We start from the raw sequence: 144,179 nt of genomic DNA, 5'->3' as shown, positions 1-144,179 counted from the left end.
CCAATTGCACATTGAGATGCAACTGTTTTCCATTCATATTAGCAACTAAATCGTAATTACTAGTGGGCAAGTCCATTTCTTTTTTTTGTTGAATCCTTTTTTTGCATGCACAGACTTTTTATTTTTCATTTGCATACTGAGATGCAACTATGACCCATCAAGATTAGCAACCAGTGCATTCACATTGTTGCAACTGTCACCATCTATTACTCATCACAACTTTCTTTTCTACACTTTTTAGGGAGACGCTCATCAGGAGGTAGCGGAACACGATGCGTCTAATGGAAACCAGATTGACCAAGAAGAGCAGATTTCGTATTTGGTTTCAGACGCACCTGTACATGAGCAGGAAGGACCGGTCAGCTCAAACTTGATTAATGTAGGTGTTTTTTCAAAAGCTGCAATCCATATGAGTCTTTAGTTGCAATCTAGATTACAGTCGTGTTGCAATCCATATTGTTTTTCATACATGTTTTTTCTCTCTCGATATGTTTTCAGGAAACTCTAGCAGACAAGGTTGTTTGCCCCTCTACACTTCCTGTTGCAATTGAACATGTTGTGAGCATGCATACTCTTCCTTCAGAATGTTTCTCAATTCAGTTGTTATTTGGGTTGCAATTCATATTCTTATAGACTTTTTTTCTCAATTGAAATAAGAAGTTGATGCTTCGCATGCCTCAGCTAATGAGCAACCAGTTGCGCCTGATATAGACACATGCGGAAAAGGCGGCAATGTAGATTATGTAGCTAGCCTCACAGGTGATGCTCCTTTCCATGTTGGTCCACAGGAAGGTGGTGTACTGAAAAATCTAGATGTCCCAACGGTGCATGAGGTTCCACCTTTAGCTACTGAGCCTTCAATTACATACACATGAAGGTCTTCACGGATGTCTAAGGATGTTGAAGCTAAAAAGATGGAGAAGATGTAGGCTGCTGTTCGGAAGAAGGTAGAGATTGATGACCAGAAGAACCAGGTTGGTCAGAGCAAGAAGGGAGACAAAGAGTTGATGAAGCTTCAAGTTGAAATGGATAAACAGTTAAAGCGCAATCAAGATGCTTTGAATAAAGACACTGTGCAGGCTTAGGAAGCTACCGTGAAGAGGATAAGTAAGATGTTGGCTACTCAAGCGAGAAAACAATATGCTGCCAAGTGCAAGAAGTATGAGGAAGATCTGGATAGGCTTCGCAACGAGGCCGATGTTGAGTTTGCTATATTGCACTCTACTATTCCTGAGGAGGCATGGTCTAGCTCATCTGCTTCACAAATTCAGTTCCCTGCACAGTCTGAAGACGAGATTAGCAACTTGACACCACCAGTAAGACTCTCGCAGGAAGAAGTATTCGAAGGGTTGGTAGACTTCAGTGAGGTTCAAAGGTTAATTTTCCAGCGCCTTAGTGATAGGCTTTTGTTGAAGCCGAGGAAATATCTGTCCCCTTTCGTTATCTGAAAAAGCTGGCCTGACGTACCTCTTGCCAAAGTGATTGCATTGAGGAGGAAGATCGCCGCTGATAATGAATTGAAACGGTATGCTCGTGCAGTCTGTTTCTCTTTAGTAATTTATTTTTTGTATTCTACCATCATTAGTTTGCATATTTAGTAACATATATGTTTCAAATGTAATGCCCTTTTATGTTGCATTTTGTTATTGTACTGGAGCGCCTGAGTAGTTGCAAACTTAATGCCCTGTATGTTGCAATTCCGATGATAGCACTCTATGATTGCAATTTTTGTATTTTTTCTAATTTGTTGTTCCTAATTTGATTTCTAGTTTTATTCTTGTAGTACTGGACTGTCTGCTTTAGTTGCAGTTGTAATACTCTGTATGTTTTGCAATCTGTGTTGCAATTGTCTGTGTGTTTGCAATTGCATCATCATCAGTTGCAAATGTAATAGCTTGTATGTTGCAAATGTAATACCCTGTGTGTTATAATTATTGTCTGTATGGCACCGTATGCCCTAGTGTTTTGTATGATTTTTTTTTTCAAATGTGTTATCCCTTAATTGATTTGCATTGTATGATTTTTTTCCTTCTTTTTTGCAGTACTGTCTTGATCGAGTTTGCTCTTTTCTGTACCCTTACTGGTGAGGACCTGCTTTCCAACTTTGCTGATGAAGCACAACGAGAGATTATGGTGGTCGACTTTTTGGTCCACTACTTAAGACACGATGATATTGTTCACAAAGTGGATTGTGTCGGCTACATGGTGTTCCTCACCACTACTTTCTTTGTGAGTTATTTTGATACATTGGTTTTCGTCCATCCGTATAATATTTTATATTTTTTCTAGCAAAACGATGCCCTCTGATCGCTTAAATTATTTTTTATTCTTTTTTCAGTTTGCTGTTTTAGAGTGTCCAAAAATTTTGAATGATGATTCATCTGAGACGGCTAAGTTTATTAAAGTGTGGAGAACTCTTGAATCTCAGCTGCAGCACTATGATCTGTCCAAGGCAAAACTGGTTAGCAGTCTCCTACACACTCTACTTTTTTTGTTCAATACACTAGCAATCCAGCATCACCGCCAGTAGCAATTATTGTATGCCAAGATATGCAACTGGCATTTTTTAAACTTTTTGTTTGTTGTTGTGTGAGCGTTTCATTGGATAATTACTCTGGTTATTTTTTTATAGATATTTGTTCTAATCAGGGATGGAATTCACTATTTTGTCTACTGCTTCAACATGTTGCTCCAGCGCATAGATGTGCTTGATTCAAACGACTACTTCTTGGACTGCACCGACAAACTTGATCGCCACGAGGCTATTTTTGCCAAGATCCCCATCATCGATGCTGCATTCCAGAAGGTCTTGAACCGGAAACTTCCTTGAGTTCACAGATGGAAGAGGCCTTTTATTAATGTAACTAAGCAGGCACTCCTCAACGATTGTATGTTCTTTATCTGTAAGTTCATGGAGTATTATGATGGGAAGAAGCTAACTAAGGAAATCAACCCGGTGAGCTTCATTTCTACCACTTTTTTTATCTGTTTTTATTTTTGCATCTTTTTCAGCTTGTTTTGTTACCTGACATATGTATTAACTTTTTCAAATTCCTCTATTCTTTTTTTATTTGGTCTTGTATTTCAAGGGGACGATTTACAGGTGCGAGCTGATGCACTACCTAACGTTCCATCCCCTCAATCGAGTTGATCTTCCTGCCTCGCTCAGTATAACACAACATACGTTTGCCGACACTTTCTATTATAGGCAAAGGGCACCTTTGCCGACAGATAACCTCCCGCGAAAAGTTTTGCCGACAGTTTAGAAACAGTCACGCTAGAAGCCATCGGCGAAACTTTTGCCGACAGTTAACATAATCCCTGACACTTTATGTGTGGGCAAACGATCTACCTACGCCGACAGTTAAAACCTCTATCGTCAGTTAATCCTTTGCCGACAGTTAAGACCTACGCCGATAGTTAAGACCTTTCTCGACAGTTTGTATGTTGGCCAAACAATTTTCTAGGTATTTTACAAACCATACCCTGCCCAAAAAAACTGCCGGTAAAACTGCATAGATATAATTATAATTAAAATAATTTGACAAATCCACTTTTGCTCATATAGAAGGCATCACATTGAACAAATTCACTTGATTTTTGTATAAATAATATATTAGATCTTCCATACATATATGAACTTGATATATACAGGTCCAAGATATAGATTACTCACTAGCAAACATATATAGACATATACTACAAGTCTTGTACTAACTAGTTATGGCTAAAGCTAAGAGATCAATAGATCATGACGGGGGCACAAAAGTGGCATTCAACACTTCCATATGTCTTTGGCCTACACGATAGTAGGTGCAAACAAAAGAACAGAACTGCAATTCATATCTTCCTGCAGCAATTTTCGGACACTTGTTGCCACTCCAAAATACTTGAACACCAACTTGGTAAACATATGGTTGCTGCCACTCCAGAGAACATGTAACAGCTCTCTGATTGAACCTCAAAAGGTTGCCTATCCAAAATACTTGCAACACCACATAGCTTAAGTACCTAACACGAAAAAGGCAAAATATCAGTGAAATGTGCTTTGTATCATTAACTCTTGCTTTGTTATTGGGTGTAAATAGTTAAACAATATTACTGTACAGTGGGCAGCTATGGTATCAACTATTTGGTGACACAGGCCCATTATATAATTTCATTCAATCTATTTAGCAATGACGTGCCAACTACAAGCAGCAAGCAAGGTACCAGCAGCTTAATAATGGTACACATATATTAGAAATATCGAGCTACAACAAGTGGACCACATGAAACCAATTTAGAAAAAGAAGCATGCATGAACTGGTGTACTAACTTTGTATACCCCAATTAGAATTGCTAGCACACTCCCTGCACATTGCACATCTGTAGTTCTAAATCGTGCTGGTATACAAGTTAGTATGGGCACATTGCACATTGCACATTAGCTGCGGAGTATTGCTCTACTATCATCCCGTACAAAATCTGTATCTAATGTTCACAGCAGCTACAAGCATTTAGGGTCTATGGTCTATGACCTTAATAGCTCTTTGATTATACAAACGTATATTTTTGTTTGACTCGACAACAAGCTAAGACAGAGTTATGCAGTAGAAAGTATTAGAAGAAGCAAGCAGGGCCTGAAATTTATGGGAGACACTGTGCTGCAGTAAGAAAGAAGTGATATACAAATTAGTATACAATTGCATAGATGAGTAGAGTATGGGCACAAGAGGAGGTGACAGTGAAATTTTAATGAAGGTGAGGTGGCGGAGTGCTTTGTGCAGTGCAAGAAAATACTGTTCAGGGAGGCAGAGGCTTTGGCAATGTAGAAAATCGCTTAGAGCCGATCAGCTCATTTTTTAGTGTAAGGCAAGCTAATACATGATTGTTTCGGTCAACAATGTAATTAGCTAGCTCTGAAGGAATTGTAGTATTGGAGTCTAGCCGTGTTCAGTAGTAATTTTCAGAAGTTACAGAGTGCAGAGGTAGAAGCTTGCTGTGTGCAACTTGCAGCAACTATCCAGTGATATTGCTCTCAAATTTCAGAAAGTGCAGAGCCATAGTGCTAAAACAAATAGCTTGTTTGGAGTGTGCTTTGGGAAGGTTGTGAAGAGCTTTGTGCATATAAAGCTCGACAGCAAGCTAAGACAAACTTTTTAATATGCATATGATATGAATTTTTTAAATATTTTTAGTATAATATGGCCTAATTCAGCTTAGAGACGTAGCAAGAACACACAAATGAGATATATTAAGGAGATTAAAACATGCTTTTTTCAAAGGATTGTAGCTCATATTCGAGCAGGAGCATGAGAACCATATTTATCAGAATGAAGTAGAATAAGGCTTTGGGAAAAATAAGCAAAGAGCATCTGTCAGCATTAAGTAGGTTGAGCTAGAAAATAGTAAGATTAAAATAAATAGTTGCACACTACTGCAGAAGATTCTATAACACTACCATGCAAGAACAGAACACATGCTGCACTTGCAAATCAAGCAAAAGGGACAAAACTAAACATTCAATGATTAGCTAAGGGCTTGACTAGTTGATTCTCTATTTCAGTTTCACCACAAATTCACATAATTATCACACAGATATGACTATGAAAAAAAATAAGTCCATTATAGTAAATATCTTATAACAGTCTTAATAAACATATGATATCTGCACCAAATATAATTGCTGATTTTCACTAGAATAAGAATGTAGGGTACAGCCTACTAAATAGACATATACGAGTCAATGTCCTAACACACAACCACAATTCCAAAGCTGTCAGTATAGAAAGTGGATACCTACTACTGTTTTAGGGTTCTGTTGTTCCTCAAATCCAATCAATGTTGCTGATGGTGCATGACAAATAGATCATTGGCAAATAGCTCCTTAGATAAACCCCTCAAATTCAATCATTGTTGGTGCTGGTGCGTCACATTTCCTCCAAAGATTCTTAGATCACCCCTGAAAAAATTCTCATTCAACTTGCTGAATTTTATAGCAAAGAATATAGGCAAAAGATGGATGGAAGTCTAAACTAGGCAAAAGATGTAGGTGAAAGGTGAACTATGACAACCTTTCCACAGAGCACTTCTCAAGGTTGGGCAACAGTAGATCCACAGAGCATACTTATTTAGCTAGTATGCGCTGAATTCTCTAAAACAGGGGAGATAGCATGCAAAAGAGCTTTAGTTTTAGTAACACTAACGGTGAACTTTTTCTAGGCACCTAACCTATTGGCAGGCATAGGTAGCATCATGAAATTCATGTATAAGAATGACTGAATGCATCTCAAATACATAGTTCAGTCAATGATCTCATATATCATTTCAGGCACAAATATCAGATTATTAACACTTCAACAGTATCTCCACTACCACTCCAAGAGCTAGCCCTACTGTGCTTGTTTCATATGTAGGAAAATAATGTAGACACACTATGTACATACACACATGCATCTTTCTGAATTGTTAGCCATATTCTGTACATGTCTATGCAAAGACGCATGTTGTCATGGCCTTCATGCCAAGGAGCATGCTCTGTTCTTCCTTAGTAACTCACAGCTTCCTCTCCTCTCATACAGAGCTTTCTGGAGTAGGGGTAGAACTTGCACTCCTCCTCCAAACACTACGACTATTATTAGTTAATGCCCTACTTTAGTTTCCTAGTACATGAATAGACATGTACTAATAGCAGACCCGATTCAATCATGATGCAGAGACCAGATAAACAATATTTTTTCTTCAGCTATATGGGAAATTAGAGAGCTTCTAGAAATTAGGAACCAGATAAACAATCATAATATCTAGCATTGCAAGTAGCATCAAGATCACAACCTTCACAAGATCACATCTAAATCGAGCCTTCTCCAAAGAGTGGAAGAGAGGGCGGATCTAGACTGAATGAAAGTTTGGTAGGAGAAGTAACCCAAACCTTAAATCTTTCTAGCCTTTCTCACCTTCGTCTACTCCTTTCTGCAACCAAGAAAAAATACAAGAAATTAAGTTGTGCCAAAACCCTAGCACTCAGGGGAATGGGGATGATAGGACGGGGATACAGAGATGACGTGCCTGGATGCGGAGAGGAATGGGGAGGCACCGCTCTTGCTGGCCAGTGGTGGGCTAGGGCGACGGCGGGCTTGGGGGTGGCAGGCTTGGGCGGTGGCAGGCTAGGGCGACTAGGGGCAGGGGCGGCGACGTCCGTTGGATTCGGTGGTGGGGGCTAGGGCTGTAGGCTGCGGGGCTCCGGCTAGGGACGACTTTAGTGCCGGCGGGATTGGGAGGCAGCGATTTGGGCAGGCGTCAGGGGCGGCGGCTACGCTGGGTGCTAGCCTCCAGCATCAGCTCCTAGAGGCGCCCGGCAGCGGAGCCCTGCTAGCGAGGTTTTTCTTTTTTTTCTAAAGTATGTGTGAGTGGAAAGGGAGTAAGGAAAGAAGGGTGGGCTTCCTGTTTTATTGGCTTAGCCTTTTCCGATAAAAAAAGAGCGCATGGTTTTTTTTGGCGTGCTGTCTCTGGCCCACACAGGCATCCCTATTTTGCTTCGGCGCCTACCCCTTCGCCGACACTTGGACAGTGGTTTAGGTAGGCTACAATGACACTTTTTTGTCTAAAAACTTTCATCGACACTTTATGTGTTGGAAGGAGAAACGCCGACATATAAGTTGTTGCCTTACATTACTATTGCTGACAGTTTAAGTGACGCTAAAAAGGTAAAGAATTGCCAACACATTATGTGTTGCCAAAACCCTTGATTTACCAACACATAGTTGTAGGGAAAGGTGGGTTGTGGTGTAGTGGCTTGATATATTTAGAGTTGGGGGACAACGGATTGAATAGGACATTGGTAGTAGTCAGTAGAACATTTTCTGTTCGTTTGTTTTTAACATGGTGCATATGTGGCCAGTGGAAGTCAAGCACCCTCTTCGCAAACATGTGTAGGGTTGTAGTGTTGTTAACATAACCATCCTTCAGTACCTAGTTCTGACTTTCTGATCTCTGCGTGGATGTCATTCTGCCTGAAGGGTCGAGATGGCGACTAGAGGGGGGTGAATAGTCATTTCTAAAACTTAATCACGTCGGCTAACCAAAACAAGTGCGGAATTAAAACTATCGGTCTAGCTAAGACTACACCCCTCTATCTATGTTCTCTAGCACCTTGCAAAGATTCTAATTAAGCAACAAAGATGCCGGGCTAACTAGAGCTCATCTAACCAATTCTAGGAGCAAGGTCACACAAACCTATGCCACTAGTATTTCAAGCAATGAGGGAGCTCCTACATAAGCTAGTAAGCAAAAGCACAAATCCAACTAAGCTCACTAGCATTGCTCAATAACAAGGCAACCAATGCCAAATTAGAGAGCGCAAATACTTAGCTACACAAACTAAGCAGAGTGACTAACAGGGTTATACAAACCAAATTAGCCACACAAGGGAGCTACTTCTATGCTACACAAGCAAGAAGGTAACTAGTGAGCTACACAAGCTAACTAATTGCAAGAGCAACTACACAAGCACAATGTATATAAAAGTAATCACAAGCTTGTGTAAAGGGATTGCAAACCAACGGGAAGAACAAGGTTGACGCGGTGATTTTCTCCTGAGGTTCATGTGCTTGCCAACACGCTACGTCCCCGTTGTGTTGACCGCTCACTTGGTGTTCAGTGGCTAATTGACATCACCCGCCAAGCCTGCATGTCGGGCACCGCAAGAACCTACACCAAAAGTGATGGTAGCTCAATGACACGCTCAACTAGAGTTGCTCTTCGCGGCTCCCGCGGGGCGAGCTCAATGCCCCTCACAAAGCTCTTCTCCGGAGCACCGCACAAGCTTCTTGCGAGCTTCGATGGAGACCACCACCAAGCCATCTAGGAGGTGGCAACCTCTAAGAGTAACAAGCACCACCGGCTTACAACTCAATCATCTAGTGCCACTCGATGCAATCTCATAATGCAACGCACTAGAATCACACTCACTCGTAATCGATTCGCACTCTTGCAAGCACAAGTGAGTTAGAGGGCATCCAAACACTCCTACACAAGCCACATAGGTGTGAGCAAGGATGAAAACGGTCGGAAACGGTCGAAAAACTCCTAAATTGTTTTCTACTTTTATATTTGAAATACGAAAACGAAAGCGAAAACGGTAGAACCGGACACGAAAACGAACGCGAACTTACGAATTACCGAGAATTTCGAAAACGAACCAATTCGAGCGGATTTATGTCGAACACGGTCGATATACGAAAACTCAATACGGAATACCGACCCGTAGACCAAGTGCATGACTAAGTACATACATGATCAAGTTCAAGTGCATATAATAATTAACAAGTGCATATTATAGAAACATGAACTCGAACTGAGTCAGAATAATTTTATTAATCTTTTTAGAATAGATGTAGTATTTTATTTTAAAGATTTATTCAGATTTTTCTTTTGAGTAACAAAGATTTATTCGGCTGATGCAAAAACTATCAAATGATTGACTTTACAGGTGGGGGTTAAACCGATGAGCTTGATGGGCTATGGCCCAGGTGGGCTTTCGTGTAGATGCTGCTGGTTTTCTGACATTTAGCACCATCTCATGAGGTGAAGAGAGATGAGGTTGGGCGCCGTCTATAAGAGAGGGCAGCTGGCCACCAGTAGAAAGAACGCAGCTGTGTGGTGAACGATCTGTAATTGGGCTGTATGACCTGTACAGTTGGCCAAATTCGGTTTAAACCGAATTTTTAATTCGGAATATTTCAAATTAAAAGTAGAAAAGTAGAAAACGGTCGAAAAATGTCTAAACCGTTTTCTACTTTTTACATTTGAAATACGAAACATCTGAAATGCGAAAGCGAAAACGGTAAAGTCGGACAAGAAAATGCGGATTCGATCGGATTAAATATAGAAAACGATGCGGTTCGGTTCGAGATATTTCCGTTCCGTTTTCATCCTTAGGTGTGAGGGTGCTAAACGACCAGCCCAAGGCCGGCCACACACTCCTTTTATAGCCCCAAGGGCTAAAATAGCCATCACCCCTTCACTGGGCAAAGCGGCGTACTGACCGAACATGCAAGTCATAACGACCGGACACTAAAACCCAATGTCTGGTCACTTACAGAGAGGTTCCAGCGTCGTTTTTCAGCGATCGGACGTGTTCGATCATCACTGACCGGACTCTCCCAGTGTCCGGTCGCTTCTGGACACGCTAAAAACACTAACCGGATGCTCTGACTAGACTCGTAGGTGCTGATTAGACACTAGACCCCAGCGTCCGGTCGTTTTTCGTGCTAGCGTCCGATCACAGACCTTTCAGCGCTAAAACGGCTATAACTCTTAGCTCCGAACTCCGATTTCGATGATCTTGGACATTTTGGAAAGCTTACTTAGAGCGCTAAAATGGCTAAAACACGCTACATTTTGGAAACCCGGTCATCAACTTCTCTACACACCTATGACCAGTGAAATGAAATGCCCAAGGTTATACCTTTGCCTTACGCATTCCATTCCATCTCCTCCAATGTTGATGCAACACATGCACCAACATGATCAACAATGATATGATCCACTTCATATCATCATGTGATCATATTGGTTCATTGATCTTGACTTCACTTGCTGTTCACTGTTGCCTTCGTCCATCGGTGCCAAGTCTTGCTCAAGCTTCACCGCCATGCGGTCCATCGCTCCAAAGTCTCTGGCTTACCCTTCACTCTTACAACCGATCCATCAAGCCAAGTTTTGTCTTGATCTTCTCCACCTTGATCACATGACTCAATGTCATGTCTCATGTGCAACAAGCTCCTTCATCATCACATGTGTGAGCTTTGCAACATCTCTAAGCCATTTTCACCTTCATGGCATATGTTGCTCACACATATGTATATGTGGACTAATCATCTGTGTATCTCACATAAACACAATTAGTCCACCTAGGTTATCACTCAATTGCCAAAACCACACAAGGACCTTTCACTACCGCAGTACACCCCCTTGAAGTATGTTGCAATCTAGCTCTTCCTCTTTTCTCAGAGTGCATTTATTGCTGGGTTGTCAGCTATCTCACACTCATGTACCAGTTTGTTCCACTCCTCCTCAAACTATGTAGGCCCTAGTGGATAATTTATCAGAGATTCCAGCCTCTCATTTAGGTTTTTATCTTTGTGTTGTATGTACAGTTTGTCGAGCTCATATTCCCACGCCCTTGTGATATGCCATCTATAGTTCCTATGTTGCGATTTGTCGAACACTGTCCTTATCGCTTCTCTCATTGCTGCATCCTCATCTATGGCAGGCACAAAAAAAAGATATATACAAGCATATCTATTAAACAACAGTTTCCAAAATGAACCAGCAATACAATAGGGTTGCAACCCATATAACATCTAGTTTGCAACAGGAGAATCCAATTTATTGCATTTGTTCAATTATCAAGTTTGCAAACCAGGAACACATTATATGCGCAATTGGAGTAAAAGTTATACCTATCAGGATCACATAGGGCTGGTGCCCCCCATGTAGTTCTTGAAAGTTTCAAACAGCAATTTGAATGATTCAGTTGTTTTGTCCCAAAGCAGAGCTTGCCCAAAACACACATTCTTCATGTTGTTATTGGCCCCCACAAACATGCCTAGCGGCATATTTTTTTGTTTGTTTTGTGGGTTGTGTCAATGGTGATCACATCACCAAAGTCCTTGTATTCAGCTCTTTGACTAGCGTGGCTCCAGAATATGCTCCTGAGAACCTTTGTTTTCGGATCAAAATCTACGTCAAAGTAAAAGTACTCGTTGCTTGTCTTGCATTGTCTAAAAAACTAAAAAAGTTTCTCCAGATCAGCATCCTTTTCCTCCCTTGCTTGCTCAGCATTCCTGGAACATAAAAATAAATTAGTAAATTATTTTTTTACAGCTATGAGCATACTTTTTTTTCTTTTGGAATTTTTTTCTGGACTTAGCACATAGGGACATACATGTTTTTGACATCTTTCTCTATGAACGGCCAGTTTTGACGGCCACCATATAGCTCAGACATGACATTCATCGTAGCCTGGTGCGCTACCCCATTCCTTGCCATGATAGCAAATAGGTCATCCAGCGCTGCATCCCCTTGTTTTTTAATATGCATGTACCTGACCATCCTGGGCGATGGGTGCAACTTGTGGTTGTGTGCTTCCTCAACATGGTCGAAGTACCATTGGTTGGCTTTCTTATCTTGCTTTACCTTAGCATATGCAGGGCAGCCGACTCTCTTTGATGTCTTTTCAATCTATGGTAGCCGACTCTCTTTGATGTCTTTTCAATCTATGGTTTGTTATTCTCTTTATCTATTTTCAGAAACCCCTCTCGGTTGCAAGCCCAGTCTGCAGTCTCCTTGCTAGTTCTCTTCACCCTCACACTGAACCCGGTCAATCTTGCATAATCACAGTACAATTCGTAGGCTTCTTTTTGTCTCGAATGTCTGCCTCACCCTTGGGATAAATACATCTAGTATGTTTGGATCCTACAAAAAAGAAAATACGTGGTGCTAAATACAAATGAATTCTGGTTCATAACCAAAAACAGATAGAGTTGCAATTGCAGTATCAAACCAGAACTCATGTTGCAATCCTTCATGTGAAAAATCCAAATGTTGCAATCACAGATAAATAATGTTGCAATTCTCATCATTAGTTGCAATCACAGTACAACCCCTAGTTGCCCTCTCAGATAGAGTTGCAATCATAGTACATCCACTAGTTGCAATCAAACTATAAATAATGTTTCAATTCTCGTCTGAAGTTGCAATTACCAGTAGTTACATGCATGTACGTCACAGATAGAGTTGCAATTGATTTTAGCCAGTAGTTGCAATCAAAGTACAACTAATGTTGCAATTCTCATGTGAAGTTGGAATCAACACATCTGAAGTTGCAACATACATCAGGCACTGTAGTTTATTGTAATGACAGATAGAATTGCAATCACAGTGCATCCACTAGTTGCATGTATCCACTAGTTGCATGCATGTACGTCACAGATAGAGTTGCAATTAGTCCTTAACCATTAGTTGCAATCATACTACAACTAATGTTGCAATTCTCATATGAAGTTGCAATCAACACATCCGAAGTTGCAACATACTTCAGGCACACTAGTTTATTCTAATCACAGATAACAGCGTCGCCAAATAAAAAATCATGCGATCCACGAGGAATCGGGGGTGGAAATCGCAGTTGCAATCATAAGAGATGCTCACCGGGTGGAATCTCTGACTAGGATCAGGAGTGATTAATGCTCCAGGAGGAATCGATGCAGGTGGCGTCAGATTAGTCGTGTGATGCAAGGCATCACCCGATGCACGGGGGATGTCCGCTCTCGCGACGGGCGTGCTCGTCGGCGGAACCGGAGGAGTTGCGGCCGTAGATGTAGCCGGCGCCGGAGATGATGCGATCGGATCTCCACCGCTCGCGACAACAATTGCTAGCTGCTGATCCATCTGCTCTGCTGGAAGTGGCGATTCAAGTCAGGGTAGCGATGGCGGGGCCATGGGCGCAGCACAACTTGGGGTAGCTATGGCGGCGGCGAGGGAAGTAAGTGGGCGAGATTTGGCGGCGACGGTGGCTCTGTTATCTGGGGTGAATCAAAGAAAGTGGTGAAAATTTAGAGGCTCAATTTGAATTTGGAGTCCGGAGAGGAAAATGGTGGTTTCCTTTTAGGGGGGCTTTCGAGACAGCTGGAGTCCGGTAAGTCTCGCGTTCACGTGTCGGGTGCACCAGCTTCACAAAATGCACCCAGGTACATTTTAGCCTCATATATATATATATATATATATATATATATATAACTACTATTCTGTAGCTGGCCATAGAATAACTTATTCTGTAGCCACTTTGAGTTACGATAATTACTATATTAATTTACGAGATTTACAGTAACTCCTTACTAAGTGGTTTACTATAACGTTATGGTAAATATTCCCATGTGTTATAGTAACCCAACTATCGTAAATATGTATTGACATTATGGTAAATTAGTATATAAAATTATGGTAAATAAAGGTGGCTACAGAATAACTTATTTTGTAGCCGGCTGCTGAATAGTCTCTCCCTATATATATATATATATATATATATATATATATATATATATATATATATAGGATGAGGTATATATATATACTGTGTATATGTCGTACAAAGCTACACTTCTAGAGGGTAGCATATATCGAGTATGTATCCGGTACGCGTTTGATACTTCGTGGATGTGTATCTGAGAACGTATCGCCTCTGATATATACGCGTATCGGACGCGGCTGCCAGCATCGGATACAATACAACAAACACCTCAAGGCGTCTGGACTCTCCCGGCATGCGCTGGCCGCAATTGCCTATCCAGGGCTATCAATAAGGTAGGTAATTTATTTTAAAAAAAATTGTATTAAATCTTTCATCATATACTATACTATAGTACTTAACGAACAAGTATTTGGTATGTTATTTGCAAAACATCGCATTCATAAATAATAAATTAGGTTACAGGTTCAAGGACACATGCAGTACAAACAAGAGCTACGGCTGCTACGACGGATCTTGCAATGACTGATTCCAGAGCTTTTTCCTCACGATCAAGACTCTTTCGTCACCTGTTGTGAGCGCGTCTTTCTTAGGTCTCACCTCAAATGTCCAGTCATCCCACCTTAGCGCTGGTAAAAGCTTTTTGATGTAGTTAACGACAGCAGCTTTGTCCCCTGGGCCTGGAACCGCAGCCGGAGGGGAAGGCGAGGGTGCGCGCGGCGGATGGAGAGGGCGAAGGCGGCGCCGTAGAAGAGGCACAGCGCGACGACGGCCGTCGCGAGGAGGGACGCGAACGCGCGACGGCCGAGCGCACCACCCCCGCCTCCTCTGCCCTGCGGCGGCGGCGGCCTCATTGCCGTTCCCGCTCGCGCCGCGCGGCGTGGCGTCTTTACTTCACTGGTGGGACGGCGTCGGCATGAGTTGTAGCGGCGGCGGAGCGGGGCAGCGTGCGTGGAGCTCACCTCGCTCGTTGCTTGGGCCCGACGCACGTGGACGCGGAACGGCGCGAGGGGAAAATTGCGCCGTACTGGCGCCGAGCTCGGCGCCAAGATCCACGGCGTTGAGCTCATGCTATATCCGCGCCACGTAAGCAGTCATGTCAATGACACGTAGAAAATGACTTTGGATCTCGGCGCCAATTGCTTTGGCGCCGAAACTTGTAAGCTCGTGCCAATTACCATGGCGTCGATGTCAGGGTCTATTTTTTAAAAGAATACTGTCACAAGCGTATTTGTGAAAATCTTAAAGAAAAAACTGAAAAACAAAAAAAAATTGGGGGGCCCTCCTGCTTTTCGGGGACAAGGACGTCTCGTCTCGTCCTGGCTGCCATGCCATGGCGCACGGTGCGTGAACCGTGAACCAGGCCGCGCTCCCGCCGGAACCGTCGCTAGCTCCACTGTGGCGTCGTGACTCGTGTCGTGTGCTGCACCGTCGTCCGATCTGCGCTCTGCCGTTGTTGCCGCCCTCGCTCGGAGACGGAGCATGGCGAGCGATTCTTGGCGGCTTGCTCGCGCGCTCCGGGCCAAGCGATTCAGGAACAGTGACCCGCCTCCGGTAGCTAGGTGCCGGTTTAGTTTCTAAAATTTTACAAAAATTTTTAAGATTTCTCGTCACATCAAATTTTTGAACGCATGCATAAAGCATTAAATATAAATAAAAAATAAAACTAATTACATAGTTTAGACGAAATTTACGAGATGAATCTTTTAAGCCTAATTAGATTATAATTGGGCACTAATTGTCAAATAACAACAAAAATACTACACTACCATTTTCTTAAAAAATTTGGCCGACTAAACATGGGCTAGCTAAGCTCCCGTGGTCGCTGCTGACTGCTGCGGCTGGACCCGGACCCGCCCGGCCCGCGGAATTGGTCGAGCGGATTTCGCAAAATCTCGTTCGAGTTCGCCGGTGTCGTTATTACTAGGGGCTTCGGTTCAGGGCTCACGGTGGCTCAGCTTCATTGATGCAGCGAAAGCCAACCGCACGGAACCGTCTAGCCAACGACATGTTGTTTTACTCCCTCTCAATAAGTAGATTTTTTTCATATACCTATACTGTTTTATAGCTATATTTACATTATTTTATTACTATATTTACAATAATTTCTTTAATATAGTTTATTAGACATAATGATGTAATTTAAGAATAACATAAATATATGTCAAATGTTTTAAAAAAAATTATAAATTATTTCTATGGATTCTAGATATCAGAGAAATATATGTCAAATTTTTCTTAAAAAAACAAAATCCAGCAGTGACAGGAGGAGCGGCAGCAGCAGGTGCGCTATGGACCCGTGCCCGTTCGTGCGGGGGTAGGGTGTACGCCAGCCTGAAGGTATCGGTGTACGCCAGCCGGAAGGGGAGTACCTGCGGCATCAGCTCAGTTGCAAAAAAAATTTCCAAAAAGTGTTACAGTAATTATTACATTGAATCTTGCGATACATGTATTGAGCATTAAATGTAGATGGAAAAAAAAACTAATTACATAGTTTGGTTAGAAATCACGAGATAGAACATTTTGAGCTTAATTAGTACATGATTGAACATTAATTAACAAATAAAAATGAAAGTGTTCCCGTAGTTAAATTTCCAAATTTCACCCAACTAAACATGGATCAATTTTGTTGTTTTGCTTGGGCCTAGGACGTGTACGTGTGCAAACGCGGCAGGAGAGCACGACGTCTGTGCAGCGGCACGTGTTATTGTTACCTGGAAGGAACCGGTTAATAGCTAATTGTTAGCTTCTTATCTTATATCAAGGCAACAACACATACATCTGTCTAGTCAGTTAGTTTTTAACAGCTCACTGTGAACTCTAAATGATCCTAACAAACCCTAAGTAACGCCCCTTGCGACACCAAGTACCGTACTAATACTTTGCTTCTCTTGTCTTTTGTTTGGGAAGAAGCCATGAAACTGCCACGACACTGTCCTGTGCAGGCACCACAGCCAAAGGTGGCCTGACTGGCCGAGAGAGACGTCCAATGACCACGGGGCGGCCGCCCCATCGACAGGGACACTCTCGTCCGGCGGCTATATATGTCCATTGGGCCGGCTCGGGCCAAGCATGGCCCGATTGGGGTCGGGCCAGCACGGCACGTCGTGTCTCTCGGGCCGTGCCGGAGAGGGCTTCGTGCCTGGTCATCGGCCCAGGCACGACTCTATGGGCCGATTTTCGGGCCGTGTTGGCTCGTCGAGCACGGCACATCCAGCATGCTGGGCCAGCCCGTAGCCCACCACAGAGCCAGACCTGAGAGAGGCGGGAGGCGGTGGCGACACTCGACGCCGGATCCGGCGAGAAGAGAAGGGGATTGGGAGGATTCGGCGGGCTGTGAGGAAGCAGGAGCTCGAGGCGGCGGCGGCCGGCAGGGCAGAGCTCGAGCACGCCGCGCTCGCACCCATGGCGCGGCCTCGTGGAGGAACGGAAGGAAAGGAACCCGCGGCGGAGTGGCATCACTGGGGTGGCACACCACGCACCACGTCTGCGAGCGGAGCTCGGGGCTGGGCCACCTTGCGTCGAGCAAGGGAGCGAGAGGAGTCGGGGCTCGGTGAGCGTGAGGACGAGAGGACAGAGAAGTCGGGGAGCAGGGGCTGCGCGGCGGCGTTGGGATGGAACGGGGAGTTTGGGATTAGAGTTTGGTTGATTTTTTATATATATACCGGGCCTTTTTGTCGGGGCGTAACAAAATAACGGACCATGTCATGTTAGCCCACGTGCCTAGGGTGCGGCCCAGGCACGATCTGTTCTTTCGGGCAGTGCCATTCTAGGCCCGCTCACCACCAGACCATGTCGTGTTCGTGTCGGGCTAAAAAATCGAGCGTGCCGGACTGTCGCACCACGGGTTGCATGGACATCTGCATTGGCGGAGCGTCGTTAGGGCCATAGAGGGCTCCGCCCCCCCCCCCCCCCCATGCCACGGCCAGTTTTATAAAGATTACAGTTGAGCATATAAATTACCATACGTGGATTTGGTGTGTTGCTACTCCAATACTTGATGCATGGCTGCCACGCGCGCGCTCTCAGTTCTCTCTAGCCTCTGCGGCGAGTCCGCGCTTCCATACTCAGGCAATCCAGCCTTCGCAGCCCCGTGCTCTCGCCTCTGCATCTGCTGCATGCATGTAGATAGCTAGATACGGCTTCTCTTCTTCCTTCTATTTTTGATCCCAAGTAATTTGTTGTCAATCAAGATATGTTATTACTTTTGAGATGAACGCTAGTTCATACAAATTGACCTCCTCTACGTGTTACTTCACGCTCCGCCACTGGACATTTGTACCGGCGGCCCCGGCCGGCCCCGTGCAGCCGTTGCTCATGGATGCACCTGCACCAGCCCCTCCGTTCTCCAAAGGCGCGCGCACGCGTGGATTTGTTCCTTTCCTCCGATGTCCCATCCCCAGGCCCCCCGGCAGGCCGGTCTGGGGCTCGTGACATGACACCAGCGGGCAATAAATTAAGGGATAATTGGTTGTGTAGCATCAAAAGGTTGCATCCTCCGTAAAATACCATTGAAAGGTTTCAGCCCCATAAAATACCACTAAAAGTTGGCACCGTGAACTAAAACTAGCACTCCGTCAGTTTTTACATACAGAAGCGCTAGTTCGACCTAAACTCCAAAAGGCAAATGACCTATCTGCCCTTTCCTTCTCTCATACTAGATAGGGACGCACACACGGGAGGGAGAGCCTCGCTCGCGCAGCCGATTTGCGCCTCGGAGCGCCGCCTCCGCTGGACTCTTCGCAGGCTCCGAGCGCCGCCTCCGCCGGACGCCGCCGTCCATTCCCCGTGCGGAGCCCTTACCGCCTACATCGTCCACCACGGGGGCGCTCCCCGTACGGAACCCGTGCTGTCTGCGCCATCCGCCGTAGGCTGCTCCTCTTGTGGAGGCCGCGCCGCCTCCTCCGCCAGCCGCCGGGGGCTGCACCCCGCGCATAGGCCGTGCCGTCTCCGACGACTGTCGCGAGCTGCTCGACATGCACCGCATCTCCTCATCGACTACGTGCTGCGCCGGCTGTGACTCCTCCTCCACTGCGCATGTGGTGGAAGAATGCATCGATCTGAGATCCCCGATGGGTAAGAATGAAACCCTAGCTATCTACTTCTTCATGGTTCATAGTACAATTGAAATTAGTTGCGAAATGCAATTTTTTCTGTGTTATGCGGTTCATGTATGTGTGCGATTTCACCTGGTATGAGGATGGTCACTGATGAGAAAGAGCATTTGGAAGCAGTGCTATTTTTTTGCACTGCTACTATTTCAGGATCGATTCGAACAATGCATGTAGAGTAGTGATTGATGTTTCGTCCTACTCAACTGTTGAGGATGATCGATCCGTGTATAAAAAGGGTAGACGCTTGGATTGGTGGGTAGATGCAGAAGAGTACTCCATCATTGACATGGAGAAAGATGTGTTCAAGCACTTTAGTTGGGCTAGTTATCAGGAGGCAAACTTCTGGTTTGTGGGTTAGAATAATCTAATAATTTGCCTTGGTACAAACCAAGAGCTTCTAACTTTGCTGCGACCCTAAAAAATGGTAGAGTTTATCATGACCGTAGATAGATGTGAGCATGTTGATATGGCTTCGATTGAGAATTAAAGACAAGTGACAGATGAAGAGAATAACCTATAGCTTTAGGTCATAGAAATGTTTCAGGGTATGCATGTGAGTGTAGAACTAAATTGTCGGGTGTTGACCATGAGGGAGATGATCTAGTTGGAGCTGATGAAGAATGGAGGTATTTTAGGAAGGTACCTGAAGTAGGAAGTAATGAGAAAGTGCAGCAAGAAAAGAAGAAAATGGAGATCAGAAAGAATGTAACTGAAGCTATAGTGTCACACCCAATTTTAAGGATAAAATTGAATGCACAAAACTCGTGTGTGCCCAGGAATCAATCACACACACAAGCTGACAAATTACAATAGTATCATCACGGTGTCTCATACATCAGAGTTATAATAAAACTTAATCTTATACATCACAGCGGAATAATAAAAAGATAATAAACTCTCGTGGCCGTCATCACAGGGAAGGTCAACTGGTTGACCACAAGCCTAATAATCCTCCGGAAAATCCTCATACCCGTTGTCATCTGTTACCCATCCGAAATTTTTATCCAAGTAAAGAAAATAAACAAGTGTAAGTACATTCCGTACTTAGCAAGCTAACATGGGGTTATGAAGCTCAAAAAGGATAGACTCTGGTTTACCGCAGTTAGCATTTTTAATAGGTCAAACTTTTATTCTCAAGTATTATCAATTTATGCTTAAGCTCCCATTTAATTCCCATAAAAAACATATATCAAGGTCAGGTTTACCATTTTTCATCATAGAACAACTTAAATGATCATCATCAAGTAATCAGTTATTCTGTGAGGTTTCCTGGCTGCTCGTAACCATGAGCACGGCTGTTATAACAGTTTGTTACCCTTTGCAGAGGTGGTGCACATTCACCGCGAGTCGTGATCCCCCTTATGCTCGGGTTAATTACTCCCATGTCACTTCCAAGGTGAGCGGGCAGGGTACACTATGAAGCCATTTTATAGGTTTCCCTAGCAAGTTAGGGCCGCTAGGTTTCCTTGGCAGGCAGATGTAGGGACCCCCCTTTCCTATGGCACAAATCCATCGCGGCTATACTCGTAGGAACAGAGGCAGCCCTATACCCAAAGTGGCAAGCCCCATTTGCGCCAAAAAGGTAACCTCTAACCAGCTAGGAAAGGTCCTATTACTGAGCTAAAGTCAGAGCCACATGACTCTCCCGGTTGCACTGTCAGTCCCAGCTTTTGCCGACAGATAAGTCCTTATGGAGGGCCGGGGGCAACATGAACAAAGGTCATTTGCACTTTCGCCCTATGGAACAGTTGTTATAATTCAGGTTACTCTCTTTGTTCCATAGTATCATTCATCAATATGTATATCAAGTTCAGTTAGAGCACTAGCAATCTACCCATATGCATTTAATCCCTTAGGAGACAAAGAACAGGATAACAATCACTAGGATGTCCTTACGGGTATCAAAATTAGACACATGCAAATGAGTAATTGATTAGAGTGAAATAGGACATCAAGGAAGGCCCATGTTATACTTGCCTTGGTTCACAAACTCGTGCTGGTCCTGCTGGTCGTCGAAGAGTTCTTGGTCTCCAACGTTTTCCTCACCGTCTGAACGCGACCAACACAGCAACATACAACATTCCAGTAGCATTCATACAAAGCAAACATTCCTATCATTAGAACAGTACACCAACAGTATTGAAATCAAGATAAAATGTCTATAAAACTAATCTACGTTTCGCTACGATCACGTCAACGCGAAGTTCACAAAAAACGGAGCTAAAATGCGAAAGTTATGAGTAAAACGGGTTTTCCTATAGCCCTATATTTAATTAATTCTAATCATGAAATTAAAAAGTTCTAAACTTGACTAACAGTAGCTCCAACATGTAGCCTATGAAATTACAAAGCTAACGCGATTTGAATGGATCAATTCGGAGTTAAAACGACAATTCTATAAGCAAAACAGTTCGAATGGCATTTCTGTAAATACTGAAAGCGTACTTTAGACTAAACCAGTGAACTATACGCTTTCAAAACGAGAATGCGTACTCGAGGAAATACGCTAAGGACGGCGGGTTCTATTACGCGAAAACAGGAGGGCTCTTTAGCAATTTGACCCACGAAGGGGTATCGGCCAACGATGGCCGTTGGATTAGAAATGGACGGTCAGCAACGGATCTAGGGAGAGAGAAGAAAGGGGTGGCCGGCCGGAACAGTGACTCCGGTGAGGCTAGCCATGGCCGGCGGCAAAGAGCATGCCGGCGAGCTCGGTTAGGGGGGGCTAGGGTCCGCCAAACGGGGAATCGAGGGCACCCGAGAGCTCGGGGGGAGAAGGGGGTCGCGCACAGGTAGAGAAGACGGCCGGAGGGGAAGGCCGGGGCGGCGGCGCCATGGCCGGCGGCCAAAGCTCGTGGATGCTTGCGAATAGGGCCCCAAACGGCCACGAAATACCAAATCGAAGGCATAGGGGGAAGGAGGGAAGCATGGCGGAGCTCACCGCGACTTCAAACGGGGACGAGCGTGACTCGGGGACGGCGTTCCACGGACGGCGAGGACGGTGGTCGGCGGGGCTCCTCCGTGTGGCAGTTGTGACCGGGCAAGGCAAAAATGGAGCGGGGAGCGAGAGAGGGGCGCGTGGGAGGGGCTCGGCTCTTAAAAAGAGGCCGAGGAGCGGGCGACGCGCCCACGATGCACGAGGAGCGGGCGCGGTTGCGGCTCGACCGCCGCTGCGGTTGCGGGTCGCACGGGAGGAAGGTGGGGGGAAGAGCTGACCAGCGGGCCCGGCTGGCAGCGGCTGTGAGCGAAGGAGGTGCGCCGGTTGGGCTGGCGCGGCTCGCTGGGCCGGGCGGGGCTTGCTGGGCCGGGCAACGCGCGCGGCTGGGCCAACGGTGCCGGGCCGAGCGGGAAAGGGGAGAGAGGAGGGTGAACGGGCCGTGGGAAAAAGGCCATGCAGGCCAAAACCGAGGGGGGAAAGGAGATATTCATTTTCCTTTTTATTTTCCAACAAATTTTCCCAAAAGCATTTTCAAATTATTTTTGAACTCATTTGAATACTAATTTAAGAACAATCATCACATAAGTAAATAATGCAGCAGCATGTATGCATCCACAAGTTTCAAATCTTATAATTGATTTTAATTCACCAAAAATTATTAATTTCCTATAATTGAATGCACACTTAATATCATAATAAATCAAATTTTAATTATTTTAAAAAAATGAAAAAGTTTGGGTGTTACAAATCTACCCCTTAAGATGAATCTCGTCCTCGAGATTCGTGTGATTGCTTACTCAAATAGTTGGGGATAAATCTTTCTCAGATCCTCTTCTCTTTCCCAAGTAGCCTCATCCTCTGTATAACGATTCCACTGTACCTTGCACATCTTTACTGTTCGGCTTCTCGTAACTCTTTCAGCAGTTTCCAAAATCTTTATCGGGTACTCTTCATAAGTAAAATCTTCCTTGACAACAAGTTCTTCCAAAGGAATTTGTTCTTCAGGTACCCTTAGACACTTTTTCAACTGGGAGACATGGAACACGTCGTGCACACCGGACAAGCTCTTAGGCAATTCCAACTGATAAGCTACTTCTCCACGTCTCTCTAGGATCTTAAAAGGTCCTATATACCTTGGTGCTAATTTTCCCTTCATATTGAATCTTCTCACACTTCTCATTGGTGACACTTTTAGGTACACATAATCACCAATCTCGAAAGCCAGCTCTCTTCTACGAGTATCAGCGTAACTCTTCTGTCGAGACTGAGCTACTCTCAAATTGTCTCTAATCATTCTCACTTGTTCTTCCACGTCTCTAAGGACATCAGGACCAAACACTTGGGTTTTTCCAGTTTGATTCCAGAACAAGGGCGTTCTACACTTACGTCCATACAACGCCTCGAAAGGTGCCATCTTGAGGCTCTTTTGATAACTGTTGTTATACGAGAACTCTGCGTAAGGCAGACTCTTATCCCAACTATCACCATACTGGAGTGCACAGGCTCTCAACATATCTTCCAAAATCTGGTTGATCCTTTCAGTCTGTCCATCGGTTTGCGGGTGGTAAGCAGAACTAAAATTCAACTTTGTTCCCAAAGATCTATGTACTTTATGCCAGAATTGCAATGTAAATTGGGTGCCTCTATCCGACACAATTTTCTTGGGAACACCATGTAAGCACACTATTCGTTCCATGTATAACTCTGCTAACCTTGCACCATTATAAGTAGTCTTGACTGGTAAAAAGTGAGCGACCTTGGTGAGTCGATCCACTATTACCCATATTGAATCATAACCTCTTTGAGTGCGGGGTAATCCTACAATAAAATCCATGCCAACTTCTTCCCATTTCCATTCAGGGATCTTCATTGGTTGTAGTAACCCTGCAGGTCTTTGATGCTCAGCTTTCACTCTTTGACAAGTGTCACACAAAGCCACATATTCTGCCACATCTCTCTTCAAACCATATCACCAATACTTTTCTTTGAGATCCAAGTACATCTTGGTACTTCCGGGATGTATAGAATAAGCAGACTCATGGGCCTCTTGCAGAATTGCATCTCGGATAGCTTTCACTTCCGGTACACATATCCTTTTCCCGAACCAAAGAGTTCCATTCTCATCCATTCTGAATCCAGGTGCCTTTCCAAGCACTACATTCTCTGCTATCTCTTTAAGTTTTCATCCTCCAATTGACCTTTGCGTATCTCCTGTTCCAATGTAGGCTCTATCACCAATTCCATGGCATTAGTGACCAGGCTCAAGTTGAGATACTCCATTTCAGCACACAACTCTGCTGACATAGATGTTGTCTGAATTCCATTGGCATAGCTCTTTCTGCTAAGTGCATCAGCTACGACGTTTGCCTTTCCCAGGTGATAATGCACTTCCAAATCATAGTCTTTAATCAATTCCAACCAATGACGTTGTCTTAGATTTAGATCTGATTAGGTGAAGATATACTTCAAACTCTTATGATCAGTATAAATATCACTCTTATGTCCAATCAGATAATGTCTCCAGATCTTCAAAGCATGAACCACAGCTGCCAATTCCAAGTCATGAGTAGGATAATTCAACTCATGCTTCCTTAGTTGTCTGGATGCATATGCAACCACTCTTCCTTCTTGCATAAGCACACATCCAAGACCCAAACGGGATGCATCACAATATATAGAGAAGTTCTTGTTTAAATCGGGCAAAATTAATACTGGAGCTATAATCAATCTCTTCTTTAGCTCTTCAAAGTTTGCCTGGCATTTATCCGACCATACATACTTAGCATTCTTTTCCAACAAAGCTGTCATAGGCTTGGCTAGCTTGGAAAAGCCTTCAATGAACCTTTGGTAATAACCAGCCAATCCCAAAAAGCTACGAATCTCACTTACAGTAGTTGGTGGTTTCCAATTCAGTACATGTTGCACTTTGCCTGGATCCACTGCTATACCACCATTGGAGACAACATGACCCAGAAAAGAGACTTCCTTTAACCAAAACTCACACTTGCTCCGCTTAGCGTACAACTTATGCTCTCTAAGCTTTTGCAAGGCCATCCTTATGTGTTCCGCATGTTCTTCTTCAGTCTTGGAGAATATTAGTATGTCATCTATGAATACTACCACAAATTTATCCAGAAACTCCATGAACACCTTATTCATCAAATACATGAAGTATGCAGGTGCATTGGTCAATCCAAAAGACATAACGGTGTACTCATATAATCCATACCGTGTAGTGAATGCTATCTTGGGTATATCCGAGTTCCGAATCTTAAGCTGATGATAACCAGACCGGAGATCAATCTTGGAGAACACATGAGCTCCTCTCAACTGATCAAACAAATCATCTATCCTAGGCAAAGGGTATTTATTCTTGATGGTAACCTCATTAAGTGAGCGGTAATCCACACACATCCGTTGACTACCATCCTTCTTATCCATAAAGATCACAGGTGCCCCCCACGGGGAAGAACTGGGGCATATGAAACCTTTTTCTTGCAACTCTTTTAGTTGTTTCTTAAGCTCTTCTAATTCATTAACTCCCATTCTATATGGACGTTTAGCTATTGGTGCAGTTCCAGGTAATAATTCAATAATGAATTCAATGTCTCGGTCAGGTGGCATACCTGGCAAGTCATCGGGAAAGACATCCGGAAATTCCTCCACGACACGATCTTGTTCATTGATTTCACCATCTAGCTGATTCACTATGGCTGTAGGCTGAGCTTGCACTACTACTTCTACACAGATTCGATCCCCATTGAGTGATGTCACAACCACAGATTTCTCCTAACACTAAATCACTGCCCGGTGTTGTTTCATTCAATCCATTCCCAGGATAAGGTCAATTCCCACTGTTCTCAACACAATAGGCTTCACCTTGAAGTCTACCCCCCTTAAGGAAATGCTAGTTGAGGGGCTCCAATAAGAAGCGGGCATACTACCTCCCGGGGAATTCACTAGTATTGGGTTTTTCATGGCACACAAAGGTATGCTATGCATTCTAACAAAAGCTTGAGAGATAAAAGAATGCGAAGCACCAGAATCAAAAAGTACGGTAGCAGAAATAGAGTTGACACTGAACGTACCCAACATGACCTCAGGCATCTCCTGAGCTACATCAGATGACACATAGTTCACCTTCGCTGTGAGAGGTGGTCGGGCATTGAACTTCTGATTGTTGGCCTGGTTCTGAGGTGCTTGCTGGTTCTACTTCTTAGGACACTGATGAGCATAGTGACCTACTTCTCCACATCGGTAACAGGCATTGGGATTGTTGGGTGCACCACTCTTCATAGGAGCATTGTTAGGCACTCCCTGGCATGTTGCAGGATTGCTAGTTTGTTGCGGGGGACGCTGATTTCCAAACTGTTGCTGATACTGAGGGCGTTGTTGGAACTGGTTCCGCTGAGGATACTGACCACGGTTTCCCTGATGAGTTGGTCCTTGATTCCTCTGCTGAAAACCTTGCTGGGGATAAGCACGTGGGCGAGTGTTGCTTCTAGAAGCTTGCCCTTGGAGCCTTTTCTTCTTAGCTTCCATCTCCTTGCGCTTATCATCAATCACGATTGCGCGATTCACCAAAGACTGGAAGTTAGGATAAGTATTAGACATCAGCTGGAGCTGCAGTCCATCATAGAGTCCCTTGAGGAAACGGCGTTGCTTATCCTTGTCATCTGCCACATCATTAGGAGCGTAGCGAGATAGTTGTGTGAACTTGTCCCGATATTCTGCCACAGTCATTGATCCTTGCTTGAGAGATCTGAATTCTTCCTGCTTCAGTTCCACTAGTCCATCAGGAATATGGTATGATCGGAAACTGTCCTTAAATTTCTGCCAAGTGATATCAGGGGCGTTGTTGGGACGTCCAAACTGGAATGATTCCCACCAATCCTGAGCAGCTCCTTGGAGTTATCCGGAAGCGTACAACACCTTCTCCAGGTCGTTGCATTATGCTATGTTCAGTTGTTTCTCCACAGCACGCAACCAATCATCGGCCTCCATAGGGTCTGTGGCATGTGTGAACACCGGTGGACGACCTTTCATAAACTCTCCTCGCTTATCTCTAACTTGGACCGGTGGTGGACCTCTTGCAAGTTCATTGTCCAAGCGCTACATCATAGCTTGCATCAGCTGCGCTTGCATTCCCAATATCTGCTCCATGGTCACAGGTGGCGGTGGTGGATTCATAAGAGCATCACGCCCACGACCACGACCTCTGCCTCTTCCTCCTCTTGCGGCCATCTGTTTTCCAACAAATGTGTAAAATTTAAAGATTTTTCCAATTATAGAGAGCTTACAAGAGATAAGAAACAATGCTGAAAATTTTCTGGGCAAGATTCAAATTCAGCAGTTCAGTAAAACTGTTATAACTCGAGTTTCAGAGATCCAACAAAGGTGCACCAAGATTCGTTAGAAATCTTAGGACATCAGCTACAACTTTTATTTAGACCACTTTTACAGATTCGAACTCACACATAGCCAAAAATAGAGCTAAACCGAAACTGTTCTGAGTTCCAGACAGCGCAGGAACATCAACTTGTGCCAGTTAGATCTCCCAAACCTGAATAGCTATTGATGTGATTCCAAAGACACTTGAAAGATACAGAGGTCTAGTTATCTCCACAAAAATTTCAGAATTTTTATCATCCCAGATTTTGATTTACCAGATAAAGAACACAGGCTGCTCCAGAAATCAGCACAGCAGAGATAAGATAAAATGATACTTCTGCATTAAGATTTCATTCTAAATTTAAAGTTCCAATCTAAGGAAGTTGTGGACATGCCCACAAACTTCCAACAATCAAGCAAAATACCAAATCAACCAAGTTCACAAATCAAACATCTAATCAACCAAGTTCACAAGACCAACAAGACTAAATAAGGACACGAACTAACAACGTGATAATCTAGATCAAGGCACCTAACACCTATGGAGCAGTGTCAATCATGGTGAATGAACGGCGCTTCTTCTTGTAGATGGAAGGTTGTCCTAGTTGTGCTCGAAGTTCATCCACTTGTTTCTGCAGACGTCTCTATGCCCTCTGAGATGCACGCAGTTCTCCTTTGACCTCATCATCCACTCCCTGCATAGCGTGGACATGCTGCACCATTGCCTCCAGAGTCGGATCATTCTCTGGTGGAGCCAAAACCTACCAAACACCCTCATGATCATTTCGAGGAAGGAACCTGAAGCGATCCTCCCTCATGGCCTCGAAGCGACGACCATGGTAGTGGATGTAGGCATTCTGTGCTGCATCCTCCATGCCATCTAAAGCATGGGCTCTCCTGGCAGGGCACTGTGGATAGTCTCCACCTCATGTCCATTGATGATATCATTCCATGCGGTGACCACCAGCTCTACCTTCCAGTAGGTAGCCTCCAGTGGGTGCTTGTACTCGGCGCAGTGGTAGCTGATGGAGGCGTGCAAGTCGAGGAAGTAGTCGTCCAGCATGTGGGTGAGGAGAGTGTGGTAGTAGGCTATCTCTGGAGCTAGCTTGAAGTAGTACTTGCACTTCCAGCCAATCTCATCATCCTCCATGGGGGCAGCTGGGGAGGGTGCAGGTGTAGGGGAAGTAGCCATCGACTCCTCAGGTATAGCCACCATAGGATAGACGGGCACGGCGACTGGTGTAGGAGTAGGTGTAGGCGTTGGTGTAGCCATCTCCTCGTCGTCGGAGATGATCACAATCTCCCTCTCCGCCGGTGGGGCACGCGGGGTGAACATGGCACGATAGCCGGCGGTGCTGAGTCGAGCAGTCTTCGGATTATGAGACATCTATAGATTTAAAGTGATATAGAAATTAGAATCAACAATTTTAAATAATAGATTAAGGTATGAAAAGCATAAACGTTTTAATAAAGTAACAAGGATAAGTCAGTAAGCAAGAAACCAGAGGAGCAAAGCTGCTAAAACGACCATTTTCTAACTAGGCTTGCGTCCTACAGTCAACACGGCTCTGATACCAATTTGTCACACCCAATTTTAAGGATAAAATTGAATGCACAAAACTCGTGTGTGCCCAGGAATCAATCACACACACAAGCTGACAAATTACAATAGTATCATCACGGTGTCTCATACATCAGAGTTATAATAAAACTTAGTCTTATACATCACAGCGGAATAATAAAAAGATAATAAACTCTCGTGGCCGTCATCATAGGGAAGGTCAACTGGTTGACCACAAGCCTAATAATCCTCCAGGAAATCCTCATACCCGTTGTCATCTGTTACCCATCCGGGATTTTTATCCAAGTAAAGAAAATAAACAAGTGTAAGTACATTCCGTACTTAGCAAGCTAACATGGGGTTATGAAGCTCAAAAAGGATAGACTCTGGTTTACTGCAGTTAGCATTTTTAATAGGTCAAACTTTTATTCTCAAGTATTATCAATTTATGCTTAAGCTCCCATTTAATTCCCATAAAAAACATATATCAAGGTCAGGTTTACCATTTTTCATCATAGAACAACTTAAATGATCATCATCAAGTAACCAGTTATTCTGTGAGTTTTCCGGGCCGCTCGTAATCGTGAGCACGGCTGTTATAACAGTTTGTTACCCTCTGCAGAGGTGGTGCACATTCACCGCGAGTCATGATCCCCCTTATGCCCGGGTTAATTACTCCCATGTCACTTCCAAGGTGAGCGGGCAGGGTACACTATGAAGCCATTTCATAGGTTTCCCTAGCAAGTTAGGGCCGCTAGGTTTCCTTGGCAGGCAGATGTAGGGACCCCCCTTTCCTATGGCACAAATCCATCGCGGCTATACTCATAGGAACAGAGGCAGCCCTATACCCAAAGTGACAAGCCCCATTTGCGCCAAAAAGGTAACCTCTAACCAGCTAGGAAAGGTCCTATTACTGAGCTAAAGTCAGAGCCATATGACTCTCCCGGTTGCACTGTCAGTCCCAGCTTTTGTCGACAGATAAGTCCTTATGGAGGGCCGGGGGCAACATGAACAAAGGTCATTTACACTTTCACCCTATGGAACAATTGTTATAATTCAGGTTACTCTCTTTGTTCCATAGTATCATTCATCGATATGTATATCAAGTTCAGTTAGAGCACTAGCAATCTACCCATATGCATTTAATCCCTTAGGAGACAAAGAACAGGATAACAATCACTAGGATGTCCTTACGGGTATCAAAATTAGACACATGCAAATGAGTAATTGATTAGAGTGAAATAGGACATCAAGGAAGGCCCATGTTATACTTGCCTTGGTTCACAAACTCGTGCTGGTCCTGCTAGTCGTCGAAGAGTTCTTGGTCTCCAACGTTTTCCTCACCGTCTGAACGCGACCAACACGGCAACATACAACATTCCAGTAGCATTCATACAAAGCAAGCATTCCTATCATTAGAACAGTACACCAACAGTATTGAAATCAAGATAAAATGTCTATAAAACTAATCTACGTTTCGCTACGATCACGTCAACGCAAAGTTCACAAAAAACGGAGCTAAAATGCGAAAGTTATGAGTAAAACGGGTTTTCCTATAGCCCTATATTTAATTAATTCTAATCATGAAATTAAAAAGTTCCAAACTTGACTAACAGTAGCTCCAACATGTAGCCTATGAAATTACAAAGCTAACGCGATTTGAATGGATCAATTCGGAGTTAAAACGACAATTCTATAAGCGAAACAGTTCGAATGGCATTTCTGTAAATACTGAAAGCGTACTTTAGACTAAACCAGTGAACTATACGCTTTCAAAATGAGAATGCGTACTCGAGGAAATACGCTAAGGACGGCGGGTTCTATTACGCGAAAACAGGAGGGCTCTTTAGCAATTTGACCCATGAAGGGGTATCGGCCAACGATGGCCGTTGGATTAGAAATGGACGGTCAGCAACGGATCTGGGGAGAGAGAAGAAAGGGGTGGCTGGCCGGAATAGTGACTCCAGCGAGGCTAGCCATGGCCGGCGGCAAAGAGCATGCCGGCGAGCTCGGTTAGGGGGGGGCTAGGGTCCGCCAAACGGGGAACCGAGGGCACCCGAGAGCTCGGGGGGAGAAGGGGGTCGCGCACAGGTAGAGAAGACGGCCGGAGGGGAAGGCCGGGGCGGCGGCGCCATGGCCGGCGGCCAAAGCTCACGGACGCTTGCGAATAGGGCCCCAAACGGCCACGAAATACCAAATCGAAGGCATAGGGGGAAGGAGGGAAGCATGGCGGAGCTCACCGCGACTTCAAATGGGGACGAGTGCGACTCGGGGACGGCATTCCGTGGACGGCGAGGACGGTGGTCGGCGGGGCTCCTCCGTGCGGCAGTTGCGGCCGGGCAAGGCGAAAATGGAGCGGGGAGCGAGAGAGGGACGCGCGGGAGGGGCTCGGCTCTTAAAAAGAGGCCGAGGAGCGGGCGACGCGCCCACGATGCGTGAGGAGCGGGCGCAGTTGCGGCTCGACCGCCGCTGCGGTTGCGGGTCGCGTGGGAGGAAGGTGGGGGGAAGAGCTGACCAGCGGGCCCGGCTGGCAGTGGCTGTGAGCGAAGGAGGTGCGCCGGTTGGGCTGGCGCGGCTCGCTGGGCCGGGCAGCCGAGGCGCGCGGCGGTTGCGCCAGGGAGAAGGGGAGCTGGGCCGGCGGGGCTTGCTAGGCCGGGCAACGCGCACGGCTGGGCCAACGGTGCCGGGCCGAGCGGGGAAAGGGGAGAGAGGAGGGTGAACGGGCCGCGGGAAAAAGGCCATGCAGGCCGAAACCGAGGGGGGAAAGGAGATATTCATTTTCCTTTTTATTTTCCAACAAATTTTCCCAAAAGCATTTTCAAATTATTTTTGAACTCATTTGAATACTAATTTAAGAACAATCATCACATAAGTAAATAATGCAGCAGCATGTATGCATCCACAAGTTTCAAATCTTATAATTGATTTTAATTCGCCAAAAATTATTAATTTCCTATAATTGAATGCACACTTAATATCATAATAAATCAAATTTTAATTATTTTAAAAAAATGAAAAAGTTTGGGTGTTACATATAGATCCTGAGGCTGTGCCAAGTGATGAAGCCACCATGTTACGAGATGCTCCATATGTTGCACTCACTACATATGACAGAGACAACCCGGATATAAAGGAAGGTTCAACATTTAGTGACAAAAAGGCATTCATATTGATGATTAAGCAATATGCCATAAAAAGGGAGTTCCAAATAGTTGTAGAGCATAGTGATAAATCAAGATATAGGGCAAGATGTGCAGATTCAGAGTGTGGATGGAAAGTTCATGCAAAGAAACTTCTTGGTTGCCCCACTTTCATGGTATACTAATTGTTTTTTCCATGTTCTGTCCATAATTTCAGATAGTACACCATGTATTATTTTTCACGTTCTCGCTATATTTGAACACTAAATTCAGTTCTCATGTCTTCTGTTATTTTCAGGTTGTGTCAATTGGTTCTAGCCATACTTGTGCTAGCACCAGCCAAGTGAGGGGAAAGGAGGCCAGCAAAGCTTGGGTTGCTGACAGGGCAAAGGAGGTACTTAAGGCCACCCTAGAGTTGGGAGCAAAGAAGTTGCAAGGTCAGCTTGAAAGACAGTTTCCAATCAAAATGCCATATAATAAGGTGTGGGAAGGAAGACAACTTGCACTAAAAGGACTACATGGCACTTGGGAGGAAAGTTTCAAAATGTTGTGGAGTTTCAAATGATGCCGCCAAATCTGGAAAGGTCCGCGGGTAGGCCAAGAGTGAAAAGGATCAAGAGTAAGGGTGAGCCAGGAAAAAGGGGTCCTTACCAATGCAAAAGATGCTTCCAGTTTGGGCACATTGAGAAGGGTTGTCGTGAGCCCCCTACTGAACTTGGTGTTGAATTACCACCACCAGTTCCTCCTAAATCTAGGTAAATTAATTTTATCCTCCTATCACTTGGTACAATGCCATTTCTTTCTAAGTATAATTGTTGTTTATCTTGCTGCTGTGTAGGAAAAACGAAAGAAAAACCAACTACTTCAAACTCCAACAAAGCTCCTAAAAAATCTAAGGCGGCATCTACAACAACCTCTACTTCCTTAGTCACACAAACACCGGTTAGTCCAAGGCCAACAACGAGAATGATGATAGCTTCTACTTCTAGTCCTCTCAGTCTAGGGCCTACAACAAGGACTAGGGCAGCAGCAGAAATTTCACCAGGTGGTATTGCGAGGCGACTTATCATAAGCTAGGCATTGCATTTGTAAGAGTAAAGGCCATGTGTGGTGCCACTGTTATTTTCTAGTTACTGTTTGTGTTATTACACCTTTGTGTGCTAGCAGATTTGTTTTAAGTGTTGGGTGCATGTGTTAAACTATGGATGTGTTTCCATGACAGTAATGTGCTGCAATGGCAGTTCTAATGTGCTGGAATGGTTGTGCTTGTGTATGTGTTAAATGGTTAAAATGGTGTTGGATGAACCTATTAATATGTGCTTATTTCTCTGTTTTGGTGGCTAGATGGACCTATTAATATGGGTCTTATAAGACCAGAGTGATGTCTTCTGATGTTCTGGGGTCATGCGTTCACGTTCTGCTGGTTTGAGGGGTATTTTGGTCTCATTTAACGGCTCAGCTACTAAAAAGTGATGGAGTGGTAGTTTCAGTTCACGGTGTCAACTTTCAGTGGTATTTTACGGAGCTGAAATCTTTCAATGGTATTTTACAGAGATCCAGGGGCGGAGCTACAGGGTGGTGAAAGGTCCTAGTATGGCTAGAGGGGGGGTGAATAGCCTATTTAAAAATCTATAAATCAACTAGAGCAATTTGATTAGTATGACAAATAGCGTAATGCAAACTTGCTCTAGCTCTACAAGGGTTGCAAGCCACCTATCCAACAATTCTAGTTGCAATGATTACTTAGGCACACAAACTTGCTACTCTCAAGAGCTCAACTAGATGAATGTAAACAACAAAGCAAGCTCTCAATTCTAATTACTCTAAAGAGCTTGTATCAACTAGTTTGCAAGAAAGTAATCAAGTAAATAGGGTGATTATACCGCCGTGTAGGGGATGAACCAATCACAAGATGAAGATCAAGCCAATCACCGGGAGAATGCAAAAGACAAGAGACAACCGATTTTTCTCCCGAGGTTCACGTGCTTGCCAACACGCTAGTCCCCGTTGTGTCGACCAACACTTGGTGGTTCGGCGGCTAAGAGGTGTTTCACAAACCTCGTCCACACGATAGGACACCGCAAGAACCGACCCACAAGTGAGGTAACTCAATGACACGAGCAATTTACTAGAGTTACCTTTCGGCACTCCGCCGGGAAGGTACAACTCCCCTCACAATCACCGAAGGCGGCCACGAACAATCACCAACTCGTGCCGATCCTTCACCGCTGCTCCAACCGTCTAGGTGGTGGCAACCACCAAGAGAAACAAGCGAAATCCGCAGCGCAACACGAATACCAAGTGCCTCTAGATGCAATCACTCAAGCAATGCACTTGGATTCTCTCCCAATCTCACAATGATGATGGATCAATGATGGAGATGAGTGGGAGGACTTTGGCTAAGCTCACAAGGATGCTATGTCAATGAAAATATGCAAGAGGTATCCCTTGAGCCGGCCATGGGGCTATAAATAGAGCCCCCATCAAATAGAGCCGTTATACCCCTTCACTGGGCAGAACGCGCTCTGACCGGACGCTCCGGTCATACTGACCGGACGCTGGCCCTCAGCGTCCGGTCGCCCGATGGACGCCACGTGTCACCAGCTTCAAACGTTGTTCGTCAGATTTCAACGGCTACGAAGCTGACCGGACGCTCCGGTCAAAACTGACCGGACGCTGAAGCCCCAGCGTCCGGTCGTTTCCAGTAAGCTCCCCGAGGCATGTTTTTTCGACCGGACGCGTCCGGTCCACCTTGACCGGACGCAGACCAGCGTCCGGTGCTCAACCTTAGCGACTGTGCCGTCTGACAGCTCGACCGGACGCAGCCCTTCAGCGTCCGGTCGCTGAGTGACCCAGCGTCCGGTCAGTAGACCGATGCCAGCATCATTTCGACCAACTCCATTTCAACTCTAACTTCTTCACCCTTGCTCAAGTGTGCCAACCACCAAGAATTTTGCATCCGGCACAATAGAAAATAGACATTTCATTTTCCCGAAAGCGCCGAATCCCGCCTCGCAAGCTCGGCGGGAGGGAGAGAGGGACCCAAACCCATCTCAACCCTGCAAACACCTTGTGCACATGTGTTAGCATATTTTCACAAATATTTTCAAGGGTGTTAGCACTCCACTAGATCCTAAATGCATATGCAATGAGTTAGAGCATCTAGTGGCACTTTGATAACCGCATTCCGATACGAGTTTCACTCCTCTTAATAGTACGGCTATCTATCCTAAATGTGATCACACTCACTAAGTGTCTTGATCACTAAAACAAAATGGCTCCTACATTTTATACCTTTGCCTTGAGCCTTTTGTTTTTCTCTTTCTTCTTTTCCAAGTTGCATTTGACCATCACCATGCCATCACCATTGTCATGATCTTCGCCATTGCATCATCACTTGGAGTAGTGCTACCTATCTCATAATCATCTTGATAAACTAGGTTAGCACTTAGGGTTTCATTAATTAACCAAAACCAAACTAGAGCTTTCAGGTGGTCCCTGTGGGCCGCGGACTACCCTGTAGATTTGGCCTAAAGTCTAATATCCCTCGGTATTTTGGCCCAAAGCCTATTCGCCTGTGCTGCCGATCGAACCTGGTGGAAGACTCGAAGCGACGTCCGCAACGCAAGACTGCGACCTGCCCCTTGGTTTCTGACTCCAACCGCTCGACTCGACGGACTGCAGCGTTGCAGTTGCAGCAACGGAGCGCCGGAGCAGCCGCCGCCCGTCGGCCAGACGTCGGAGTCAGAGGCTAGCAACGCACTTCAGTACCTGTATGTTGATCCTCATATCCTTTCTTTACCAAAGTTCTATCACGTCTCTCTCTGTATCAAGTGATTAAGCCCTAAACTGCTAAACAGGAGACAATCAACGATCTAGTGATCTGCAGTTCAACTTCAATTCACGGCACATCCCAGTTTGGAGTTCGCCACTGCCGCGGTATGCAGAAATAATTTAGTTTCTATTTCATCGCAATTTTAAAATTTTATTGTAGCACTGAAATGATTTAAATATTTAATTAAAACATTGTATCATTGGACATTGGGATTATTTATTTCTCTTTCAGATTTGTAAAAAATGAAGAGTGGTGATATTGTCTCTCTTTTTCAGAAATATAAATCAAAGAAAAAGGCTTCTTCTCCATCTCCGTTCTAGAAGAACAAATTTGTAATATTTCAATTCTATGTTAAGAAAACTATACTCATCTATTTTATGAACTCTGTATGTCCTTTTATGCTTAATCGAATTTTGTAATTCATATACTTGTGTACCGACGAGTTAAATTTATAATGGTTAAAAAAAAATTTAGACAATAGACCACCATAGCTACAAATCCTGGCTACGCCACTGCAGAGATTGCAGCCTTTCGATGCTACAAAACCAATTTTCCCATAAATGAAGCCGTCCAGCGGTTTCCTTCCTGCACGCCGTATGTATGTGGATCACTTGCATTTTATACTTCTGTGTGCTCGTGACATGTGTATGCGTTTGGTTTCATGTAATACTACGATATCTCTTCATTTTAAATTATAAGACGTTGTAATTTTTTAAATATATTATTTTTATTATATATCTAGATATAATATATCTTTACGTGTATAATAAATTTATGTATTTAGAAAAACTAAAATAGTTTATAATTTAGAATTTGGAACGGAGGGAGCACGTGCCTTCCGTCGCTAAAGATGATGTGATCTGGTGATGCTGACAGTGGGAAAGTTTCCCTTTTCTTTTTGATAAAGTGGAAAAAGTTTCCTTGAGTATGTGTTCTAGTATAGGATTGTTACTATAGATGATGATGATGGTGCATTGGTGCGTGCGTGCGTGCATGTGCTTGGCTAATAGCTATAGCAGCCGCCCATAGCTTGCTTTGACTTGGAGACTGGAAAAAGCATGTTTAGATATTGGAGCAAAAAAATAGTTTAAATTAACTTGATTAGCCACCTATTAATGTTCTTATCTGTTTGAATTGGCTAGAGCGAAAATTTAGCTGGCTAACAGTTACCACTATACATCATTAGTAACATGCTCAAAGTAAAATCCTCTGTGAATAAAGTAAATCATATACCACGCCAAATAAGCTGATTACACAAATCACTAAATCAGGGACGAGGCTAGATGCCGGGCACCGGCTGGCAGAAGCCTTTTCTGACAATGTTGTCTGGTGTACGGTTTTAATTTCTTCTTTTCTTATTTGGCCTTGTGTAAACTATTTTTTTCTAGAGTTTTGTAAAGCTTGTTAGTTGGTTGGAAAGTACAATTGCTACTTTAAGGTAATTTTGCTTATGGATTATCTTTTATGGTGGCAAACCTCCTTTTTCACGTTAAAGGAGCTATGTTAAGTTTCATAGTGTACTTACTGGTTGTTGGTACCTTCTCTATAAAGTTAGGAGTGTTTGGTTTCTCCTCTTAAATTTTAGTCGTTGTCCCATCGGATGTTTGGACACATGCATAGAGTATTAAATATAGACTAATTATGAAACTAATTGCATAGCTTGCAACTAATTTGCGAGACGAATCTTTTAAGCCTAATTAGTCTACGATTTGACAATGTAGTGCTACAGTAAGCATGTGCTAATGACGGATTAATTAGGCTTAATAAATTCGTCTCGTGGAGTACTGACGGATTCTGTAATTAGTTTTTTTATTAGTATCCGAACACCTTATGTGACACCTCCTAAATTTTAGTCACCGGATCCAAACACCCCTTAGTCGAACCTCTAAAAATTGAAGGAGTAACTCACCTACCCTTGGTCTATGAAATATAATTAAAAATAACCCTATACGTTTACGTCTAAATTAATCACATCTACCATTATAAAATATTATGCGAAGTAATAATTAAATTTACATCTAAATTATGCACATATATCATTATGAAATATAATTTTAAAGTAACACATTTAATTTGTATCTAAATCATCCACCTAGTCATAAAAACAAACTAAAATACCCCCTCAAACTAGCTATTATGCAAAATAATTGAATGACTATAAAATATGGTATATGTATTTTAAATTACGCCTTCTACCACTATCAAACCAAAACTACCACTATCAAACCAAAACTAATTAAGTATAAGCATAATGCTATGTGCCATCAATAGACCAAGTAAACATGAATATACAAGATAAATATTATTTTTAATAGTTATCAAGCGTGGAAAATGTTTCTTGACAAACCACTTATCAATGACATTGGCAATTTACTCTTAAGTTATTTTAATATTTTATGATAATAAGTTTTAGAAGTTGCTATTTTAAATAACTTATACATTCTGAACGAAAGATTATGTCATATCTATATTGGTAATTTAATTTTAAGTGCTCTATATTTTATAAAACAATATACTACAAATACAATTTTAGATAAAGCAAATTCAACAACTTGAGTGTCGCGCGTCCAAGCTTAATCAACTATTTATGCTTCCTGCACGCCGTATGTATGTGGATCGCGGGCATTTTTTATACTTCTGTGTGCCCGTGACATGTGTATGCGCCTGGTTTCATGTACTGAACTACTGGTATTTATTTGCCTTCCGTGTTCCGTCGCTAAAGATGATGTGATTTGGCGACCCTGACAGTGGAAAAGTTGACCTTTTCTTTTTGCTAATAAAGTGGGAAAAGTTTCCTTGAGTAGGTGTGTTTCCGCCCTTTTCACTTGTCTTATAAGTCTATTTAAGTTAAGGAATAATATTTTTTTCTCATAATAAATTAGTGAACAATACTTTCAGCCATGGCTTTTCAATGAAGCAAACAGGGCCATAGGAGTACTACTATAGATGATGGTGCATTGGTGCGTGCGTGCGTGCATGTGCTTAGCAGCCGCCCATAGCTTGCTTCGACTTGGAGACTGGAAAGGCATGTTTAGATATTGGAGCTCAAAATTAGTCTAAATTAACTTCACTAGCCATTTAATTAGCTACAACTAACAAAATATTTGGTTTAAAGAAATAGTTCACCTATCTTATCTGTTTGGATAGGCTAGAGCTAAAAAATAGCTGGCTAACAATTAGCACTATACATAATTAAACATGCTCAAAGTAAAGTCTTCTGTGAATGAACTAAATCGTATACAACGCCAAATAAGCTGAATGCACAAATCACTAAATCAGGGACGAGGCTAGATGCTGGGCACCGGCTGGCAGAAGCCTTTTCTGACAATTGTTATGTTCGCTTGGCTGATAAGTCATGGCTGAAAGTACTGTTGGCTGATATATTGTAAGAGAAAAATATTGTTCGTTGGCTGAAAAAGTACAGCTTATAAGCCAAGCGAACAGAGTGAATGTTGGCCGGTGCACGGTTTTAATTTCTTTTTTTTCTTATTTGGCCTAGTTCTTAACTTTTTTTTTTTCTAGAGCTTCGTTATGCTGGTTAGTTGGTGCAAAGTACCCTTGCTACTTTAAGGTAATCTTGCTTATGGATCATTTTTATGGTGGCAAACCTCCTTTTTACGTTAAAGGGGCTATGTTAAGTTTCATAGTGTACTTATTTATGGTTATAGATGATGTTCGTACCTTCTCTATAAAGTTAGTCAAACCTAAGTATAATTAGGATAAATATTAAGCAAACTCTAAAAATTGAAAGTAACTCACCAACTTTTTGTCTATGAAATATAATCTATAATAACCCTACACACTTACATCTAAATTAATCACATCTGCCATTATGAAATATTACACAAAGTTACCATTAGATTTACATCTAAACTATACACATATGTCATTATGAAATATAATTCAAAGTAACACATTTAATTTGTATCTAAATCATCCACCTAGTCATAAAAATAAACTAAAATAACCCCTCAAACCTATGTATAAATACTAATATAAGCTATTTTGCAAAGTAATTGAATAAATATAAAATATGGTGTGTGTGTGTGTGTGTATTCTAAATTACACCTTATACCACTATTAAATCAAAACTAATTAAGCATAATGCTATGTGGCATCAATAAACTAAATAAACATAAATATATTAGGATAAATATTATTTTAGTAGTTATCAAGCGTGAAAAATGTTTCCTTGACAAACCACATATCAATGGCGTTGACGATTCACTCTAAGTTATGATAACAAATTTTGCAAGTTGCTATTTTTAAATAACTTTATACTTTATACATTGGAATGAAAGATTACGTCATATCGATATTGGTAATTTAATTTTTAGTGCTCTATATTTATAAAGTAATATATACTACAAATACAGTTCTAGATAGAGCAAATTCAACATCTTGAGTGTCACGCGTCCAAGCTTAATCAACTAATTATGTCATTGTAGTAATTAAGAGTATAGCCAAAGACCTATAGTAGTTTTTTAATAAAAGAAAAATGTATAAAATTTAATAAAGGAGGCAATAAGCAAGAGTTCAACTTAAAATATAGATTAAAAAATTACAACAACTAATAAGATCAAAAGTTGAAAGCTAATATCGATTCAAGATATCACAGAAAGGGATGAAACAAGTGTATCCTTATATAACTAGGTTTCAATTAAATATGTAATATATGTTACAAAAAATTCCTAGAAATTTTAACTAGAGGCCCACACCAGGGCCTTTACGTTCTCACAGTACGCACTACAAAAGAATAAAACTAAAATTCTTATAAAAATTAGAAAGATACATGGCTACTTATAGTGCAGTCTACAGTCCCAAATGTTTAGTTTTCGTAAAATACAAATACAAAAGAAGAATTAATATCAATACAATAAGTATAGGAGTTTCAACCTAACTTTAAAAAAAAAGACTATATTAACTAAGAAGGTCAAATTTGAAAATCAAAATCTAGATTTGTGAAATGTCATAAGCCTAAGAGCACGGCTTGGGCCAATATAGACTCAAATCAAGAAAAAAAATTATTGATACCAACAAATAAATTAAAGGAGCCTTACTTCCGTCGGTACCTGGATCCTTCCTCTTAGAATGACGGTGTTGGCACGAAGGTGCGATCACCCATTGGATTTTAATTTATTGAATACGAAGCACGCACACACAAGTGCGAGCCGTAGTGGTTTATCGATAGTCGCGTGATACAAGACACACTCACATGCATGTGTGTGTGCATGCGTGTAGTTGCAAAGAAAACCACAAATATAATAATTACTCCCTTCATTTCAAATTATATGTCGTTATAACTTTTCTAGATACATAGCTTTTGATGTACACCTAAATATACATTATGTTTAGATACATAGTAAAAGCAATTAATATATATATAGAAAAGATGAAACGATTTATAATTTAGGACGAATGGAGTAGTATGTTGCAGTGCTTTTAGCACCCAATACTTGCCTAATCAGTCTATAAGATAACTAGACCTTGGCTAATGATCTCATGATGTTCCACCTCGCATGTGGACGGAACATTCCTGATTGCAACACTACTATTATGATGTGCCTCCGACCCTTTTTTCGGCTCTGATCTGGATGAAACAATTGATAGCCATAATGGAGGCACAATGATGCTCATCTGAGTCATCTCCTCTAAGTTGAACTGCCACTAGAGTGTCTAGCAGATCACCATGGTTCGGATATATATATATATATATATATATATATATATATATATATATATATATATATATATATATATATATATATATATATATATATATAGGTTACTCCAAACTTTATTTTAAATTAAAATTTTAATTCATAGAAAAATACATCAACACCTGTAACATCAGAATAGATTTTATTAAATTATTTACGAGACATCTTAGTTCGACAGTATATTTATTTGAACCCATAGGTACAAATATATTTTTCTAAGAAGTTGACTAGAGTAAGAGAAGTTCGGCTTAAAATGAAGTTAGTCACCTATGATTTAGAACAAATACATATGATTATGGATGTTGTTATTAGTTGCTTTTGCATGGTCATCGCATTATCTAATTATTGGGATATAGTATATAGGTCATGTTTAATGTAGCTTATCCGAGGAAAATGTTTTCTAGAGAAGCTGCACAAATATAACAAAAGCACGGTGAATAAACAGGTCTAACCCAGCTTCTAATTTTTATTACATACAAATGAGGCTTGTAGAAATAAGTGTGGCTAAAATAAGCTGAAAAAAGTGTCATTTGGCTTAGAGAACTTTTGCGCTTCTTTAGCTTATGAATCATACATATGGATCCAGCTATGTTGCTACTTGCTAGGGTTTGATATTCTTCGTCTAGTCAAGGTGCTTGTCCTTGTTTTAATTTAGGAGTAAGTTGTGTCACTACTCACTATAAACTAAGTTTGTTTCAGGACGAATATTCACTGGTACATATATAGCATGCATGGAAAGGTATGGCATGGATGTTAATTGCTCGGCTTTTGCAGTGCCTTTATTTTTTTTCCATGGAAATGCACTCCACTTAACACTGTTCTTTTGGTATTTCTGCGGGTAGTCAACATGGTGTTTTGTCTATCTTTCGGGAGTAAGGGGGTGTTTGGTTCTTTAGTCGCTCCTAAAATTTATGTCACATCGAATATTTAGATACTAATAAGAAGCATTAAATATAGATTAATTATAAAACCAATTACATAGATGAAGGCTAATTTGCGAGACAAAATTTTTAAGCCTAATTAATCCGTCATTAGCACATGATTACTGTAGCACTATGTTGTCAAATCATTGACTAATTAGGCTTAGAAGATTCATCTCGCAAATTAGTCGTAAGTTATACAATTAGTTTCGTAATTAGTCTATATTTAATACTCCATGCATGTATCCAAATATTTGATGTGACAGAAATTTTAGGAGGTACCGTAAAAACCAAACAGGCCCGTCTCTGCTCGCAACAGCTTGTTCTAAAGTTTGATGCTTCAATTACATTACATGCATAGATCTCATCGGATCTGCAAAGCAAGATATGTTGGTATTTATCTGGATCCTTTTGGATAGAAACAGGCCTGCTTCGCTTTGTACAACCAACATCTCGATCGTGCTCATGCTTTACATGCTACAGGTAGTCATCTTTCCCTTTCCTGTTAGTTTATGCGCATACATGTATACTAATAATAGTATATGAGCATATGTTCACTTTTTTATCTGTTTATTTATTTGTGAAAGAGTATGCATGCACATGCTATTCCGCCGTATAATTCTGATGAGTACAAAGTCAACAGGAACAAGAAAAGGCATGTTAGAACTGAAAGTATATCGAACGCCAATTGTTAATCTGCCACGCTGATCAAAAGGAGAAACATGTACGACTCCGAGCTAATTGTTTTTGTTTAAAGGACTAGACTACATAATGGCCTGGCACATGGTTTGCCAATGCAAAAGATCTACGGCGACTCTCAAATAGAATTGACAAACACATGCATGGCTTCATCATAACCCAAAGGTCCGCGTCTATATATCCACCATGTACACCGTCACATGCATATATACTTCTTTAATTACTCTCTGTACACCTTTCTTATTGGTTTGAAGGAAAAGTCTACCATTCGATCATGAATAATCATAACAAACAAGCTTACATATAAAGGCCCCGTTCGCTTCGCTGAAAAAACAAGCCGAAATATTGTTCTGGCTGATTTGTTGTGAGAGAAAAATATTATTCCAGCTAAAAAAACAAATTAAAAAAGACGAATTATAAGAGAAACGAACAGGGCCACCGAGACGAGAGAACTACTAGTTAACTAGTTACTTTAGTTTATGGTTACTGTTTTTTTCTAGCCAGGTATGATTAGTTTTTCTCGCAACTTTGCAGGGTTGTCATAATTGTTCCATTGATGAGCATCTACACAACCCCGATTGGCACAACTCAGCTTCACTAGTAAAACCCGTAAAACAGCTTTACCAATAGCTTCATGCATGGCTGAGAGAGAAAAACTATTTTTTTAGCTTCACCTCTCCCGGTTCCTTTGTGAGAGCATAAAAAAAGCTTCACCCATGAAGTTGTTTTGAAAAAGGGCCACGTTAGCACCCGGACGCCGGACGCACGCGCACCCGTGTGTTGCTGCGCCTGCCCGCATGCTTTGTGCCCCGCGGCTGATGCTACTGCTAGGTCCGTGCCTGCTGGGTTGCTACGCCTGTCCACGTGCTTTGCGCCCTGAGCGTGTTGCTGCTTCGCCTGCACGGGAGAGCATGTGCATGGGGCTTGTCTAGCTGAATGCGAGAGAGGGTGGGAGCACAGCGCGCGTACCCGTGCTGACCCCGGCTGCGTGCTCCACCGTGGGGGACCAAGCCTGGTGGTGCAGGGGCGCCTGGTTCTGCATCCGTTGAGTGCTGGCCTGCTCTAGCACTCTGCATGTGCATATGCACTTTGACCACGGAGTGCTCGCCCATTTGAGCACTTACCGCCCATTGCGTGCATGTCCAACTTTTGGAGCTAGCCCACACGACAGAGATAGGCAGCGCTGGATGTGTACGTGCAGCGTGTGCGTGCGCACGAGTTAGAGTGTGTGGGGAGCACCTGCTGCAACATACTGGAACCAGATGGAACAATTGAAACATACGTTTGCAACATATGTGTATAACAACTGCAATATATATGCAACATCTAGATAAAACACTTGCAACATACGTCTAAAATAGGTGAAACATTTGGGACAAACACATGCAACATACATGTATAGCCACTACGACATATGCAACATATAGATGAAACAGCTGAAACATTTGGAAACACACTTGCAACATACGTGTATAGCCACTGCAACATATGCAACATCCAGATAAAACACTTGCAACATACATTTGAAATAGCTGAAACATATACTTGCAACATACGTCTGAAAACTCATGAAACATATGATTGCACCATGTGCTCATCTACTTGTTGCTGCCCAATGAAGGCTCATTGACGCGGGCGGCGGAGAGCGTGAGGCACAGGCGGGGTGCGCGGCATGAGGCGGGTTCGGCTTGAGGCGCAGGGGCGTGTGGCGCAAAGCGGGTCCGGCGCGAGGCGCAGGGGCGCACGGCACGAGGTGGTTCCATCCCGGTGGAAGCGTCCAGATTTTTTTAATATATAACAGGCCAGTCAGACCTGGTCCGCAGGTCCAGCGAAGACGCGCGTCCGGCTGGATGGACGCTCGGTAGACAACATTGGCCCCGTTCGCTTCGCTGAAAAAACAATCTGAAACATTGTTCCGGCTGATTTGTTGTGAGAGAAAACATTGCTTCGGCTGAAAAGACAAGCCAAAAAATATGGATTGTAAGACAAGCGAACAGGGCCATTACCGTTTGAAAAAAAAGGTGTTTAACTAAAATAGCTCACAACAACTCATTAAATTATTGGTGAAGTTGTGTCAAATAGTGACAATTATTACGTACAAAGATATTCCAGCTGATGATACTATACTACTATTTACATGTATGATATGACAGACCTAAAATATCTATTTCGTCTTAATAATTTGTCAAAACTAAACAGTAAATGTCGCTACGATGTCGACATTACATTTACCATTGTGTCTGTCAACGTGTCACTGTTTTGTCACTTCGTGCGTTCACAGCAGCCGTGTCCTTGTTGCTAGGGGACCCCTACTTGTTGCACGTGCGTAAACAGGAAGTTTCGCACTAGCTTCCCGATCGAGTTCCCGAAGCTGGTCACGTGCTCAGTACACACCTTAATAGGTGCCTAGGGGGCGGCTAGGGGTGTAAGAATGACGCTGGCAAAAGCAAAGTGCTTTACTCCGTAAGTAAATAAATAACGTTCTTAGCCGGCATGCAAGCTCGTTAGCTTCACTCGCAACTTTTCTACCGAGTATTTTTTATACGTACTGTAACTTTGCATATGATAATCGTGGACATGAAGCGGCCACAAAAATTGACTAGTGCTAAGGCGGCTGACGCTCAGGCTCAGCTCAGTTTTGATTATCTCATCAACAATGGCTGTGAAATTATTTTTTTTATCTAACCTACGTAGCTAAAAAAAAGGACTCGCCTGATAAGTGATAACCCGTAATGTTTCATCGTGAACAGTACGCACAGGCTCGACAAGCAAGGGGCCGTCCCGGCGGCCCAACCCACATTAATCCAATCCAGCCGAGGGAGGAAAACTCTCCCGGGCTGGCCTGCATGTTCGTTTGGTTAAGCCCGAGAGAGAGCTTCACTTTCAGAATTGCGTGTCTCGGGATCAAGTTCAACTGAAGTTCGAATATTTCACACAGAGCGCGCGCGCGGACGGCAGATTCCTGTGTTACTTCAAAGTTCCCTTCACAATCTGAGGTGCGTGGCTTGACATGTCCCGGATAAATAACAGGTTTCACAATTTTGGTACCCGGTTACATGGATGCTTCCTAGAAACACATTTACCATGACACAAGTTCATGCCCCCCTTTGGAACGCAGTTTTTTTTCCCTGTTTCTTGCGTTTTTCTTTGACAATAAACTGATTCATGTGAAATTCTTACACGGTTTCTGTAAAATTCCTGTGTTCCAAAGGAGTCCTAAAGCATGAAAGGCAAAGCACAACCAAAGGAAAAGTAAATTTGATCAACAAACCGAGACAAGAATGGAGCAGAACATTTTAAATAGTATATACTTTATTAGATGAACCTCGGAAAAGGTCCATTAAGTAGTACCTGAAAGCATTTATTTGACATCAACTGAGCACAATCTAGCCAATACCTTGCAATGGCCACCCTAAATATTTGGAGATAAATTTGAGTGTCCTGAAGCTGCCAGCCATAGGACTCCATCAATTGCAGGCTCACAACTTCACCATTGCATTAGGTTGAAGAACAACATGCTGCAAAGAATTCAAGAATACTCTTTACAAGGTGCGCCAACAAAAATTATTGTGGCTAGAAAATTAGTGTATGCATTAGAGATGTTTACCTTAACCTGTGTCCGATTGTATGTGTAGGTAACATGTATGAGCTCATCCATAGACTGGATCACTGCAGGGTATGAAAATTCCATACCTTTGGTATCCTCTAGTGTCATTACTTCATCCCATGAATCGCCGTCGTTTGAGGAGATTGCAATTTTGAGCGTTCCTCTGGAGAAGGTGTTGTAGGCAAGCAGTACTCTTCCATCCTTCATCTTAACTCCATCAATTCCTTCAGGTGTGCCGTCCAGAGGTGAAAAGTGAGAGCTAGCAAATATTCTTTGAAAACTCATAAGCACGTCTTAGAACTTTCTGAAACATCAAACCATCCATTGGTGGTCGCTAACGCCTAACGGGCCTTTTTAGATGAAAGAAGTTTATATTCTGGCCTCTTCACCAATGAAGGATGCATACAACCATTAAACTCCACAAACATCTAAATAAGTGCACACCAGGATTTCCTGGTGGGTGGAGTCATGCACTCACAACTCCACCACCACACTGATGGTGTTTTTGTGGTCTTGAAAAATCCTTTTAAATATTACTGTTACAAGGCTACTGAATCATGCAGAAAGCTCATTAGGCTCACCAGAATTTGGGTTTGGAAGCTGAGTCTCATGGACATAACTCCATGTCACACCTTCATCAAGGGAATCGGCCATACAGACATGTCCGATTGTATCAAACGATCGTAGCAACACTCGAATAGTCCCATTGTCAGTCCGGTAGGGAACTGGCTGAATCACCCCAAGTGATTGACCTTCTATACATATAGGGCCATACTTTCTCCATGTCCGTCCGGTATCTTTTGTGACCTTTGTTTATAAAAGGTTGTTAGAACATAGAACCATGTTGCACAGTGCTAGATAGAATTTATGTCAACTTTTACATGAATTTCTGAAAAAAGAAGAAGCATGTGACTACCTCAAGCCATGCACCCCAAGAATTCCAACTTTCAACTGATGATCCACACAGTAGGCGCCCGTCTTCAAGCAAGAAAGGCTGCCTTGGAGAAGTTGGCATTAGGTTCCATCTTACTATGAGAACATACATCATAATGGAAGGGACAGAAAACTAATGGAAATTTGTTTTAAGATGTGAGGTAAAGAAAAACACCACATTTATACATGCCTTATTCTTAATAGGACCAAGGATGCCAGGAGGTAACTGCTCTCTCTGTGACCAGGTTACACCGCCATCTAACGATCTTTTCATGGCACCGCTCCACCTGAACAAGTAATGTTCAGCATCAGATCATTGCATTCCTTCAATCAGAGATAATTGATCAATAGTCACAAATAAAGGTCTTACTTCTGAACTTCTTGACCAATCTTGTAGAAGAGAAGCAGCTCACGAGAGGGTAGTTGAAACAAAACAGGATTCCACATGGGCACCCCATCTTGTTCATCAGCCACCACTGGAGGATGCCAGTGACCATCCTATACAAATGTAGTATTCCAAGTAAGAACTGCTCTTCTTGGTACAGAGAGGGAAAAAAAAGTATATTGGATGGGTTGAACGCACACTATATCTCTGTAACCAGATTTTGACATCTGGAGCACCTTCCCTGGATCCACCAAAATATGCTACCAAAAAGTTTTGTTCGTCAACCTGAAAAGTCAAAATTCACATGTAAATAATTTCGATTTTCCAAAATGCTGTTGCATCTGAAGGCCATATACCTGTACAATAGTAGAAGCATGGCAACTACTGAAAGGGGCACCTCCAGCAGGAAATATGAGTTCTTCTTTCACAACGCACCACCCAGACGTCACATTCATAGTCATGTTGATAATGCTTTGGGTGTCCTCTTCCAAATTTTCTCCAACTTTCACCTTGCTGTCATTCAGGTTAGCAATGAAGTCCAAAGATGAATTACCAAGTCCATTAAACATAAAGTAAAGGAAAATCTAGTTTCCTGTGAAAGGCAAGCTAGAACTTACTCCTGAACAAGTCCTGAACTGGGGCCGATCTCAAGCGACGACCTAGCACTAGCAGATGCTATGGTGAAGTTGAAAGTTTATTGTTGGAGAAGATTTTATGTGTTGATACAGGAATAAAGAGGACAACAGAAAATAGCAGGATGAAGGGTATGGCGTTCCACACGTATTGTAACCTCATCAAGTGTGTCCCTAGTCCCTACAAGGCTGCAACAGGGTAACGTTAAAGATAAGTAAGCCATATAAGACGGCCTTTGCAATTCCAAGTATAACATATCCACTAGCCAAGTTTTCAGAATCGCTTCAAGGAACAGAAGATGGGAGACTGCCAACAATTTCTTTTCTTGGGATTTCAGATACGCCCTACTGTTGCAGGAAGAAAAAGCTACATCCTAAGGTCTTGTTTGGATGCACGTGTATTCACCTCAATCCACGTGTGTTGGAGTGGAATGGAATGGAATTTACTTCAATTACACTCCAATCCACTTCAACACACGTGGATTGAGATGAACACATGCGCATCCAAACAAGGCCTAAAAATGGATACCAACTCCCCATCACATCACAACTGCCATAAGAAAAAGAACTCATGTTCGCATTAGGAAGCGAACGAACATGATGCATTGCTGGCAGCGGATATCACACTCACTGCTTCACATGCAGTGTACCACAAAATCGCTTTGATGTGCATAGCATATAATCAGTCTTTTGAGGGCATTCCATTTCCATCTACACCAACCACCAAGAATACCGTCCTCGTCATCTCAAAGAGAAGAAGAATCGAAGAATTCTTTCAACAGGGACACACACATATCGATACTCCACCTACTGCGAAGACACGGCGGGATTAGAGGTAACCCGAGCAATATCCACGAATTGGCCTTACCCATTTAGCCATTTAGGCCTAAAAGAAACGACAGGGGGAGAGGGATCACCATCCAGCAGAGGAATCGGCGGCCGTGCGCCCACGGCTGTCTCGGGCGTTGGTCAGGCCGGCGGCGCTGCAGCTGCAGCTGCAGCTAGCAAGTTGTGGAAGCCAGGCGCTCGCTTCGCTTGCTCCGGCTCCGAATGGGGTCGCGCCGCTGCGGTTCGGGGCGGCGTTGAGGGCTACGGTTGGTTCGTCGGGGCAAGACGTGGCAGCTACGCCGCGGTGATTGCTCTAGTCGTGTCTGCGGGTCAAGCTTCCGGAGACAGGAATGAATGATGACGGTGGAGAGTGGAGACGAGAGAGAGTGAATACTCAATGGGACGACAGACAGTGAGTGATTTGACATGACATTTCTTTTAGTGCCAAATAAAACGAACCAAACACGCTCTTGCTCAGCTCCTATAATGCACCATACTCGCTCCGTCCATAAATATATTTTTCCCTTGTCATAAGTTTAGGTTTGTAAAAAATAATACAGTATTTATATCTTTAAATAAATTTATTATGAAAAAAGATTCAATGATCTATCTAATAATATGAATTTTGAACCATAATTATTATTATTTATATATATATATATTTAACCAAAGTTGTTTTTCGAAAAAACAAAAATGACAATTATTTAGGGACAGAGCGGTACACTTCATAAGAAAATTAAGCAAGACAAATGCATTATTCTTTCTGGATGTTCTGTAGTGATGATCGTTATCTTTTTCTTATGTTGGAATTTGACCACAGAAAAAGAGCTCAACCGAAGGAAAAAAAAACAAGATCGAACATAGGAGGAACTAGGCAGTTTCTTCAATAAAAAGAGAAAAAGACTTGAACCTAGGTGGGAGTACATGACCACACCTCCTACACAAGTACACAACCAGTTAAGCTAGGCTCCCAATAGTTTGACTGGCACGACGAGAGAGAAAGGGATAGAACTGCCAGATAAGGAACAGCTGTGCACATGTACATCTTTCCATTTCCAACAAATCTTTGATAATTTTAGAAGTATAAGATGTGCCTACAAAAATCACTCTTGGTAGTTGGTAGTCCAGAGGGCAAAATGACACTCTTTCTGGAACAAATTTTGAACACTAGCGTAGCGTGCCACTCTTTTTTGGGAGGGATGTAGCATCTGCTAAAAATGTAGTTGCAAACGTTTCTTCAGCAACAACCGAGAAGCACAATACAATCAGGTAATCTAGCCTGTATGATGAAATGGTCACACAAAGCTGCTGGAGAAAGTTTGAGTGCCCTGATGTTGCGATGGTGCAAACCATGATCCTCCCATAGTTGTGGAATCCCTTCACCGTGGCACCAGGTTTGATAACAATGTGCTGCAAGGCATTCAAGAAGACTCTTTAGAAAATGCGATCAACACAGGGCGTACCCAGTGCAGAGAGCTCCCGCTCTGTGCGAGGTCTGGGGAAGGGTGTCAGTGGCAAGCCTTACCCTCGCTTGTGCAATGTGAGGAGACCGCGACTCGAACCCGGGACCTTCCGGTCACAGGCGGTAAGACTCTACCGCTTGCACTAGGCCCGCCCTTCAAAATGCGATCAACACACACAAAAAAAAAGCTATTGCTGCGAAGATTACTGTTTCATTATGCGTGAATCAGGGAAATCACCTTAATCTGCATCCGGTTGTATGTGTACGTCACATGTATGAGCTGATCCATAGTCTGGATCAACTGCAGGATATGAAAACTCCATACCACTGGTATCCTCCAGTGTCATCACTTCGTTCCAAGAATCACCATCATTTAAGGAGACTGCGAGCTTGAGCGTTCCTCTGGAGAAGGTGTTGTAGGCAAGCACCACTCTTCCATCCTTCATCTTAACTCCATCAATACCTTCAGGTTTCAAGTCTGGAGAAGTAAATAGAGAGAGAGCAAATATTTTTCAGAAATCTGTATGTATGCCTTGAAGGCTTTAGGGAACTTCACCAGAATTTGGGTTTGGAAGCTCAGTCCCTCGCACAAAACTCCATGTCACACCTCCATCAAAGGAATCAGCCATACAGACACGCCCTATTGTCTGAAATGATCTTAGCAGCACTCGAATAATCCCATTTGCAGTACGGTAGGGAACTGGCTGAATCACCCCAAGTGGTTGTCCGTCTACATATATAGGGCCATACTTTCTCCATGTACGGCCGGCATTTTGCGTAACCTTTGCTACTAAAGATTTAGTCAGAAGCGAGAGGCATTATGCAAGAAACACTAGCTGTTACTTCCTGAATGCCAAATTGTAAGTCGTTTCAACTTTGTCCTAAGTCAAACTACTCTAGTTTTGACCAAGTTTATAGACAAAATGCACAAACATCTACAACATCAAACTAGATCTATTACACCATAGAATATATTTTGATAGTGCAATTATCGATGTTATAATATTTTTTATAAACTTGGTCAAAGACAGACAAGTTTGAATAGGAGTAACGTCTACATGATTTCTCAAAGAAAGAACAGAGAAACATCTGGATACCTCAAGCCATGCACCCCAAGAGTTCCAACTCTCAACTGATGATCCACATAGTAGGCAACCATCTTCAAGCAAGAATGGCTGCATTTGGAATTTAATTAGTTTTGTAGAAAACATAGAATCCAAAACAGCTATGCCATGATGTGACACAGAGCAAAACACCACGAATTTTGACATGCCTTGTTCTTAATTGAACCAAGGATACCAGGTGGCAGCTGCTCTCTTGGTAACCAGGTTAGGCCGCCATCCAGCGACCTTTTCATGGCACCACTCCACCTGAATGAGTTATAGTTAGCCTCAGGTCATCAAATTCATCTATTTCTTTGGGTCAGCCTGGTCTATCAGAGATAAGGGGCCCGAGATCATAAACAAAGGTCATACTTCTGGACTTCTTGGCCAATCTTGTAGAAGAGAAGCAGTTCACGAGAGGGTAGTTGAAACAAAACAGGATTCCACATGGGCACCCCATCTTGTTCATCAGCCACCACTGGAGGATGCCAGTGGCCATCCTAAAAATGTAAGTTTGTTAGTAAAAACTAAATCCTGCTATTCTAGGTGTAAAAAAATACTGAAGCATGTTTGATGAATTGAACCCACACTATATCTCTGCAACCAGATTTTGACATCTGGAGCACCTTCCATAGATCCACCAAAATATGCCACCAAAAAATTCCCTTCATCAATCTGCTTGGACAAACTTCATATGTGAGTGATTCTCAAGTCTTCTTTAAAATGCTATCACATCCAGAGGCCATGTACCTGTACAATAGTGGAAGCATGACAGCTATTGAAAGGGGCACTCCTAGCAGGAAATGTGAACTCTTTCTTCACAATGCTCCATCCAAATCGTAGGTGTAGCAATGTTGGTAACGTTTTGGGTGTTTTCTGCTAGCCTCTGTCCAGTGACCACCTTTCTGTAATTCAGGTTAGCCACAAGGACAATAGTTAAAATCTGAAGCCTACTAAAACATTATCAAAATCAAAACAGAAAATAGATAGTACAGAGCATGTTGAAAGACAAATTAGAACAGAACATACTCGTGAACAGGTCTTGAATTGGTGTGGATCTCATGCAACGACCTAGAGACCAATGTTGTGAAGTTGCAAGGTCTCTTTCTGTGGCAGATCCTATGTGGTGAATCAAAAGTGATGAAAGCGTAGAGAAGCAGTACGCAGGATATAGCGTTCCATACTAGCTGTAGCTTGCTGGTACTGTGGGTGGTAAGCATTGCCTTACATAGGTTAATGTTGAAGATAAGCAAGTTAATAGTCCCACAGAACCTACAAAATTGAATAAACTTATACACAACAGAAATTACAAAGCAAGATATCCATACACCAAATGTAGTATATCAACCATTAGAAAAACAGAATTTTACTTCAAGGAAGGAAGTAGAGTGGCAAACTTTTTTTTTCTTAGGCATTCCACTGCAATATACTAAAGAAGCAAAATTCACTTTCGTGCTTGTGTAATCACTCATCTGAACCAATCCATAATCCATTTAAAAATAATAATTATCACATGCTTGCAACTATTTAAAAGATCCGTATCAGTACAAGAGAGAGACTATCAAATAATAATTTGTTAGTTTAGTCGACCCAATTTTGTATCTCACTCATATGAGATGCCAAAAAGAAGAAAGAAAAGAACTATACAAAGAACCTGTAAATGGTGCGAATTTTCAAACAACTAACTTGTATGTAGCGTAGCCAATTGTAAGTAAATTGAACTGATTAACTTTTCAGAATTCGATGAACCGCAATGTTCTAGTTGGTAGGACATGCGCCGGATAGAACCACGCACCTAACGGAACCGTTAAGATCTGAACCCATGACCGCCCGCGTAGGCACCAAAATCTGGAAGCCGATAGAACCGCGCGCACTGAATACGATATGGCACCGGACCAAAAACCCAAAATGCCCAACCCAATGCGTACAAAAAAATGGGACGGGATGATAGGGAGAGGGAGGAGCACCTTCTGACGGACCAGAACAGTCGAGCGGCGGCGGCTTGGTGGCGACGGTGAGTCCGCGGTCGCGCTGTGGGCTCGTAGCACCAGTGTGGGGGGCTGGGGGCAGCAACAGACTGGCTGGTGGCTGCTGCTAAACTGATAACGGAATCAAAGTCTGATTAGTAGCTCCAGCTTGCTAATTCTCTCTCTTTTATAGGAGCTTGCTAATTCTCTAATAGAATAATTCTGGTGGGAGAAGCGAGGTGAAGAGTTGGTGAGAAGTGATTTTGGTGGACTGAGGACTGGGTACGAAGAGTTTTATTTTAACTCCCCAACGTAAGTAGAGAAATTATTCTTATTTAATTTTCCAACGTTAGTAGGTGAGAAGTTATTTTGGTGAGGACTGAATAGGATGTTGCTTTAGAACTAGGAGCATGTTCGTTTCGGCTGGATTGGCTTATAAGCCATGGCTGAAAGTACTGCTGACTGGTTTGGTATGGAAGAAAACTACTATTCGTTGGCTGCTTATAAGTCAGATACGAGCTGCCGAACAGGCTGTAGTTTGGATGCGCATGTATTCTATCTCAATCCATATTTGTTGAAGTGAATTGAAGTATAAATTACATTTCATTCCACTCAACACATATAGATTGGGATGGATACACAGGCCTTAACAAGTGTCTTTATAAAACTTAGGCCAATGCGTTCCTACGAAGAAAACGATAGGTTACAGATGTTGCCATGGTACTCTAGTCTTATCTTATCTAAGAGCGAAGAATCTGAGTAACGAACCAGCCAACAAGTCTCCTACCAGATGCACTGTTCTCACACACATCAGTTATCCTGGACACAAGGTTTATTACCCGCAGTTTTATGGACCTGAACTGGTACAAAGATCTCACTTGGATGACGCTACAAGTACTTGTACCACGAATTCGTCGGGGTAGTGATTTCCAGGATAGTGAAGGACTACATAGGCAAGGTCGGAATGATTATTGATGATTTGATGAGTGGTTGAATGATCTGATTAGAGAGCAGCGATGCACTCAATCTCGATCCTGGCATTCAGTGGTAGCGCTGCCACTTGATAGGTTGAACGTGCAGGCGCAGGCGCCGGGAAATCTGCAGCAAGAACGCAATATCTTCATAAAAAGGAAAAAACAAGGATACGACATCGAGAATCTGATGATGGTAATCTGAACGAAAGCACTCTCACAGCTCCATGGTTAAAGAATGGAATTACAGCACTAGGAAAGGAAGGATAACACAGCTCAAACATACATTTGCCATAGACCTCGTTCACTTTCTTGAAATCCTGCAGATCAGCCAACCTGCGGGTAAAAAGAATAGAATCACACCTGGAGAGATCAAAATATCTTGAGTAAAACAGAAGTCCCTTGACCCATGTAAAGAACATGTGCTTACATGATTGTTGTCTTCACAACTGAAGAATATCTAGCACCACTTGCTTTCAATATCTCGCCCATGTTCTTCATAACCTGTGACAAAGAAAGTATGTTACAGAAGATACACCAGACAACTTTTTTTCTGAACGCAAACTTGAAAAGGCAACTTATGTTCCTGCAGAATGTCATACAGGATATTCCATTTCTTCATTTAGCAGATGAGGATTCAGTGTCAAAGTTCTAAAATATTACAGATAGGTTTTTATATAGCATGAGTGAATCATGTTAATTATTTTAACAGAGATGTCTGAGATGTGTATTTTTATGGGAGAAACTGAGTCACAAATGATATATATTCACATCAGGGAATCAAAGTTTTCACCTGCTCAGTTTGCTCCTCAACATTTTCAGAGACAAACTTCCCGGTCTGAAAACAGAAAGGCGCACTAGTTGTTTCATCACCTACAACCAGCAAACTAGCCGATACAAGCGATGTAGAAAAAACCAACAAAATGGTAGAACAACAGTCCAAAAGCAAACCTCAGGATTCAAGCCAAGAACTCCAGAAACAAACACAAGATTCTTTGCTTTGATGGCCTGAGAATAAGGGCCTAGTGCTGCCGGTGCCTTCTCTGTCTGAACAGCCTCCTTTACAGCTAAACAGAATTTCCCAAAATTATCATTATAGCATATGAAGGGCGGGCCTGGTACAAGCGGTAAAGTCTTACCGCCTGTGACCGAAAGGTCCCGGGTTCGAGTCGCGGTCTCCTTGCATTGCACGAGCGAGGGTAAGGCTTGCCACTGACACCCTTCCCCAGACCCCGCACAGAGCGGGAGTTCTCTGCACTGAGTACGCCCTTTTTATCATTATAGCATATGAAATGGTCCAAGATGTTCAAATTATATTTTAGACTTCCCCCCATGAGCGGATTTAAGGGTATTCCCTTGTATTTCTGGGAATACCCAACTATTTGGGACACCTTTATGTATATATATGTATATACTCATATGTATATATGTATAATACACCATTCGGCGGCATTTTCACTCAATTTAGCTCAAAATCTTAGAGTTGGCTAGCTGAACAATTTGTTATTTTAAGCCTATGGATTCGGGTTTTCTTTATGATATGGAAGTAGGAATACCCAAGTTTCAAATCCTGGCTTCGCCACTGCTTCCCCCTCAAGTGAGAATCAAATGCCCTGCAAAGTTGCCATGTGTAGGACTGTAGGAGAAAGAACTAGTTTCGTTTATTTGTTCAATAGCATCAGCTCACAACTCATAAACCATGTTGATTATGTTTTGGGTTTGTAGTTGTCCTTTAGTCCAGTTCCTTTCTTTTATGTTTGAAAACATCAGGTCAGGTGAGCAATTGATGTTCAGCTTAACTGCATTTTCACACTGTGCTAAGATTGCTTGGGTGAACTCTCTATGCCACTGTGAAATTTAATTTCGTGATTCTCAGTGACAAATAAGGGATTACGAAAATTTTCAGCAGCATAATAGACACTTAATAGCATTTTAAAGAGGTATTGCACTCTTCTAGCAAACTGTCTCTACTAAATACTAGTAATCATTCAGCACTTGTGAGAGCAGTTTCTTACATAGAACCATGTGTATCCCAGGTTCCCAACCTATATTGCCGGTGCGAAAAGTGACCAACTAATAAATATTTGTTGTTTTGCCGTACGTTGTGATCGGATATGGCCTAGCACTCAATGACACAGGGTTTATACTGGTTCAGGCAACGTGCCCTACGTCCAGTTTGAGTCGGTCGGTGACTTTATTCCTGAGCCCAGGTGCTCGAAGTTTGCTGTGGGGTTACAAACGAGTGGGAGTAAGATGGGGGGTGTAAGAGGTCCGGTCGGACTCTGGACTGAAGGGCCGAGAGTGACGGAAACTCCTACGTGCGCTAGGTATTTGAACGTGCGCTCTATGTAGCTTTAGAATGTCTAAACCTAGCAGAGAGTGAGTCGGAATGATCCGTGTGTTGTCTGTTGTTCGTCGAATCGATCCTCCTCCTTTAGGAGAGAATGCATCCTCTTTTATAGATGAAGGGGGTGGCCTTACAAGTGAGAGGGAGGGAGTGTGTGCTACCTAGTCTTGTTGCCCACGCTGTCGGGTACGAGACGTTTTGTCGGCGCCTACAATACTGTTGACGCCCTGATGCATGTGGTTGGTTCCATCGTGTTTTTTTGGTATGGCAAATGTCGACGCCTAGCATACTGTAGGACAAATGTCGGCGCCCACAACACTGTTCGTGTCCTGACATGTCTGGAAGGTTGCAAAGCGTGCGTCCCCGTTCGGTCGTTCTCAGTCGATTCCGACCGCGCCGGTCGAAGAAAAACCGCAGGCAGAGGTTTGGTGTATTCCCGGTCGGAGACGTGGGGTCAGAGTCAGAAGCGAGCGTCGCCCCTCCTTGGCCAGGCCTTCCGGTCGAAGAGGTGGGTCAGAGTCGGAATCGAGCGTCGCCCTCCTTGGCCAGGCCCTCCGGTCAGAGAGGTAGGTCGGAGTCTGAGGCCTTTCGGTCGGAGACTGGATCACTCTTCCGGCCTGTCGTTAGGTATCTGGACCGGCCCAGGAGTTGCGCGTCGTCCGCAACGTCGTCTGCTGGGCCAAGCTTTTTGCTGGGAAGCAGGCCCATTAGGGACCCCGGGTTTATGAACCCGACAGGAGCCCCCGAGCCCCCGGGCGATTCAGGTAGAATCGTCTGGGGGGTTTCTTCGTTTTGTCAGCGGGTGAGCGCGAGCGCACCCAGTGGGTGTAGCCCCCAAGCTCTCGAGCGATTTGGGCAGAATCGTCTGGGGTTTTTTTGACTTGCCAATGGGTGCGCGCGAGCGCACCCGGTGGGTGTAGCCCCCGAGCCTACGTCTGACTAGCGAGTCGATTAGAGGCTGAATATCTTGGTACTCTTTCCTGAGGCTGTAGACTCCTGTGTTTCTGCCGTTCGGGGTGTTTGCCCATGTTTGTCTCGCTCGCGATTTGTGCGGTCGGTTGTTTTCCCGAGTCAGTGTCGGGCGACCTGAGCCCCTGAGCCCCAAGCAGGGGTTGGTCTAGTTCCGTGTGTTACCCCGTCTGCAGTTTCCGCAACTGGAGGGGCTGAGCTAACGTCGCTTGCCTCGATGGCTCGAGTGACGCGCTTGGTGAGCTCACTAATGGGCGCGTTTGAGTGGAATCCAGGTCCGTCGTTCGTGACGGGGTCGGCATAGCCCTCATGTGGCATTCCACTGCTTCTTAACCCGCCTCTCGGTAGATGTCCGGGTCGTTCCAGAGACCGACTTAGGTGGCCCGCTGGCCTCCTCTCGATGGAGATTCTGTGAACATGGCTCGAGGTTAGGATCGAATGAGAAGGTCGAGATGACCCTGTTTGCTTCTGGGCAGATCTGGCGTGGGCAGCTAGGGCTCATCTGCATTTTCTCTCCTAGCTCTGTTTGACGCGAGGGGGCCTCGAGTCCTTCGCGGGCTGCCTTCGAACCCCGATCTATCGTTGCTCATGTCAAAAGAGGCAACTACCGCCTCGTGACGCAACACAAAGCGTTGTGATGCATTAATTTGCATATGTAATGCTTTGGATGTATGGGATGAATGAATGAAGGTATGAATGCGTGTATGAGAAAGAATGAATGAATGACTGTATGAATGAATGTGTGAATGCGTGTATCAGAAAATAAAGAAAGATGAAAAATAAAGAAAGGTGGTTTGGTAAGGTTACCTTGATGACTCGAGTGACGGGTTTTGAGGAGCTCTTATCGGATATGTTCGAACGGGATCTGGGTCCGTCGTTCGTGATGGAGTCGGCATAGCCCGCATGGGGCATCCTACTGCCCCTTACCTGTCCGACATTCGCCTGAGCCGTCCGATCAACTCGAGAAGCCCGTTGGTCTCTCCTTGACGGGGATCCCATCGTTGGGCCCTTCCAAGTCTGGCTTGAAAAGGCGGAGGGCCGTCTGCGTGCGGTGGCACCTTGTTTTCTGCGCCCAGCGTGCGGTAGTGGTGGGCCATGCCCAGGCCACGTTCTGTCTAACCAGGCGTCGTTTCGTTGGGCAGGGCGCGTCCCATCAGTCAAGACGCATCCCATCCGCATTGAATGGGGGAAGGGAGAGGATTTTCGTCCCAATCCTTCGTCTTTCTTCAACTGTTGTGTCTCCTTAAATAGGGGAAGGGAGAGCATTTTTGTCCTAATCCTTTGCTTATTCTCCAACTACTGCTCCTCCTCCATCCTTTTCTCCAAGCACGTTCATGTGCCGCGGCGGTTCCTAAGTGAGAGAGGGTAAAGTGAGGGAGAGAAGAACTCACAGATCCGTTCGTGAGTCCGAAGCACGATGTCGAGCTGAAGGCCATCCAATGTGGATGAGGCGGTGTTGGCCGCCTTCACCGAGAAGGGGCTGCTCCCACCAAAGGAGGTGGCGCATCGGAGGGCTCCTGCACCGGGGGAAGCCATTCCGTGACCTTAGGCCGACGAGGTCGTATCCTTCCTCGCCTTCCACGAGCGTGGGCTAGGATATCCCACGCACTGGTTCCTACGTGGGCTCCTCAATGAGTGGGGCCTGGAGCTACAGCACATCAATCCGACTAGGGTGCTGCATGTTGCAGGCTTTGTCACCGTCTACGAGGCCTTCCTCAGGATGGAGCCGCACGTGGACCTCTTTCGGCGGATCTTCACTGGACAAGCTTTGTCGGAGGGGAAGCCGCCCAGGACCGCGCCGGTGGGGGTTTCACCCTGTAGAAGAAGTCGAGGCCGTTGGGCTCCTACCCTATGTACTCCCCCTACGACTCCAATCGGTGGTGACATGAGAAGTGGTTCTATATCAGGAACCCAACGGAGGCGCCGTTCCTGCCGTTCACCGGAAGGAGGCCGGAGAGGCGGGAGAGTTGGTTGTGGGGGCCCTCCAGCCAGCAAAACAAGCTAGAGGTCATCGAGGCGGAGCTCTAGAAGCTGCTGCAGCATGGCCTCGATGGGCTATGGGTGTTCCACACCTTCTTCCACCGTCGGGTCGCCCCGCTGGCAGAGAGGAGGCAGCCGATGTGGATGTACTCTGGCCCGACGGATCCCGACCACGCATCGCCGGAGGAGTTGGCGAAGGACGAGGTCTGAAGTCGGCTTGATCGGGTGCTGCAGCTGAGCAATAAGGAGTCCCTTGAAGGAAAGCCCGAACCTCTCCATGCTGTGAAGCTGTCCAATCTGGTATGCTCCCCTCCTTTGCCGTGACCTTTTTTCTCTTGCTTTCCTTTTTTTGAACTTCGAGTCGTCCATTTCGTAGGGACTCACCGGCTACAAATCCCAGCCGCATCTTTTGAGGGGGCCGAAGGGCGTGGCTCGGTAGGCTGCCCTAAAGGAGGTGGCGGACGCCGAGAAGAAGAGAGCTGAGAAGGCTTAGAGGAGGCACGAGAAGGAAAAGGAGATCGCCCGGTGGGTGCGGGCCGGGGAGAATAGGAGCGACGTGGAAGCGGAGCTCGAGTCAGAGGAACCCACAGAGATAGGTGGCGACGTGAGTTCTTCCAAGGATGGAGGAGGCGGGACGTCATCGGGATCTCGGTGGAGCATCATGAGCCTGCAGCCACGTCCGCTAGTGGTGGGCAGGATGTGGAGAGGCGCGGCGACGTTCCTGCGTCAAGGAAGCGCACCGCGAGCTTGGACGCCGCTGTCGAGTGGTAGGCAAAGCAGACGCGGTCGCCGCGACCTTCGGAGGCATCGCTGGCGTCGCCCTCCCCTGCACCAAGCGTGGCAGGGTAGGCCGGCCGGTCGGAGGAGCGGGCTCATGCCCATGCATCTTCGGGGCTGGGGCCGGGGCCAGCGCGCGACCCACAATGGGGGGACGCCCCGCCAGCTGCTCCGGTGGACGCATCACAAGCCGGCGGTCACGGCGGCTCACGGGCCAATCGGGAACCGGCCGGGTTGACTCACCCCTCGGTCGATGTGAGGGGGCGCGGGTCACGACCCGTGAGTGGTCCTCGCCCAACGGGCTTGTTGCCAGCGGGTCGAGGCTTCAGGGCCCTGCCCCTTTTGTCTAGGTATGTACCCATGTTTCTTTTGACTTCATAGTTTGAGTTTTTTGAGCGCGACTGACCTGTACTTTTTTTACAGCGACCAGATACTGATGGGATTGAGCATCGCCCCGCCTCCCATGCGGGAGGAGTGGAGACCCAGCTTGCAACGAGTCGCGATGAGTGGTGGGGAAAGCAGGCCGGCAGTGGTGCCACCTTCCTCCTCTGGGGGTTGAGCCCTCCTGGCCGGTTGCGAGCACGGCGACAACGACAGCGATGGTGATGGCGGCGATCCTGGTGGTGATAGCGGAGGCTAGGTTGGAGGTGACCCTCGTGATCCCTCCGACACCGACTATTGCGGAAGAGAGGAGGTGAAAGCTCTAGTTTGGTTTTGGTGAATTGATGAAACCCTAAGTGCTAACCTAGTTTATCAAGTGATCATAACATAGGTAGCACACTTCAAGTAGAGAAGCTAATGAAGATCATAGCATGACAATGGTGATGGCATGGCGATGATCAAGGGCTTAAACTTAAAATGAAGAAAGAGAAAAACAAAAAGCTCAAGGCAAAGGTATAAATCATAGGAGCTATTTTATTTTGGTGATCAAGACACTTAGAAAGTGTGATCACATTTAGGTTTGATAGTCGTACTATTAAGAGGGGTGAAACTCGTATTGGAGTATGGTTATCAAAGTGCCATTAGATGCTCTAACTCATTGCATATGCATTTAGGATCTAGTGGAGTGCTAACACCCTTGAAATTGTTTGTGAAAATATGCTAACACTTGTGCACAAGGTGATACACTTGGTGGTGTTGGTACATCTACAGAGGAGGTGGTGTTTGCAGGGTTGAGATGGGTTTGGGTCGGTGCTTTCGGAAAAATGGAATGCCTATTTTCTATTGCGCCGGATACAAATTCTTGGTGGTTGGCACATTGGAGTAAGAGTGGAAAAGATAGAAGTGAGAACAGAGCTGATGCCAGCGTTGGTCCAGTGACCGGACGCTAGATCCAGAAGCATCGAACGCTGACTACCTATGTCCGGTCGCTTTGACTGTCGATACAGTGGCTAGGGTCTACCACCGGACGCTGGGCTATGTCCGGTCGAGGTGGACCAGACGTGTCCGGTCGAGGAAAACTAGGTTTCGACCCTTACTGTACTCGACCGAACGCAGAGGTTCCAGCGTCCGGTCAGTTTTTACTGGAGCGTCCGGTCAGTGTCATAACCGTTGGAATCTGATGGACAGCGTTTGAAGCTGATGACTCGTGGCGTCCATCTGTGGACCAGACGCTAGGTCCAGGGTCCGGTCAAGTGGATCGAAGCACCCGGTTAGAGTGCAGAGTACCCAGTGAAGGGGTACAACAGCTCTATTTCATGGGGGCTTCTATTTAAGCCCCATGGCCAGCTGTGTCTCACATCTTTGGCCATTTTCATTGACATAGCAACCTTGTGAGCTAAGCCAAAGTCCTCCCACTCATCTACATCATTGATTCATTATCATAGTGACATTGGGAGTGATCCAAGTGCATTGCTTAAGTGATTGCATCTAGAGGCACTTGGTGTTCGTGTTTTGTTGTGGATTTTGCTTATTACTCTTGATGGTTGCCACCACCTAGATGGCTTGGAGCAGCAAGGATCATCGAGCGGAGGTGGTAATTGTCTCTGGCTCCGATTGTGGTGATTGTGAGGGGTTCTTGACCTTTCCTCGGTGGAGCTCCAAAAGGTACTCTAGTGGATTGCTCGTGGCTTGTGTGATCCTCATCTTGTGTTGGTTATGCGGCACCCTATTGAGGGTTTGGCGTGTGAAGCCAATTAGCGCGTGAACCTCTAAGTGAGTGAATCGCCACAACAAGGACTAGCTTGCCAGCAAGCAAGTGAACCTCAGTAAAAATCATTATGTTCATCATTGATTCCAAGGTAATTGGTCTTCATTATTATTCATCTTTGTGATTGGTTGGTTCTTCATCTATACGGCGGTATAACTATCCTAATCACTCTCTTTACTTTACCGCAAACTAGTTGACAAGCTCTTTAGTGTAGCTAGTTGTAAGAGCTTGCTTGGTTGGTTGGTGTGGCTCTTTAGTTAGTCTTTAAGAGTATACTAACATAGGATAGTGTCTTTGCTATTGTGTGAATAGACACTATCTAAACTAGAATTGTGGTAGGTGGCTTGTATTTTAAGTAGGCTAGCGCAACACTCGCTTCGCCTCATAATTGTCTAACCACTTTGTTAAGTGTTGTTGTAGAAATTTTATTAGGCTATTCACCCCCCCTCTAGCCATTAGGACCTTTCAGGAGGGAGATCGGGCTCCCTGCCTCGCCCAGCGGAGGGACACACAGCTCGCCCTCCTGGTCGGAGCTAGAGGTGTCGAGGGGCGACGCGGCTAGGTCGGAGGCAGAACTTCCACTGGCGGGCCATGGGGTCGAGGCAATGGAGATCCCCTACCCCGACAAGGCAGGTGCTAGGGTGGAGCCGCCAATGATCCCATTGTCGCAGGAGCTGGCAGTGGTCCCGTCGTCGGTTGGGTCATCCAGCGTGTTGGAGGCGACCCATGAGCTAGTGTGGCCCTACCCTAGCGACCTGAGGAAGGCTCGATTCATCCTTTGGGATGAGGAGGAGGTGCAGCTCTAGGACTTACTTGGGGGGAGGGGACTCGCGATGGAGTCCGATCTCGCCCAAACCAAGGCGAGGCTCAAGGAGGCCTTGGAGCGGGTTGAGTTCGTCCATCAGGCGGTTATGGTCGATCTTCCTTGCATCGCAGAGGTAAGTTTTCTATGTTTTTAGCGTTTGTCCTTGACTCCTTGGTCTTTCACTGGTTGTTTTAGCGTGTTTGTTTCTTGCTTTGTAGGGTTTAGAGGAGATGTCGAGCCGCAAGTCTTGTTTCCTCTGGGAGGAGCACGGTTGGATGGAGCGATAAGCCGAGATGTCATGGCGGGTCATCGAGCTTGAGCACCAGTTGGAGTCCGCCCGCCGTGAGTCCCAAGACCGGGTGACTAAGGCGACGAGAGCATGGGCGGTGGAACTGCTCACGGTGGAACGGGCAACTGCCACCGAGCGGGGACTTGACGTGGCAAAGGTCCACCAGGCAGAGACTGAGGTGGCATTCCAGAAGTCCCTAGCGGAGACCGAGGTGGTGCTCTAGAAGTCCCTGGAGGCTCTAGAGTCAAAGCGGAAGGCCTGATCGGAGGTTGACCAAAAAGTGCTCGCGCTCCGGGGGCAGGTGCTTGGGACAAAGGAGTCGAACGCTCGGCTACGCGAGAAGGTGACTCGGCAGGAGGAAGGACTCTACATCCTCAAGAACACCCGCCTCGGTATGTATCTGTTCCACCTTTGGTTGATGCCTTAGTTTTTCCTTTCCCTTGCTTCTGAGCTTGTCTTCCTTCTTCTAGAACTGGGCGGAAGGGTTGGATTGCTGGAGCGGGAGTTGGAGATAGCCAAGGCAGCGATTAGTTGGAGTGCGAAGGCACTAGCCAAGTCCCTTGAAGAGCGACATGCTCTCGAGGGGGAGCTCGACCAGATCTACAATGTCGCCTAGGTTGTTGTCTCAGAGGTGTTTGGGTCAGCGCCGAGCACTAGCACGCCCGCCATCCAGCTGGCGGAGGTCCCTAACGAGGTTCGAGCGCTCATCTCCAATGGGATGTTCTACGGGACATCGGGGATGCTGACCTTAGTGGCGACACACCACCTGGACCTAGACTTCGCCGCCATCTACAACGGGTACGCTGACGGCTAGTGCGCGGACGTCATCCATGCGCTAGGGGAAAGTTTGCTGCCACACGCATAGTTGGTGGCCGAGCAAGTCTCCATGCAGTGGGTGATGGAGGCTCGCTGTGTGAGCACGGCTGAAGGCGTGTGTCAAGAAGACGTCACCTAGCCAGTGGATGGAGTCGAGGCTGGGTCAGAAGCGAGCATCGTCCCACCTCCGACCGATCTGAATGTTGCCCCGTTGAAGAGCGAGCAGCCTTTATCTTCGTCAGTCGTGCCGTCAGCCGATGTCGCCAGGCGGCCACAGTAGTATTTAGAGTAGAAATAATCAACATATGTAAGGGATATGTTCGTGGGGAAGCCCCCGTGTGAATAGTTTGTATTCATGAATACATCAATTCTGTTTTGTGATGAATCACTTTATGAGTGGAAGCTTGTCCCATCCGTTCTTTGTTTTTACCCTAGCATAGCTCTGTTTTTTATCCTTTCTTTTTCACGTCTGCTCGTTAGACCCATAGGTTGCAACCTTAAGAACCCAAACGTGGCCCGCGAGGCTCAGCCGCTCATAACCGTAGGTCGTGGTAGGGTGTGATCGGTCAGGAGTTTAAACAAAAGTTACGTAGGATAATTAAAGTAGCGGACTACCCTTTCATTTGAGGAAAAAGTATTTACTATATGATAGTAAAAAGAGAGGTGGTGTCGCACCCTCGTGGAGCCCCCGAGCGACCCGGGCCGAAAGTGTTTGGGTCAGGGTGCTTTGTAGGAACGAATGTTGAATGAAAGAAAACGGTAAGACCAAATTTTTAGGGGAAGAAACGATGTAACTGTTCGAAGTTCCAATTGTTGGTGAGAACGTTGTCGTTGTCGTCCTTTAGTCGGTAGGTGCCCGGTCAGATCACTTCGGTCACCGTATAGGGTCCTTCCCATGACGGAGAGAGTTTGTGTTTCTCCTTCGTTGATTGGGTTCTTCGAAGTACGAGGTCTCCGACCTCGAGGATCCTTCCTCTGATTTTTCTTTCATGGTACCTATGGAGAGTTTGCTAGTCACAAGTGGAGCAGATGACGGCCGTCTCATGAGCCTCCTCCAGCAGGTCGACCTTGTCCTGCTGAGCCTCCATGGCTTGGCCACGGTCGAAGGCCTTCACTCTTAGGGCGCCGTGGTCGAGGTCGGAGGGTAGCACTGCTTCAGCTCCGTAGGCTAGGAAGAAGGGTGTGAACCCTGTGGATCGGTTCAGGGTCGTTCTTAGGCTCTAGAGGATCGCTAAGACCTCTACAACCCATCGCCTGGTGTACTTGTTATGTCGGTCGAAGATGCATGGCTTAAGTCCTTGATGGACCATGCCATTGGCTCGCTTGACCTGACCGTTAGTATGTGGATGTCCGACTGAGGCCCAGTCGATCCTAATGCCGTATCCATCACAGAAGTCCAGGAACTTATTCCCAGTGAAGTTAGTTCCGTGAGTGATGATACAGTTAGAAATGCTGAGCCGGTAGATGATGTCAAGTAAGAACTTGACCTCCTCCTCCGAACGAATGTTGGTGATGGGCTTTGTCTCTATCCACTTGGTGAATTTGTCCACTGCTATGAGTAGATGAGTGAAGCGGCCTGGGCCCTTTTTGAGGGATCCTACCATGTCGAGGCCCTAGACCGTGAATGGCCAGGTGATGGGGATGGTTTGAAGCTCCTGTGCCGACAAATGAGTTTGCCGAGTGTAGAACTGGCATCCCACACACCTGCGGATGACTTCATCTGCATCTCGTAGCGTGGTGGGCCAGTAAAAACCTTGGCGAAAGGCTTTTCCGACCAATGACCTCAGGGCCACGTGATGTCCATAGATTCTAGCATGGACCTCGAGGAGGAGTTGTTTTCCTTGGTTGCTAGGGAGGCACTTCATGAATACTCCTGACAGATTTCGCTTGTAAAGTTCGGTACCGAATGTGACAAATGTCTTGGCACGTCGAGCGATCCGTCGCGCTTCAGTCCTTTTGGGTGGGAGAACCTCCTCAAAGAGGTAGGCGAGTAGCGGTGCTCGCTAGTTGGCTTGATCGAGTGCTACTATGGTGACATCGGTGGGCGACGTCAGCACGGAGGCACCGAGGTCAAAGCCCCGAGCGCTAGGTTGGCATCGGGGTGTGTCTGGATTGGTGTGGGCGGACGGCTCATGAAGGACATTGATGAAGACCCCATCCAAAGACGGAACCCGCCTGGCAGCCAATTTTGCGGGAAAATCGGTGGCATCGTTGTCCTTTTGGGGGACATGATATAGTTTGATCCCTTGAAATTTATCCTCGAGCTTGCGCACCTCCTGGCAGTATGCTGCCATGAAGGGACTTTTGCAAGAGGACTCCATGACTTGGTCGACGACCAACTCTGAGTCGCCGTGGACATAGAGCCGCGTAGCACCGAGTTCGATGGCGATGCGTAGTCCGTTGATGAAGGCCTCGTATTTCATGGCATTGTTTGAGGCCGAAAAGTATAGGCGGATCACGTAACGAAGCCTAGTCCTATTTGGGGAGATTAGAACCACTCTAGCCCCCAAGCTAGGAGCCATTACAGACCTGTCGAAGTACATGACGTCTAGGGTCGGGAGCTAGACCTCGGTCCATTCAGCGACAAAATCTGCGAGAGCCTAAGATTTGATAGCGGTGCAGGGAATATACCTAATGTCGTGGCCTATTAGTTCGAGTGCCCACTTGGAGATCCATCCCGCGGCATCGCGGTTGCAGACAATGTCTCCCAGCGGGTATGAAGTGATGACCAAGACTTCATGGTCAGTGAAGTAGTGTAGGAACTTCTGTGTTGCCATCAGCACGACGTATAGAAGTTTCTGCACCTAGGGGTACCGAACCTTAGCGTCGGTGAGTACCTCACCAACAAAGTATACGTGTTGTTGAACCTTAAGGTGGTATCCCAGCTCCTCCCTTTCGACTATTAGGGCAGCGCTCACCACGTGGTTGCTTGCCGCGATGTAGAGGAGGAGGGGTTCTCCCCGTTTGGGAGCGACGAGGATTGGGGCCGACGTCAGTGACATTTTAAGGCTCTCCAAAGCTTGTTGTGCTTCCTCAGTCTAGATGAATGCATCTGTCTTTTTGAGAAGCTTGTAGAGAGGCATCCCCCACTCGTTGAGCCAGGAGATGAACCGGCTCAGGGCGGCTAAACAGCCAGTGAGCCTTTGTACGCCCTTAACATTGCGTATATGGCCCATGTTGGAGAAGGCCTTGATTTTTTCGGGGTTGGCCTCGATGCCGCGTTCAGACACGATGTATCCAAGGAGCTTCCCCTTTGGAACCCCAAAAATACATTTTTCAGGATTTAATTTGATGTTGAACCTTCGGAGGTTCATGAACGTTGCGGCCAAGTTCACGATCAGGTCGCAAGCTTGAGCCATTTTGACCACTATGTCATCAACATAGACGGCGATTGTTGGCTTTGCCCGCTCGATTTGGTCAGGCTAGTCGAGCAGGTTGGTTTGGTCGGTGAAACATTGCTGCATGCACCGTTGATAGGTGGTGCCAGCGTTCTTCAGACCGAAAGGCATGGTTACGTAACAGTACGAACCATACGGGTTGATGAATGAGGTTGCGAGCTAGTCAGACTCTTTCATCACGATCTGGTGATAGCCTGAGTAGGCATCCAGAATGAAGAGGATTTCGCATCCCAAGGTGGAGTCGACTATCTAGTCTATGCGTGGCAAAGAAAACTGGTCCTTCAGACACGTCTTGTTGATGCCAGTATAATCAACGCACATTCTCCATTTCTCGGTCTTCTTTTTAACAAGAATAGGATTGGCAAGCCAGTTGGAGTGGTATACCTCCTTGATGAATCTGGCTACCAAGAGTTTGATGACCTCCTCGTCTATGGCCCTGCGTCTCTCATCGTCAAAGCGACGTAGGCGTTGCTTGGCGGGCTTCGAGCCCGAGACGAGGCGTAATGCATGCTCGGTGGCCTCCCACAGTATGCCCGGCATGTCAGAAGGTTTCCATGCGAAGACATCACGATTAGCGCATAGAAAGTCAGCGAGCTCGCATTCCTATTTGGCCAGGAGCTGGGTCCCGATCCACACCGTCTTGGTTGGGTCGGTGGGGTCGATTCCCATCGCCTTAGTTTCTTTGAGTGGGTGGAAGGCAGTCAAGGAGGTTGGCTTGTTGTAGTCCGGGACTGCTAGGATCGACGATTCTCTGAGCCGAGGGAGCTCGGTTGAGTTGATGACGGCAATGGCGAGCTCGTAATGCTCGCGGTCGCACGTGTAGGCGTGCGAAAAGGTGCTATCCACAGTGATGACGCCGTTCTGACCCGACATCTTCAACTTGAGGTAGGTGTAGTTGGGGATCGCCATGAACTTAGCATAGCATGGCCGCCCTAAGATGACGTGGTAGGACCCTGGGAAGTCCACCACTTTGAAGGTGAGGACCTCTGAGCGGAAGTTAGTTTGGTCACCAAACATGACAGGCAGGTCAATCTACCCGAGCAGATACGCCTGCGTCCCCAGGATTACGCCATGGAAGAGAGAGCTCACTGGGCAGAGCTCTGACTGGGGGATGCGCATGGCATCAAAGGTGTCGACGTAGAGGATGTTGAGGCCGTTGCCTCCGTCCATCAGCACCTTGGTGAGGTGCTTCTTGCGGACAATGGGGTCGACGATGAGAGGGTAACGACCCGGTCTGGCGACATGGGAGGGATGGTCCCTCTAGTTAAAAGTGATCGGAGATTCCGACCAGCTAAGGAAGGAGGGGATGGCTGTTTCGGCGACGCATGCCTCTCTGTAGCGCACTTTGTGCTGGCGCTTGAAGTAGATGGCATCAGATCCCCCGAAGATCATGAGGCAATCCTCAGGATCGAGAAAGCCGTTCACATCCTTGCCTACCGTGCCTTCTTTCTTGGCCGCTGCCTCCTTGCCCTTTTTTTTCTTTTGGCCCGCCGACCTATCATAGAAAGCGCTTAAGGAGTTCACAGTCCTTGTAGAGGTGTTTGATGGGGTAGACGTGGTTTGTGCATGGGCTCTCCATGAGCTTGTCAAAGTGGTCAGGCTGGCCCTACTAGGGCTGCTTGCCCGCGTGATCAGCCGTGGCGACCAACGCGGAATTGGTCGGTCGGCGCCGATCCTTCTTGTTCTTTTTGCTCTCTGTGTGGAGGGGCCCTTGTCTTGGTCCTCGAGCTTGGTCTTGCCCTTGCCCCGGACTCCATTAAAGACCGCTCTGACCGCATCCTCGCCGGAGGCATGGTTCGTGGCGACGTCGAGCAGGTCACGGGTGGTCCAGGACTTCAGACAGTCGAGCTTGTGGATCAGGGACTCACAGGTTGTCCCGGAGAGGAATGCACTCATGACGTCCGCGTCAACGACATCAGGGAGGGAGTTACATTATTTTGAGAACCTACGGTTGTAACCCCATAGGGACTTGTTGGGCTCCTACTGGCAGCTCTTGAGGTCCCAGGAATTCCTGGGACGGACATACGTCCCCTAGAAATTGCCGATGAAGATCCTCTTGAGATCCGCCCAGTCGCGAATACTGTTATGCGGGAAGAATTAGAGCCATACTCGAACGTGTTCCCTCATGTAGATGGGGAGGTACTGAATGATGAAGTAGTCATCATCCACTCCTCTGGCTCGGTAGGTGAGCCGGAAGTCTTCGAGCCATATACCGTGATTCATCTCCCTGGTATATTTGATGATATTGGTAGGTGGTCGGAAGCGCTGTGAGAACGGTGCTCTCTGGATGCGTCGGCCAAAGGCTCGTGGTTCTAGGCCATCCGGGCTGGGACTCCAATCGTCGGGTTGGCGACCATGCCTAGGGTGCATTGCACCGCTCCCCTCAATGGTCCGGTCGGGGCCCGTGCCGCCTGCTCTCACCGCTCCCTGATGGACGTCATCATCATGCCGGGCCTAGCACCGGTTGTTGATGACGCTATGAGCGTCTTAGTTCGGCTCGAGGCGTTCACGCACAGGTGGTCGGTGTGGAGCGGGTGTCGGGTCAGGCCGTGGTGCAGCTGCGGCCTCCTATTCCGCGCTTGGCGACTAGAGAGGTGAGCGGATGGAGCGATGTGACTAGTGCTGCCCCATTCCTCCGGTGGAAAGAGAGGTCACGAGTTGGTGTCGCGACGTGGAGCTCTCTGCTTGTTGAACGGCGGTGGTTTCCACCAGCGCCCGGAGGTTTCGGTGCCGCAGTAGAGATTTCTACGTAAGGGGGTGTTTGGTTCACTCTTCACCTCCTCAATCTAGTCTCATTTAGTCATTTTTATCCAAACACTTTGACTAAATAGAACTAAATGGGCTTTAGCCAACTAGTCACTCAAATATTGCTAAAGGGAACTAAAACTCACCTTTTAGTCAGGTTGCCTCACGTTTTAGTCACTTTGAAGCCAAACATCATGACTAAAATGGACTAAAAGGCCTCTTTTAGTTCACCAAACCAAACAGGGGGTGACTAAGAGCAACTCCAGCAGTAGCCGCCAAACCAGGCCCCCCTATTTTATTTGGGTGCCCACCCCCATTTTTATTGAGCCAAATTTGTGCTTCCACTCCAGCAGTAGCCCCCAAATCCATATAAGTAGATAATGACACGGGAGACCCACTTGTCATTGGGTCAAATCTTTCTTCTTTCCCTAAAATCCTCCACACATAGACCACGACGCGCTACCCACGTGAGACCGAGCCTGTGCGACCGGAGGGACGGACGACCGAGCCCGCATGGCGGAGTAGAGGTAGGCCCACGTGACCCGGACCGAGCGCTCGTCGCCCGCCTCCTCATGCTCCTCTCATCGGTCGCGGCACGAGGTGCGTTTCGAGCATCGCCTGCCTGATCCGCGCCGCGAACAGCTTGATCTGGCCACCGCACGCGCCGATCTACTCCATCGCGCCCGTGGGTGGCCGCCTGAGGGAGGGGATGGCCCGTCGGAGGGAGGAAAAGGGCCGCCGGAGGGAGAGAAGGGGCCGCGCCTCCGGGCAGTCGCGCGGTCTTTGTCACCGTGTGGGCAGTCGCGAGGTTCCGTGTGCGGGCAGGGGAAGAAGACTGACGCAAGGCGAATGGGGGCCGAGGGGTGAGCCCCCATTCTCCCACACGAATGGGGTCTGGAGGGTAGATTTGGGTGCCTACACCAAATTGGGGACTCTAGTAGGGGTCCTGCTGGAGCTACGTTTTTTTGCTTGGGCACCTACATTTAGCTATGGGGGCCTAAGTAGGAGTCCTGCTGGAGCTGAGTTTAGGAGTTGGTTCATGTGATTAAACTTTAAGCACTACACCACAACACCAATACGCCGTCAGACCTCTGTCGCTAAAAGTATATATTTGCCAATAGGCAGTCTGACGGTAAAAGTATGTGACAAATCATCTGACGATAATTATAACTTAAACGATGGACTGTCTGTCGGTATACCTATTTGTAATTAGCATTGGTCTGTCGGTATTTGAAGCTATAGGGTCGAACGGTCTATCGGTGTAGAGCCATGGCATCCCACACGCGAAGGCCCAGCCCACCTGTGGCATCAAAACCCTACGAGGCCAAAATTTTTCCTTAGGCCAGTATCAATGGGAATTTTATAGAGTTTCATGAACATTAAATATGCTGACGTGGCACTGTCTTGATAAAAAGAGAGAAGATAAAAGTTTTATGGAGTAGAGAGAGTTTCATGAGATAAAACTCTTATGCGCTGTTTCCAATATATATTCTCTTTCCCTTGTTTTCACGCGCCTCCGCCTCCGCCTCCGCCGAAACTCCAATTCACCGCAGATTCCTTCGCACGCGCCACTCAGCCCCGCTCTCTCCCTCCGTCAAATTGCCCCCAAATCCAGTAGCAGGGCTCAGGCCAAACCCTATCTCAACCGAACTCCTCAGCCGCCGCCTGCTGAAGCCTCAACTCGCCGCCCCTATACCTCTGGCCGGCGCACCTCAGACCGTCGCCCGGCCCAGGGCGAGTTGCTGTCCTGCCGCCCCAGCTAATCCCCTCCACGAGCCCCAGCCAGTCCCCTCCACAACCGAGCTCCTCAGCCAGTCCCCACCACGCCGTCCCTAGGAGCACCGGTCAGCAGCGAGCCGGGCGAAGCCGCGAAGGGGCACAGCAGGGGGGTGCGGGGCACGGGCGGCCAAAGCCTCCATGGCCGTGCGACTGGGGTGCGGGGCACCCGGACCCGGCAGGCCTGCCGCCGGCACCAGGAACTGAGGTAAGGCAGGTGATGCTGCTCTACAAGAATCCATAGTTAAACTGCATTATGACTCCTCCAAAGTGATTGGTTATCTGCAGGTTGTGTGAATCGCTTTGCAAAGTGCTGCTCTACAGGTCGCTGAAGCTACAGCAGTAAAGGTATGAATTCTGGGATATTCTGCTAGGTTTATGTTTTCTTTTTCTTTTCTTTTTTGAGGGAAAATGGGGGGGGGGGGGGGGGGGGGGGGGGGGGGGGAGTACTCCCCACCTTTGGTTGATTGGGAGCTGCAAAAAACTTTGCAGTTCAGTTACATGAGGAGCAGGTTACAACCGGGGGTAGAGTACAACAAGAGCAGTTCAGTAAAGATTGTTTTCTCTTTAAATTTTGCCATCTCCTGTTGTACCATTGCTTTGATGTATTTCTCAAGTTATGTGTATCTAGTAGACTTGTGTGTTCAGCATCTCTCTTTGAAAACTTGATAGCAAGTAAACCATGCCATCATGTTAACCAAAATGAAACAGAATCAAGAAGATCTGGAAATTAATGTGCATTCTTTCTAGTTGAAGGAAATCTGATAGAAAATTGTTGTGGACCACTGCCACACTGTCCAAGTTAAATTAGTTTTTAAAAATTGCACATATTAAATTTCATCAATCTTTTTCTCTGCCCTCAGCTGAAACAAGTGAAAAAGGAAATCGTGACTACAGCAACATCCTTGCTTCCTCATCCATTGAATCGTGAAGCCAGTTATATTGTAGGCCAAGGTAAAATATTTCTATTTTCAGTAGTGTATTATTCATAATGTAGATGATGGGTTTTGTTTCATATACAAAATTGGGTGTGCTTATGTAGAAGCTCTGAAATTTGTGCTCTCAGAACTTTGTGGTTAGCTGGTTAAGTATAGTAATTCATTGAATTTGAAAAGCAACAGTTCTGTCATGATGGCTGTCTTGCGAAAATTGCTCATGTATGCAGTTTTAAAAACCGATGATGACAATTTTCAGTCAAAAGCTGATGTGTATATTGTCTCCTTTTAAAAATTTGTGGTTTGTATATTCTGATTTGAAGTAAGCTCACTGTATATGTTTAGTTTGATGGCCATATAGGAACAAACTAATCTCAGGCTGTATTTATTAAACAAACACTACAACACTAGGACTGTTGGGCTGTTGTCTCCATTTCTTGATAATTTAGATCTGATGCACCTTTGGTGGGGCGCCTTTGGTGTCCCAGCATAGCAGGTCCCAAGCCCTGGTAAAGGAGGAGGGTTGTGTTAGGCGTGGCGAGCCAATGTAAAAACTTAGCCACTTAAATGGAGATGAAACCCGAAAGAAAATCGTTGGGGCGTAACCCTCTTAGCGACGCGCCATATCGGAACCCGGGTATGGTGTTAAATGGGCAAGGGCCGGGTCGTCACCCCCGTGACGCGCCGTGTCGTGATCTGGGCATGGTGTCAAGTAACCATGGATCAGGTCGTCGCTTCCTTAGTGGCGCGCTACATCGGCGCCCGGGTGTAGTGAAAAATGAGCAAGGGTCTTCGCATCAGAGTCGACGGGTGCGAAGGGTAAGGAAGCTAGTCGAACCAACTAGAATCCGTTTAGGTAGTTGGAATGTAGGGTCACTTACAGGTAAGTTAAGAGAATTAGTTGATAGCGCGACTAGGAGGCGTGTAAATATATTATGCGTTCAAGAGACTAAATGGAAGGGTCAGAAGGCGAAAGAGGTGGACAATACATGTTTCAAGCTTTGGTACACAGGGACAGTCGCGAATAGAAATGGAGTAGGAGTTTTGATTGATAAGAGCCTCAAGAATGGTGTGGTGGGAGTGAGAAGGCAAGAAGATAGGATTATCTTAGTCAAGCTTGTCGTTGGTGATATGGTCTTGAACGTAATTAGTGCGTATGCCTCCCAAGTAGGCCTCGACGAGAGTGCTAAGAGATAGTTCTGGGAAGACTTAGATGGCCTGATTAGAGCTATACCTAGTAGTGAGAAGCTTTTTATAGGAGGAGATCTTAATGGGCATGTAGGTACTACAAGCGCAGGTTTTGAGGTAGTTCATGGAGGTTTTGGGTATGGTAGTAGGAATCAGGAGGGGGAGGAAGTTCTAGACTTCACGGTAGCTTTTGACCTGATAATAGCCAACACTTTCTTTAGAAAGAGAGAATCTCATCTAGTGACCTTCAGTAGCGGACAACACTGTAGCCAGATTGACTTTGTCCTCGCAAGAAGAAAGGACAAACGAGCATGCTTGGATTGCAAGGTGATACTAGGGGAGTGTGTTGTTTCTCAACATAAGCTTTTGGTGGCAGATTTTTGTTTTCAGGTGCGTGCCCGTAGGGATAAACAAGCTAAGATTGAAACAACAAAGTGGTGGAAACTGAAAGGGGAGACGTCAGAGGTATTTAGGGAAAGGGTTATCAAAGAGGGCTCTTGGAAGGAAGAAGACGACATAAACAATATATGGGACAAGATGGCAACCAACACTCGGAAGGTAGCCTCAGAGGTGTGTGGAGTAACCAAAGGAAGGGGACGCGAGGCTAAAGATACTTGGTGGTGAAACGAGGAAGTCCAAAGGGCTATTAAGGAGAAGAAAGAATGCTATAGACGCTTGTACCATGACAGGAGTGTGGACAACATAGAGAAGTACAAGGTGGCAAAGAAGACTGCAAAGCGAGCTGTAAGTGTGGCAAAGAGTAGAGCGTACGAGGATCTTTACCAACATTTGAGTACGAAGGAAGGAGAGAAGGACATTTATAGGATGGCTAGGGTTCGTGAGAGAAAGACACGGGACTTCAACCAAGTTAAGTGCATTAAGGATGGAAGGGAGCATCTCTTGGTAAAGGAGGATGAGATCCGACATCGATGGCAAGAGTATTTTGACAAATTGTTCAATGGTGAGAATATGGACATAACCTTTCAGTTGGATGACTCTTTTGATGACACCAATAGGCGCTTTGTGTGGAGAATCCAAGAATCTGAGGTCAGAGAGGCGTTGAAAAGGATGAAAGGAGGTAAGGCGATGGGACCGGATGGTATCCCAATTGAGGTGTGGAGATGCCTCGGGGACATAGCTGTAGTATGGTTGACCAAGTTGTTCAATCATATTTTTCGATCAAACAAGATGTCTGATGAGTGAAGGAGAAGTATATTGGTACCGATCTACAAGAATAAAGGGGATATTCAAAGTTGTACAAATTACCGGGGAATTAAGTTGATGAGCCATACTATGAAGCTATGGGAGAGAGTTATCGAGCATCGCTTGAGAGCAATAACGCGGGTCTCTATAAACCAATTTGGTTTCATGCCCGAAAGGTCAACCATGGAAGCCATTTTCTTAATAAGACAAGTTATGGAGCGGTATAGGGAGAAGAAGAAGGACCTACACATGGTTTTTATTGACTTGGAGAAGGCTTATGATAAAATACCATGGAATGTTATGTGGTGGGCTTTGGACAAACATAAAGTCCCAACGAAGTACGTCGGGCTCATTAAGGACATGTATAACAATGTTGTGACTAGAGTTCGAACAAGTGATGGAGACACGGATGACTTCCCGATTAGGATAGGACTACATCAAGGGTCAGCTTTGAGCCCTTATTTGTTTGCTTTAGTGATGGATGAGGTCACAAGGGACATACAAGGGGACATCCCTTGGTGTATGCTTTTCGCGGACGATGTAGTGCTAGTTGATGAAAGCCAGACATGAGTGAATCAGAAACTAGAGTTATGGCGGGAGACTTTGGAGTCCAAAGGTTTTAGACTTAGTAGAACTAAAACTGAGTATATGAGATGTGACTTCGGCACTACTACTCAGGAGGAGGAAGATGTTAGTTTGGAAGGTCAAGTAGTGCCTAGGATGGATACCTTTCGATATTTAGGATCAATGCTACAGAGGGACGGAGATATTGATGAAGATGTTAGCCATAGAATCAAAGCAGGGTGGATGAAGTGGCGGCAAGCGTCTGGTGTCCTATGTGACAAAAGGGTATCACAGAAGCTAAAAGGCAAGTTTTATAGGACGGCGATTAGACCTGCTATGTTGTATGGTGCAGAATATTGGCCTACGAAAAGACGACATTCCACAGCTAAGTGTCGCGGAAATGCGTATGTTGCGTTGGATTTGCGGGCATACAAGAAGGGATCGAGTTCGGAACGATGATATACGTGAGAGATTAGGGGTAGCGCCAATTGAAGAAAAGCTTGTCCAACACTGGTTGAGATGGTTTGGACATGTGCAACGGAGACCTTCAGATGCACCGGTGCGTAGTGGAATCCTAAGTCAGGATAGTAACGTGAAGAGAGGCAGAGGAAGACCGAAGTTGACTTGGGTAGAGGCAATAAAAGGAGACTTGAAAGGATGGAATATACCCAAAGACTTAGCCTTAGATAGGAGTGCTTGGAAGACAGTTATTCACGTGCCTGAACCTTGATTGTTTCTGTTGGGTTTCAACTCTAGCCTACCCCAACTTGTTTGGGACTTAAAGGCTTTGTTGTTGTTGTTGTTAGATCTGATGCACACTACCTTCGCAGGAGCAGAACCTATAGCTGCAAGCAATTTGAACTTTTCTGGAGAACTACAATATTCATAGTTGCTGGGTGTTGGAGCTTGCGCAACGGTATGATTCTATTTCTCGAGTTCTAATGACTTGATGTCACATTCTCGAGTTTCTACTCCACCTCGATTCCTTGCCCCCTACTCCACCTTGGTCTATATATAGCGGCCCCTACCCCCCTTTCCTGGGGCCATCTTGAAACACTAATTCCCATTCTTCTTGTCAGGATTAGAGCCAGCTATCTGTCGCAGAACTGACCAATTTATAAGAATACAAGTATAATGGCAATCCGCAAGCGGTCGCACTGTCATACTTGAACCCATATAAACCCGGTAGTCCGTCGAGTACCACGACGGGTCTCGATAAACGATTTACAACAACCAAGATCGTACAGGATTCAACATACATGCCACATATTACATAAAGTTCACAGATACGTTTCATCATCAGAGTACGAATAAAAGTTATTACATAACAAGTTTGATAAACGAAAGCGGAAGCAAATAAGTTTGAGATAAGGTTTTCCAACATAGTTTACTACAGTGCCAAACCAGATCACGGTCCACAAAAGCAAGGATAGGAATTACTAAGGAAGCCTGCCCAAGGCTTACTCCTCATCCACAGCGGGATAGAAGCAACTCTTGCAATAACCATGATACACAGTGCCATCTGCAACAATGGGAAAATAAACCCTGAGTACGAGAAGGTACTCAGCTAGACTTACCCGTCATGAACCAGAAATAAAATGACTCCAAGGATTATGCACGGCTGTATAAGTGGGCGTAACTTGACAACATTTTGCGAAAAAGGCAATTAACCGTTGTACAGTTGTGATTCTTTTCTCAAGTTAATTATAACTATCCATTTCTAGGTTAGCAACTATCCTATGCCAAACATGTGGTATATTATTTAGAATCATACAATAGTAACCATAGCAAGTATTGTAGTTCCATATTCATTTGAACCATCATGTTTCATAACACAGTTACTACGATGTTGGAGCTAGCCAAGTTTCTCACTATCCGGGAGAGACGGCGATTCGAATCGATTTCAACCAGCTGGGAATTTATTCCTAACACAAACCCAGGTCTACCAGCCACGATAGCCTTAGGTCACCTTTGGTACAACTCCGGTACACATTTCGCGGGTTCGTACTGCGCCGCACAATCTGGAACACCAGATGCCAGGATGCTCAGGCCAAACCTGCCCTTGGGCTCAGTCTGATCGTTCCCCGGAAGGAGCGCACAACAGAACGATTCCCGGCCTGAGTTGAATTACTCGGCTTCGCGGTCGGAACGAGTTATCCGGCCAGCTAAGTGAGAGGCATGCGTTCAATCTTGTCAGAAGTTCCAACAACGGTACGGTCCTTGATCGACACAGACGGGGATAAGTCCACACCCAAGACCTCCATGCCTTGTTGTTTCCCTATCGACCTCCCGTCCGGTCTCAATTTACTTTTACCACATGGTTCTGTTCCACGATAGCAGATATAGCCAACCGTGCTCCGGTATCCACCTATATCTCGCAGGTGACAGGACATCACCCGACTTCTACCGGTCTAAGCATGGCTAAGCATAAATTCGATCCTGGACCTATACCGGTTAAAGGGATTAATATCTGGACAAGGAATGTACATGCATCAAGTGGTTTCATTCAACTCTTATAACCTAATGCATCATTCATAAATACGTAAGTAAACATTTGTAAATTATTGGGAGACTTATAATGCTCCGGGGCTTGCCTCGCAGGAAGGAAGTAGGACGGTGGTCAGGGCACTCCGGAAGCTCTTCAGGGTTCTGCTCCACGCCTTCGGGAGCGGGGACTTGCGGATTCTCCTGCGGGTTCCCTTCCTCGGCTTCTTCGAATTCCAGCAACGTGATCTCTTCCTCCGATCCTAGATGCATGAGTATGGTATGAGTATTACGAATGCATATATGTTAACAAGTGCATCACGTTGTTTGAGTAGGTGCATATCTCTTCTCGCTTACTACTTAACTACTTCTATAAAGCATCGACTATGCCATTAACAGTATCTATTTGTTTTACTCATAACTGGAGTTCGACAATTCCAAATCTAGTGATCTTGGACTTTCTGGAAAGCTTATCAAATTTTCTACAACTTTGTTATTAACCATTTTTACAGTCTACATCAGTTTCAACATGCAACTCATCATTTTCTAGAATCAGTCCGGAAATGACTTAACATGCAATATAAAGTAATAACACCTCTATTTCATGTAATTATTCACAAATTGACAACCTAGAACCTACCAACAGTTTAAGCATACCAACCATAGTTAAGATAATATAATGGCAAAGCCCAAACTATTTATTAAATTGCCTTTATTATTTATTCAGATATCTAGGTTAAATAATAAATATATGTCAGATATGCTTAATAAATTCTCAAAAATTTACAGAGCCTTACTAATGCTATCCAAGGATTACTATAAAAATTTCAGGTCATTTTACTAAGTAGAACACTCTATACAAAAATGATAAGGAAGCAAGGCTTGAAATAGCATAAATGGAAAATCCTATTGAAAAGTGTCAAGCAACAGATTTCTTATTTTTCCTAACATCCATATGGTACTAGTATCACCTCCAACAAATTTCATGAATTTTGGACTCATAATTAATTTATAAAAATTCATGCAAGGATTAACTATTTATAAAAGAAAAATCTATAACTATATATCTACACATGCACTGGTCCTCAAACTTTTATCCAAGCTTAGGTATGACAAGAATAGCCTACCACAAAAATTTCATAATTTTTGGAGCACAGGAACTCTAGATATAAAATAAACAAATTTGAATGCATTCAAAAGCGCATTTGCAAACCCTATTTAAATCTCCAGAAATTTCTACTGTTGAACCAAAGAACATATTTTTCTTAAATACTACACTTCTTAAGGAGCACAACCATATTTATTTCAACATTTTTGGAGTTAGCAAACTGCAGATACAAAAATAACAAAACAAATCAAAAACTGGAATCAAAATGAGCCATCCTTCACTACTGCAGTCGCTGACCGGTGGGACCCGGTGGTCAGGGGACCCCACATGTCATCGACCCGAAGCAGAGCAGCGGCGCTGCGCGGTGCTGGCGCGGCCAGAGCTCGCCGACGGCGAACTCGCCGGCGGTGACATCATAACACGATGACCTACTCGACTTAGCGGAGCGATTGAGCTACTTGGGTGGCCTTCTCATCGGAGCTAGCGGCTACGGCGGCGGCCATGGCGGGGTGGAGGTGCGGGTCGACGGTGAAACGCCGGTGAAGGCTACGGGGGTTCAAATCAACGCGTGGACAAGCATCTATGAACGCTGGAGGACCTAGTGCGCTAGCTAACGGAGCTGGAGGAGGACTGTAGCGGCGTGGCCACGACGACGGGGCTCACGGCGGAACTCCGGCGAGCCTGTGCACGCGGTGGAGGCTTACCAAGCGCGAATGGCGGGCACGGGAAGAAGCTACGGGGTGCAGGGAAGACGGTGGAGCTATCACGGTGGTGCGGGAGTGGCCGGGCGTGAGCTGCGCGGGGCTATGGCGACGGCGGAGCTGAGGGCGCTCGGCTGCTGCTGCGGCGAAGAAAGGAGGCCGAGGCGAAGCTGAAATGGAGCGCGAGTGAGTGCGGGCGGGCGTTGGCGTGAAGAAGGCACGCCCGGGCGCGGCGTGGCCTGCGCGGTCAGGGCGCTGGCGACGCGCGGCCGTCGCCGGGGACACGCGGCGCACAAGGCCTGAAACCGGTCGGCCATGATCAAACGCGATTCAGTTTCGTCAGTCGCGCGATGGCCGAGCCTGACGACGAGATTTGACGCTGAATTTCCCGCTAATTCGTTGCTCCAAAGCATCAGCCGTCTAAACAAAATTTATAGCCCTATGTACCAGCTTCAATTGTTGTTCAATGATCGAGCTCTAATTCTCACCCAAACTCGAGTTATAAAGCCCTGAAGGTTAGCTTGTCAGGCTGTCAGGGTTTCACGACTTAGCAAAATTTGCTAAGTGTAGAATTTGTGATTTCTCTGATTTTTGAAACCCAATTTCACACATGTTAGGAGCTGATTCAGTCAAAGGCCCAAAAATCAAAGTTGTTCCTTATGTCAAACACTACAACTTTGCTTTAGTGAACTCCTCCATGCAAGGTTCCTAACACCTAGTTCAACTTTAGTCAAACATGTCACTTTAAAATCATGATGCACATTCAAACCATGGCCAAATGACTAAACTAGCCCTAGCACTAAATACCAAAGTTGTTCATGATGATACTCTAAGCATGTTAAAACAATTTACAAGATCATTTAAGCATTTCATGTAGTAGTCACTCATATAGCTATTCAGGTCGACACATGAAATAACACTTAAATGTTTTGATCAAGAAATGTGGCCTTCATGAACAAGGTTTCTTTTGTTAACCTAAGTGTAGCTAAGGTGTTATAGTGACCAACATTACACACTAGCATTTATTTGCACATGATCATATGCATATGTTACAAGGAACATGAAATAACAAGCAATGTTTCATATGTTTCGACCAGATGTTTCAATTATAAATGATGATTTATGAATGCTTGATGCTCATGCTCATGTTATGCAAGTCAAGTTATGCAAGGCTAACACCCGAGGTGTTACAGCCCCTCCCCCTTATAAAAATCTCGTCCCGAGATTTGCAAGACCTACCATTCTTGGAAAAAGGCGGGATAAACTTCTTGCAGATAATCTTCTCTTTCCCATGTAGCATCTTGTTCACTATGATTGTTCCACACCACCTTATAGAACTTAATGATCTTACTCCTTGTTACTCTCTCCATCATTTCTAATACTCGAATTGGCTTTTCTTCATAAGTCAAATCCGATTGAAGCTGCACGTTGGTGGGTGCAATAGCTTCTTCCGGTACTCGAAGACATTTCTTTAGCTGAGAAACATGGAACACGTCAAAGATTGCACTCATCTCTGGTGGCAGTTGTAGCTTGTACGCAACGTTTCCTTTTCGTTCCAAGATTTTGTATGGCCCTACATATCTTGGTGAAAGCTTCTTTTTCATCCCAAATCTCTTCACACCTTTCATGGGTGATACTCTTAAGTACACATAGTCACCTACTTCAAAAGTTAATGGTCTTCTTCTTCTATCGGCATAACTCTTCTGTCTTGATTGAGCTGCCTTCATGTGTTGTTGGATGATACGTACTTGTTCTTCGGCTTCATTGACAAAATCAATACCAAAATATCTCCTTTCACCGGGCTCAATCCAATTCAATGGAGTTCTGCACTTTCTGCCATACAAAGCTTCAAATGGAGCCATCTTGATACTCGCTTGATAACTGTTGTTATAGGAGAATTCAGCCAAAGGTAGCCATTTCTCCCATGAACCTTTTGAAGATATAACACAAGCTCTAAGTAAATCTTCTAGAATTTGGTTTACTCTCTCTGTCTGTCCTGAAGTCTGCGGATGATAAGCTGAACTTCTGATTAGCTTGGTTCCCAAAGTTTGGTGTAAGTGTTCCCAGAAACGAGCTATGAACTGCGGTCCTCTATCCGATATTATGGTCCGGGGTACTCCATGTAACTTCACGATATGGGAAACATATAACTCAGAATATTTACCCGCGTGATATGTTGTGTGAACTGGTACAAAATGGGCTGACTTCGTGAGACGATCAACAATGACCCAGATCGAATCGTGACCTTGGGGCGTTGTTGGAAGGCCTGTGATAAAGTCCATACTGATCTCCTCCCATTTCCATCCTGGGATAGGCAGTGGCTGAAGTAATCCAGCGGTTTTCATATGGACGGCTTTCACTCTGCTACAGTTATCACACCTTGCAACATAGGCTGCGATCTCTTTCTTCATCTTAGTCCACCAAAAACGATTTCTTAGATCTTGATACATTTTACTACTACCCGGGTGGATAGACAATTTGGACGAGTGAGCTTCTTCTAAAATCTGATTCCTTAGCTCACGGTCTTTTGGCACCACTAGTCGGTCCTCAAACCATAATACACCTCTTTCGTCCAATCTAAAGTGTTTTGTTTCTTGCTCTTTCATTTTTCTCTTGATGTGACTTATTCCTACATCTGTCTGCTGTAGCTCTATGATTCGGCTCTCCAGCGAACAACTGATTGTGATATTATGGAGTACGGCAGGATGTAACAAGTTGAATCCATCTTCCAATAGTGCTTCCATAGTGTTGCAATGGGACTTCCGACTAAGTGCATCAGCTACTACATTTGCTTTACCCGGATGGTAATGCACTTCCAAATTATAGTCCTTAATCAATTCCAACCATCTACGTTGTCTCATGTTCAGTTCTGGCTGGGTAAAGATATACTTGAGGCTTTTGTGGTCAGTATAGATATGACATACATTACCCAACAAGTAATGTCTCCATATCTTTAGTGCATGGACAACGGCTGCAAGTTCCAAATCATGTGTAGGGTAGTTGGCTTCATGTTTTCTCAGTTGCCGAGAGGCATATGCAATTACTCTCCCTTCTTGCATAAGTACACATCCCAAACCTATTCCTGATGCATCACAAAATACATCAAAAGGCTTTTCAATGTCTGGTTGTGCTAGCACTGGTGCTGTAGTCAACAAGGTTCTGAGGGTGTGAAAAGCTGTTTCACATTCTGGTGTCCACTTGTATTTCTCATCCTTCTGAAGTAATTTGGTCATAGGCTTAGCTATTTTTGAGAAGTCTGGAATAAACCGACGATAGTATCCTGCTAACCCTAGGAAACTCCGAACTTCATGCACCGAAGTTGGGGCTTTCCAATCCATGACCTCTTGCACCTTTGATGGGTCTACTGAGATTCCATCTCTGGATAAAATGTGACCTAAGAAAGGTACTTTGCTCATCCAGAATTCACATTTACTAAACTTGGCATAAAGCTTATGTTCCCTTAGTCTGGATAGGACAATCCTCAGATGCTCTTCATGATCTGACTCAGTTTCTGAATAAATCAATATGTCATCGATAAACACGACCACGAACTTATCAAGTTCGGGCATGAATACCGAGTTCATTAGGTACATAAAGTAGGCTGGAGCATTTGTTAGTCCGAAAGACATAACCAAATACTCGTATAAGCCGTACCTAGTAGAGAAGGCGGTCTTCGGTATATCCTCCGGTCTGATCTTTATCTGATGGTAACCTGATCTTAAGTCAATTTTGGAGAATACTTTTGCCTTCGCTAGCTGATCGAACAAGATGTCGATGCGGGGTAACGGATATTTGTTCTTGATGGTCACAGCATTTAGTGGTCTGTAATCTACACACATCCTTAGTGACTTATCCTTCTTTTTCACAAACAATGCTGGACATCCCCACGGAGATGAGCTAGGCTGGATAAGACCTTTGTCCAATAGATCTTGCAATTGAACCTTGAGTTCTGCTAACTCATTGGGTGGCATTCTATAGGGCCTTCTGGATATGGGTGCGGTACCTGGCACTAATTCGATCTTAAATTCCACATCCCTATCCGGTGGTAGACCTGGTAATTCCTCTGGAAATACATCCGGAAACTCACAAACCACGGGAATATCACATATGGTGGTGGCTTGGATAGCACAGGCTAAATGTTGGGGTTCGAAATCGCGGGAGAGTGGAACTAGAAAAGCATTCCCTCCCGTGGGTTCTCTCAACATGATAGTACGGGTGCTAGTGTCAATAAGAGCACCATGATACTTCATCCAATTCATGCCTAAGATTACACTTATCGACAACCCCGGCAATATTATCAAATCTGTTGTGTACTCCCGCCCCTGTATCAAGATGAGTACATTTTTGACTATCTTTTTGGTAGTAACAGTTCCCCCTGCTGAACTTATGTTAAAACCCCCTTTACTTACTTCAATTATTTCTTGATCATGTCTAGATGCAAATGCTTGACTCATAAATGAATGAGAAGCTCCTGAATCAAATAAAACAACAGCGGGGTGTTTGTTGACGAGAAACATACCGGCCGTGACAACTTCTCCGGTGGGCACTTCCTCCACAGCGGTATAATGCACTTGTCCCTGACGTGCCCTGGCATTCACCTGCCTCTGATTGTTCTGATTTGGGTTGCCATTCCTCTTGGGGTGGGGGCACTCCTTGGACCAGTGACCTAGTTGGTTGCAGTTGAAACAAGGTTGATTACTTTTGAATCCGGTGGAGCTGTCCTGATTACCATTTCCTTTTGGTAAGGCAATAGTGAACGCCTTACGAAACGGTTTCTGTGGCCGGTTATTCTGAGCTTTCGGGGGTGGAGGCCTGAACTTGGATGCAGGTGGACGAAATGGTGGCCTAACTGCGATAGGCGCTTTTGACTGAAAAGATCCGGATGCACTGGCCTCATATGCCCTCTTGCGACCCTTAGCAACTGCATGCAGGTTGTTGTGGTTTTCTTGGGTCAAGGCATCGCTAATAAACTCATTGTACGTGGCACATCGAGAATTTGCCATAGTCTTCATTAGTTTGGTACCCAACCCTCGCTTGAAACTCTCAATCTTTTTCTCTTCTGTGTCCACGAAACCGGGAGCATATCTTGACAAGTTGTTGAATGCGTGCATATATTCTGTGAGTGACTTGGTTCCCTGAGTGAGCCTCATAAATTCTGCTGCTTTCATGCGCATCAGGCCCGGGGGAATATGGTGTCCTCTAAAAGCCAACTTGAATTGATCCCAGGTCACTCTCGCATTAGCAGGCAGAGACGACAGAAAGTGCGTCCACCAGATTCCTGCTGGTCCTTGCAATTGATGAGAAGCATATTCCGCTTTCAGGTGCTCGGTGACCCTTAGCAGACGAAATTTCTGCTCGATGGTATTCAGCCACTCATCGGCCTGCAGTGGTTCCTCAGCCACCTTGAAGATCGGAGGCTTCGTGTCCAGAAACTCCTTGAATGAACTGTGCTGATTTGGCTCGGCCCCTGGTTGCTGTGGGTGGCCACGAGCAGTGTTTTGCGCGATGAGGCGCAAGGCTTCTTCCATTGTCCTCTGGCTACCCAGGAACTGGGTAAAGAATTCCTGAGCAGACGGTGGCGGTGGGGGTGGCAAGTCATCATGGTTGCCATCCTGGCTGCTGCTAGCTCCTGCACGGGTGCGCGTCATCTGCGAAGTTGCAACAATAAGCGATTATGGGTCGATGCCAAGAGATTGCAGACGAATTAGGTACTCATGCCAAACTGAAATTACTGGAGAAAAATTCTCGAAAGCAAAATAAAAACAGAGGCATAATAATTCATTCTCGCAACATGACATCGCCAATTTGACCACTTATCGTGCTCATAACGCATGCAAGTTAAAGCGTGATGACCGACAAGGAACTAAAATTGCATTCACGTTTACCCAACGTGCGATTAACATTACATGATAGTCTGGTTACTAATGCCAACTTGGACTACAGGTCCATTACATAAATAAAGGTGATACATTAATCTTCCCACTACACGCTAAGTGATCTAATCCTCATCATGATCACTATCGAGGTCAGATGCAGAATCATCTTCTTCCCCAGGTTGTATTTCTGCTTCAGGTGCCACTTCTTCTTCTTCCTCGTACCCCTCTAGATCCATTTCTGCGGCTCCAGGTGGTACATAAGGGTGGAGCTGATTGTGCAGTAGGTGAACCTCTTCATGCAGATTATCGTTGTATTCTTCCGCATTGGCCAGCTGCTGTCCCAGCTCGAACTGTCGGGCTCTCAGGACATCTTCCCTGGACCAGGCTGCATTCCGTTGGTGAGTTAACCTAGTCATCTCTTCGGTGAGCCTTTCTATCTCGGCGTCGTGCTCCCTTTGAAGCTGACGTCGGTCCTCGCGGGCATGACCAAGAGCACCAGACACACGTCTGAGGCTACCTTCAACTCCATCTAACACTCTCATCACTGCGAACATGGCGCTCATGGCAGGGTTATCGCTGTTCTGCCCTTCTGCTGCACCAATTTCCAAGGGTCTTCCTCTTGCCTGCTGCCATGAGTCAGTGGAGGGGTTACCTCTTGGAAAGACTCCAACCAAAGCGGCTGCCAGCTCCTGAGGAAAACGATCCATGATATCCCTCAGGATCCCAAAAGCTGCCCTGCCAGCTGCTTCTTCAGCAGTCCTACCAGTCGACTCATAACACCAGCCTGTCCACTCAGAATCGTCACCTCGGGGGCGGACAACGGCCTCCACGGTAACTAAGAGACCTTCTCCCAACCGCTCATTCGCCCAGAAGTAGCGGGGTTCCATTCCATCAGGATAGCCTACATAGCTTAGCACTCTCCATAAGAGTGTAGGCATCCCAAACTCTCCAAGGAACGTGTGACGTTGACGGGTACGTGGAGCAAGCTGACGGCTAGGAGCTCTACCTCCGGTGGACTTGCGAGCAGTCTGCTTGGTGCGTGCCATCTGCACCATCAACATGTACCCTTTGGTGAGATAATGCCATAATGGATAAGAGTTACATAACCGAGTAAGAATCTTTATAAGGGGAGGAACAATTGTAATTATGTGAATGGTATTTTAACATGATGCATGCTCGTGCCGTACGTCCTCACAAACTTAGGAAAAATTTGTTTCTAACGGTAGACACGGTGGCATACATACGTTCTCTCATAATAGCGTAACTAGTCGAGCTACACGTTTCGTTGTTAGTGTACCTGCATAAAATTTCATTTCAGCCCTAAACCCATAAAGAATATGCAGAATGTAATTGTAAATACTTCCATATATGTATCCCCCTACATATACTTCCGTATCAATCTACCCAACAATAATTTAAACCCACAATTAAATACGTACCATGTACACATGCGAGCATGTATACATAGCCGTACCAAAGCTAACTCTTCCCGACCGCACGCTCACATCTTGCGGTCATACACTCATCTTACCTTGGCGTAGAGGCATTTGATCCATACATTACCACTCAAGTGAATGGCATCCATACTATAGCACGCCGTATGGACGACGAAGTAAAAACCCCCATGTTAGTACTTAAATAGCCACCTAATAGTCCTTAATCTGGGCATAAGGAAGGTGATCATTGGCACACTTTAGATTTCAAATACCTATTATATAACTATTAGTTGTTAGAGAAGGGTTTTTGGAAAACAAAAACTTTTGTTTTAAATACACTTGTGACAATTAACGTTGAATCTTGCTCTGATACCAGCTGTCGCAGAACCGACCAATTTATAAGAATACAAGTATAATGGCAATCCGCAAGCGGTCGCACTGTCATACTTGAACCCATATAAACCCGGTAGTCCGTCGAGTACCACGACGGGTCTCGATAAACGATTTACAACAACCAAGATCGTACAGGATTCAACATACATGCCACATATTACATAAAGTTCACAGATACGTTTCATCATCAGAGTACGAATAAAAGTTATTACATAACAAGTTTGATAAACGAAAGCGGAAGCAAATAAGTTTGAGATAAGGTTTTCCAACATAGTTTACTACAGTGCCAAACCAGATCACGGTCCACAAAAGCAAGGATAGGAATTACTAAGGAAGCCTGCCCAAGGCTTACTCCTCATCCACAGCGGGATAGAAGCAACTCTTGCAATAACCATGATACACAGTGCCATCTGCAACAATGGGAAAATAAACCCTGAGTACGAGAAGGTACTCAGCTAGACTTACCCGTCATGAACCAGAAATAAAATGACTCCAAGGATTATGCACGGCTGTATAAGTGGGCGTAACTTGACAACATTTTGCGAAAAAGGCAATTAACCGTTGTACAGTTGTGATTCTTTTCTCAAGTTAATTATAACTATCCATTTCTAGGTTAGCAACTATCCTATGCCAAACATGTGGTATATTATTTAGAATCATACAATAGTAACCATAGCAAGTATTGTAGTTCCATATTCATTTGAACCATCATGTTTCATAACACAGTTACTACGATGTTGGAGCTAGCCAAGTTTCTCACTATCCGGGAGAGACGGCGATTCGAATCGATTTCAACCAGCTGGGAATTTATTCCTAACACAAACCCAGGTCTACCAGCCACGATAGCCTTAGGTCACCTTTGGTACAACTCCGGTACACATTTCGCGGGTTCGTACTGCGCCGCACAATCTGGAACACCAGATGCCAGGATGCTCAGGCCAAACCTGCCCTTGGGCTCAGTCTGATCGTTCCCCGGAAGGAGCGCACAACAGAACGATTCCCGGCCTGAGTTGAATTACTCGGCTTCGCGGTCGGAACGAGTTATCCGGCCAGCTAAGTGAGAGGCATGCGTTCAATCTTGTCAGAAGTTCCAACAACGGTACGGTCCTTGATCGACACAGACGGGGATAAGTCCACACCCAAGACCTCCATGCCTTGTTGTTTCCCTATCGACCTCCCGTCCGGTCTCAATTTACTTTTACCACATGGTTCTGTTCCACGATAGCAGATATAGCCAACCGTGCTCCGGTATCCACCTATATCTCGCAGGTGACAGGACATCACCCGACTTCTACCGGTCTAAGCATGGCTAAGCATAAATTCGATCCTGGACCTATACCGGTTAAAGGGATTAATATCTGGACAAGGAATGTACATGCATCAAGTGGTTTCATTCAACTCTTATAACCTAATGCATCATTCATAAATACGTAAGTAAACATTTGTAAATTATTGGGAGACTTATAATGCTCCGGGGCTTGCCTCGCAGGAAGGAAGTAGGACGGTGGTCAGGGCACTCCGGAAGCTCTTCAGGGTTCTGCTCCACGCCTTCGGGAGCGGGGACTTGCGGATTCTCCTGCGGGTTCCCTTCCTCGGCTTCTTCGAATTCCAGCAACGTGATCTCTTCCTCCGATCCTAGATGCATGAGTATGGTATGAGTATTACGAATGCATATATGTTAACAAGTGCATCACGTTGTTTGAGTAGGTGCATATCTCTTCTCGCTTACTACTTAACTACTTCTATAAAGCATCGACTATGCCATTAACAGTATCTATTTGTTTTACTCATAACTGGAGTTCGACAATTCCAAATCTAGTGATCTTGGACTTTCTGGAAAGCTTATCAAATTTTCTACAACTTTGTTATTAACCATTTTTACAGTCTACATCAGTTTCAACATGCAACTCATCATTTTCTAGAATCAGTCCGGAAATGACTTAACATGCAATATAAAGTAATAACACCTCTATTTCATGTAATTATTCACAAATTGACAACCTAGAACCTACCAACAGTTTAAGCATACCAACCATAGTTAAGATAATATAATGGCAAAGCCCAAACTATTTATTAAATTGCCTTTATTATTTATTCAGATATCTAGGTTAAATAATAAATATATGTCAGATATGCTTAATAAATTCTCAAAAATTTACAGAGCCTTACTAATGCTATCCAAGGATTACTATAAAAATTTCAGGTCATTTTACTAAGTAGAACACTCTATACAAAAATGATAAGGAAGCAAGGCTTGAAATAGCATAAATGGAAAATCCTATTGAAAAGTGTCAAGCAACAGATTTCTTATTTTTCCTAACATCCATATGGTACTAGTATCACCTCCAACAAATTTCATGAATTTTGGACTCATAATTAATTTATAAAAATTCATGCAAGGATTAACTATTTATAAAAGAAAAATCTATAACTATATATCTACACATGCACTGGTCCTCAAACTTTTATCCAAGCTTAGGTATGACAAGAATAGCCTACCACAAAAATTTCATAATTTTTGGAGCACAGGAACTCTAGATATAAAATAAACAAATTTGAATGCATTCAAAAGCGCATTTGCAAACCCTATTTAAATCTCCAGAAATTTCTACTGTTGAACCAAAGAACATATTTTTCTTAAATACTACACTTCTTAAGGAGCACAACCATATTTATTTCAACATTTTTGGAGTTAGCAAACTGCAGATACAAAAATAACAAAACAAATCAAAAACTGGAATCAAAATGAGCCATCCTTCACTACTGCAGTCGCTGACCGGTGGGACCCGGTGGTCAGGGGACCCCACATGTCATCGACCCGAAGCAGAGCAGCGGCGCTGCGCGGTGCTGGCGCGGCCAGAGCTCGCCGACGGCGAACTCGCCGGCGGTGACATCATAACACGATGACCTACTCGACTTAGCGGAGCGATTGAGCTACTTGGGTGGCCTTCTCATCGGAGCTAGCGGCTACGGCGGCGGCCATGGCGGGGTGGAGGTGCGGGTCGACGGTGAAACGCCGGTGAAGGCTACGGGGGTTCAAATCAACGCGTGGACAAGCATCTATGAACGCTGGAGGACCTAGTGCGCTAGCTAACGGAGCTGGAGGAGGACTGTAGCGGCGTGGCCACGACGACGGGGCTCACGGCGGAACTCCGGCGAGCCTGTGCACGCGGTGGAGGCTTACCAAGCGCGAATGGCGGGCACGGGAAGAAGCTACGGGGTGCAGGGAAGACGGTGGAGCTATCACGGTGGTGCGGGAGTGGCCGGGCGTGAGCTGCGCGGGGCTATGGCGACGGCGGAGCTGAGGGCGCTCGGCTGCTGCTGCGGCGAAGAAAGGAGGCCGAGGCGAAGCTGAAATGGAGCGCGAGTGAGTGCGGGCGGGCGTTGGCGTGAAGAAGGCACGCCCGGGCGCGGCGTGGCCTGCGCGGTCAGGGCGCTGGCGACGCGCGGCCGTCGCCGGGGACACGCGGCGCACAAGGCCTGAAACCGGTCGGCCATGATCAAACGCGATTCAGTTTCGTCAGTCGCGCGATGGCCGAGCCTGACGACGAGATTTGACGCTGAATTTCCCGCTAATTCGTTGCTCCAAAGCATCAGTCGTCTAAACAAAATTTATAGCCCTATGTACCAGCTTCAATTGTTGTTCAATGATCGAGCTCTAATTCTCACCCAAACTCGAGTTATAAAGCCCTGAAGGTTAGCTTGTCAGGCTGTCAGGGTTTCACGACTTAGCAAAATTTGCTAAGTGTAGAATTTGTGATTTCTCTGATTTTTGAAACCCAATTTCACACATGTTAGGAGCTGATTCAGTCAAAGGCCCAAAAATCAAAGTTGTTCCTTATGTCAAACACTACAACTTTGCTTTAGTGAACTCCTCCATGCAAGGTTCCTAACACCTAGTTCAACTTTAGTCAAACATGTCACTTTAAAATCATGATGCACATTCAAACCATGGCCAAATGACTAAACTAGCCCTAGCACTAAATACCAAAGTTGTTCATGATGATACTCTAAGCATGTTAAAACAATTTACAAGATCATTTAAGCATTTCATGTAGTAGTCACTCATATAGCTATTCAGGTCGACACATGAAATAACACTTAAATGTTTTGATCAAGAAATGTGGCCTTCATGAACAAGGTTCCTTTTGTTAACCTAAGTGTAGCTAAGGTGTTATAGTGACCAACATTACACACTAGCATTTATTTGCACATGATCATATGCATATGTTACAAGGAACATGAAATAACAAGCAATGTTTCATATGTTTCGACCAGATGTTTCAATTATAAATGATGATTTATGAATGCTTGATGCTCATGCTCATGTTATGCAAGTCAAGTTATGCAAGGCTAACACCCGAGGTGTTACACTATCAAGAGAAGATTAGTCCTCTCTAGGATCTAGTCTTATCAATAATAGTGAGATAGAGAGTGAGGGAAGAGTTTGGAGGAGGTGCCGACCTGTTGGTGCTCTCTCTACGGCTTGTACCTTAGCAGATCCAAGTTCTATCTGAGCTTGTCTCTGAGATTTCTCTAGTAATTAATTTTTGATCATGTAAGCATCTTTTTTATATTATTCATCAGGATTGCGACTCTTTTGAGTGCTTTATTCTCTTCCTAGGGAAGTAAAGTATTAATCATAAGTGTAAGCGTGGTGCTTAGACTTAGGTTAATCGTAGATGTATCCTGCATTCCGGATCGGTGGTAGCTCGCGAGGGTGACTCTTATAGCCTCGTTGAATTCTCTGTAGTCCACCTCCCGTTTGTAAGGGCACGTAGGACGCGGTTGCGAAGGAAAGCATCCTCTGCTGGTGTCTTTTTCTAGTAATATCTACAGTTGAATAGTAGAAGACATAGCATACTCAAGTCAAAATTAAAGAACCTTAGTTTTCCTCTCAACGCTCCTATTTAATCTAACCTTGTTGCTACCCTTAGTTAAGTTAGACCGTAGTTAGTTTCGCACGTTTCCCTGTGGATACGATACTTGGAATACTTTCGGGTGAAAGCTACAATAGTATCCGTGCGCTTGCGGATTTATCTGTGTTGTGAAATGACACCTATACGCGAACGGACGTCTACAGACGAACAGGCGTCTCTTCATGAGTGATCTCATCCGTTAAGCACAAGATTAGTGGATAGGATTAGACAATTAATTTTAGTTCCAAAGGGCATGTCTTTTGGGAACTGTCGTGTTCCTTCGTAACACCCCTCCACTTGTATAAATATATTTCCGAGATCAATGAAAGCAACAGTTCTTCCAAATCTTGTTCATTTCTATTCACGCTTTAACAATCTGTGTGCGTTAATAAATACCAACAGATGCCAACTTTTGCGCAACTACTGCATTTGGATCCAAGTATTTCTTTTGTTTTTTGAGTTTCTGGAAGAACTTGTGGACTTGACTCGTTGGCAGTGCAAGAACCTGCTGTAGGATCCATGCATCTCCTTTTGGTTGCTAAGTCTATCAAAGTGATTGTGTACTGCAAACACTCTAGTATGCTCCCACGTATGTTTTATGACTTGGTGCAAATTGGATATGCTGTCATGTATGTAATTATGTTTTATGACTTTGTGCAAATGTGCAAGACACCTGTATGCATGTCAAATGGAGATCCATGTATTTTGGGACTAAATTTGTGAAGATGAATGTGATATGATGGATCTTCGATTAGTCAAACTCATTTAATGTGTAATGATTCTGTTACATTGGATTTTATTTTTTAAGTAGTTTTATAAGTCCTGTTGGAGGATCTGGAGGTAAAATACATGTATAACATCACACTGTCTGTCGGCATAAATGGTAACTCACTGTCTGTCGGTGATTTTTCTTCGTTGGACTGTCCGTCGGTAAAAGGGTAGTCTGATGGTATATTTTTTTTTACCAACAGGGCTTACAGCGACTGACTTGGTCTGACGGTATATCTCTACATCGATGGACTATCTTACGGTAAAAAAGACTTATACCGATGGTCTGTTTTACGTTGTTCTGAGGGCAAACCAAACACGCCTTAAAGCTTACACAATGATTTGACGGTGCATACATATCGTCGCCTCGCGGGAGTCCTTGACGCCCCGAGCCTCGTCCACCGCCTCCTGGTTCGACATCACCTTCCACAGGTCGTCGCTGGCCAGCACGAGCAGCTCTGCGCCGTCGCCGATGTTCTCGATGGCCATGTCCGGGTCCGCGCTGATGTGCTCCTTGAGCTATCGGTCCCCGAACGCTCGCGCCATGGCCTGCTACGCGTCCACGCGAGGCATGTCTCCTGCACGCGCCGCACGCATCGTCGTCAACAATGGATCGTGCATGCAATCGATCGAGGGCCGTTTTGTGCGTTACCGACCGTGGATCTCGGTGATGAAGCCACCGCGGGCCTCGATGGCGTGGCGCTCACGGAGCGGCTCTTGGTCCACGGACATCTGCCTGGCCGTGCCACCCGCGTCGCACAGCACGGCGTGGGAGTCGCCCACATTGGCGACCACCAGCTCCTCGCCGTTCATCAGGATCGCCGTCACCGCCGTTGACCCGCCGCGCCACCGGCTGCCCTTCCCCTAGCCGTCGTCGTCGTCCGCCTTCGTCTTCTTCAGCACCTTTCGGTCCGCGCGGTGGTACACGCGCCAAATCGCCTCCATCGGGTTTGTCCAGAAATCGAAGCCCGGCTGCCGCGTGGCACGACAACACGTCACGAAAAAAACAAAGCAACGCATGCATCGACGATCTGAACTGCTAAAGAACGGCCTGTTCGTTTGTTGGTTTCAGTCAGGACTTATCAGCCAGCAAACAATGTTTTTCTTTCACAACAAACCAGCACCAACCGGGCTTATCAGTCCAGAAATCAACCAGCGAACAGGCCGGAAATGAGTGTTACTTGGTTGAGGATGTTGTCGAAGAGGTGCTCACGGAGGTAGGTGGCGACGTCGGCGCTGGTGTGGCCGTCGAGGACCACGAAGAGGCCGACCTCGTTGCCGTCGTTCAGCTGCCGGAACTCGGCCAAGTGCAGTCCTCCATGCCGTGCGGCATCCATCCCTCCACCAGGTGGAACCCTCGCTCTTGCCTTTCCCCGTCCCGTGCACCGCCTCGTCGCAACCGCATGGGCATGGTTGCCGCCGCTCTCCTCCTCTCCGTCCGAGAACCCACACAAGTTATTTTACACGAAACGTACCGGATCACCCGGCGAAGAGAGGAAGAACGCGAGACTGATGGATGACAACTCTCACCTTGCGTTGCTGCAGGGAGGCCATGTCGTGGCTGGTCAGCTTGATCAAGCTCGATCCACTTCTTCACGTACGTACGGTCACTGACGTCTGACGGGAACCTCAGCTGCAGAGGTTTACCTCGCCGTCTCCTGGTTATTTATACCGAGGTGTCGCTGGAGTTTACCAGCGTGTTCTTCCTCCGGTGACTTAATGCATGCCTGCTAGACTAGCTGCTAGCCTGCTAGCCTTAGGCGGCGAGAGTTCCAGGTTGTGCATGCGCGTGCCGGGAGGCGGCGCCGTGCGACACGTCGCGCTCCGCCGCGGTCGTGGATGCACCTCGTCAGAGCACCTGGCGGCCATCGTCATGCCGTCAATGGAGTGGCTTGGGCCTTGGGGCCGGGCTAGGCGGTCGCTTGCTGCTGTCCACACGCTCACGGGCGTGCACGGTTGCAATTCTGCGGTTTGATATTTTCTTTAGAAGAGAACGAAAATTAGGGAAAGCGTAAAGTTTTCTAAATTCTGGTCAAGTTTGCTGTTAAGAAAGCTGAATCCAGACTTTTCAATCGAACTTGTAGAAATATAAACCGAAGCCAAGAGTTCGGCTTAAACTGTTAGGCTGGGGCTTTGTTTAGTCCTCCTAAAATTTACTCCATATCCGGATATTTGATATGTGTATGGAGTATTAAATATAGACTAAAAAAATAACTAATTTCACAGATTATGACTAATTTGCGAGATGAATTTTTTAAGCCTAATTAGTCTATGATTTGACAATGTGGTGCTACAGTAAACACACGCTAATGATAGATTAATTAGGCTTAATAAATTCGTTTCGCGGATTACTGGGGACTTTTGTAATTTTAATTATTATTACTATCCAAACACTCCTATATGACATCCCGATGTGACACCCTAAACTTTACTTTTTGATTTAAACACCACCCGAATGAATTTGTTTCAGACCTCGTCACAACGAAATTAAAGCACCGACGAACACCAGTACATTTATTAATTTTGGCTATTTGTGTGAGTGTGTGACACGAGAAAGACAGCAAAGTTCCAGAGCGCCGAACACGGACAAAAGACGTGCGGACGGAGGTGCGCGTCTGGACGCCTGTGTGGCCTGTCTCCGTCCGCTAATTTGCCCCGTTCTGCACGTGCACCCGCCGTCGCTGCACCCGCAAGTCAGACGACTCTCCACGCACGCGCAGTCCACCCCGTCCACCTCGATTCAACCCGTCCCTATTCGCCTGGCCGTTCGCCTCGCCCTGCACGCGCACCCTGCCCCATCGTGCTTCAACCGCCGGCCCCAGCGCGCCGCGCGCTACGTCCGCTGGCCCTGGCTCGCTGCGTCCCATTCCCAATGCTCGTGCCATGCCACCATCACTCCCCGAGCCCCCTGACTCGTTTAAAACAGCTGAAATATCTGGAACATAAACTTGCAACATATGTGTGAAAACTTATGCAACATCAAGATAAACACACTTGCAACTTGCAACATGAAAACACTTGCTACAATATAAGACCAAAACAGATAACACATTTGGAACATACTATTACAACATGTGTGTAACATATGCAACAACGAGATCAAAACGCTTGCAACATACGTTTGGAACAGACGAAATATTTAACATCCAGATCAAAACGCTTGCAACATACGTCTGGAACAGATGAAACATTTTCAACAAAACGCTTGCAACATGCTGTTGAAACACTTACAACATATGCAACATGTGTAACGTTCTCGATCTACTTTTGCAACATCTATATAAAATCATTGCACCATACCTCTAAAACATTTGAAAACACTTCAAACATACATTTTCAACACAGGGGAGTGGAGGCCTGGGCCGGTCGATTCCGGCCATCAGGGTGGGAGCCGGCGGCGCACGAGAACTACTAGCATCTGGCTACGCTTGTGGGTGCCCTTGGCTCGGCCAGGGACGACCCAAGGTGCCCCAGCACATGTGCCTAGCGGTCATCGACAGGGGTGGCTGCAGCGAGGCATCCCGGCGACCTTGGGGGTTGGGGAGACGCTCTGCTGTCAGCGGACGCGAGACAGAGAGCAAGAGATGGAGAGAGCAGAGGACGCACATAAGATGGGGGCACGACGAGGGATGACCGCGGCGGGCGCGCGACGTGCTGGGCGAGCGACGACGGGAGGGAGCAAGTGTCGCGGGCGTGGCGCACATCGCAGACGGGAGCTTACAATGCGGACGGAAGCGGCAAGGCGGAGTGTGGCGCGCGGCGTCCGAACAGACGCCTGCTGGAAGCATTATCGTAACTAAATAAGATGACAAAGTGGTAAGTTCACACAAGCACACTGTATAGTGTATTAGTTTCGTTTGACATTATCGGTAACAGGAAGATACAAAACCGTTAATAAGCACGCTGCTTTACAAGCTGAGGCTACTACAGGAGCAGAAGCGGACACATATTACACACTTGTGAATCCTCCAGGTTCCAGCAGTCCAGCCGTCCAGGTCCAGCTGCAAGTTCAAGACCCTATTCAACTGGGCCGAAGAACCACGTGCTGCAAAATTGCAAGGCTTTGAGGCAGGCCCCAAAACAAGGCAATGGCTAAACCAAAAGCATGCAGTTGCTCATCGAAATGGGGAACAAGCAAAGCTACCTTGATCTGCGTCCGGTTGTATGTGTAGGTGACATGCACGAGCTCGTCCATGGTCTGGATCACTGCAGGATACGAGAACTCCCAGCCTTCCGTGTTCTCCAGCGTCACCACCTCTTGCCATGAGAGGCCGTCATCCGTGGAGACGGCCACTTTGAGTGTGCCTCTGGAGACGGTGTTGTAGGCGAGTGCCACTCTTCCATCCTTCATCTTGATTCCATCGATCCCTTCCATTGTGGAGTTTGTCATATTAAACATTGTTCAAATATAAATGCGGAGTGTATATATATGAAACATTCCGGAAATCAATTCAATTTCAGAGGAAACTTGAAGTTGGCATACCGGAATTAGGGTTTGGAAGCTCAGTCTTGCGCGCAAGAGTCCATCTTAATCCTCCATCGTAGGAATCAGCCACGCATACCCGACCGATTGTTTGGTAAGACCTTAGCAACATACGTATAGTCCCGTTGGTGGTCTGGTAAGGGACTGGCTGAATCACCCCAAGTGTCTCGCCTTGGACGAATATAGGACCATATTTGCTCCATGTCCGACCAGCATCTTCTGTTACCTACATAGTTCAGACAAACTTAGGACCATGATACATGATCTAACAAGAAAATACTACTTTTCACCCTTTTAATACATTCTGTTGCTACCTCAAGCCATGCACCCCAAGAGCTCCAACTTTCAACAGATGACCCACATAGTAAGCGCCCATCATCAAGCAAAAAGGGCTGCACAGATAACAATTTAATCAATAACTTGTAGGATGCATAGCATATTAACTTAATAAAATGGTTATAAACTTGAGTGCTGTTTCTCTGACAATTGGTTTCTTGTCAGATATGAAATAGTAGCCTTCCTCAACTTAAAAGCTAGCTTTACTTATGCAACCCTAACTCCGCCTATGTTGTCTCAACATAGCAGGTCCCAAGCCCTAGTAAAGGAGGAGAGTTGTGATAGGCGTGGCGAGCCAACGTTAAATCTAGCCATTTTAATGAATATGAAACCCGAAAGAAAACCGTTGGGGTGTAACCCTCTTAGCGACGCGCCATATCGGAACCCGGGTATGGTGTTAAATGGGCAAGGGCCGGGTCAGCACCCTCTTGGTGACGCGCCGTGTTGCGATCTGGGCATGGTGTCAAGAGAGCAAGGATCGGGTCGTCGCTTCCTTAGTGGCACGCTACATCGGCGCTCGGGTGTAGTGAAAAATGAGCAAGGGTCTTCACATCTGAGTCGACGGGTGCGAAGGGTAAGGATGCTAGTCGAACTAATTAGGATCCGTTTAGGTAGTTAGAATGTAGGGTCGCTTACAGGTAAGTTAAGAGAATTAGTTGATACCGCGATTAGGAGACGTATAAATATATTATGCTTTCAAGAGATTAAATGGAAGGGTCAGAAGACGAAAGAGGTGGACAATACAGGTTTCAAGCTTTGGTACACAGGGACAGTCACGAATAGAAATATAGTAGGAGTTTTGATTGATAAGAGCCTCAAAAATGGTGTGGTGGGAGTGAAAAGACAAGGAGATAGGATTATCTTAGTCAAGCTTGTCGTTGGTGATATGGTCTTGAATGTAATTAGTGCGTATGCCCCCCAAGTATGTCTCGACGAGAGTGCTAAGAGACAGTTCTGGGAAGACTTAGATGGCCTGATTAGAGCTGTACCTAATAGTGAGAAACTTTTTATAGGAGAAGATCTTAATGGGCATGTAGGTACTACAAACGCTGGTTTCGAGGCAGTTCATGGAGGTTTTGGGTATGGTGGTAGGAATCAGAAGGGGGAGGAAGTTCTGGACTTCGCGGTAGATTTGACCTGATGATAGCCAACACTTTCTTTAGAAAGAGATAATCTCATCTAGTGACCTTCAGTAGCGGACAACATTGTAGCCAGATTGACTTTGTCCTCGCAAGAAGAAAGGACAAACGAGCATACTTGGGTTGCAAGGTGATACCAGGAGAGTGTGGTGGCAGACTTTTGTTTTCAGGTGCGTGTCCGTAGGGATAAACAAGCTAAGATTGAAAAAACAAAGTGATGGAAACTGAAAGGGAAGACGTCAGAGGTATTCAGGGAAAGGGATATCAAAGAGGGCTCTTGAAAGGAAGAAGAGGACATAAACAACATGTGGGAGAAGATGGCAACCAACATTCGAAAGGTGGCCTCAGAGGTGTGTGGAATAACCAAAGAAAGTGGAGGCGAGGCTAAAGATACTTGGTGGTGAAACGGGGAAGTCTAAAGGGCTATTAAGGAGAAGAAAGAATGCTATAGACGCTTGTACCATGACAAGAGTGTGGACAACATAGAGAAGTACAAGGTGATAAAGAAGACTGCAAAGCGAGCTGTAAGTGTGGCAAATGGTAGAGCGTACGAGGACCTTTACCAACATTTGAGTACGAAGGAAGGAGAGAAGGACATTTATAGGATGGCTAGGGTTTGTGAGAGAAAGACAAGGGACTTTAACCAAGTTAAGTGCATTAAGGATGAAATAGATGATGAGATCCGACATCGATGGCAAGAGTATTTTGATAAATTATTCAATGGTGAGAATACGGACACAACCTTTTAGTTAGTTGACTCTTTTGATAACACCAATAGGCGCTTTGTACGGAGAATCCAAGAATCTGAGGTCAGAGAGGCGTTGAAAAGGATGAAAGGAGGTAAGGCGATAGGACCGGATGGTATCCCAATCGAGGTGTGGAGATGCCTCGGGGACATAGCTATAGTATGGCTAACCAAACTGTTCAACCATATTTTTCGATCGAACAAGATGCCTGACGAGTGGAGAAGTATATTGGTACCGATCTACAAGAATAAAGGGGATATTCAAACTTGTACTAATTACCGAGAAATTAAGTTGATGAGCCATACTATGAAGCTATGGGAGAGAGTTATCGAGCATCGCTTGAGAGCAATAACGCGGGTCTCTATGAGCCAATTTGGTTTCATGCCCGGAAGGTCAACCATGGAAGCCATTTTCTTAATAAAACAAGTTATGGAGCGGTATAGGGAGAAGAAGAAGGACCTACACATGGTTTTTATTGACTTGAAGAAGGCTTATGATAAAATACCAAGGAATGTTATATGGTGGGCTTTGGACAAACATAAAGTCCCAACGAAGTACGTCGGGCTCATTAAGGACATGTATAACAATGTTGTGACTAGTGTTCGAACAAGTGATGGAGACACGGATGACTTCCCGATTAGGATAGGACTACATCAAGGGTCAGCTTTGAGCCCTTATCTGTCTGCCTTAGTGATGGATGATGTCATAAGGGACATATAAGGGGACATCCCTTGGTGTATACTTTTCGCGGATGATGTAGTACTAGTTGATGAAAGCCGGACATGAGTGAATCAGAAACTGGAGTTATGGCGGGAGACTTTGGAGTCCAAAGGTTTTAGACTCAATAGAACTAAAACTGAGTATATGAGATGTGACTTCGGCACTACTACTCGGGAGGAGAAAGATATTAGTTTGAAAGGTCAAGTAGTGCCTAGGAATGATATATTTCGATATTTAGGATCAATTTTACAGAGAGACGGGGATATTGATGAAGATGTTAACCATAGAATCAAAGCAGGATGGATGAAGTGGCGCCAAACATCTGGTGTCCTATGTGACAAAAGGGTACCACAGAAGCTAAAAGGCAAGTTTTATAGGACGACGATTAGACCTACTATGTTGTATGGTGCAGAATGTTGGCCTACGAAAAGACGACATGTTCAACAGATAAGTGTCGCGGAAATGCGTATGTTGCGTTGGATTTGCGATCATACAAAAAGGGATCGAGTTCGGAACGATAATATACGTGATAGATTTGGGGTAGCACCAATTGAAGAAAAGATTGTCCAACACCGGCTGAGATGGTTTGCACATGTCCAACGGAGACCTCCAGAGACACCGGTGCGTAGTGGAATCCTAAGCCAGGATAGTAAGTGAAGAGAGGCAGAAGAAGACCGAAGTTGACTTAGGTAGAGGCAATAAAAGGAGACTTGAAAGGATGGAATATACCAAAAAAAACTTAGCCTTAGATAGGAGTACTTGGAAAACAGCTATTCACGTGCCTGAACCTTGATTGCTTCTGCTGGGTTTCAACTCTAGCATACCCCAACTTGTTTGGGACTTAAAGGCTTTGTTGTTGTTGTTGTTGTGTTTACTTATGCGACCCTCAATTTGTACAAGCAGAATCCAATCCCAAAGTCTGTGATTACTTAATAGTTAATAGTCCCTTCAGTTTTAAATAAACGAACTAATTAAGTTGTCCTGATATGCCATATTCAAATTCGGATGGAGTACTCTCTTTGATTCCATGTAAGTCATTTAGGACATTGACACGGTCTTCAATATGACACTTTGAATTGCCTTTTTTTTTAAAGTATATGCTATTTTAAATAGAGAAAGTTATATATGTTGTGAATCTAGTAACATCAACTATATTGATGGGCCAAGATAAAGAGGTTTGACCGATCACAACTCTAAAATGATTTGCATTTGGAAGCAGATGGAGTACATTGTGATCTTATTTTAGGGACAGGCGATGGCAAGTTTATACATACCTTATTCTTAATAGGGCCAAGAATACCAGGTGGTAATTGCTCTCTCTCTAACCAGGACATGCCACCATTGAGAGATCTTTTCATGGCACCACTCCAGCTGAACAAGTTATGTCTAGAATTAGATCACAGCATATATCATCACAACCTTTTGTTGTATTTCCTGTTCCTCAAAACATTTTCTGTTCATTTTTAAAAATGTTTTGAAATGCTTGAGGGACAGAACACATGAAGTTCTTACTTTTGAGGGTGTTCACCAATCTTGTAGAAGAGAAGCAACTCACGAGAGGGGAGCTGAAATAAAACAGGATTCCACATTGCCGTCGCATTTTCTTCATCAGCTACTACTGGAGGATGCCAGTAGCCATCCTAGAGAAAAATGAAGTGTTAACAACTAGTAACGAGGGTCAAGATTCAAGCACTGTTCATTGCTTGGAGTCGTGAACCTACACTGTATCTCTGTGTCCAGATTTTGACATCAGGAGCCCCCTCTATGGATCCACCGAAATATGAGACCAAAAAATTGTCTTTCTCAATCTACAATAACAGTCACATATAAGAAATTACAGTCATCTTTCCTGAAATTAGCTTTTTCCTTAAAGAAAAGGACATACCTCTACAATGGTGGAAGCATGACAATTATTGAAAGGGCGGCCAGCTGCTTGAAATGTGAACTCCTCCTTCACAATGCTCCAACTGGAAGTTGCATTTGTCGAACTGGTGTTCATGTTGTACATGCCGTGTTCGATCTGTTTCCCTTCCTTGCTGTTACTCAGTTTAGTGGCATGCTCCGAGGATAAATTTCGATTCCTGTTTCAAGGTAGCAAAATTTGATCTTAATAGTACTACTTAATCCCTCCGAAGGCTACAAACTGACGCCACTTCAGTCTTACTCCTGGGTTAATGTAGTGTCACTGTCATGTGATGATCCCGATGGTGGTACAATGGAACTGAGGTACTTGCTGAAAAAGGCCCTGAATGGTGAATCAAATGTTATAAGGAGCACGGAGAACAGCATCACAGAGGCTGCTATCTTCCATTTATGTTGCTTGCTCAAACTGCAGATGGTGGTGGGCATCGCTATCTGCAGCATACATCACAAACCATTAAGATTCAGTGCTACTTGGATAATACTAGCTGTAGTGAGCTCATATATGCAGACTACAATCCACCTCATGTAGATGAAAGGTTCTGTAATGGAAATTACAAGCATCAAAGGTTCTAGACTATAACTTCCATTGATTAATCTTATCAAAACATATTATGCAGCAGTTTGCAATTACATCCAGATTTGTACTTCTGAAAACATGCCACGGCACTCTGAAATTGCTTTCAGGCTACTCAACTCTTCCCAGCGAAACAGATGCCGAGAAAGGCAGGAGAAAGATCATAAAGCTGATGGCAGCTATGGTTGGGACCTATCAGGAACTGAGGTTATTCCAAACACCGAGGGGGAGCCTGGGGTGGTCTGGTCTGGAAGAACTTACTAGCCACCGGCGAAGCAGCGAGACGGCGAGGCCTGGACCGGCGCGTGCGGTGTGCAAGGGCGGAAAGGCTGGTCGTAGCACGGTGGGGAGGAGAGCTTAAGGAGAGAATGATCCTGACCGCATCTGGCTCCGTCCGCAGCGGCGGCGGCCGGATGCAGCTCATCACGGCGTGCTCTCGTCATTTTCTATTCCAAAAGCAAAAACAAACTCGCAGCTGCAGAGCAGAGCCTCTTGGATTTGGGCATGTTGGGTTCAACCTCCTAAGGTCTAGTGATAAAACTTTAATCATTTTTACTCACTAAAATATCAAACACCCAATAAAAATACTGGAGTCGCTAGAGTTTAGTGACTTTTAAAAGTGACTAAAGTGTATATAAGATAACTGTTTTAGTGGGTTTTAGTCACTGTAACTAAATCGGGGTAACTAAACTTCTGGGGTCACTGAACTTTAGAACCAAACACGCCCCCTTGACTTTGACTCACCGCCGACGAGACGGACTGACGGAGGATGGGCCCTCGCAGGCCTCCTGCCCGAGATCCCTTGGGCCACGCTGGCCCATGGAAGTCTTGCTTCCCCGGCCCAGAGCAACGCCACGAGCAGGTAGGTGCCCGGTGCAGCACGCTTCCCCCCTTGCAAGTTGGAACGATGGTTACAAACAGTCACCGCGCAGTTGGTCACCCACCGGTCACCGGCTTCCTACACGACCCGCTGCCCGGTGGGCCCCGAGGAGCCTGGGTTGGGGCCCACCCCGCTCATATCACCTCACTCGGCGTATTTCCTCCAGGCCAGCCATACTGCCCCACCAGGCCACCACACCACGAGCCCTCCGTTTCGTACGGCCTCCCCAAAAATCTCAACCCGTCTCTCTCTCTCTCTCCTAACGACGAGGAGAGGGGGGCAGAAGAAAACCTCGCGCGGGGGAGGCGCGAGAGGGATCGCGGGGGCTGGAGGAGCAGCGGCCGGTGGAGGTGGCGCGCACCGGGCTGTCCGAGGTGAGCGCTCCGCTTCTCCACGACCGACCTCGCTTGCTCGCTGGGAATTGGGTTTCGGATCCGCAGATGGGCCCCCCCTAGATGCGGTAGCTGGTTCGATCTGGGTTGTGCGGATTTCGCGCTGGATTGTTTGGCACTCGGATCAGACGCCGTGGTTGGTCTGTTGTGTGGTTGCGGCCGTGGAAAATTGTTGCGATCGGGTCTCATTGTTGCGCTTGGTTCATGTGTGTCACTGAGGGGAGTGAGGATCTGCGTAAGGAACCGGGTTCGAATTTTTACCGATTTGGCGCTGCTGGTGTTCCAAAATAGCTCACTGAAATCTCTGGTACTCTGCGCAGTTGATTTTTTGTTCAGGTGCTGTTTCTGGGAAGATGCTAGGGGCTACTCCATAGGCATTGTCATGTCGAAGCGTGGGAACGGTATTAATGTTCTGGGATTTTACGATGGATGTTGACTTTCTCAAATAATAGCTGGAAAATCACCATAAATCTACCTGTTACCATGTATGTCCAGAGTGTCCAAAAAGGTTTTTATATAGCGTTTTATGTTGTTTCTCTTCAAATAAACTTGATGACTTGGAAGTGGAACTATAGTCTTACAACTATTGAAGTCAGAACTTGACTCGTGGAATTTCGTGAATGTTTTTTTAACGTGCATGTGTATTTGACCCTTTATAATCTGTAGAATTTTATTATAATCACTGTGAGAATCAGTGGAAGGCTAGTTGGTTTGTGGCCTAATATGCGTTACCAAAATTTGGCTAGCAAAAAATTTGGATGGCATCTGATAATTGCTAAATTCTGTTGGCTAGACATATCGCACCAAGGCTGGCTGGGCAGTGGGCACAAACCAAACAAACCTTTTTTTTATTTTAGGCATCATTGTTGGATTTGTATTGTTCTGATTGTAGAACTAACATGGCTTTAGAATTGGAATATCTACCCTGTATTGCCATTTATGAAACTTAGTCCTAAGATTGAGTCATGATTGTTGCTATTTTTGGTTCACGGAACACACTTTGCCACACCGCACCTGAGTTAGTCAAGTCTGACTTTCCACTGTAGTATTCTTTTGTTGACACACTTGTGGAGCAATACGGTCTTAATGCAAATGCAAATCAGCACTTTGAAATGCAAAGAGGCCTGTTGTTCATATTATTTCCTATGAGGTAATCCTGCATGCATCATACCAAGAAGGTGATAATTTAGCTGCTTCAGTCATGTTACTTTGTATCTATTTTTTTCCGTTCGAAATTAGGGTGTAATGGGTTATTTGGACCTGTATAGCTATATTGAGCAAGCTATATACTTATGCTATTCAAATTTGCTCATTCAGATGGAGTACATATCCCCTGAGAGAAATCTGGAGGGGACTTGTGGAGATCCTGGGCCATTATTTGGAGACCAAGGTGGCAGCCTGTTGGACCACTTGGGTTATCAAGGAGGAGGAATTCCACAACATGAGTCTCCAACACTGGATCATGGACTTTTGGTTGATCCAGCTGATGCAATTCCGTATTTATCTACAGATTCTCCGCCCTTCATGAATGATCAAATCACTTGCAATGTTATGAAATCTGCTTCAGCTAGTCCAGAATCTTCGATGAAACAACCTCAAGAACCTCTTAATATAGAATCTGATGTACAGAATGATGCAGCTGAACAAAATGTTCACAATAGTAACTCTGAAGAACAGATCACTTCTCTGGGCTGTGATGAACATCACAACACAGAACTGATTGGTGCAGTTTTGCCTCCAAAGCTTCTTGAAAGCAGTGGTAATGATATATCAAACTTTCAACCAGAAGCTACATATTCTGATTCCTACCATGGTGACTCTTTGTTAACTGAAAATAGTAGTAAGGGTTACCAGCTTAACAATAGTGGTGCTCCTGCTGATGATATTCCAAACTCTCCTGCGCTTCAGATGGAAAATGAGGAGATGGAAAAGTTACATGAGACTTCTCACAATGAAAACAGTGGGTCAGAGGATGATCAAATGAATGGTAGGAAACCTTGCCCCATTAATGGTCGAGACAATGAGAAGTTTAACACTTCAGCTGTACCTCCCTCTTGGGAACAGACAGAGCTGAAAAATCCTGGTACTAGAAATGGAAGTTCAACTCCAGACAATCAATTTGATTCTCCTCCGGACAGGTTTGCAAGACTGGAAAGGGACACACCATCTCCAGATGGGAGAGTATCCCCTGAAAGGTTTGCAAGACTGGAAAGGGATACCCCATCTCCAGACGGGAGGATATCTCCTCCAGTTGAAAGTTCACATTCCCATCATTCTGAGAATATGGAGTCACAATATCGTGCCAAAGATGTTGGTGAGATAGCTCATTCTGAAAGCCCACCGGTAAGACATCGGTCCCGATCTTCTGAGTCCCGATCTTCTGAAAAACATGACCCCAGCCGCAAAAGAGCCTCTTCAAGGGAGTTGTCTCCACATGCGCGACATAGTTCTCCTGTAGAAAGGAAAAGACGGAGAGAGTCTCGACATGGTGATGGGTCGCCTCGACAAAGATCTGCATCTCCCCGAAGAAGATCTACACCCCCTCGAAGAAGATCTATATCCCCTCGAAGATCCTCACACAAGAGGAGGGAATCACCAAGAAGGGGAGACTCACCTAGGAGGAGGCACTCACCTAGGAGGAGGGAGTCACCAAGGAAGAGAGATTCACCAAGGAGGAGAGACTCACCAAGGAGGAGAGATTCACCAAAGAGGAGGAGGGACTCCCCAAGGAGGAGGGATAGGTCAAAATCAAGGTCACCTTCAAGAAAACATGATACCTCTAGACATAGAAAAGAACATGATAGATCTCGGTCCAGGTCTCCCCACTCAAGGGATCATCACAGGCGATCTCCAAGGTGATTCCTTGCCATTAGTAACTATAAGGCAGTAAGGCTGCTGAAATTATGAATTCCTTTAAATGATCGTGCCAGTTTCATGTTTTTGAACATACTGGATTTATGATTAGATACTGTCTGGACATGCATCCTTGAATAGGTCGTTTTTGTATCATGTATACTTCTATTGTAGGACTATTTATTTGGCGTCTGCATCATCATTTTTTCTGCCTGCTATTTTATTCTCTTCTATTTATTTTTGTATTGTAGAAGGCATTCACCAAGGCGCAGATCACCCCCAACCAGTCATCGCCATCGTTCACCAAGAAGACATTGGTCACCACCTGCCAACAGGAAGACTGGATTGGGTAAGCCTGGAAAGAATCTCTTTATTGCAGGATTTAGCTATGCCACCACTGAGCGAGATTTGGAGAAGAAATTTGGCAAGTTTGGACGTGTAACAAGTGCACGTGTTGTTCGCGATAAACGGTAATTACTTCCATATTATGTTAAATTTGTATCTCCCAGCTTCCTTTGGTAATGTTGTCAACGATCTTTTCTGCAATACTCTTCTGGTTTGAGCACTTTTAGTATACTTGCTTTCATAGTGCAGTGTCATCATTGGACGAGACCTTTGTGCAACTCATGCTCATCTTTTGTTTATGAGTTTTTCTTTAAACAGTTATGATTTTTTATGCTTTTGCAAATTTGAATAGAATGCTTTTGGTTGATTTGTGAAGCTGTTGCAGAAATAATCTATTAAATAGCGTAGTTATTTAAACTACATTCTTCTAATAAGTCTAGAATAAGATGCTCGTACATTTTGGTAGGCAAGCTGATGTCTATACTTCATTGCACCTAAGTTTGCCATGTTGACTCCTAAATAACAGAATCTTGATGGGAACAATCCTTTTTCTTGGCTGAAAGTATAACTTAAAAGAAACCGCGGCTTCTTCTTTTTTGGTGAAATTATACAAAGTACTGGGCTTTTAAGTCAATACGTCAGAGCAAATTGCAACTGAATAGCCTTGTTATACATAACTCAAGGCAATTAAAATGAAAAGTGGAGTTGGCCTGGCAAATGGGAAATTTTCAAACTGCTTATCATTGCACTGCAAAACCTTGATTAGCTAAATTTATCCTGTCAAATCAGTAACAAACCTGAAGCAATCAGTCATAGGAGTTTGCCTGGCTTATACTCCATACAGATTAACTATAAGAAAGCTACTACTGCATTTTCTAGAGCTTTGGTATACTTTCAGCATTGTGTTAGGGAATTTCACTGTTTCCCCCTACCTTATCCAATGAGTTCCCAGCATGCTGTAACTTTTTTGAACCGATCATGTTGACGTTGTACTCAGATACATCACTTCGATAGAATGAAGTTACTCAGTACTGTTTCCATTCTTTATAGAACTGGAGATTCCCGTGGCTTTGGATTCTTATCCTTGGAGAAGGATGAGGATGCCGATGCAGCAATCCGTGCTTGTGACGAGACTGAGTGGAATGGAAGAATAATTCTTGTGGAGAAGTCAAAGGCACCTGCATGGTGAATCTTCCGCCTTGTGGGGATCCACACACCATTGTTGGAGGGGGATCTCACTGCTTCACCTTGCACAGATTTTATCATTCAGGAAAAAGTAACTATCGGTATGACATACTCGGTACATGTCAAAGTTGACCCGAACCTGGCTTTTGATGCTGTACTAGGAGTAAGAGTAATAAATAATGCACTTCCTTGCTGACAGTTATTGCAAGAATAAGATGTAACTTCACACCTTAGCTTGTTTCAGGGCCTTGCTGCTGATAAGAGGGACTTAGTGGTACCTTTTAGTGTCTGCAACCTCTACACATGAAATGTGATACGTGCCTGTTCGTGAGCTGTCAGTTATCTTCTTCACCTTCGGCTCGCGCCCACAGAATACTGATGGCATGAACCGATTCGGGGAGGCTCAAGCTTTGTGATGCTGTTTCTACTTAAGGGTTATGTTAGTAGTTCAATAATCTACATATTAGCTTTTCAATGTTTGCATCCTCAGAATGAGGATTTGGAAAATGTCATACAGTTTGTGTTTCGGATTCCAAATGATGTTTAATTATGGTTGCCACACGACACCTATGCCCCCATCTGTTGGTGATGTATTTTTTCTGCTAACATGGTTTTCCCATCCTGTATTCTTGAATCTAGAGCTGTCTGTCTATTGGCACAATATTAGTGACATGGGAATTGAGCTTGGATGCATGCCAGTGTGTTTCTTTTTAGGTGGGCTATACAATGACAATGTGCGTACTATGTTGATGACAGCCGCTCAGGTTATGATGTCGACTCTTTTTGGTCTGGTTTGTTGGCGTCACAATGGCATGGTGGTTGATCGACTGAGATACTGCAGTTTTTCTCAACGATGGCAGCTCAGCTCCTGAAGGTCGCAATCTTTTTGGAATCTATGGTCACATGTGCAGACAATTTTTTTTTCCAAAGGCAATGCGGTGCGGTGGAGTATTTGGTGCCTCCTACTCTTTTGTCGACCGACTTTGGATGCGAAGGCTCTCTGCTATAAACAAACGCACGTTTTGAACTGTCCTGTTTAGCCAATACCCCCACACGTTTTGAACTGTCCTGAAATACAACTATATTTGATCTGACTTTTGTTTCATATAAGTTTTACTGTAAATTATTACTCGATCAAAAAGTAGTCGTTGGAGAATCCAGACCCTCGCAGCAGATGCGCCGCACGTCGCTTGTTGATGACCAGTAAACAAAGCCATTATCTGAAGGTGAGAACTGGACAATCGTACTAGAGATAAAATAAAATATAACCCAAGTTTGGAACACACTGCCTGTGCGACCGGATACGTTGCACAGTTGCAATGGTAGTATAAAACAGTGTGGTCCTTCCATTCACTTCTTATCCTACGCTCACACGTATCGAGCTGTAGCTGTAGATTTTAATCTTTCCCAGGCACAGGAGTGATACTGATACATTGAGGTTAGGAATCGGTATTTGACACTGTAGCACTTTCGTTTGTATTTGACAACTATTATCCAATCATGGCCTAACTAGGCTCAAAAGATTCGTCTCGTAATTTACAATCAAACTGTGTAATTAGTTATTTTTTTATCTACATTTAATACTCCATGCATGTGTCCAAAGATTTGATGTGATGGAGAGAGAGTGAAAAAACTTGCAATCTAAACCAAGCTAATTTTTTTAAAAAAAAAATACTTCAACATGCCCTATTATCTTTTGCATTGAGAAATATGTACGTTTGAGAACGGCGTCATCAGTCATATATCAAAGAAATTAGTATCTCAGTATATACAGATATGGAAACAGATCCAATGATCATTTATGCCACCGCTCCATGCGCATTGATGGGCGGGCCTAGTGGCACTTCGATAATCATCAAGCTCCTCCGCCGGTTGGAGTTCATAGGAGATATTATCCCCTCCGTCCCCGTCAAATCCTCGTCGTGGCCGCCGAGAAACAACAACATCCGGCATGTGCGCGTCACCACACCAGCGTCCAAATCGCGGTCTTTTGTCGCGTCATCGCCACTGCCCAACACCCCCCCTCCACCTAAAGTCCCTAACTACTTTGTTTTACAGGGCACTTTTGTCTCTACTCCCACTACTAGGAACAGCCATGGTCTGGTGCCACGCTCGGACGTGGCCATTTGAACAACTTCTAGTTTTAGTGACCGCGCACCCTCTGGGCTAAAAGAGAGAAGGTTGTAAAATGTGATTATCATGGCTACATCGATGAGGGTTAAAGTTGCAAGCGTTATTATCGTGGCAACGTTATATTGGAATTAAGCATCTATGTACTACGACGACACTCCCTCTGTTCACAAAAGGATACAACAATGAGATTTGTGCCAATCAAATTAGCTTAACTTTGATCAAGTTTATAATCAATGATGTTAGCATTTATGTCTCCAACTAGGTTTGCTACAAAAATATATTTCATAATTAATTAAATGGTACTTATTTTGTACTATAAACATTAGTGTTTTTTATATATAACTTTGGTCAAATTTTAAATCATTTGACTCCTCGAAAAGTGAGAATGATATCCTTTGTAGACCGATGTAGTACGTAGAAAAGCTATGACGGAGTGAGGACTTGGTTGGATATTCTGTTTTTCTAGAAAAGGAAAACATGTATAGTCCAAAAAAAATACATATATTAAATAGTTTACGCTACTAACGAGTAAATATAAAAGGTACAAATGATGAAATGTAAAATATTCATGAAATAAAGAGAAACTACCAAGATATTTAAAGAAATGTAATTTGTCATTTACTTGGTGCTCCTTCATAACTTGGAAGTGGCCCATGGAACCCTAGCCAGTTGTGCAGTACTAGCATATCGGTGCACGACATTCTTTGTATTGTATGAATTTGTGGATATTGTAGAGGTGTTCTTCCTCTATTGTAATGTGCCTCCAACGATAATAATAATATGATCTTCCTGGTTAGCGGCAGTAATAATTTTTGTTTGTGCTAGCATAGTAGACCCTCTTTCACGGTGGGTTAGTTTGAAGTCTGGCATTATAGCTAACAATGGTGGAAATGTGGAATTTGAAGGTGGTGAACTCTTTGAGAGGTCACAAGATGATAACTTTGATGAAGAGTTGTCATGGATGTCTAGAGACAATATGACCATATTTGGTGTGGCTCTGATGACAGCTTCGATAGAGGAGCCCTACCAAAAGTCCGAAGAGGAGCCATTTTTGTGGTATGAAAGAGAAGTTGGGACCGTTTTTAGTGTATGGAGGAGATACAATTTGAGGCCAAACACATATTATAATAGCACACATTATGATATCACATAATTAAGATGCATTACACGTTCACAACTCTCAAAAGAAAATAGATTAAGTCTATTTTTGGCCCCTTAACTCTTGCCTTTGTCTAATTTTGACACCCAACTATAAAAGCCACCAAACTTTAGCACCTCAACTATCAAAAGTGTTTGATTTTGACCCCAAAGCCATCTCAAAACCACTCAAAAACACCTACGGTTCTGGTAGCCGAAGTGCTAAAGTTAGACAAAGGCAAGAGTTGAATGGCAAAAAATGGACTTAATCAAGTACTTTAGTTTTTGAGATATTTATGAAAAAAATAAATATTTAAATTTACTTATATTTATCTACATTTTTTGGATTTTTATATATTGGATTTTTTGTTCTAAATATGAATATGAATTTATTTAAAATATAATCTATATGTTTGAAGTTCTTATATTTTGAATTTTTTTTGAATTATTCGAATGAATTGGATGAAGTAATGACCAAAACAAAAGTAGTAGATCTTAATGAGATATACAACTTTGTAGTTGAGGTCTTCTTCATTTGAAATCATTTACGATCCCAAATCCGTTTGAAGTTATCATATTTTGAAATTTATTTTTTAAATTATTCGAACAAGCTCGGATGAAGACATGACCAAAACCAAACTTGTAAATCTCGATGTGGTATACAACTTTGTAAATGACGTCTACTTCATTTAAAATCATTTATGGACCCAAAATTATATTTGAAATTCTCATATTTTGAAATTCAAATTTTTTGAATCGTTTGAACAAACTTGGATGGAGTGAACAAAACCAAACTTGTATATATCGATGAGATATAAAACTTTATTGGTGATGCCTTTTTCATTTAAAATCATTACGGTCCCAAAATTCTTTTTGAAGTTATCATATTTTGGTGGTTTTTTAATTTATTCAAACAAACTCGGATGGAAAATAACCAAAACTAAACTTGTAGATCTACAACTTTATAGTCGATGACTGTTTCATTTGAAATCATTTACGGTCCTAAAATTCTATTTGAAGTTCTCATATTTTGAAATTCAAAAAATTTAAATTGTTCGAACGAACTCAGGTAGAGAAATAACCCCAAGTAAATTAGTAGATCTCGATGAGATAGATTATATTTTTATATGGTACCAAAGTTTAAGTTATGATTATTTTAGAACTTCTTTTTATGATAAAAATTCAATAAAGTGTAGATAAATATTTTAATACATATAAGTATTTATCAATATGTAAATTTAATACATAAATTTTTTCATAAATATCTAAAAAAAACTGAAGGTGTTGCTGATGACACATGTTATATTTGGAGCGCATGCTAGCCGGTTTACCGAAGGTGTAGCTGATGACACAGATCACTCTTAGCTCTTACTGGTTGACTATATATTTTCATACCGCGTGCGCTTATGACGATGATATCCATATTTTCAAAAAGGAAAAAGAAAAGAGAAACATGCATGGTCTTCGTCATTAAAAAAAGAGAGAGGGATTTCCTGCTGCTTTGCACGTCTGCCTCGTGCCAACAAGCAATAACATTGGCCATCACGAATCTCTGCATCACGAATCTCGTCGCCTATGTTTAAAAGGAAATTTTCTTTATATCAAAGTAAAACTCTGTAATTTTTTAGCTAAATATTTTTGTATAATAAGAAGTGCTCGGGCTCCGCTAAAGGCACTTCTAATACAGAAATCACTATAGTTTCTATGGACATTAATTATACCGTCACCTAAGGGTTTTGCTGATATGGCAAGATAGTTAATAAAGAGAAAGAGCAAAAAAAAAACATCAAAACCGTGTCTAAGCTAGTTAAAAACCATATCTACACGGGAACCAATATATGAAGAGATGTGATTGGTAGAAAATGGAGAGAGAATATATGTGATTGGATAAAAAATTGTTCCGCGGAAACTATCCATTCTACTTGTATAGAAATTAATAGGACTATACTAGGGACAGCACTAAGACATCCTCGATCGCACCTAGTCAACTAACACAGTCGTTAATTTAAATTATCAAAGCTTACAGTCACGTATAACTAATCGTAAACAAGATGCCAACGTAATTAATTACTTATCCTTAATCCAACAGCTGTCAGAGTATAGTTTACGCAAGGTACTACGACAGTTAGATTCTGAAAGCGCGTAGAAAAAAAACGCGGGGAGAATGTTATACTACGTACAGCCAGCATAAAAGACCATCTGCTTATTGTATATTTAATTCCATTTCTTACTCGAGGTTTCATTCAACTTCAAACTCAAAGGTTAACGCCTGAAAGTGAAAATGTTGACAATGACGGTGAAACAGGGGCCGACGACGGTGAAACCAGCTACAGAAAATCCAAAGAGGTGTACGTGTACTTCTTAGTGGTTGTTTAGATCCGCATAGATTTTACAGTGCGACCAAAAAACCAGAATTTGATCCAAACGAAAAGGCTTCTAGGGGATTCGAGTATGTGTTTGAGAAATCCAAGCCTACAATCCAATATTCGTTCTCGATCAGCATCTTGGGAATTCTAGGGTGGGAAAAGACAATTTTATCCTCATTTCAACCTTATCCATTGAACTATTTGAAACGTATTTTAGTAATTTAGCATATACAATGCATCCAATATCTAGAGTACAATTTAGGAATCCAAACATTCTATCCAAAATCTAGATTCTCAAAATCACTACTTCCTCCATCCTATATTAGATGACGCTTTAGAATCTCTCATGGCAACCAATGTTGAAGTCAAAAGTCCAAAGTCTCCCTCAAGGATTAGAGATAAAGATGTATTGGAAAAAGAGAAAAGTGTGTTGGAAAAAGAGAAAAGTATATTGGCAAAAGAGAAAAGTGCATTACAAAATGTGAATGTCAAGTATTTTAGGACTAAAATGCCATCTATATATTTTGAGACGAATAGGTATCTACTATCTGAATTCTTATGATCCATAGAGCATCCAAAATGGGGCCTTATCTTATTTTTTCCGACTCGAGGAAAATGGGGCCTTATCTTATGGGTGTAGGTTTATGACATGGGGTGTAATATGATGAAAATTTAGCTGTGATTATTGTTTTTTTTTTTTGCGTGGGTGCAGGCGTGCAGCACCCAGTGCAGTGAGTATAGCTCCACCCCTACTGTGAAATGTCCCAAGTAGTAATCTAGCCATCATTGGTTCCCCGGAAGGAAGCGATCAACAAAATGAGAAATTATTGAAGGTCAATTCATTAGGTTCCCTAATCCCTATAGAGTACAATCTCTTTAAGTTCTGAATTTGACGTAAGTATCCATGCTTTTTAGATTTATCTTAGGATTTAATAGCACCAATCTTTTAGTAATAGATGACATGCTCATCGACAATGAAGTGTATGTGGTCATTTCCTCGGTCCTGACATCTGTCAGCTCGTTATTTTGGATGTGCTCATATAGGTGAGTTTATGTGCATGCCCGCGTGCTCCATGTATGTTTTGCTCAATGAAGTAATTTGAAGGGAAAACAAAATGAATAGATTTTCCCTTGAAAACAAGTGCTGCACATCAGAACCTTTTAAGGCAATCGCCTGTTTAAACTGTTTAAAATTTGTAATTGTTAATCAGACAGATCCCTAATTAATACAGAAAAGAGGTTTCTTTCGCAAAACTGCCATTCCATTTGCCTTATCTTCCGGTAAAGCAATGCAACTAAAACGAGCTGACAGCAAAGCAACTCTTGAGGCTTTTTCTCAAAAACGCGCCGTCGCCGTTTCTTCCCCCCTGTCAACCTTTTTCCTTTCAGAAAATTCGGCCCGCGAGATTTAGCTCCGGACCCCGTGTGGATTAGTCGCTGTCACGATCGAGGCGGGGCGCCAATTGCGGTGGCCACCACCTCCAATCCACTCCCCGCGGTCGCCTCGCCGAGCTGTTCTTGCTCTGTCCTCTCTCCAAGATTTGTTTCGCACCCGATTCCTGAGACTCCGCAGCCCTTCCTGCTGAAAAGGAAACTCGAGTTCTTCAGCTCTAGATCGGTAGAGAGGCGGTTGCTTTGCGGGTTCTGAGGTTGGAAACTTTTTCTTCTTTCACTATACAGCGTCTCTTCCTTCCTGGATCCAGAGGCATGTTATGATGTGACTCTGTTTGGGGATTAGAGTTGTTTCTTTCGTCCTGTTGTTTGGGTTTTGCTTGCAGATCTAGTTTTGGATACCGTGTCTTGAATCATGAGCTTGTGAATTCCAATATAAACGTTCCTTGCTTTGTCTTAACACAAGTGTTCTACTCCTTGGGATTTCCCTGCAGGTTCAGTTCTTGTTCTTGATTTGTCTCATCGACCCATCAGTTGGGTTGCAGGCTTAGAGCTGGAAGGAATAATTTGACTAGAGAAATGGGGCAGTGTTGCAGCAGAGCTACGGCCCCGGACTCTGGACGGGGAGGCACCAATGGTTATGGCTATTCCAACCAGGCAAAGCCAGCGCAAGCACCTCCGAGTTACAACCCTCCTCAGCAGGCGGCTGAGGTGAGGTACACGCCGCCGGCGATGAACGCTCCGGTAGTCCCACCTGTGGCTGCGCCACCAAAGCCCACGGCAGACACGATTCTTGGCAAGCAGTACGAGGACGTGCGCTCTGTCTACTCCCTCGGGAAGGAGCTTGGCCGGGGCCAGTTCGGGGTGACATACCTCTGCACAGAGATTGCCTCTGGTAGGCAGTACGCCTGCAAGTCCATCTCCAAGCGCAAGCTCACGAGCAAGGCAGACAGGGAGGACATTCGAAGGGAGATCCAGATCATGCAGCACCTGTCTGGGCAGCCAAACATTGTTGAGTTCCGGGGAGCATATGAGGACAAGAGCAATGTCCATGTGGTGATGGAGCTCTGCGCAGGTGGGGAGCTCTTCGATCGCATCATTGCCAAGGGGCACTACACAGAACGTGCAGCCGCTACAATCTGCAGAGCAGTTGTGAATGTTGTCAACATTTGCCACTTCATGGGTGTGATGCATCGTGATCTGAAACCTGAGAACTTCTTGCTTGCGACCAAGGAGGAGAATGCAATGCTCAAGGCCACTGATTTTGGGCTTTCTGTCTTCATTGAAGAAGGTAATGTGAATATTATGCTCTGTGGACACTTGGAATTGCATTGTTAGCTGAATATAGTAGCAGTTAGACATATATCTCTTAACTTCATCTGTTGAGGTTCATGGTTGGTTATAAATTTTCAATTTATCTTTTATCATATTTCGGAACGATCCTGCTAAGGCTAGTATTTCATATATAATCTCATTTTGGATCATGGGAACGTATGGTGCTTCTTAATCCAAGCAATTGGGGAACCTCGAACCTGTGGATAATTCACGGCATTTTGGACATGTTCAGACAATTTTTTTTGTCCCTGCAAAGTGTATACTGTATAACATGCCATAATACTTTTAGTAACTTGGAAATCTTTTGTCCCTGCCTATCTTCATAGAGAACCAGCCAAAAACTGGTGATCTTTGCCATGTTTACTTTGAGGGGAAAGCACTGAAAACTGCACAGCTGTTTCTATGTCAGTTAGGACCTGTTTGGATCCATTAGCTGCTAATAGTTAGCTAGCTAATATCTCATAGCTAATATTAGCTAGCTAACTATTAGCTGGTTTGGCCAAACTAGTGAGATAGTTAATAGTTGGGTATTCAGCTAACAATTGACTAGACTACTAGCTGGACCTGTTTGGATCCAAAGGAGCTAATTATTAGCAGCTGTTTCTATGTCAGTTAGTAGTGGGAAACCACAAGTATTGATAGCTCAATGGCTTTTTTATGTTTGACTGGTTTGAAGCCCGGTCGCAATCACATTAAGATATGATATGAAATGCTATATGATTCTATTGCCCTCTTAGTGTCGATTCTTATATCTGAGATATATATTAATATTGTTGTGGATGGTAATAGCAATTGCAGAATATATGACAATTGCTTATCGTGTGGAGGCAAACCATTCTTCTGTTTTTTTCCTCGTACATTTTCATCAGCCATCCCCAGTATTTGGTTTTTTTTCTCTCTATGATTCCCAATCAAAGAGAACTTGCTGTCAGAAACTGTAGTAACTTTTTGGTGATTAATACCATTAGATTAGATCCTAATTTTTTAGATTTGGGGTCTCATTATCTCTGTACTGCATAACAGGAAAGATGTACAGGGACATTGTTGGAAGTGCTTATTATGTTGCTCCTGAAGTCCTTAGGCGCAGCTATGGAAAAGAGATAGATGTTTGGAGTGCAGGCGTTATTCTGTACATTCTTCTCAGTGGCGTGCCTCCATTTTGGGCTGGTATATTGGCCTCTAAGAACCACTTCAACTTTTGAATTAATGAATACTATTGAGCAGCAACATCATCCTTTTTTATTATTGTTTATCGTTTGTTTTTGCTGTGTAGAAACTGAAAAGGGGATATTTGATGCTATTCTGCATGATGAGATTGACTTTGAAAGTCAACCTTGGCCATCAATTTCTGAGAGTGCTAAAGACTTGGTTAGAAAGATGTTGACACGAGATCCAAAGAAAAGACTGACTTCAGCTCAAGTTCTTCGTAAGCTTCTCAGTATTTAATACACATTATTCCAAACTTTAGAAGTTTTTTTTTTTTTTAAATAATGTGTATTAAATACTCGATCAGAACATCCATGGCTCAGAGAAGGTGGGGACGCATCTGATAAGCTATTGACAGTGCTGTTCTTTCTAGAATGAAGCAGTTCAGAGCAATGAATAAGCTGAAAAAGATGGCCCTAAAGGTTATTGTCTTCATGTTAATGCTTACTTGGCTAGTTTTTCTTTGTCTAATGATTTTAGCAAATGTATGTGCAGGTTATTGCTTCAAACCTTAACGAGGAAGAGATCAAGGGGCTAAAGCAAATGTTCATGAACATGGACACAGACAATAGTGGCACAATCACATATGAAGAACTCAAAGCAGGATTAGCCAAACTTGGATCAAAACTGTCAGAAGCTGAAGTAAAGCAGTTGATGGAGGCTGTATGTTCTAATTTATAATCTATATTACAATACCATTATTAGAATCATGTTCTTGGCTGGCATGCTTACCTTTTGACCTATTCACCAGGCTGATGTTGATGGGAATGGATCCATTGACTATGTTGAGTTCATCACTGCCACAATGCATAGACACAAGCTTGAAAGAGACGAACATTTGTTTAAGGCATTCCAGTACTTCGATAAAGATAACAGCGGGTGAGTACTTCAAATTGATATCTCAAACGCTAACATAACACGCCATACTTTTTATCCCATCGAAACATGTCTACACTATCGATTATGTAAAAAAACTCCCCTGGGAATGACCTCCTTTTTGCTTGTAAAAGTATCTAGGTTCACATTTATTGGCACTAACTTTCTTCCAAAGTATGTCTCATGCATAAACTGTTTTTGTTTTCTCAAAAGCAGAAACTGTTTTGTTTAACATGGAGATTACATTGATTTTATGCAGCTTCATCACAAGAGATGAACTGGAATCTGCTTTGATCGAGCATGAGATGGGCGACACGAGTACAATAAAGGAGATCATATCAGAAGTTGACACAGACAATGTAAGCTATTTGTGCCATTGTCTTTTCAGCTGTGTTTTGTTTATTCCTTTCATCTTCTTGATTTTGGTCATTTGCCTGCCACAGGATGGTAGGATTAACTATGATGAGTTTTGTGCAATGATGAGAGGAGGGATGCAGCAGCCAATGAGGCTCAAGTAGCCTGTTCCCTTAGTAGAAATGGCCTACCATTAGTTACTTTTCTTCACTTTTTTTCTTCATGTTCGGAACTTGGTAGCCGGATAAAGCTTACAATGGGCGTTGCTTTTGCATTGTTGAGAGATGATTGTGTATATCTTTTCCTTTTTTGCTCGTGTTTGTTGCATTGTAGTATCTTGAACGCTCCTTCCTTTTGTAAGTTTGTTATGCAAGTACATCTAATAAAAAAGTGCTTTTTGCCTCTCAATTTATACTGTTAAGATCTAGTTTTCGGTTGGGTAATTAGTAAAAGAAAAAAGGTCTATTTTCAATTACGCAAATCAAAGATTCCTTACTAATTCTGCCACTAAAATTTCTTTAGTGGTCCTACAATACTATTTTCTCACTCCATTCAAGAATACAACGTGTATCATATTTGATTATATATTTAAAAAAGAAATTGGGCTATATTACCACAGAATATATTATTTATAGCTACAATGAGGCCAATATAGCATGAAATAACATACAAATTTATGTAATTTTTATGCGCTAGGAGCCTATTTGAATCGGTAATGCTAGGTATAGGGCGTCTATCTGCCCGGATGGTGCCGATGGTGGGCTGCGAAGCAACCCAACTACCGCTCATCCACTCGCTCATGCTCACTTAGCCGCCGCTCTCTCCGGCCCGTGAGTTTATTAATTCTTATCCCTTCTGCTCCCTCCCTCCACCACAGCGTCTTGCGGCTGCAACTCCGTTCATCCTGCCCCAAACGTGGATGCCACTCCGCCTCGATGCTGCCGCGCGCCCCATCCGGTGCCACTTGCTCTCCCCCGTCACGAGCGCTTCTCGGCCCCTCACGTCGCGCGCGCTGGTGTTGGTGGTGCTGGCTTTGCTCGTCGCGCGCGCCGCCCGCCCGGCCAAGCCAAGACCGACGCTGGTGGCGGTGGTGCGCGTGCGCTGCGCGCTGGTGCTGGTGCGCCCGCCCGACCGAGCCGAGCCCGGTGTCGGTGGCGGTGGTGCTCGTGCGCCGCCACTCGCTGTCGGCTCCGACCCCGACGGCTGGAATCGACCGGCCCCGGCTTTCCCCTCCCCTACGTTGCATATGTATGTTTCAATTGTTTTTGACGTTTTAGATGTACGTTGCAATTTTTTCATTTTGATGTTGCAAAAGTAGATCGGGGGATGTTGCACATGTTGCATATGTTGCAAGTGTTTCAGATGCATGTTGCAAGGGTTTATTCAAAATGGTTTCTCTATTTCCAGACATATGTTGCAATTGTTTTCGATCTGGATGTTGCAAGCATATGCTTCAATTGTTTTCAGGTGTTTTATACGTATGTTCTCACATATATTTGCAATGGTTTTCAAATGTTTCTCACATATGTTTGCAATGGTTTTCAAATATTTCTCGGGCGTTTTCGCTAGTGTTTTAGATGCTTGTTTCGAGTGTTTGATTTGTTGTTTTTGTATGTTGCAACCATTGCATCTGAATTTTTTAAAAATAGATCGGGTGTTGCACATGGGATGTGTGTGGGAAGCGACTGGCGGCGCGGACGACATTCCAGGCAGCATGGCGGCGTCCGGGGCGGCGCGGGCGATATCCACGGCGATGTGGGCCCACTACTAAAGCGCTCGCTCACAAACCCGACATGCTAGGCGCTCGCTCCGTCCCTGTGCAGGCAGCGTCCAGACGCTAGCGCCTGGATCGGACGTCCGGGCGCTAGCAAGTCCGTATTTGAATGCAATCTTTTTTTTAGCTTTGAGCAGTAGTTTCTGCCACAGTATTGAGAAATAAGAACATTGAGTTCCGAGGTGTTTGGGATGCAACCAAAACTTTAAAGGAGAAATCTAGCTACATCAAATCCATGGTATTTCTTGTGCGCGTCTCTTGTGGTCAGTTTGGTTAAAAAGCGAGGTAAAATGTGATAAATCCATCTTATTTTTTTTCTAATAGAACGGTCAAACTATGACATCGTTCCCTCACCTCCCCTTCCCTTCTGAAAGCCCTTGTTTGGTTTTAGACAATTGATGGAACCCTAGGCACTAACCTTTGGCTCTAAGTGTATATGAGATAGGTTAGTACACACCAAGTGGTGGAGTAAGATGAAGTCCATGGAGGTGATGATGGACATGTGTTGATGATGATCAAGCTCCAAACTTAGAAAAGAAGAAAGAGAAAAATAAAATGGCTGGAGGCAAAGGTATATTTGGTAGGAGCATTTTGTTTTGCCACTGAAGACACCAAGTGAGTGTGAGTGGATTTAGGATAGATAGCCGTACTATTAAGATGGGTGAAACTCATCGTGAAATGTGGTTATCAAAGTGTCACTAGATGTTCTAATTCATTGCATATGCATTTAGATTCTAGTGAGTGCTAACACCCTTGAAAATGCTTTCGAAAAATGCTAACACACATGCACAATGGTGATACACTTGGTGGTTAGCACATGAAAGCAAGGGTGGTGAAGTTTGAGAAGAGGAGCTATTTTGGGGTGACCGGACCCTGGTCTCAGGAGGACCGGACCCGACAGTGGTGAGTCCGGTCACCAACTCAGATCAGGTGCACGGTGAAACAGTGGCCGGACGCTAATGCAACTTGCGATCGGACGCGCCTGCACAACTGTTCATAGACAAGCAACACACGTGGTTGGGTGACCGAACGCTGGGCGAGTCCGGTCAGCGGTGACTAGACGCATCCGGTCGCCAAAATACCTCTCTAGAACCTCTCTGTTCGCGATCGGACGCTAAGTGATGGCGAGTCCGGTCGATCGACCGGACATGGAGTTTGTTTGCTCACGTTTGGGAGCCGTTGGCGTCCAACGATAACATTCAAACGGTCACTACTTGTGGCGTGCGTAGCGTGACCGGACTCTACGACCGGACACATCCTGTGTGACTGGACGCTACTACAACTTCCATTAGATGTTGTTGCAACTTGCATCGCACGCTATTGCAACAATGCACCGAATGCGTCCGATTACTACAGCAGCGAGTCCGGTCGTTGCGTAGGGAGCCCCCCTTTTGTGCCTAATGGCTCTATTTTGTTTGGGAGGGTATAAAAGGTGGTTGGACGGCTTGGGCTCACTCTCTTGGCCTTTCCTATTGAGAATACACTCTAGTGAGCCTAGGTATTCCTCTCTAACTCATCTTGCTTGATTGATTCCTCATTTGTTGAGTTTGGAGAGCATCCAAGTGCATTGCTTTAAGTGATTGCATCTAGAGGCACTTGGTGATTGTATTTCGCTGCGAATTTCGCTTGTTACTCTTGGTGTTTGCCGACACCTAGATGGCTTGGAGTAGCGAGGATCGTTGAGTGGAGGGTGGTGCTTGTCTGTAGCTCCGATCATGGTGACTGTGAGGGGTTATTGATGTAACACCCTCGGTGTTACACCCTAAACAAACCACTAAACCCTATCATGAGCATCATGTTTATGTGATAATGCATGTGATAGAATATGCAGATAAATTTCTTGTAACTTAAAATGACCAATAAAAATGTTAAATGAAAGTTGATTCAATAGCTCATGTATATCAAGTAGGGTTGAAAACCAATTTTTATTAAGAAAAAAATACTATAGAACATGTGTGAGATACTTAAATAAAGTTTGAAGTACAAACTTTGTAGATGACAATACAACTTTTGCTGTAGAAAAATAATATGACTAGCTAGTATTTCTAATGACTTGTAAATAGAACTTGAAATCAAATTCAGCTGAAGACTTGGAAGAATTTTAAGTTTGAAAACAGTGTGACAATGCCATGTTGATGAATTAATTTCAAAAAATTTAGCTAAAGGTCAGTGCTATGTTTTTGTTTCTTATGGTAGTTTGATGTACCCTCTTTAGCATAGTGAAGGCAGTTTAACTCTAACTTCATTAGTTTAGTTTGGATCAACGCTTTAACATTCGTGCATGACACAACCTTGGGATGTTTGGCGCCGTGTGCGCAGTCACCGCGTGGCCACCCCATGCCGCGCACATGGCCGCGTCCCACACGGCCACCCTGTGCCACCACGCTGGGTCGGTCGAGCCCACCTGGACTTGGCTAAGGCCGGCCACAGTGAGCCGCTAGCCCCATGTCCTGCTGTCCTGCCTCGCGCCGCCGCCATTGGTGCCGCCACGTCCGCGCTGCGTTGTTGTCGCCTCGCCATGACCACCGACGATCATGAGTTCGAGAAGATCATCAAGGAGTACGAGGAGGAGATTCTCGTATAGGAGGAGGTCCCGGAGCCACCAGACTAACGCAGTTGACACCGCGCCTGCCCAAGGCAAGCCCCGGTGCATAACCCTTATTTTTTATAATCACTGAATATATATATATATATATATATATATGTGTGTGTGTGTGTGTGTGTGTGTGTGTGATGTGCATTTACATTATAGAAATTTTATGGAAACCACATGCATAGATATATCTGTTCTATGAGTCTTACTAGTGCAGGTTCGAGTAGCTGCTATGCTTAGGTTTTCGGTAGCGTGAGTAATCTGCCATTACTGACAATAGGTGATTATTATAATTACTCTCATAATGAAAATGATGAAAGAAAAATGGAGACCAGGCAGGGATATGGTATAGGTATTGGTGGGTGTAACGAGTTGTGTCCCACGACCATGGGGCTTAGCTTGGTTACACTATTTTTCTTATCCGTGTCGATTGAGGACCGTCCGTTGTTGTGGATGGTAGTCATGTCACAGACTTATTATCCTGAGCACATACTTGCTTATGGGAGAAGGAAGACTCGTTACGCTCTTGTTGTGGGTTCTAGCTCTTTCCGGACCGACTGATTAGAGGAGGAGAAAGGTGGAGGTCTAAATACCATATTGAGACTGGGTCTCAAGTGTGGGGGCTTAGAGTTCAAGTTTGGATGGGAACCTGGACCCCGTGATAGGAGTGGAATGGGTTGGTCATGTTTGTTCCTGGGGTACAAATGGGGCATGTGTTTCAGGGTACCCATCTAGGATACATTGGTTCGTGAATCGCCATTTCCGTGAGATGGTACGACTTGGCTATGGTCTAGCATTATAGTAAGAACTGGAATATGATAGATTGTAAATTAGTTCTGATTGCTCAACCTTTGCTTGAAAGTAGAACATGTACTTACCTAGAATGGTTAGCTAATAAAGTAATCATGACTACTAATTAAACTTGATCTTAAGGATGTTCTTCTAGTAATGCTTTTTACAAATAAAAAGAAAACAACAAACCCATATTGCCTATCATACCCCTTGGAGTCGGGAAACTATTCCCACTACTCGGGTAAGTGTTGTGAGTACATTGTGTACTCAGGGTTTATTTTACCCTGTTGCAGGTGCAGTTTGAGGAGTAGCACTTATGTGGATGATTCTTCTGGTGGGAACAGACGAATTCTTATATCATTTCCGCTAGATGTTTATTTTTATTCCAATGTTTAATTATCGCACTCTGAACCCTGTTATTGTAATAAATAATTTCCAAGAACTCTTGTTATGTGAAATGGACTAAGTATTGTAAGCTCGTACTCATTATTGGATTCTGGAGGTAAAACATGGATTGATTCGAGTTCTCCCGTGGGGTGTGCTCAATGGAACTGTTCGATGTAGCTAACTTTTGGGGTGCTTAGTGTCTAGTGAAAGATGAGCGCCTTTGAAAGCGTGTTATTTTGGGTGGTTCTACCGCAGGTGGTATCAGAGCCAATAATGAGTATACGGGTTTAAGAACTCTTTTCAAAGCCTAAAATTTGACCAACAAAAGGTTTACGAAAAGTAGGATACCATAAATTACATAAATAAGTATAAGCCCTAGTAATATGGTCTATCTAGGATAGTGGCACTGATTTTATCTAATCAATCTTCTACAGGTACACTAACTTACGCTGCGTAAGAATTGTTTAGTGTACGGGAAATGAGTGTGCGCTGTGCCAAAAATTATATGCGAATGCCGCTATATTCTGGCTTGAGCGAATGAATAGGTCGATCCATGCATCATGAAAAGAGAATCTTGCTTAAACTAAACTCCCCCACACGTATAATTTTGGGTAGTAAATTGATAAGATAATAAATAAAGAGAAATGCTTTAACTCTTAAAGAAAAGTTCTCGCTTGTAACCATTTATTGGGTCTTGTCATCTCTCTAGCCGTTTGCTTCTAAGTATGGACTCCTGGTCCCTAACGGTGGGTTCCTATCTGTTTATAGATGAACCTGAGGTCTAGTCGCGGAGCACCAGTGCTGAGATGGGCCATGGTCTTGGTGAAGACCAAAGCAAAAATGGTCGTGGCGATGATCATGGCAACGCCAACGGGAAGAGCCATGAGGCCCCACTCCTTGGTCCTCCCACTCAGTACCGTGCACCTACTCAGCAGGTGTTGCAGCCTCAGGGACAACAGGTTCCACCTCATTAGGGATAGGAGAACAAGCCAGGTGCTTGTTTCAAGCGTGGCAAGGAAAGCCACTATGCTCGTGAGTGCCCCTAGAACCAGCTTACTCAGTCTTCTCAGCCTTCAGCCAACTCTCGTTTGGTTAAGAGGACTATCATCAGGAAGAAGGTGCCCACGAGCCGCTCAGGACAGGTTAACTTCACTATGGCTGAGGAGATCCCGCAGGGAGAGCCCGTGATGGCTGGTACGCACCCAGCATATATATTATTTGATTTTGGTGCATCATATTCATTCATGAGTATGGGGTTTGAACAAAGGCACAATATATCTACTATGGCTGTTCCTATTGCTTATAGAATCAGAACTCCAGGTGCGTAGTTGTGTGTTAACACTCGGATGGTGAAAGCTCTAGTTTGGTTTTGGTTAATTGATGAAACCCTAAGTGCTAACCTAGTTTATCAAGATGATCATGAGATAGGTAGCACTACTCCAAGTGATGAAGCAATGATGAAGATCGTGACATTGGTGATGATCAAATGCTTGAACTTGGAAAAGAAGAAAGAGAAAAACAAAAGGCTCAAGGCAAAGGTATAAAATGTAGGAGCCATTTTATTTTAGTGATCAAGACACTTAGTGAGTGTGATCACATTTAGGTTAGATAGTCGTACTATTAAGAGGAGTGAAACTCGTATCGAAATGCGGTTATCAAAGTGCCCTAGATGCTCTAACTCATTGCATATGCATTTAGGATCTAGTGGAGTGTTAACACCCTTGAAAACATTTGTGAAAATATGCTAACACATGTGCACAAGGTGATACACTTGGTGGTTGGCACATTTGAGCAAGGGTAAGATACTTCATCGGTGGAGTGTCCGCCTGTAGAGTGCGGACAGTCCGACGGTGCCACCGGCGCCCTAAATAGAAAAGTTGGAGGTCACTGTAAGTGACCGGACGGTGGCCTCGGTTAGACCGATGCGTCCGGTCAGTGGCAGCAGAGGGTGCACACGTTGGTCTATTGACCGGACGCTGGGTCTAAATTGACCAGACGCTGGAAGTCTGGGTCCGGTCGATTTATGGGTCAGCACAATATCCAGGGTTTTGCACCAGACGTTGAGGTGTGTCCGATCGAGATGGACCGGGGCGCGTCCGGTCGAAGAAAGCTTGGTTTGGAACCTTACTGTAAACGACCAGACGCTGGGGGTCCAGCGTCCGGTCACTTGTGCCAAAGCGTCCGATCGCTACTTAGTCGTTGCGATCGAGTGGTTCCTGTTGAATGGACAATGACATGTGGCTTACATCGGTTGATCGGACACTGGGTCTAGAGTCCGGTCAGTCTGACCGGAGCGTCTGGTCAGCCCGCATTGTGCCCAGTAAAGGGGTACAATGGCTCTATTTGATGGGGGCTTCTACTTAAAGCCCCATGGCCGGCTCAAGCTCTAACTCTTGTATATTTTCATTGACATAGCAACCTTGTGAGCTTAGCCAAAGCCCTCCCACTCATCTCCATCATTGATTCATCATCTTTGTAAGATTAGGAGAGAATCCAAGTGCATTGCTTGAGTGATTGCATCTAGAGGCACTTGATATTCGTGTTGCACTGCATATTTCGCTTGTTACTCTTGGTGGTTGCCACCACCTAGATGGCTCGGTGCAGCGGTGGAGGATCGACATGAGTTGGTGATTGTTCATGGCCGCCTTTGGTGATTGTGAGGGGAGTTGTATCTTCCCCGGTGGAGTGTCAAAAGGTAACTCTAGTAAATTGCTCGTGTCATTGAGTTACCTCACTTGTGGGTCGGTTCTTGCGGTGTCCTATCATGTGGACGAGGTTTGTGAAACACCTCTTAGCCACTGAACCACCAAGTGTTGGTCAACACAATGGGGACTAGCGTGTTGGCAAGCATGTGAACCTCAGGAGAAAAATCAGTTGTCTCTTGTCATTTGCATTCTCCCGGTGATTGGCTTAATCTTCATCTTGTGATTGGTTCATTCCACTACACGGTGATATAACCATCCTACTCACTCATTTATATTCTTGCAAACTAGTTGTAGCAAGCTCTTTAGTGTAATTAGATTTAAGAACTTGCTTTGCTATTTAAGTTTGCTTAGTGGAGCTCTTTTAGAGTAGAAAGTTTGAGACCTCTTAGTGAGTAGTATCATAGCAAGTTGTGTGTCTAGCTATCATTGCAACTAGAATTATTGGATAGGTGGCTTGCAACCCTTGTAGAGCTAGAGCAAGTTTACATTTCGCTATTTGTCTTACTAATCAAATTGCTCTAGTTGATTTATAGAATTTTAAATAGGCTATTCACCCTCCCTCTAGTCATATTAGGACCTTTCAAGTGGTACCAGAGCCGTGGTCACCATTTGATTGAAGGCTTAACAACCTTGGTGTCAAATTATGGCTCAAGTTGTGTTCAACCATGTGGGGGGCAAACCACCGTTCTTTGATGGCATATGCTATGATTATTGGAAGAGAAAGATGAGGATGTATCTTGGTTCAATAAATGATCAAGTATGGGAAGTAACCGAGAATGGCTATGCTATCATTAATCCTGATGATCCAACCAACTAAGATAAGATCAACAAGCAATACAATACAATGGCTCTCAACACCGTATACAATGCCATTGATTCCAAGGTGTTTGAGCAAATCAAGGATTGTGAAAGAGCAAATGAGGTGTGGAAGAGATTGGAGGAAACATATGAGGGCACACCGGCGGTGAAAAGTGCCAAGTTGTACATCCTCAAGGATAAGGATGATGATAGCATTTCGGAGATGTTCCATTGGCTACAAGTAATTGTCAATGACTTGAAGGCTTTGGGAGAAAAGATCAAGGATGATGATGTCTCCCATCGATTCTTGATGTGCTTACCTCCAAGATTTGAGATGTTGAGATTGCTCATCATAAAAGGAGGATTGAAGGATATTACCCCCAACCAAGTACTAGGTGATGTCATGACACAAGAGACATACCATGTGGAAAGGGAGGGGGATGACAAGGATGACAAGAAGGAAGAAGAAGACAAGAAGAAGAAAAGCATAGCATTCAAGGCTAGCTCATCATCATCAAAGAACAAGGGCAAGTCCAAGAAAGAATCAAGTGATGATGATGATCTTAGTGATATTGATGATGAAGCTATGGCTCTCTTTGTGCACAAGATGAGAAAATTCATGAAGAAGAAGTGCTATGGTGCAAGAAAGAGAAGAGATCACACCAAGAAGAAAAAGTATGTGAGAAGATGCTATAATTGCAAGAGCCCCGATTATGTAGTAGCAAATTGTCCATATAATAGTGACAATGATGAGGATGAGAAGAAGAAGCACAAGGAGAATAAGAAAGAAAAGAAGGAGAAGAAGGAGAAGAAGATGACCTTCCAAAAGAAGAAGAAGGGTGGAGGCTATGTGGTCACATGGGATAGTGATGGCTCTTCGGATAGTGATAGCTCTAGTGATGATGACAAGAAATCTATCAAGAGAGCACTAGCAAGCATCGCCATCAACAACAAGCCCTCCATCTTCGACACTCCATCGACATGCTTTATGGCAAAACCTACCAAGGTAAAATATGATGTGAGTGATGATGATGAATGTGAAAGTAATGCTTATAGGAGTGATGATGATGATGAGGAGGAGTACTCCAAGGAGGAGCTCATGGACTTGTGTGAGCAAGTATATACTTGCTTTGAGATGAAGAGAAAGAAGTGCAAGGAATTGAACAAGAAAGTCAAATTTCTTGAGCAATCCCTTGATGAGCTCAATGCCACTCATGAGAGGCTAATGGAAGCCCATGAGAAGCTTGGCAAAGCTCACTCTAAGCTTGAAAAGACTCACTTCTCTCTCATTGAGCAAGTCAAAGTGGAGGAAGCCAATAAGGAGCAAGTGATCATAACATGTGATGTGGGACTAACATGTGATCTTATTGATGAATATTTTCATGAACCTATTATTGTTGCTCCTACTAACACTTCTTGTAGCACAACCATTACCACTCCACCTATGAATGATACATCACTAATGGTGGAAAATAAGAACCTCAAGAAGGAGATAAATGAGCTCACTTGTGCCTTAGGCAATGACTATGGTGGAGAAGCCCACTTGCTAAAGTGCTTGGGTAGCCAAAGATTTTCTCTCAACAAAGAGGGATTAGGCTACACCCCCAAGAAAGGCAAGGCGGCCTTTGTCACTCCCAAAACTAGCTTTGTGAAGGGCAATGGTCGGTTTTGCAATAGATGCAAGCAAGTTGGGCATATAGTGCAAAATTGTAAGACTAACAAGAATAAGCTACCTAATGTATCCTCAATCAAATTTGATTCTTGTTACATGCTTTATAAGGGTGCCAATGGTGTGAAGGCTAAGTTCATTGGTACACCAATTATGGGCCCAAAGAAGAAGGCCATTTGGGTACCAAAGACCTTGGTGACTAACCTACAAGGACCCAAGCAAGTTTGGGTACCTAAAAAGAATTGATCTTTTTTTGTAGGTAAATTATAAAGCTGGAGAAAGGCATTGGGTGCTTGATAGTGGGTGCACACAACACATGACCGGTGATCCAAGAATGTTCAATTCAATCAATGAAAGCAAGAGCAATGTGATTGATAGTATCACATTTGGTGACAATGGCAAAGGCAAGGTCAAAGGGCTTGATAAGATTGCAATATCCAATGACTTGAGCATTTCCAATGTGCTAATAGTAGAGAGCTTGAACTTCAACCTTTTGTCGGTAGCTCAATTGTATGATCTTGGTTTCAAGTGCATATTTGGTGTGGATGATGTAGAGATCATAAGTGTAGATGGCTCTAACTTGATATTCAAAGGATTTAGATATGAGAATCTATACTTAGTTGATTTCAATGCTAGAGAAGCTCAATTATCAATATGTTTGATCACTAAATCTAGCATAGGTTGGTTATGGCATAGAAGGCTTGGTTATGTTGGAATGAAACAATTAAACAAGTTAATCAAGCATGACTTAGTTAGAGGCTTGAAAGATATCACTTTTGAGAAAGATAAGCTATGTAGTGCATGTCAAGCCGGAAAGCAAGTTGGTAATACACATCCTAAGAAGAGCATGATGAGTACATCCAAGGCATTTGAGTTGATGCATATGGACTTGTTTGGACCAACCACATACACTAGTATTGGTGGAAACAAATATGAATTTATGATTGTGGATGATTTCACTAGATACACATGGGTGTTCTTTCTTGTTGACAAGAGTGATGTGTTTGCAACATTCAAATCATTTGTCAAAGGTATTCACAATGAGTTTAAAACAACAATCAAGAAAGTTAGAAGTGACAATGGAAGTGAGTTCAAAAACACTAGAATTGATAAGTTGTGTGATAAATTTGAAATTAGACATTAATTCTCGGCCAAGTATACTCTTCAATCAAATGGGCTAGTTGAAAGAAAGAATAGAACCTTGATTGATATGGCAGGATCAATATTGAGTGAGTACAATGTGAGTCATTCATTTTGGGCCGAAGCAATCAACATGGCTTGCTACTATAGCAACTGACTCTATTGTCACCCCATGATGGAGAAAACACCTTATGAGCTATTGAATGGAAGAAAGCCCAACATAGCATACTTTTAGGTTTTTGGTTGTAAATGCTATATATTGAAGAAAGACACTAGATTAAGCAAGTTTGAAAAGAAATATGATGAAGGTTTCTTGCTTGGTTACTTCACTACTAGCAAAGCTTATAGAGTTTGGAATTTGGCTAGTGGTACTCTTGAGAAGGTTCATGATGTGGAGTTTGATGAAACAAATGGTTCCCAAGAGGAAGATGAGAATCTAGATGATGTAAGAGGCACTCAATTGGTCAATGCAATAAAGAACATGAACATTGGTGAGTTAAGGTCTAGAGAGGTGATTGATATTGAAGATGACAAGAACCAATGCTCTCTAACTCAAATGTGCAAGCTAGTTGTTCTCATGATCAAATCCAAGCAAGCACTAGTAATGGCAATGTGCAAGATCAACAAATGGCTAGTTCATTATCTCAACCAAGTGATCAATCAAATGCTAGCAATCAAGTGCAAGTGCTTCAACCAACCAATGTTGCAAGAGATCGTCCATTGGACACTATCATTGGTGATATTTCAAGAGGTGTGCAAACAAGATCAAGATTGGTCTCATTTTATGAGCATTTCTCAGTTGTGTCATCCATTGAACCTAAGAAGATAGATGAAGCTTTGAGGGATGTTGATTGGATCAATGCTATACATGAAGAGCTAAACAACTTCACAAGAAACCAAGTATGGGATTTAGTTGAGAGGCCTAAGGATCATAATATGATTGGAACTAAGTGGGTCTTTCAGAACAAGCAAGATCAAGATGGGATAGTAATAAGAAACAAAGCAAGATTAGTGGCTCAAGGTTACACTCAAATTGAAGGTCTTGACTTTGGAGAAACATATGTCCCGGTTGCAAGATTGGAAGCAATTAGGATCTTGCTAGCTTATGCTTGTGCCCACAACATCAAGTTGTACCAAATGGATGTGAAAAGTGTATTTCTAAATAGGTACATCAATGAGCTTGTATATGTTGAGCAACCTCCTAGTTTTAAAGATGAGAAGAAACTCAACCATGTCTACAAGTTGAGAAAGGCTTTGTATAGATTGAAGCAAGCACCTAGAGCATGGTATGAGAGATTGAGGGATTTTCTACTCTCTAAGGGATTCAAAATGGAAAAGGTTGGCACCACTCTCTTCACCAAGAAGCTTGGAAATGACTTGTTTATAATGTAAATCTATGTTGATGATATCATCTTTGGATCAACAAACCAAGAATTTTGTGAGGAGTTTGACAAAATGATGGCAAGTGAGTTTGAGATGTCTATGATTGGAGAGCTTAGTTACTTCCTTGGTCTTCAAATCAAGTAAATGAAGAATGGCACATTTGTGAGTCAAGACAAGTATATCAAGGACATGCTCAAGAAGTTTGAAATGGATGAGAGTAAAGCTATTAGTACACTAATGGGGACAAGTGAAAGCTTAGATAGTGATGCTAGTGGCAACATGGTGGATCAAAAGATGTATTGGTCTATGATTGGAAGCCTACTCTATGTGACCGCATCAAGGCCGGATGTGATGTTTAGTGTATGCATGTGTGCTAGATTTTAAGCCTCACCAAGAGAAAGTCATTTGAAGGCAACTAAGAGAATATTGAGGTATTTGAAGTATACACAACATGTTGGATTATGGTATCCTAAAGGAGCAAGATTTGAGTTGATTGGATATTCAGATTCTGATTATGCGGGATGCAAAGTTGAGAGAAAGAGCACATCGGGCATATGTCAACTATTGGGAAGATCACTTGTGTCTTGGTCATCAAAGAAGCAAAATAGTATAGCACTTTCAACCGCCGAAACGGAGTACATTTCGGCCAGTAGTTGTTGTGCTCAATTACTTTGGATAAAGGCTACCTTGAGTGACTTTGGAATCAAGTTCAAGCAAGTGCCATTGCTATGTGACAATGAAAGTGCCATAAAGCTCACCAACAACCTGGTTCAACACTCAAGAACAAAGCATATAGATGTCCGTCATCACTTCATAAGAGATCACCAACAAAAAGGAGACATTTGCATAGAGAGTGTGGGCACCAAAGATCAACTTGCCGATATATTCACTAAGCCACTTGATGAGAAGAGGTTTTGCAAGCTAAGGAATGAATTGAACATACTTGACTTCTCCAATATGTGTTGATGCACCCCCATTATATGACATGCCTCTCCTTCGAGCAAAGCAAGGTAAAGTTGATTGACATGTCATCCATCCATAGCTAAGGACTTGTTTAGTGCATCTAGTCATTCCTATCATGTCCTAGGCTCATTCATGAACATCAAATGAATTTGATGCTTGTATGGTACCACTGTTGCTTATATGTTTGAAATGATCTAGTGGTAGCATATGACATGTTTGTGGGCTTGTAAACCTAGTGTTTGATTTAGAAAATGAGCTATAAGTGTTAAACTCAACATGGTACAAGATAACCCTTATTTGGAGGTGTGAAGAAGCTTATCCTTGGATCAAACCGAGTTAAATATCTTTTGCAAGTAATCTAGATTGAACCAAATTAGGAAAATGATCCTCATTTCACATGGTTAAACCCCAACCTATCTATAATTTGAGCTCACCTTTTGTGCTAATTGTTGACAAAGGGGGAGAGAAACAAAGACATGAGTGATAGGGGAGAGATATGATAAAGGAACATGAGTGATAGGGGAGAGATATGATAAGGGAACATGAGTGATAGGGGAGAGATATGATAAAGGAAAATGATCAATTAAAATTTTGATCACACAAGTAGGGGGAGCAAGCTCATAAACTTGTATGATGCATTTAAATGAACATTTCATATATTTGCTTGCATGATACAAGTTCTTAATTTCAATATCCATGCTTGTGTGGTGTATACTAGTTATAGGTTTAAATGATGAAATAAAAAACTAACATGCATAGGCTAAGTAACTAGACTCATGCTAACATTATAAAAACTAGACCCTTGCTTTTAAATGTTGATCTCATGGGGTTTTCTAGTTTTTGTGTATGTCTAGTTACTAATGATGCTAAGGATGGTATATTGGTGCACTCCGATTGGTATCACACTTCAAAGGTCCATCTCTTATACCTTAGCATCATTTGGTAGAAATTATCTCATATATTTCCTATCTAAGCATATGTGCAAGCTATAATCCAAACTCTTAGCACATATGTAGGGGGAGCAATTACTACCATTTGGAGTTCATAAAACTTGTCCATATCCTTTACACATGGTAAATATGCTTGGGCAAGCAACATGGATTCAAATGAACTTTAATTCATATCTTTGTATAATGGTTGTCATCAATTACCAAAAAGGGGGAGATTGAAAGCTCTAGTTTGGTTTTGGTTAATTGATGAAACCCAAAGTGCTAACCTAGTTTATCAAGATGATTATGAGATAGGTAGCACTACTCCAAGTGATGAAGCAATGATGAAGATCGTGACATTGGTGATGATCAAATGCTTAAACTTGAAAAGGAAGAAAGAGAAAAACAAAAGGCTCAAGGCAAAGGTATAAAATGTAGGAGCTATTTTGTTTTAGTGATCAAGACACTTAGTGAGTGTGATCACATTTAGGTTAGATAGCCATACTATTAAGAGGAGTGAAACTCGTATCGAAATACGGTTATCAAAGTGCCACTAGATGCTCTAACTCATTGCATATGCATTTAGGATCTAGCGGAGTGCTAACACCCTTGAAAACATTTGTGAAAATATGCTAACACATGTGCACAAGGTGATACACTTGGTGGTTAGCACATTTGAGCAAGGGTAAGATACTTCACCGGCAGAGTGTTCGCCCGTAGAGTGCGGATAGTCCGACGGTGCCACCAGCGCCCTAGATAGAAAAGTTGGAGGTCACTGTAAGTGACCGGACGGTGGCCTCGGTTGGACCGATGCGTTCGATCAGTGCTAGCAGAGGGTGCGCGCGTCGGTCTATTGACCGGACGCTGGGTCTAAATTGACCGAATGCTGGAAGTCTATGTCTTGTCGATTTACAGGTCAGCACAGTATCCAGGGTTTTGCACCGGACGCTGAGGTGTGTCCGGTTAAGATGGACCAGACGCGTCCGGTCGAAGAAAACCTAGTTTGGAACCTTACTGTAAACGACCGAACGCTGGGGGTCTAGCGTCCGATCACTTGTGCCAGAGCGTCCGGGTGCTACTTAGCCGTTGTGATCGGGTGGTTCCTGTTGAATGGATAATGACACGTGGCTTACATCGGTTGATCGGACGCTAGGTCTAGAGTCCAGTCAGTCTGACCAGAGCGTCTGGTCAGCCTGCGTTGTGCCCAGTGAAGGGGTATAATGGCTCTATTTGATGGGGGCTTCTATTTAAAGCCCCATGGCTAGCTCAAGCTCTAACTCTTGCACATTTTCATTGACATAGCAACCTTGTGAGCTTAGCCAAAGCCCTCCCACTCATCTTTATCATTGATTCATCATCTTTGTGAGATTGGAAGAGAATCCAAGTGCATTACTTGAGTGATTGCATCTAGAGGCACTTGGTATTCGTGTTGCACTATGGATTTCGCTTGTTACTCTTGGTGGTTGCCACCACCTAGATGGCTCGGTGCAGCAGTGGAGGATCGGCACAAGTTGGTGATTGTTCGTGGCCACCTTCAGTGATTGTGAGGGGAGTTGTACCTTCCTCGGCGGAGTGTCGAAAGGTAACTCTAGTAAGTTGCTCGTGTCATTAAGTTACCTCACTTATGGGTTGGTTATTGCGGTGTCCTATCGTGTGGACAAGGTTTGTGAAACACCTCTTAGCCGCCGAACCACCAAGTGTTGGTCGACACAACAAGGACTAGCGTGTTGGCAAGCATGTGAACCTCGGGAGAAAAATCGGTTGTCTCTTGTCATTTGCATTCTCCCAGTGATTGGCTTAATCTTCATCTTGTGATTGGTTCATTCCACTACACGGCGGTATAACTATCCTACTCACTCATTTATATTCTTGCAAACTAGTTGTAGCAAGCTCTTTAGTGTAATTAGATTTAAGAGCTTGCTTTGCTATTTAAGTTTGCTTAGTGGAGCTCTTTTAGAGTAGAAAGTTTGAGAGCTCTTAGTGAGTAGTATCATAGCAAGTTGTGTGTCTAGCTATCATTGCAACTAGAATTGTTGGATAGGTGGCTTGCAACCCTTGTAGAGCTAGAGCAAGTTTGCATTTCACTATTTGTCTTACTAATCAAATTGCTCTAGTTGATTTGTAAAATTTTAAATAGGCTATTCACCCCCCTCTAGCGATATTAGGACCTTTCAGATGGACACAGTGAGACTAGTGCTGGCAACTTACTCTTATCGTCTCTAGTTCATGGTGCCACCTAGGCAAGGCATAGATGCAATTCTGGGAATGAACTAGTTGAGAACTTATGGGGTAATCCTAAACCTTAGGCAGAGAGTTGTCGACTTGAAGCTTCCTTCTTCTGAGGATAGAATGTCTCTCCTTATGTCTTCATTTTCCACCCTACTAGTTATTGCTCATACTGAAGCCTCTCCTGATCTTGCCTCTATTCATGTGGCCTGTGAGTTTCTGGATGTCTTCCTCGAGGATTTACCTGGGTTACCACCAGATCAGGAGGTGGAGTTTGTAATTGAGTTAGAACTTGGTACTGCTCCTATTTCATGGCATCCTTACTACATGGCTCCAAAGGAACCGACAGAAATAAAGAAACAATTAGAAGAATTGTTGGAGAAGGGATTCATCCGTCCTAGTTCTTTATCATGGGGTTGTCCAGCTATTTTTGTGAAGAAGAAGGACGACACTCTTCGGATGTGTGTTGATTATCACCCTCTTAATGTGGTAACCATTAAGAACAAGTATCCTTTACCTCATATTAATATTTTGTTCGATCAGTTGGCTGGTGTCAAAGTGTTTTCAAAGATTAATCTTTGTTCTGGGTATTACCAAATTAAAATTCAACCACAAGATTGTTTACACCAAAATTTGGAAGAAGAGCGTGGGAACTCGTAGGCTTCTAAGATTATACCAATCAAGGAGTCGATTGAGTAAGGATTGATGTCTACTGGGTCGAATGCGACACTGGGATCGGTTCACTTCGAATGGCGTCAGCAGATAACGATGATGAGATATGATTGACATCGAGAAGATACATATTGGACTCTACAAAATGGGAAAGATTAGAGTCCATGTTATCTTAAAATAGGAATATTTTCTTCGTACCAAAGATTGTACTGAGTCGAACTCGAGTATGATTCATTTTTAGGCTCCAGGTATAAATACCAAACCCCAACTATTGTAAAAGACACACAATCAATCAAATACCAGTTATTTACTTTTTTTGGCTCTGGCCACCCCTTAGGAGTAGGAGTAGAGTAGATCTCGGTGAGTTCTTCAGCAAGTACGGTTGCATCGATCTGGTCGACCTCCACTGCTTGTCTGTAAGTACCGTCATGGCTTATACCTCTGTTCATACGACTACATCGATCCGGTCGACCTCCACTATGACTCTGGTATAAGTTAGTTATTGACTCTTGTCTAGTTCAAGTACTGCTGCATCGATCTGGTGACCTCCACAGCTTGAACTAGATTAAGGTCAAGTTAACGGCTCTATCTAAGGGTGATGTTTCTTCGGATAGATTCATTAAATTACCAATATTACTTATTGCTTCTATTATTTATTTAATTACAGTAATATCACTTCGCCCGATTGGGATTGATCTAGATCAGCCTTATATCTTTTTAACCCATTGTTTGTTAATCTAAACTGATTTAATCTACACTTTAAATGATAAGTTATGTTTTATCGACTGTTTTACATCAATCTTGATCGTGCATAGCGTGCGGTTAAGGTATGTTTGATCTTGAGTAGATCTATTGGCTAGCAAAAACTATTCCATGGCCCGTTATCATGGCCTATGTGATTCTGCCTCACACCCCACTATTAGCAACGTAGAGTGGGGATCATTATTTGGTAGATCTGTTCTTGAGAGGACATGACCTTAATTATGTGTTATGCCTGAATTGACTGTTTTAGCCGATATCGAGCGCTTTCACGAATAGTTCGCATCACGAGATTGTTGAAGTAGCGATAGGTTGAAAGATGTGTTAGCCCCATGATCTTATTATTGTATTACGGCCTGCATGATTTTGCCTCATGCCCCACTGATATTAGTAATAAGTTAGGGTCGTCGAGTCTATGGTTGTTTCTACTGCCTGCATGATTCTGCCTCGTGCCCCACTGGTTATAGCGATAGATGAGATCTAATATGTTCATTAGATTTATCTCTATTAAATGGTTGAATGATGATGAATTGTTTCATTTATAAAGGAGTTCGGTTGTGGTCATTGGCTTAGCATGAACTAATTATTGTTGATATCTTATTGCCATTGACTAATATTTATTTAAAGGATGATATTCATTCTGAACGATAACCGATTCTTCTTACACAACCCAACTTTAACCGATTTATTTTTATGAATATGCAAGAATCGACTATTTAGTCGTCTCCTTTCATATTGTCTCTCAGAGCTGCACATTCGGGACTGTCAAGCAACACCGACATGTTTCACCCTTAATTACTGATAAACTTTCTCTCCTTGTCAATTGTAGGGTCAAATTGACTGGCATATCTCAAGAGGAGTGCGTAGGATCGACCATCTCTGTGCTGAAGCTAGGCGGATCTCTAGCTCCATCGAGCGGACCCTTCTAGCTTGCTCATGTGCCCTTGGCATGGGACAAAATTCCATGTCAACACATGTTTCTTACACACCTGGTGGGACCCCACAATCGTCATGGCAGCTCACAACAACAACGACATCCTTATGATACATTATGAAAATCTACCCGATGGAGATAAAGGTGTCATCAGCAAAGCTATAAAAGAGTTTTAGAACAAAGGCTTGTTGTCCTACACCAAAATATGTAACAACACAATTGTTCAAAAATTTCCACTACCAAGATTTCTATTGCACAGGTTGACAGATACAACTAAAGCTAAAGACATGTGTTTCTTTACGAAAGTTGTAGACAAATCTGTTCATGATGCCATATCAAGCCAGAATGAAGCTTTCTTGGACACGTTCCACAACGCCATGAAAGAAACGATTCACGGATTTCTAGTTGATCAAGTTAGGCTGACTTATTACAATATTCTAGATCCGTTGACCTAAGGGACTAATCAAGTTGGTACCAGCCATCAAGAAGCAGTACCAACTGGTAATGGTGATGTCCAGGTAGTTTAGGGTCCATATGAACAAGCTCAAGGTACTACTATGAATCAGATATAGTACAATCATAGACCGTCAGTACAGTATGTGTAGCAGCCAATGGGGCAAAGTCAGAACCAGATGATCAATTTTAGCACATCAGTCCACATACCGTCGTCGGCTCAAAAAATAGCACCATCAATTCAAAAGATCCATAGAGATATAGATCCTGATGTCTATAATCAAAGACTTCAAGCAGCAAGCCAGCAAAGGACCCATCTGATAGAGGTTCCATAAGAATATCACTATGGATCAAACTATAACACCCTTCACATGATTCCAAATCTAGGGTATCAAGACACACGAGATTTCAATCCACAGATGGGTCAACAAGTACAGAGAAATCTAAATTCAAATGCTGATGAGTTGCTGTTGAAGGTGACCGAGATGATGAAGAATCAGTTTGGTCTAAAGCCAAAAGGGCTGACCTTCTCATACAAATGCCCATATCCAGAATAATATGATTTGGTTGCCCTTCCCACAAATTATAGGCTCCCAGAGTTCGTTAAGTTCACTGGCCAAGACAGTACAAGCATGATAGAACATATTAGTCGGTATCTTACATAATTGGGTGAAGCATCAGTTGAGGATGTCCATCGAGTTTGTTTCTTCTCCTTGTCCTTATCAGGGCTAGCCTTCACTTGGTTTTCATCATTGCCAGTCAATTCTATTACCAATTGGGCTGACCTAAAGAAGAAGTTTCATACATATTTTTACACTAGGACTGGGGAAAAGAAGATAACCGATTTGATAACTATAAGGCAGAAGACTAATGAATCGGGCACTGAGTTTCTTCAGAGGTTCTAAGAGATTAGAAACTTGTGCTTCTCATTAAACTTGACTGACGATCAACTAGCTACTTTAGCTGTTCAAGGAATGCTGCCAATGTGAAAAGAAAAGCTGCTGGGATAAGAATTTGATAACTTGGGTCAATTGGCTCAACAAGTGGCAGCGCTCAATAGCCAATTCTAGAATATGCACAGAGATACCCAATTTTAGAAGAGTACCACAGTAGCTGAAGTTTATGATCCATACTCAGTCGATGATGGCTATGAAGATGAAGAAGAAGAGGTTGCTGTAGCTAAATAGAATTGGGGCAAGAAGACAGTAATGGTGCCAAATCCTTTGAGAAGAGGAGTCGAGGAGGGCTATGACTTTGATATCACAAAATCAGACAAGCTCTTCAATTTCTTGCTTGAGAAGGGGTAGATCAAGTCGTCTAATGGTCATGTTATATTGCCCCTTGATCAGTTGAAGAATAAGAAGTTCTGTAAGTTCCATAATGCTACTTCTCATTCGACTAACGAATGCAGAATCTTCCAGCAGCATATACAGAGGGCTATTCAGCAAGGAAGGCACAAATTTGATACGCCTTGGAAAATGAAAGTTGATGATAATCCTTTCTCAGGAGATCAAAACATGGTTGATGCTGGGCTATTCAAAGGAAAGACTAAGGTCCTAACATCGACCAATCAAGAGAACCTAGAACAGTCGATCCAAGATGCAAATATCGACTGACGAGTACAAAGAAATTAGAAGATGTCACGCTAAGCAAAAGAGCCGATATGAGTAGGGAGAAACATTAAAAGATGGGACGACAAAGCCATAAGTTACATCTCGGATTCTATTGAATAAGTGGCAGCGATAGAAAGAAAAGGATTATCAGCGTTGGTTAAAGGATCAAGAATACCAACGTCAACTGGAGAAAGAGAGGTATAAAAGGAAACAAGCATAATCACATTGGAATTGTCCTTTCTTCAGATATTACTGGAATGAAGGTTTAAAGTTGTCTACCAGACTTGACTGTCTAGAATGCAGTAATCAGTATTGGGAGTTTAGGCATTCTCAAACCAACCACCGGCCTATCCATGCTCAAGATACATATCATCATAATAACATGGATCGATACTTAAAAAATAGAAGTGTTCATGATTGACTTAGAAAGCGAATTGTTGACCAAAACTGGACTAATCATGGAGAAGAAGGCAACGAAAGAAAATATGTTTGGCAGAAAGGCCAATGGTGTCCAAGAGATTTAACAAGAAGCCAAAAGAGAAGGGTGCAACATCTAAGGAATAAAGAGATAGAACAGGCTCAGGCATCCGGTAAACCTCAAGTATGACGTACTAAGCAAATAGCCGATAGAAAGCAACCATCGGCTAATATCCAAATGACTTTTCTGTTGCCATCAGAGTTCAGAGCTCCAACACATCAAGAAGTTTATTTGGATTTCAATGAATCGGAGTATGAGGAGATAGTTGCTAAGTTAACGGTTATACAACAAGCAATATTTAACAAACCAGTCAAGCATCGATACTTAAAAGCTTTATATATGAAAGGTCTTGTTGATGGAAAGCCGATGAACAAGATGTTAGTGGACGAAGGTGCTTCTGTCAATCTTATGCCTTACACCACTTTTTGTAAACTTGGCAAAGGACCAGGAGATCAGATGGAGACTGACATGATGCTTAAGGATTTTGGAGGTAATGCATCTAAGACCTAGGGGGCAATAAATGTCAAACTAATAATTGGGAGTAAGACTCTACTCACCATATTCTTCGTCATCGATGGAAAAAGGGTCATACCGTTTGCTCCTTGGCCATGATTGAATTCATATGAACTGTTGTGTACCATCAACCATGCATTAGTGTTTGATTCAATGGCATGGGGATGATGTCGAGGT

General features: G+C 44.1%; 4 protein-coding genes, 1 long non-coding RNA gene and 3 pseudogenes across 13 annotated transcripts; 3 read left to right on the top strand and 5 right to left on the bottom strand.

Moving 5' to 3' along the window:
• Nucleotides 1-46,626: 46,626 nt before the first annotated feature.
• On the bottom strand, nucleotides 46,627-50,098 carry LOC136546835 (uncharacterized; annotated as a pseudogene).
• A 690-nt stretch (nucleotides 50,099-50,788) lies between these two features.
• On the bottom strand, nucleotides 50,789-54,136 carry LOC136546833 (uncharacterized; annotated as a pseudogene).
• A 1,116-nt stretch (nucleotides 54,137-55,252) lies between these two features.
• LOC136544378 (reactive Intermediate Deaminase A, chloroplastic-like) lies at nucleotides 55,253-60,072 on the bottom strand. Its single transcript, XM_066536562.1, has 6 exons — nucleotides 59,928-60,072; nucleotides 56,172-56,287; nucleotides 56,014-56,058; nucleotides 55,651-55,724; nucleotides 55,507-55,556; nucleotides 55,253-55,347 (listed from the first exon to the last, which is right to left on the bottom strand). Exons 1-6 carry the CDS (start codon nucleotides 60,070-60,072, stop codon nucleotides 55,253-55,255), a joined length of 525 nt encoding a protein of 174 aa, XP_066392659.1.
• Nucleotides 60,073-73,019: 12,947 nt separating this feature from the next.
• On the top strand, nucleotides 73,020-93,757 carry LOC136542379 (uncharacterized). 3 transcript variants are annotated; one of them, XR_010780667.1, is made up of 6 exons: nucleotides 73,020-73,479; nucleotides 73,560-73,619; nucleotides 74,135-74,225; nucleotides 79,763-79,925; nucleotides 90,649-90,811; nucleotides 93,438-93,757. It is a non-coding gene; the product is annotated as an uncharacterized lncRNA (long non-coding RNA). The 3 variants fall into 3 exon arrangements; XR_010780666.1 differs by having other exon boundaries at nucleotides 90,649-93,757; XR_010780668.1 differs by lacking the exons at nucleotides 79,763-79,925; nucleotides 90,649-90,811; nucleotides 93,438-93,757 and adding an exon at nucleotides 77,992-78,251.
• A 1,419-nt stretch (nucleotides 93,758-95,176) lies between these two features.
• LOC136544377 (probable protein phosphatase 2C 39) lies at nucleotides 95,177-96,183 on the bottom strand (annotated as a pseudogene).
• A 2,466-nt stretch (nucleotides 96,184-98,649) lies between these two features.
• LOC136546832 (uncharacterized) lies at nucleotides 98,650-105,252 on the bottom strand. Its single transcript, XM_066538804.1, has 10 exons — nucleotides 105,029-105,252; nucleotides 104,435-104,625; nucleotides 104,156-104,351; nucleotides 103,992-104,078; nucleotides 103,783-103,910; nucleotides 103,545-103,641; nucleotides 99,644-99,721; nucleotides 99,330-99,555; nucleotides 98,991-99,214; nucleotides 98,650-98,891 (listed from the first exon to the last, which is right to left on the bottom strand). The coding sequence occupies exons 2-10, from the start codon at nucleotides 104,617-104,619 to the stop codon at nucleotides 98,868-98,870; spliced, it is 1,245 nt and encodes a 414-aa protein (XP_066394901.1). The 5' UTR covers nucleotides 104,620-104,625; nucleotides 105,029-105,252; the 3' UTR covers nucleotides 98,650-98,867.
• Nucleotides 105,253-105,824: 572 nt separating this feature from the next.
• Nucleotides 105,825-111,044, top strand: LOC136542376 (uncharacterized). 7 transcript variants are annotated; one of them, XR_010780665.1, is made up of 5 exons: nucleotides 105,825-106,021; nucleotides 107,357-108,894; nucleotides 109,144-109,362; nucleotides 110,288-110,523; nucleotides 110,667-111,044. XR_010780665.1 is itself a non-coding variant. In XM_066534777.1 (4 exons), the coding sequence occupies exons 2-4, from the start codon at nucleotides 107,357-107,359 to the stop codon at nucleotides 110,424-110,426; spliced, it is 1,893 nt and encodes a 630-aa protein (XP_066390874.1). In that variant the 5' UTR covers nucleotides 105,825-106,021; the 3' UTR covers nucleotides 110,427-111,044. The 7 variants fall into 7 exon arrangements, 3 of the variants coding, with proteins under 3 accessions (XP_066390874.1, XP_066390872.1, XP_066390873.1); XR_010780664.1 differs by having other exon boundaries at nucleotides 110,657-111,044; XR_010780663.1 differs by having other exon boundaries at nucleotides 110,288-110,585.
• A 6,906-nt stretch (nucleotides 111,045-117,950) lies between these two features.
• LOC136542378 (calcium-dependent protein kinase 2-like) lies at nucleotides 117,951-121,629 on the top strand. Its single transcript, XM_066534778.1, is given in 10 exon segments — nucleotides 117,951-118,130; nucleotides 118,133-118,741; nucleotides 119,809-119,952; nucleotides 120,059-120,211; nucleotides 120,299-120,337; nucleotides 120,340-120,413; nucleotides 120,487-120,654; nucleotides 120,743-120,870; nucleotides 121,127-121,226; nucleotides 121,311-121,629. Coding segments are annotated over 10 exon segments (1,536 nt in total). The 5' UTR covers nucleotides 117,951-118,084; the 3' UTR covers nucleotides 121,386-121,629.
• Nucleotides 121,630-144,179: the final 22,550 nt, after the last annotated feature.

Source organism: Miscanthus floridulus, chromosome 3 (assembly GCF_019320115.1).
Source record: "Miscanthus floridulus cultivar M001 chromosome 3, ASM1932011v1, whole genome shotgun sequence".
NCBI classification, from domain to species: domain Eukaryota; kingdom Viridiplantae; phylum Streptophyta; class Magnoliopsida; order Poales; family Poaceae; genus Miscanthus; species Miscanthus floridulus.
This window is presented reverse-complemented; position numbering and strand designations above follow the sequence as displayed.

What these genes read in the sequence shown, in the direction of transcription:
- LOC136542376 (XM_066534775.1), top strand. Translation starts at nt 107,357, where the DNA reads ATGGAGTACATATCCCCTGAGAGAAATCTGGAGGGGACTTGTGGAGAT. An exon ending in CATCACAGGCGATCTCCAAG is followed by an intron (nt 108,895 to 109,143) that starts GTGATTCCTTGC and finishes TTTGTATTGTAG; the next exon opens with AAGGCATTCACCAAGGCGCA. An exon ending in CGTGTTGTTCGCGATAAACG is followed by an intron (nt 109,363 to 110,287) that starts GTAATTACTTCC and finishes CATTCTTTATAG; the next exon opens with AACTGGAGATTCCCGTGGCT.
- LOC136546832 (XM_066538804.1), bottom strand. Translation starts at nt 104,619, where the DNA reads ATGCCCACCACCATCTGCAGTTTGAGCAAGCAACATAAATGGAAGATA. An exon ending in CTTGGGGTGCATGGCTTGAG is followed by an intron (nt 99,556 to 99,643) that starts GTAGCAACAGAA and finishes TGAACTATGTAG; the next exon opens with GTAACAGAAGATGCTGGTCG. An exon ending in GCTTCCAAACCCTAATTCCG is followed by an intron (nt 99,215 to 99,329) that starts GTATGCCAACTT and finishes CCACAATGGAAG; the next exon opens with GGATCGATGGAATCAAGATG.
- LOC136544378 (XM_066536562.1), bottom strand. Translation starts at nt 60,072, where the DNA reads ATGGCTTCCCCCGGTGCAGGAGCCCTCCGATGCGCCACCTCCTTTGGT. An exon ending in TTCTTGGCTTGAATCCTGAG is followed by an intron (nt 56,059 to 56,171) that starts GTTTGCTTTTGG and finishes TTCTGTTTTCAG; the next exon opens with ACCGGGAAGTTTGTCTCTGA. An exon ending in GAACGAGGTCTATGGCAAAT is followed by an intron (nt 55,348 to 55,506) that starts GTATGTTTGAGC and finishes TTCTTGCTGCAG; the next exon opens with ATTTCCCGGCGCCTGCGCCT.